This window comes from Dermacentor andersoni, chromosome 7 (assembly GCF_023375885.2).
Source record: "Dermacentor andersoni chromosome 7, qqDerAnde1_hic_scaffold, whole genome shotgun sequence".
In the NCBI taxonomy this organism is placed as follows: domain Eukaryota; kingdom Metazoa; phylum Arthropoda; class Arachnida; order Ixodida; family Ixodidae; genus Dermacentor; species Dermacentor andersoni.
Window position 1 is genome coordinate 36,571,146 of NC_092820.1, and position 144,179 is coordinate 36,715,324.

The 144,179-nt window shown below is 44.5% G+C and overlaps 2 long non-coding RNA genes across 5 annotated transcripts; one reads left to right on the plus strand and one right to left on the minus strand.

Annotated features, from left to right (window-relative positions):
- Positions 1-17,942: 17,942 nt before the first annotated feature.
- LOC126535322 (uncharacterized) lies at positions 17,943-84,811 on the minus strand. 4 transcript variants are annotated; one of them, XR_011895653.1, is made up of 6 exons: positions 84,797-84,811; positions 61,440-61,590; positions 27,985-28,076; positions 27,615-27,845; positions 26,263-26,358; positions 17,943-18,362 (listed from the first exon to the last, which is right to left on the minus strand). It is a non-coding gene; the product is annotated as an uncharacterized lncRNA (long non-coding RNA). The 4 variants fall into 4 exon arrangements; XR_011895654.1 differs by lacking the exons at positions 61,440-61,590; positions 84,797-84,811 and adding an exon at positions 61,222-61,242; XR_011895652.1 differs by lacking the exons at positions 61,440-61,590; positions 84,797-84,811 and having other exon boundaries at positions 27,985-28,093.
- LOC126535324 (uncharacterized) lies at positions 60,293-95,344 on the plus strand. The gene is made up of 4 exons (XR_011895656.1): positions 60,293-60,504; positions 74,308-74,560; positions 80,810-80,905; positions 95,052-95,344. It is a non-coding gene; the product is annotated as an uncharacterized lncRNA (long non-coding RNA).
- Positions 95,345-144,179: the final 48,835 nt, after the last annotated feature.

The following is a 144,179-nucleotide window of genomic DNA, read 5'->3' on the forward strand; positions in this document are numbered from 1 at the left end:
AAATTCTCGTGACACGCTTTACGAATATATATCGAAGTTGTCTTAGCATCAAGAATTTTCAAATAGACACGTATTGTTAAATAACTGCTAGCGTACTCGGATGAAAGGCCGTGTTTGCGGGGCATGCATCAGCAGTGTGTGCACTGCCGTTCTCGCATAGATTAAAAGTAGCAGTATTTTTAAGGTTCCTGGCAGCCAATCTAAATAATTTTGTGAAGTTACCGCAAGCAAAACACGAGACTTGAAGAAATACCTAGCAGGAATCTCTAGATTCACCCAATCTATTTATATGCAACCGCAAGCGCTTTTGGAGCATGAAACCTGCGATAAGCTCAGTCACTCGCAGCTTCGCAATTAAGCCGAAAATATTAGAAATTAGAATATTAGAAAATTAGTCACTCCGGGAAGCACCTTTACTCATTTCAAACTGAAGGCATTGCGTTTGACGGTAGTTGGCAGATTTGTTTTTTGTCTCTTTTTTAAACAGTTCAGCAGCAGAAGTTATCTTTCGACCTATGTGGAAAGCATTACCCGCCGTGGTTCCTCAGTGGCTATGGTGTTAGGCTGCTGAGCACGAGGTCGCGGGATCAAATCCCGGCCATGGCAGCCGCATTTCGATGGAGGCGAAATGCGAAACATCCGTGTACTTAGATTTAGGTGCACGTTAAAGATACCCAGGTGTTCGAAATTTCCGGAGTCCTCCACTACGGCGTGCCTCATAATCAGAAAGTGGTTTTGGCACGTAAAACGCCATTATTTAATTTTTTTTTTATGAAAAGCATTAAGCACCTTTCGATGCTTTGGCGTTATGGAGTTTATGTGCTGTTAATCAGTAGGCAGCTGCTGGCGCAGATTCGCATTGTGCCAGTCGTGCATGGTATGAAGCTGTTGTCGTGCCTAATAAGTGTTCCGGTTTTCAATACTGCTGCATGTAGTGCCGTCGTCTTGGACAGACTGCATACTATATATGCGCTGTACAAAAGAAAAAGAGCCAGATTATCAATTTGGTGGTATTTTCTTAGTAGATAACGCATAGATTATTCAAATAATTTAGTGGACATTGCATTTGTTCTAATTATAAACACACCTAAGAGATCGTAACATGTTTTAGTTGATAAGTAACCTTATCAGTACGCCCCCATTCATGTGCATTGCACTGAAAGTGTGGCAAACGTATTCATCTCGAAGTATGAGAAAAGAGATATTGTAGACTGTTCTAAGCGGAAATAAATTGCAATTATTAACGTGATTGTTCAAAACTGCAGTCACTATGCTGAGCATGTTCGTTCGGCACGGGCATATTGCATTAACACCTGAAAAATGTGCGCAGTCCAGCCGGGTATCTTTGTTTCAACAATTATTATTATAGAAATCGTTTGGGATTCTCGCATTTCTTTTATTTTTATAAGTACACTGTGTGTCACATGAACCTGTCTTGAAACGAAACATACCGTTGCTGGCACCGGCGACCATTACGGTTGTCTAACTGCTTATCATACTGTAATATAACGAAACATCATAATGGTACTGATTCATATTGCCATATAGTCTTTAGTCAGAGGTAAACAAAGTTAACTAGAGGCATAAGTGATGAGAGCAAATTATATAGAAAATTACTATTGAACCGCAAAAATAACTCATTGAATAGTTTTCCCTCACATTGTTGCATTTGCTTTACGTGTGTCTCTGTGTCTTCCGTGCTGTACTCGTGTGATCATCAATTACGAACTTGCCGAAGCCCTTGTCAGCTTTATTAAACAAGGGATTCAAGTCAGTTGAATCTAATACTGCATGTCAAGTGATTGACGTCTTATTCGTTTTATCTAAATATTATGGACTGGAAGTACATGGCAAGCATTAAACCACAATATTTTTTATTGCACGTAAGCTGTGGGCGTCATAGATTGCCAGAAAATTTTCATGAGAACAGCCAGGGAAGGCTTGCGAAAAGATCGGGAAATTTTAACATGGCCACATAGGTATGCGCTCTTGTTATATGTCATACAAAGCTTCCAGAGAATCCCTTTGTTAAATATATTTTTAAAACGTTTCATCTCATAAAAATTGTGGGAAATTGGTTCCATTTATTGAAAAAAAATCAAGTCAAGCATACTTACAAGGCATTTCTTACTCAATATGTTTTTTTTGCGTTAACTAAATGTCCTGAACCTCGATACCCAATAAAAAAATTTCATCTTTCATAGCACCTTAAATAATTTACAGTGATAGAATTCATTCGAGCTATAGTATCAGTTCTGGTTCCTAGGAGGTGCATATCTGTCGTGCCATGACACAAATTGCCCGTGTGGTATTTCGGGTGCTCATTTGGTATACCTAACTTGCAAACCTGTTAGTATGCCCAAGAGGCCTCATTACCTGTAAGAAATTAAGTGACCATATCAATACAGTCAATCCATCTGCCTTCTGTTGAAGTTATGGCCAATGACCCATTCATTTAAACGTATGTGAAATACATTTAAATGCGTATTAAGCAAAATAATTTACAATCTTAGGCATGATAGTGTGAATATTCCAGTTACGTCTTCTGAGCATATCCCTCTGCACAGGCAGGCACACTTAACTACCAGCCAAGAATGTACAGACAGTCCAACTGGGTAACGTTTCAACAATAAATATAGAGACCATTTGGGATAAGTACATTGATGCATCATAGATGAACTTGTTATAAAAGGAAACATACTGTTGCTGGCACGAGCAGCAGTTGTGACTATTTAATTGTTCACCATACCATCAAATAAAACATTGTATAAATGTACTGATTTGTATTGACAAGCAGCCATTAGTCATAGTTAAACCGCATTAACTATTGACTTAGATGGTCTGATCAAATATATTAAGCTGCGTAATGAACATACAAAGAATACACACTTGTTATTTTTGCCTCATATTGCTGCATCTACTTATTTGCAGCATACACCTGCAGCACCTTTGGGACTAATGACGCAAAGGTCAAGGCCAGCCTGGCGATCATGCTTGCCAAGGAGTAGTGTAAATATTTAGTCTGTTTCCATAATAGCATAAGACATGAATTTAAGGAATTTGTCTGTTATATCGAGCAATAAAAACGGTTAATGCATTGCCGGTGCAATTGTTTTATTTTTTGCACTGCATGGTTCAGCGCTATATAAATTCTTTCTGTTTATCCAACATATACGAAAGTACAGTTGGTTCAGGAGCATTATTAATCTACTAACGGTAATGCATAAGTGCAGATGAAAAGAAACAGGTGCACATGCATAAATACATTCAAAACATTTTGCAACCACATGTAAACAAAAATGTAAACTAACTTGTAGATAGCCGCTATGAAGTTATGGCCCTGTACACTCTTTGTAGACTTGTCTATAAAATGTCTGTGTCTATAGAGTCTCTATAGATTAATGAAAATTCATGTTTGTAGACAAATGTCTGCAGAATGTCATAGAAAAAAGTGTATCGGATTATAAAGTTCTGTTTTTGTAGACTGAAGTCTATACAATGTCTATAGACTCTCTATATACATTCGTCTATAGACATTCCATAGTCTTCAGTCTACAAAAGTAGAACTGTATATATGGTTCTAGTTTTGTAAACTGAAGTGCATAAAATGTCTATAGACAAATGTCATCTATAGACATTCTATAGACTTCAGTCTACAAAAGTAGAACTGTCAGCCTATTCACTTGTCCATAGACATTCTGCAGACAACAGTCTACAAACATGGATTTTAATTAATCAGTATACACTATACAGACAGTCTATAGACTCGGACTTTTTATAGACTAGTCTATAAAAAGTGTATGGCCATAAGTCGATAGACCGACTAAAGACCCAGGCTTTTTATAGACTAATCTATAAAAAGTATGGGCATAAGTCTATAAACTGTCTATAGACAGTGTATACACACTCTATAGACTCAGACTTTTTAGACTAGTCTATAAAATGTGTATGGCCATAAGTCTATAGACTGTCTATAGACTATTCTAAAAATATGTCTATAGACAGTCTATAGACTTCATAGACAAATGTCTATAGACTGTATATGAACTTTCTATAAAAATTTTGTAAGGAAAGAACAACAGTGCTGTGATCTAACCACTTCCGTGACGGCGATTACTATCAGAGTTGATCAATAATACCTGAATGAGTGAGAGTACGACTTACTGCAAGCAGGCTTTCTAAACGCAGCGCGAAAAGGTCGGGGCAACGAATACACAAAGACGGGACGGGTGCGGGAGGATGGATGGTAACTGGATTTGGAAGACCTTATGAATACACGAACTCGTCCAAACCTGGATTTTGATTTACTGCTAGCTTCTTCGTGTTAGCACGCTGAACAGAAGGTACATGTTTATCTCCCACCCTTGACGCAGGTTTCGTCTCAAACCGCCATTCATTTTCTATTCGCACGTGTGTTGTGACACAGCCTACATGCAGCTACCATAACGCAGTGCAAGTGTAAAGTTCGCATGCGTTTGAAAGCCGGCGGAGGCCAGGACGCTGCGCTCCCCCTTCTCTCGCGCACAGGGGAAACCGGCCGTCTCATGTAGCCGACGGAATTTGCCGCCTTTACGGCTCCGGTTACGAGCAGCGTGCGGATGTTGCCCTGATGGAGGTCACTAAACGTGCTACAAGAGCCGGAAAACTTTTCCCACATGTAAACCGTCTGTGTAGATTGCCAACAGCTTCGAGCAGCGCACAAATGCGGACGATCGCATCCCCGCTTACGTTTCACCAGGAGGCATGCAGGAACATAAGAGTGGAGTTGTTTGACCCGAAACGAACTCACTGGATCGCTCATAATCACCAAAGAACATTTCTAACACGAGCAGATGCTAACACTTCGCTTTCTTTCGCGTCGAAAGCGATGCTTGCTACCAGCATCTTTTGTTTCTTCGAGAGGCCGCATCCTCGCAATCAGCTCGTATATGTAGGGAGCAACGCCGAACTCCTCAGATAAACGCAAGCTCTCAAAATGTACCATTACCGTCTCACCAAAACAACAGCGCGAAACCACCTTGCACATGCTTCATGTGTAGCCGCAGCGGTCGGTCCGGGTGAACGCCATTGTTGACGTCACGAGACGCCGGACCAATCACAGGCAGAAACGAGGTGCGCGAGCTGCCCCGAGTCTACTGCTACATATCTCTTCGAAATAAAAGCTGTTTGCGCTTTCTTTCAGTCAATTTCGATGCGATATTCGAATTCGGAGGATTGAAAACTATTACGTACAGCTAGCTCTTCACTCATTTTTTGGGAGAAAACCTTTGAGCTTCCCTTTAATGCCCCCGTCGTCGTTGTCATCTGCATAGAATACACGCGTCAAAACGATTGAACATTGAAATGAAAACGACAAAAAAGACCTGATTTATTAGGCTGAAACTGGTGAATAAGTTCCTCAACAGAAATATCACCTAAGTGTATCGTGCACTGGACTGATGACTTCATCAAATGACATGCGGTACTTGCTCACTTAAGGCAGAAAACTCACTGTCGCTTCTAATAACGTGCACCTGTTTACTTCACTCTTTTCGGATCATCACTATCTCAAAGTTACGCAAACAAAACTGGTATTCAGACTTCTTTTGTTCAAAGTATAGCAGATCACAACAGTGTCCTTCAGTCTTAAGTGAGATTTTCACTAAGTACGGGCTCTCACCCTGCTGTCGCATAGCCTTCATTTTCTCATGTGAAGCGTTCATCGCATGCTGCCTCACAAACCGAACAACAATAACTGGCGCACGTTCTGGTCTAGTCGTCATTCTATGTAGTGATATGCTGTTGCCGCCAGAAAGTCCTGCAACCCCTAGTTTCCCTGCCATCTCCTTTGACTTACCCGAGAGTTCTCCATGTGAAGACCGGGAATTTCAATATTTATGCTCATTTTATTAATTAAGCCAGATCGACAAGATCTGACTTCAGGTTAAGGTCACCCATTCCCCACATCCCTGTCAATTCTTTCGACCGACGCTTTGATATTTTCAATATCTCTGCCGTGCCCCTTTGAGCGCTCTTGAGTTCTGTCAAAACGAAGCTACACCAGCTTAATATAGCGTTCTATTCCATCCACTTTCTCCTTAAGAGGAAGCGAACAAGTAAGCTTGTCATCCAACTCTGTTACCCATTGGCGCCTTTTTTGGTTTTGTTGTCTGAGCACTGTTCTCTGAACCGCCTGGTGGGCGCGCTACAGACATGCAATTTTTCTTGGTGTGTCCTCTCTTACCAGCACAAGCTTCCCGACTCCAGCCAGAGCATGCCATTCCACGAAAACTAAATTCGCATAAACGACACGTGATGACGCTGCCGTTTTCACAAATAGGACAACGGCAAATACATCAACGTGGCTTGTTTTTCACAAGCAGACAGGCAATATTTCAAAGAAATTAAGCTATGTAGACATTCGCCACCAGAAAAAAAAGAAACGCTTCAGAAAAGCGGTGACGTAGCAAAGGTCCTATTCGAGAAATTAAAAAGAACAGTAGCTAAATTAACCTCTAGAACACAGCAGAGTTAGCAGACGTGCTTCTTCTGCCATTGCCGCGGCCAAAGTGGGCTGCTACAAAGGAGCTCTGTGCCGAGCAACCGACTACTGTGGTGCCGCTACTTGTTTTTCTTATATTTGGCGCCGCAAAACGACCCAGTTTTTTTCAACTAGACAGCTAAAGCTGGCGAGGTAAATTCGAAGTTCAGCATAACGATCGTAGAAACTGTCATGAGTCGGAGCCCTACGAAAGTTTTCGATGTGAACGTCTTTAAGATACAGCAGAGTTACCGTACGTATTCTACTATCGCTGCTGAGCGAATTTAATGCAGTCCAGTCTCCTTCAGCCTGATGCAAGATTGGTTGACAACATCAGAACACTCCCGCTCCCTCAGGCGATGCTTGCTTGTCGGAAGTATTGAGACGTACGAATTGACGAACCTAATTATAATTATCGGTTACAAGCTGCTTTCGCGACTGCTTCATGGTTTTGTCGAGGTATAGTGCGCAAAAGAAAAAAAAATCACTAAGGAGCTCTGGGGCTATCGTATTGCTCAATAATAGCACATGGCGCTGTTAACAAACGAAAGTGCCTGTAAAGGCGCATAAACCAATGACATTAACGCATATAAAATGCGTAATAGATATACGATCATGCATGCAGCCAGGTGTGTCCTGTCAATCGAAGATAACTTGCAATAAATGCAGAAGAAATCCGAGAGCACCTAAGCACTTTTTACGAGTTGTGAACGCGAACGCACCAATGTCCGATTGAACGGCGCTGAGTGGTCTTCCGAGTTTAGCGCTGCGACTTGTATAACAGCGGTACGTGCTGCCCCAGCCAGCAAGCAGAAGCGCCCTCCGGTGCCAGCACCGCATACCACAACCACAGTGTTGCCGATCGGGCGACGAGACTAGCGGCGCCCTCTCCCCCCTCGCAACACCTGCTCGATATCGCTACAGCAGGTGTTCTCTTTCAGCCATTCTGCGAGGCGTAGGCTCTGCTGCGGAAGCGTTCGTGGCGCGAGCGAGAGTGAGGGAGACGTGGCGTAGCGGCGATGCAGAATCCCTTCAAGCAACATACAGCGCGCTAGTGCAGCAGGCGCTTCCTGTCGTCCACTGTGCTCCCTCGAAGCGCAGTTCTTGACGTGATGTCGCATCCAAGGGCAATGCGAGTTCGACTGCCGTTTCACTGTGTCCGACGACAGGCGCCGGCTTTTTCGTTCAATGATGCATTTCCTGCTTTCGAATAAAAATATTATGAAGAAACTCCACGGGAGTTGTCTACGTGCGCTTAAGTAATGCGCATATTCTCATATCCATGCATGCAGTGCAATGATGTATGTTGTTTAACGTGATTGACGAAGCAATGGACAGTTCATTAAATATATGCTTTTTGACTTTGCAGTCTGTTTTGGCTCTTAGTTCGGTACATAAACCCGTTCAAGCCCAAATAGGTTGTGATCAAAATGATCGCACTCGATCCAACCATTACCAACTTTTATCAGTCGTTATCAAACTTATTCCACTTATTCTACCCTTACAGCCCTTATATCATCATCATGATCAGCCTGGTTACGCCCACTTCAGGGCAAAGGCCTCCTCCATACTTCTCCAACTATCCCGGTCATGCACTAATTGTGGCCATGTCGTCCCTGCAAACCTCTTAATCTCATCCGCCCACCTAACTTTCTGCCGCCCCCTGCTACGCTTCCCTTCCCTTGAAATCCAGTCCGTAACCCTTAATAACCATCGGTTATTTTCCCTCCTCATTACATGTCCTGCCATGCCCATTTCTTTTTCCTGATTTCAACTAAGATGTCATTATCTGCCGTTTGTTCTCTTCTCTTTTCTTATCCCTTAACATTACACCCATCATTCTTCTTTACATAGCTCATTGTGTCGTCCTCAATTTAAGTAAAACCCTTTTCGTAAGCCTCCAGGTTTCTGCCCCGTACGTGAGTACTTGTAAGGCACAGGTATTATACACTTTTCTCTGGAGGGATAATGGCAGCCTGCTGTTCATGACCTGAGAATATCTGCCAAACGCACCCCAGCCCATTCTTTTTCTTCTGATTATTTCAGTCTCCAGATTCGGATCCGCAGTCACTACCTGTCTTAAGTAGATGTATTCCCTTACCCCTTCCAGTGCGTCGCTACCTATCGTAAACAGCTGTAATCTTCCTAGACTGTTACACATTACTTTAGTGTTCTGCAGAATAATTTTTAGACCCACCCTTCTGTTTGGCCTCTCCAGGTCTGTGAGCATGTATTGCAGTTGGTCCCCTCTGTTACTAAGCAAGACGATATCATCAGCGAAACGCAAGTTGCTAAGGTATTGTCCATTAATTCTTATCCTGAATATCCCCTTATATGTCTTTATCAAAATATTAGAAACGATTCGACCTTTATGGATCCTTATCAGCCGTTATCAATCTTACCTGATTCTATCCCACCCTTACCAGCCCTTCTTAACTGGTGTTAACTTTATCGGACTAGAGAGGACCCTCATTATTTCCTACAAGTCATTATCAACCTTATGATTTGAAGTATAGTCACCGGGCTCGACGTTCTGACGAATTTAGCGAAAAGCAGCTCGGCCGTGTGACGCTTTTAGTTTCGCGTGTACTGAATCTAGCTAGGACAAGTTCGTGACGATTGCTCTGACCCCGAATGTTATCGTAAATTATTTCGTTGCTTTTTGGAATAATTTTGAAGCACGCTCACTGCTCCTGGTGTTGTGACGCATTCACCAAAAAGATGGTCGGGCGGGGTGACAAAGTTTGCCGTGCACTTGTTCTTAGTGGAACAAGTTTGTGACGCGTTCTATAGCCCCGTAACATATAGCTTTTTAGCTAGTCATGCTTGCCGCACACGCGACGAGCGAGCACCAAGTGCGATAACACGGTAGTGTGTTGCTTGCGCTGAAACAACGAGCAGAAGATAACGCCGAGGAGCACAATAACTATGAACTCAAAAGTTTTGCCTACTGAATGACTGAAGAAAGGCTTTGCACCTTGAGTGCGAGTAGAAGGCATTCTACGAGCGTCTAGCATGGTCTCGCTGGAGCTTAAGTTGTGGTACGCTCTGCGCATACGTACCGTACCATTGTGTCAGCTGAGGACAATTTGTTTTGGAAACGCGCTCTCGGCCATGTATTTGTGCTCTTAAATTGCAGGAAATAATGAGCGCGAAAAGGGGAATGCTGGGAATTCATATGCTTTCTTCATATAATATGGTATTTTTCGGGATGGAGCCAGGCATTTTCTATGGCATGAATGTGAAAACGAATTGCTTTTGTTCTTCAATACCGCCCATTCACTACTCCAACACGTTTCGCTTCTACACGCAGTTTTCCTACGACTAAATACCAAACTGACACATGCTTGTATTTTGCTTTGTTCAGGCGATGTCGTCCTGTGTAGCTTCGTACCGGAACTGCTGCTGCTTACCTGGTACCACAACGTTGCATAAATGCACACAAATCCCGGAACGAACACTTATATACACAAAAATATACATTTTCTCACTTTCAAGTCGTTTTGCGTCTACTTTATGAAATTACGCATGGCAGATAATCGTGGGAGGCTTGTAAAGATCGTTCGCAATCATTTTTAGTAATTAATAAAGCGGTTCCGCACCAAGACGGCGTACGCTTGAGCAGTAGAAGTAAAGCAGCAAAAAAAAAAAAAAGCGCCGGTCAGTGTTGCCGGCGCAACGCGTGCCAGCTTGCCTTCAAAACGCGCGCGCCCAAAACCGAAACCGGAAGTGCGGCTCACGTGGTAATCACATCCGCTTGGCGCGCTACAGTAAATTTGGCCACTGGGCTCGAAGGGAGTGCGCGGTCTTGTTCAATGTCTTTCTCTGTGGTGCGTGAGCAAAGTACGACGCCCTGCTCTACCCCTTCACCCGGTGCCATGGTGCAATTCGCGCAACGGAACACGCGTGCTTCGCTCCTTTGCGCTCCCGAGGTTGAGCCGCCATCATCGGCTCACCATCGCACGCGTCGGCTCGCACACACAGCGTACGACGCGCGAGGAGGACGTTACCGCGAGACGGACCCACTGCGGTATTCATCGCAAAGAAAACCAGTAGTAACTGCCAGAGGAGGTCAATCGAGCGCGCATCCGCCTACCTTCCATCTCCACTTCGCTCAACGTTGCCTACACATTGCTCGCGCGTGGCGAAATACTAGGAAATGTGAAAGCATGCGGGTATCACGATAACCTAACAGCTCGAAAGCGCGTCTAAATGGCACGGCCATCTCATCTGTTGACATATATATTTATATATATATATATATATATATATATATATATATATATATATATATATATATATATATATATGCTGGCATCCACGTTTCTGTGGATTTCTCATAGAAAATGCACGTCTAAAGGGGGCTAGCAGAGCCAATCGCATCTTAGGATACTTGAATTGTAATTTTTTATCTTCGCCCATATCGCCAAAACTAACTTTATAAAACTCAGGTAAGACCCCAAAGAGAATATGGGACTCAAGACACTGTAATCTTAGTCTAACCATTAAAGCCATCCAGAATAGCTCCACTAGTTTTATTCTGTCCAACTACACCCGTCGCTTGTCAGTCATGGCTGTGAAGAGCACCTTTCATCTGCCACACTTCTCACTGCGCCGTTAATCCTCACGTTTATGCCTTTCCTGCAAGATATATTTTTATAGGCGGCTTTTAAGAGATTCTTCCCTCACTTCCCCTCCCTACGTTTCTTCTCGCATTAACCACATACACAAATGCAACGTTGCATCTTACCCTGCCAATGCACTTCCTAGAACTTGCATCGACTGGAATTACTTACTGAGCAGCGTTGCTGCCATTCAAGGCAGCAACAGTACCTTCAAAGTGAGTTCACTTCAACTTCAAATTCCAAATTCAAAGAGATCTTTAGAGATTGTTTTACAGCGAACATGTAGATTGCTAGCCGATTCCTCCATCCATCCGTCTGTCGGTCGCCTGTACGTTGAAAACCCCCTCGCTCAATCCCATGCACATGCGCGAAACGAAAAGAGAGAAAGATAGGCGCGCCACTAGCAAACGTCACCTAGATATCCCAAGTACTGTTTACTGCGATCCGTGACGTGTACGCTATCTAGCCCGAAATTTCATTTGACAAGGATAAGGTGATCAACGCGATGACGTCAGAAAAACTGTTGCCGACTTCGAAGCATCCACATAGACTCCATGGCAGTCTGGTGAGGTAACATCACGTCATGTGTCGGAGTGCAAAGGTCTTGTGCTCTCTAGGTGGTGTTAGATTAGCTGCGCCGTTAGTGACGTCTGTGTTCTTCGTCGCAGCCGAGCACGTGCGCAGAAGTTTCTGTCCGGCTCCGAAACAGACAGGCCACGCGTAATACGTACTCCTTAGGAGCAGGCAGCTTCCGATCAGCAACGCCGCGAGCAGATCCAGGAACGAGCTCTTCTACGCAGTGCCGATGCTGCAGCCCGGGCACAACAACCAGATCGCGCAGCTGAGAGCAAGCAGCAATTGTCCACCGTGGATCCAGCGGACTACCAAGCCGTGCTTAATGATCCGTAATCTACGACAGTTATGCCGAAGAATGTCGCCAGGTTGCTCGCTCACTCACGAAGCAAGACCAGGCGAGCCGCAAACATCGCCGTGACATATTCTTGACTTTGTCTTCATAATCACCTAGAACGCTGGTATGGCTTCAAGTTCCTTCCTCTACTACTGGCCTTTCGACAAAGTTCAGCTCAAAGTATGACGGCCCTTACCGGTTTCTACAACAGACGTCTCCGGTCAACTACGTCATTGAGCCTATTCAGCCAGCTACGGACCAACGGCGTCGCGGACGGGAAACCGTTCATGTCGACCGACTGAGGCCACACTACGACCCACCGGCGCTGCCGGTTCTATGGATCGCTAGGATGGCTACGTTTTCTCCGGAGACTGATTGTGGTGAGAAATATCGGCGCCAGCATAAGACGAAGAGAGGAAGAAAGGGTTCTGGTTGGCGCTTGCACTTGCCCCGCTAGGCCGTTGTCTCTTTCTGTGCATTCATATGAAACGCCGAGCGCATCGAACCTTAAACTCCTACTACATATATATATATATATATATATATATATATATATATATATATATATATATATATATATATATATTTCCTGCTTGGGGGACACGGGACGGTGCCGCATCGGAGAAATGGAGCGACGACAGGGAGACGGTGATCGGCGAGTAGAGGCGGTTGGGCGGTCAGGGGAAAACGAAGAGGTAGGAAGACTGGCAGGCGAAGAGGAAAAGGGAAAAAATTAAAATTAAATTATGGGGTTTTACGTGCCAAAACCACTTTCTGATTATGAGGCACGCCGTAGTGAAGGACTCCGGAAATTTCGACCACCTGGGGTTCATTAACGTGCACCTAAATCTAAGTACACGGGTGTTTTCGCATTTCGCCCCCATCGAAATGCGGCCGCCATGGCCGGGATTCGATCCCGCGACCTCGTGCTCAGCAGCCTAACACCAAAGAGGAAAACGGAGTTCGGAAAGGTGGCGCTCGCCGGATGTTCCAAAGACGAAGCATGGAACGACGGCAATGGCGCGCCACGTGACCAGTACCACCACAAGCAAAACATATTTGGCGGTCATCGAAGGTGCGCCACTGGTTCGGGTAAGGTCCGAGTCGTGGTTGAAGAGTCGGAAAATGCTGTCGGTCGGGTAGCGGCATAGGATGAAAATGCTGTCCGTCGGGAAGCGGCGTAGATGGCGGCAAAAATCTCGGCGGTCGAGGCATAGAGGGCAGCAAGAGCGTTTGTGGACGAGATCGGCAAACTGCTTCAGCGTAAGTGAGAGGTGCAGTGACTGGTGTCTCCTCAGCGGCTGGAGGAACGGCTTGAGATACTTGCTCTTGAATGAAGTCGCGGATCGTGTGAGGCAAAGCGGGTAGTGGTTCCGGGACAGAAGACATCAAAGATAGCTGGCGGGCGACCTCTGCGCGAACGAATTCCTGAATTTTTATGAACAGATCAGCATGGTTGTCGTCAACTTCAAGGCTTGACAGAGTCGGAGGGCGGAGTGGGACGTCGGGTGTGAAGCCGTTGCCTGCGCAACTCGTCGTAACTCTGGCACAATTCCATCACTTCAGTGAGGGTGTGAAGACTCTTCGATAATAACATTTGGAATGCGTCGTCCTGAATGCCCTTCATTATATGTTTGATCTTGTCCTCCTCTGACATCGACGCGTTCACCCATTTGCAAAGGTCAACAACGTCCTCAATGTAGCTTGTGAAGTTCTCTCCGGCCTCTTGGGATCGTGTGCGCAAACGTTGATCTGCACGAAGCGTTCCTACTGCTGGCCGACCGAAAACTTGGGTAAAGCTGATCTTGAAGACCAACCACGAAGTGAGGTCGGCTTCATGGTTTAGAAACCATAGTTTCGCAACGTCCGTAAGATAGAAGGCGACGTTTTTCAACTTGGTAACATCATCCCATTGGTTATGGGCACTTACTCGCTCATAAGAGGAAATCCGGTCTTCAACGTCTTTGTCATCTTTGCGCAGAAGATAGGGTGATCTCGCTGACGCAAGGCACCGTCACAAACCAAGGTGGCCGGCGCAGTTGGAGGAGTTGCAGGAGTGCATGGTTCGTCGGGCATGATGGGGGGTAGAGTGCGACTCCGAAGTTCCAGGGTGGTCGAAGCCCAGCAGCACGTCGTCCACTTGCTAAGAGATTTACTAGCAACGGCCGCTGGCATGCGAATGGGTAGCAGGCGCAACCGTTCGGCAAGGACAGCAACCACGAGCACATACCCGTAGCGATGGTGCTGTGGCGCAGGCAGGCTACTCTTATTCGTTACAATATATATATATATATATATATATATATATATATATATATATATATATATATATGTGTGTCAATGAAATGTTCTGTAGGTCCGGTGCATAGGTAGTTGAAGGAACGAAGGTGCACACTTACGCCATTTGCATCTTTGATATTTTTAACGTTTCGGCCGCGGCATGGCCGAAGCGTTAAAAATATCAAAGACGGCATTTTCGTAAGTGTGCATCTTCGTTCTTTAAACTATATATATATATATATATATATATATATATTATAGGAAGCCATTAAACAATGTGACCCAACGAAAGGACAAAATAAATCACTGGCATTTTACGTGAAGAACTACAAGTAATTTCCCCTATGCTGTCCTTTTGGTCAATGTTTACTGGCTGCTTAGAAAATCAATTATAGAACTTGGGCGCCTCGGTTTTCTTATCGCTCTTTTAAATATGTTGTAAAGGAGGGGAGTAGACCGCCATTCATCCGTCAGAACGCCTGGCTTACATCTCTCGTTGCGACCGCGGTCTCAGTGCTCAAGCCCAAGGGCGCATCTTTGTTTTCACACTCGGCCACGCAGCGGACCTGGAAAAATAGAATCCACAGTTCACTTTAAAACTCGCAGTTCACTTCAGTCGCCGGAACCTTTTGTTGAGGCGAAACACGTGCACGGAGAAGTTATTTCTTGTATTCCTGTTGAGGCTGGCACCTAGAATTAGGTGCTCACGTGCCAGTTGTTTTCTTTTATGCGCTCAGTAATTGTGAAGGACCCTTCAAACATCGGTAGGAACTTCTCGCCAAGTGATATCACTCGCCTTCGTACTCACACCTCGTCACCACCGTTATAGAGCGGAGCAGCTCTATATGTGCGGTCATAGTGGCTCATCTGCGCTTCTTGTGCTTGTGAAGCTGTTTTCATCGCTCCTGTTCCTGTCTTTTCAAAGATGGTGGGCGCTTGGTCGGTGGACCTGGAGATCGTAGCGGGAGTGTCTAGGCTGAAGACCGCTTTCAGCTGCGGCACCTTTCCAATGACGGTTTTATACGTTGTTGTCCCGGTAGACATCTCAAGCGCCGTGTTAACGGCGTACGCAGCTGACTGAAGGTGAATGTCCCAGACGCCTTCTCTTTCCCTATTCTCGTACACGAAGCGAATCAGGCCCGGATCCTTTGGTTAGCTCATTTCGTAAGGCAGTTTGTCTAGGGATGAAATGTGGACGTGTAATGGTGCTGCGCCCTTGCCGTACAAATATTAATTCCTTAGTTCGCGACTGCGGAATGTCGTAGCACGGTAGCACCATAACTTTTTTTGCAGGCCATGTCTTCATTGAAATCTTAGCTTCAGGAAATTGGCCAGGTGACCGTACACGAGAGGTGGCTCAACGGAAACATCGATGTACTTCAAGAAGGGTCAATGGCCGCAATGATGTAGCGGTTTCCTGCAGTAGTGATCGGTAGAGGCCCAGAGTAGTCGTTGCCGACAATATGAAAAATACCTTATGGTTGCGGAATACGTGTACTTCTTTATCTTTTTCTGGATACCATTTTTCACCTTCTAACAAAAATCAAATTTTATAGCTTAGCGCCAAATGCGCCGGCATGTATCGGAAGCTTCTCGAACGTTATCGATGATTCTATCCGCTGTCGCCAACACTGCGTAATCTGACTGTATGCGCGACGCAAATTGCACAGTACTTTCCAAAAAACACGAATGCACCAGCGTTTATTCTGGACCCTTCAATGACATGTATTCATCGTCTAGCAAAAGTTAAAAGTTATCGCTTAGCACAGGAGGCACGTGCATGTATCGGAAGTTTCTCGAATATTATCGATAGTTCTACCTATTCTCACTGAACCTTGTGTAGGCTGAATGCATGAGCGACGCGAATTATGCTGTAGATCCTGGAAGACATGCGGGTACCAGGGATTATAGAGGAACCTCCGATGACTCAAGCTTAAAAGCCGTCGCGGTTGCCCTGCAGATCAGATTTCAACTATCGCCGACTGTTTTCGCCGCTATTGTCGTGCTCTGAGTGTGACTTGCTTTTGTAGGCAGAAGTTCACCCAATCACTGGTTCGTTTCGTCATTAACTGTTTTGCAGTTGTGTTTTTCATCGTCACTACTGCATGGCGATATTGCTGACACACTTCGCAACTAGCGACGTCGGCGTGGACATTGCTTTCCATCTTCGGATACAAGAAGCGATTTGTGATTGTTAGATCTCACGCTAACACGTTGGCCAACCTGCCCATCTCAAAACACGTGCACCTCCCTAACCACTCATTTGATCAAATGAAAGTCAGGTTTCTTGAATCGCGATTTCATTCGAATAATGACAGGGAAGCTCGTGAATCCTTTTTTATTTGTAAGTTTGGTACCCTCACGTCTGGTTTTCATGAAAGTGTAGGTAAACTGAGTTGCCTGTCTTCGTAGCCCGTCACATATAAGTGGGAGAGGACGATACGAAGTCCGCTCCTAGAAGATCAGCAATGGGCCGTCCAGCAGGCTCGCGCAGCGGCCGCCAGGTACTCCCTGTCGGTCCCTGCGTGGGAGACGCCCACTGCGCGCTGACGTGCGTCCTGCAGGACTTCTATTAAAGTTTTTCCAATCCAACCCAATCCAATCCATCTTTTCCCTTCTTTTTTACTATTAGGGCACTATTTCTTTATTTTTATTTCTTCGTTTGCTGTTCCTTCTTTACATAGCACGTATTCGGTGACGTTTTCTACTATCACCTGACCATTTCCCTCCGAAATTCTTTCTTTTGCATAACTTCAAATGATGTGTTTCCAAACGCCATATGTTTAGACATGTATTAGCTGTTCTACAGAATGATTGAAACTGATTCCGTTCACTCATTTTCTTCGATTTTAAGGTAAACATTTCCTCATACGGTTGTATATAAAGTGCACGCAGTAATGCCATGCATCCTATTGTGATCAAAATTGGATCCCGGCCGAAACGTCAATAAATAGCTTCACCCGCGCGTCTACTTCACTGTATGCCCATTGTAGTCGTTGCATATGTATATATATATATATATATATATATATATATATATATATATATATATATATATATATATATATATATATATATATACTATATATACGCAACTATATATATGCAGCAACTTGTCTTTTCATCCCCTGTCATTGCTACTAATTTATCAGTTCTCTAATTGAATCAGTAAGTACAATTTCCCTAATTTGTCTTCGGTGTTTGTGTGTTAGCTTCTCATGATATGACTAGTAAAGAAATTGAGCTCGTCTGTTAATACCCTTTCTCTCGTTTAATATATATATATATATATATATATATATATATATATATATATATATATATATATATATATATATATATATATATATATATATATATAGAGTAGGCACGGTTACGAAACTGGCACATTTCCATGATCAAACGTTCTTCGCCAAAGGTTTGGCTTCAGTTGCTTGACACAATACAGGCTGTCTAACTGAACAGCCGAGATTAGCAGCATTTCTACAACATCCGTCTGAACATTTTATCAAGCTAGAACTTAGCTGCAGCAATTGCTTAAGCAAAACAGCAGATCGATCGTGTTATACCGAACAGTGCGTATTTATTTTCAGTCATAATTCAAACATCCATAATTCATGTGCGCTTTATTCTCGTTCCGACCTTCCGTCCATTGGTCTCTGATCGTCAAGCGCTAAATATTTTCTTTACTGCAATTAGGTGATTTAGTTGTGGTCCCCATTTGATGAGATTAAATATTTTTTTCGTTAGTCTTAGCCTAAAGGGCTCCATCTATAGGGAAAAAATTACGTCATGTTTGACACACTATCGAGACCTTCTTTGCCTCTCAAGGTACGAAGCAGTGGTTATGTGGGCTTTGCGCATAGCTGTTAAAATATGTTGCCTGGGACTGTTCAGTTTTCGCCTAATTTTCCGGATAGCGACGGCGCTTTGGAGCCATGAAATCATTGCAGTGCACCCAATCGAGCACAGCGCTTTCTTCTTTGTTTCCCTTCACTGTGAACATTGAAGTGCACTCGCCGGAAGCCTGGGAAAAGGAAATGGAAGGAACACATTACCATCCCGCATGACATTGACATGGCTTGTAGTTCTTGGGCAAGAGGGTAATATTAGCTCGTAGCGTTGCATATCTTTGTTTAGTACAAAAATTAGCTATATGGTCATGAGAAGGGCTTAACCGTGCATTAGTACACTTAGTTTATGAACGACATAATTAATTCATATGTGAGATGAATAATTTCCACTAACCGCTCGTTCCCAATACTTCCTAGCAATCTTAATAAAAGCTTGTCTTGTTCAATGCACTTTGTTGCTATATCTATACCATTTCCTCAAGCATCTGTAAGGCTTCTGAAGACATCATTCACTCTGCCGAGTCTTTTTTTCTAAATTGAAGAACTCAAAAAATGCCTGTTGAATGCCCTTGTGATAACCGTAACTAGGCTTTCTGGTTAGACGGACAATAGGACAACAAATTTAAAGTTATTCACCTAAAACATTATAGCTTTCATGATTGTATTACTAAGTATCTTCCAGCAAGACGTTTACATTTGCATTAAAAGCGAAGATCATGGAGGCCCAATTGTACATTAGATTTCTAGGTGTACTAACAAGGCACGCTGGTTCCAGTTCAAATTGTCCTGAACTGCTAGAATACCTTTCGAAAGCTGTTCACTCAAACTCCAGCGTAAATTTTAGACGATCACAAGCATGCTTCTTGAAAGCAGAGTTAGTTCTATGTAAATGACTAAGCAGACACAACTAAACACTTATCAGTTTAGATAATTTCCAGGGTTATCGCTTAAATAGACATGTTGCTAACGTCTGTTTAGCCATGTGGCGTAGTCGCAAATAGGGCTGAGGCCACCTTGCAACAGTACTTCGTATGATAATTGTTCCGCATTAGGAAAAGGCATCCAGTACATTAAACATCTAATTTGAGGATTATGATTCAATGAGACCAATTTGGTAGCCTCTAAAAACTAAGTAAAATTGGATCAGTAAAATAGGATCTGTTTCGCCCAGCTCTCAAGTTACTTTTGCGTTTGATCAACCAGGAAGAAAATTATTTGGGGATGGAGGCCAATCACTAGGCAACACTAAGCAATAAAACAAATATATTATTAAAATGTAATCGGAATAAATTGAAAAGGCGAACAAAGGTGAAATATCTGATGCCTAATAGGGCATGAGCTTTTGAAATAGTTTATTAGCTTGCAGCTTGCCGTGCTGTTAGATGTGGCCAAATATGACCACATCACTGCAATATTCACGCATACTAGTGAGAGCAAAAAGGAGCGTGCATAACTACAAAGGCAGCGGCAAGGAATGTGATTCGCCAACCACAAGCAATTTCTCTTCAACTAGAACATCTCCTTTTTGAGATCACCACATCTATACCGAGTCAGAGTTCTTGGCTATATTTGTTCCTTTCAGATAGCCTCCGCGTTGTGAGATTGCGCAAGTGGTGTCCAAATAACTAACCCATGCTTCTTCTCCTCAGTAAACATTTTACCTGCATCCACGTCTGCTTAGCTCTGTCTACAGGAATATCAGTGCCCGTTTGCTGGAAAATTTCGACAACTTTTGTGATGACGCAAACTAAACATCTAACTGTTAAGTCTGCCAGATCATTGTTGTGAAAAGGTGCCTTATATGCTCGCAAGGTACTTCGTAGATGGTCAGGTAGCTGGGCTCATCGTTGTTTTCTCTTCACACATTAGCTTTAAAAATGCGCACATGAGCTTTCTCGGAAAATACACTGTAAACTACACTCCTGGCAAACAAGTTCTGTACTTTCATTTATGAACATAAGAAATATATCAAGCACAATTGCATTAAAGCCTAAAATGTGATAAATAAAGTTGTAATAAACCTTTCTTGTCTCAAAGGCAAAATCTGTTATTTCTCTGCATAGTACGAGAACTTGATTCTATGAAAGAAGCCTAAGCAGTGTTATGTGAAACGACATTGTATACTTGTGTATGTTTTCAAGCACATTTTGGAGGCATTTTCTTCACTGCCCCATCATCATTATCTTGTGACGTTGAAAATAAATTTCAACGGAGTTCAAATCTATGTCATATTCCCTGATGATTCTACTCCTTCCTTCAAGTCCCCTAGGGGCACGCTTGCGCTGTTTAGCTTTCTTTTTTGTGAATATTTTTACCTGGTAACCAGGGTTCTAAAGTTACTAATTTGCAAAATACGCGTCCCTGTGTATTCTAAATTTACTGGATGTTGTTGCAAATTGCATAGCCGCACCGATTCGTTTTATCAGCTTGCATGCGCAATGCGAGAATTGCGTTCCTTTTAAAACGTAGGCTAGCACCAGTGATTGCGCTGGAATGTACGAGGATCACGAATAAATAGCTGAGAAATTTGACCTTGCGTGACTCGTTTAACCATAGATCATATCCCGATCAACGATGATAGCGCTCGCCGCTGCTGTTATCCATTCAGTGTTACTTGCCTTTCTGCACAATAAAACGTAGCGATTGTGACTAACAGTTTTTACACTGGTTGGTTTGCCAGCATCACTACCATGTGACGTGCAGTGCAGCTGCTTTCTTCCGTATCAGAGTACCCCTTAACAATTGGAGCAATGCTCAAGCCATCAAACAACGTCAACGTCACCGCAGACCAGCGAGTTTGCATTAGGCTACAAGGGCGGGTGCCGGAATAGAAACATCACCCAAGAAAAACAATAATACTATGACCAAGTCAAAAGCCATTATTGCAGCAGCCGTGTCACCTGAAGTCAGTGGCGTAGACACGAGGGCTTTGTTTCTATGCTGCTTCCGCTCGTCATATTCCTTCAGTGCGCCGGCAGATTCAAACTGGCAACTCCGTAGTGACCGATCTCCGTAACCAAATTACCCTCTCGTTGACCCATGGATGTCCTCCAACACATTTCGCTAGCAACTGTTTGTTTAATATTCTAGCTTTATGAGACACTTCTCAGATATCTAATTTAACGCAACACCTGGATCTGGGATCGTCGCTCTGCCTTGCTTACCTGCTACAGCGAAGTTATCATAAACCATGCCACTCGTTGAATAATTTCTTAACACTCGCGCACTGTAAGTTTATTTGCTTTGAAAATTTGCCTCAATCTGCTTGACCGGGAGTAATAATAAAATCAGTACTTGAATCCACAAAATATGCTACACCACTCAGTACCTACAGAATGCATTATTCTGTACTCATAATTACAATTGCGTACCCACTGACCACAACTCCAAAATGCACGACCTAAGTTCCCGTACAAATGCTAATGCTATTTGCTATTTGCCAAGGACAGGAACAACATGTAACAGCCACGTTAGTTCCAGAGCCAGCAAGGTGGTTCTATCATTGTTCATAGCCGCAATCACTACGTTTTGTATATAATCCTACTCTTTATCCTCTAGGTAACACGTCACGTGGTATTAGGGGAACTAATACCAGTGAATCAACAAAAAATGTACAGAAATAAAAAGGCATCTACGAAGAAGTGTGGCCGGGGGAGCCCCCCCCCCCTCTTCTATCGTCCACACTGCGATCACTCCGGAACGTTTCGAGAAATTGTGACGCAATCGATGACGCCCTTTGTGGCTTGAACATCCGACAATACGTGGACTGTTGCCCGTACCGACAACCTCAATGGCTTTGCTAAAATGAAAGCCCTAACGAGAGGCAGTGCAATCGAAATGGTGAAATTCATCGGCAATATCCTGTTGCAATATGGCCCCGCCGAAGGTCTCATTATAGTCAGAGGAACGATTTTCAGGGCGTAGCTTACTCAACGCATTCCCAAATAGAACCAAACAATCACTTCAGCGCAACCACCGACCACCCACCGGTTAATCTGCTTGAGAAGTTCATGAGTAACACCCTCAGTGAAAGGTTACAGTGTACCACGAAGCTAAACACAAGACGAGGACTCCCGCCCTACCGTACACAAACTTTGCTTACATCACGGCTGAGCAAGGACAATGCAGTCGATGTTGCTCAGGTTGCTTTGCGGAAAGAATGCAGCTGCAGCGCATGCTTCTGTGCTACGAAACACCAAACATGGAGTAAATATAGACGTGACCACGTGATCGCGTTTGGATTTTGACACCAGTATCCTGGAGGGACTCCGTTGGATGGACGGATGTTATGAGCGTCGCCTTTGGAAAGGGGCGGTATATTGCGCCACCAAGCTCTTGCCTAATGTCCTACCTATGCTAAAAAAAACCAGGATGGATTTCCATAAGCAAAGTTTCTGAGCCCCCTATTGTGAACTTTGTTTTTGCACTCTTCCGTTGTTTGTCATTTCCCGACGTTTCTTCCACCAACCTTCTACATTACCCTCTTTCGGGTCATGCGAAATTCTCCGACATCTTGGTGCAGAGGACCATGTAGCTAAGTCGGCAATTTTACGCGATCACAGCGATACCGTGCCATATCTGAAGCCGTCTTCTGTATGCCTCTAGTAGGGGTTTTCAAATATTGAAACGAACTCAATAAGGAATCAAATATTATCACATCCGTATCAGTCCTTGAGTAAAGTAGTCAAGATTCGGAAGTGCAGAATTTTTCTAATAGCGATCGAATTCCTAACACTGCTAGTAGCACAAAATGAAATTAAGCAAACATGACTTTTTTATAGTGCACATCATAATAACTTAAAGCACGGAGCACCGCTGAGGGAACGAGATTCATCCAGCACTGAATCACACTAAAATATGTTGAGGCCTTACATTAGTGAAACGGCATTGGGTTAAAAATGTGTTATCTTGCGAATAAGTGTGTAAAAGCTACATTCCAGCAATATATCGGTGGCATCTTTAGTTAGCTTTTTAAATTGAAAACAAAAGTGTTTTATTGTCAATGCTACTCTCTAGGTGCATACTCATTTTAGTCTCAAAGTGTACACAAAATGCTAACGAAATCATACACCTCCTTCGTCAAATTTCATTCTGATAACACACGATTAGGCATGCTCCGAAGAAACCTGCTTATTTGCTCATTATCATCAATTGAAGGTTTTTATTCAGCAGTATTGTAATGTGCTGCACATTGTTAATGCCACAAATACACAGATGCTAACTTCAGTGAAGCAAGTGCCGCGAAAGAAAACCAGGGGAAAGCAAAGTGACTCAAGCGATTATAGGGTGCCCTATGGCAAGGTTTATTTCTTGATCGCAACTTATAAATATTGCTTGGCTAGGATAAAATGCGGATAGACATCAACACAAGTGCAGAAACAGACACTGCGCGTACGTGCTACATCCCTGTAGGAAACAGACATATTTTGCTTGTACTATAACAGAAGGCATTCTCGCACAAGGGTCCCACCTCTTTTTTGTCACAAGAGCTTACATAATTTGCCTACTTAGACAATCATCTGCTTTGCATTGAACGCTAATATTCTTCAGCAATGCTGCGCAATGATACAATGCCGTGTGAAAACTCACGTATCAAGACTACATTTATTGTATTACGCTGAAGCTCTTTTAATGTGTCGTCCTGGCATCTGGCCAGTTAGCCTACATATGTCACGCCGCATTTGTTGCATCAAGAAAAAAATGTTGCGGAAATATTTTTTTGCCACGCTCTCTCTTATGCTATCAGTCATTAGATTATTATGCACGTGCCGCAGGCTTGCTTTCTTTCTGCCTGTCCTGATGTGTATATTCAGTTCATCTTTGTCAACCAGCATTGATGTTGTGGAATCAAGAAATAAACCATCACTTCTTAGTCCGCCTTCTGATCATCTCGCTGTCCTATTTTCCTGCCCGTATTATTTTAGCACGCTTTGCTGCTATAACGCACTAACTAGCTTAACTGTCACTTTTGTCTTATATTCAAGTGGGAAAAACCGGTTCTTTCTGCTGCAAATTATTACATATTGTATTTGATATCTGATTCAATTTGAGCAGCTTATGGCACTAATCGATTTCTATTCGATTCCCTCTGAATAATTTTTACTAGCGCACCATTGTTTTAAAGCACTTCGATGTGCACAATATGAACTGCTGAACGTGATTTTGAGTCGCTGTATTCCTTTTTTTTCTCTCAAACTGTTTTTCGCTGTTATACTTGTTTCCAGGAACGAGATGTTGCTTTTTGACAAACGGGCATTTAGGTTCGTGCATTGTTTGCCTATCTTTGTTACTATATTTTTCCGGCTAACCATTCTTTCGAGCTTATTGCTCTGTGAAATACTTGCGTGGATATATGCAAATTTTTAATTATCGCGACACCCGATTTTAAAGCAAAATACTTTTCTCTATTCAGATATCGGGAGCGACGCAAATAGCGGCATGCCTTCTATAACCACCGAAATCGCGATTAGTTACTCTGGAATGTAGAATTATTCATGTGTAAATTGCTGACACACTTCTTCCCTAGTACACATCTGGATGACAGACCATTGCGATTGCTAATACTGTTTTTTAATACTGCTTTCACTCATGGCGAAAGTTCGTCCAATGAACTGTTAACAACATGAGTCCACGTTTTGGCTCTGAGAGTTTCCATGAAATCCCTAGATTCTATTGAAATTGTCAGAATAAAGACACACAATGTTCTCTGCTTACATCCTAATATCGAACTTACTGTGCCCCTCAAGCAATGAAACACTTCTAGTATAATATTTCCAGGTTAAATGGAAAGTAGTTCCTCCAGCATGAAGGTTGTGATAACAAAAGACAGCTCTTTCGTCACTGCAGACTGTGCTCTTATAAAACAATCCCATATTGTTAAAGTGCCCACTTACTACCTAACGAGCAAATAATGTTTTCTCTAAGAGAACAAGAGAAAGGAACCCCCTTTTTTTCATCAATCTTCTTACCAGACTCCGTAAGCGAGTTCGAAGATTGACTGTTTCATTATTTTTATGGCAATACAAAAACACTAAAGCAAATAGTGTGGCTCTTATAGAAGTTTCTGCTTCTTTGGTGTTGCTGGTTTTTCTGCAGGCCATGATCTTCCGTGTAACATTTCAGTTACTGTTTTATAGCCGAATGTCTCGCATGCTAAGGTTGCTTTTTTTCCAATCTCCCGGCGTGTGCTCGCCCATTTGAACACGTTTATGCAGGACGTTTTTGTATACTCTGCCCTAAGAAATCTCTAAGACAATGTAAGCACTCCGCCCGTGCGCGGTCGCACCGGCTTTATCTTGGCAGCGATCTGCCTTGTGGGCGCAGTCTTGGCGGGCCACCGGTACATAGCTGTGATTGCGCTGAGTTTTCACCCCTAAGTTTGCGCCAAAACGTCACTTCGCTCACTGCTGCTGCCGCGATTGCTCAGCCAACGTTTTGACAGCGAGTTTCCGCGGTCATCCAGCGTGAAGTGTTCATGTTTGTCCGTGCGCGCTAACACCGCGCTACCTAATTCAGCTAGTAAGCGAATGTTTACAAGGGGGTGCTTCATTCCGGTGGCTGCTGCGTATGGCGCGGCCGCGAGAGCGCTGCCTTGAATATAATCTGTGATGCGGACTGTGTAGTCGTTTTGGCGCACCGAGGGCCGATAGCATCGTGTGCGCTATGGCACCCATACTCTGCTGGCGCGTCACCCGCGCTCACAAATTGGAACACCACTGTAACTTTTTGGTTGTGCTTGTCAGCTTGTGTGCGATTTGAATGTTTGTTTTTGCGAATATCGCATTAGCTGGAACCACCAAACGGTTTTACGCATTATCTCTTGGTATGCGCTCCCTTCTGGATGTTTTCATTTTTAGTGTACTTCAAATCGATAAGCAGGCAACTAACTAGCTAAAAACGTTTTTTTCTAATAACAGCACAAAGGCAAAAGAAAGGAAAATCTCTTCTTACAAGGCCTATCTGAGGATATATTGAAAAAGATTTCTTCTTTGCATACAACAATGCATGTACGCACAAGGCGCACGGCGTAATGCAGGGAACGAAGTTGTCACTGCTCTGCGAGAAGAAACTCACCTTGGGTGTGACTGCTTTGCATTTAGCGGAATCAAATGTTTCTTGAACGCTGCATGGTGTTGGCGAGTAAGTAAACTCAATTCTGTGCTTTTCACCCTGTAGGACGACATAATAAAATGCGAGATTAAATGTTTGTTATCGACAGAAAAAGTACTCTTTCTTACAAGGCCTCTCTTGAAACCTTCTATACTGAACATACACATCACTTGATAATCCAAAAATTAAATTCACAGAGCAACGTCAATTGACAGTAAAATAAAATGTTTACAATATGCCGAAAATTTGTGACCACTACTTCTGCGTTTTAAGTGTTCTTGTTTAGAAACTTCGTGAATCCAAAATTGTGCTTATCCATTACCTGCGCAAGTTTATTGTACGGCCTCTTTGGGCCATATGTCTAGTTTTCACTTATTCCGCTATACCATATCAGACATAACGCTTAGAAAGTTTTCATTCCTTATTCAACTGTTCAGACTAGGGCCAGAGAGACAAAGAAACGGGGGAACATGAGCAATGTTTGAGTTTCTGCGGCGCTATATTCACTTTTCCTATTTCTAGACAGGCTCTTTTATTTGTCGAATACATGTTTCATGCAACCAGACAGCTCGCGTCTTTAATTTATTAGAGATATGTTGTAAACATTTACACTACAGTGGACCACTGGCAAGTAAAATTATAACATTTTACCGACTGGGTATGTTGGCAAATGATGTCGCTATGTTATATGTTCTACTTGCACAATGCGTACAACATGTGTCTAAATAAACCCACATGACTACGTATATACGCCGTGTAGCGCTTCTTCTTCTTCAGAACAGCTTCTAATCGTACATAATAATATACAACTTTTGTACATGTTTACACCCCTCGCATCAGTTATACCTTATGTGCCTTGACGCAATTAGGCAAATTACAAAAACCTTGCCGAATAGTTTAGGTGTTTATTTCGAAATAAATCCTTCAAGTGTCCACGCGCCTCTAAAAAGATAGGGCAGGTATTTCAAAGTCATCGCCACTGAGGCATTTCTGGACTTAAGGGACCAATGGTGCATTCATGTGGAAATTCTTCACCAGCCGTTCCTATATTCTTTACATTGGGGCCCAATATATGTTTTTTCTGCTAAGGTGGAAAAGAATCGGATATATCAAAACCAGCAACTGTAAAACTGCATATTTTTTAAGAAATTATGCCAATCTAAGGCAATGAACCCAAATATTGGTTGTTTATATCCAAAGCGGGCGGTCATAGGGGTAAGGGAAAAAATGATTTCAGCTACCAACAATTTTTACGATTGTGCTTTCTCTCGTAGCAATAAATTTGTTTTCGAGAGCATAGTTTTCCTTAAGCCTACCTTTTTGTTCACTGATATCACCTCGTTCAACACCTGGTAGAAATCTATATGTTTGGTAAAGTTCGAAGCAGCCTTCGAAGCCAGTGTTTTATACAAAGGATTCCCTTGGGCATCCATTTCCTTCCAGCCATTCACTTCCAGCAGTTCCGCTTCTGACTTCATTGTGGCCGTCGTTCCGTGCACTAGTGTGAAGGCAAGCAGCGTGACGGACCAGAACATCATGCTAGCTTTCTGCAAATTAAAATCGACAAAGATGCTGCTATGAACTCCGTTTTCCGAGAACATCGACGCTGCAGAGGGAATGTTTTAAGGTCATGAGAAAAAATTACTGACGTGCAAGTCAAATTTTGAAGTATGGTAATCTACTCACATAATGAGAGGACAACTGGCGTGACACTGCTCCTCTCAAGTATACAGGACGTAATATTTGTTTGTACCGTTCTTCGCGTGCGGCAGAACCACCTGTTTGAAGAGCGCATATAGAATACATCTGCGTTTAGTTCGTTTCGCAAACACGAGCGCATATTCTACCCCTGTATCCAGACAAAGGCGCAACCAAAAAAGCTGTTACGAACTTCGTGGAAAAGTAAAATGATCGTGAGGTTTTAGCGAATAAAAAACAAGAGACTTTAGCACTTCCTGAAATGTTGTTGCTTGAAGAACAAAAAATGTTGGGCTTCGTTAATGACCACGCCATTTTACATACAGGGTGGTGCGGTTACTATTGAAGTTTCATGAACGCTTTTTCAGCATTTAACCAAATATCGGCAACTATAACGCCATTAAAGAATAAACTATATTTATTGGCATTCTTTTTAAAGCTGTATACCTCACTCAGCCGCTTTCTGAAGAATTGCTTCCACGTTTCCCTTGAAGGCCCTCGAATACCTAGATGATTTAGAAGATTAAATCAACATTTAGTATCATCACTAAGTCCGCTGTTAAGTGCTACCATACAAACAAATATGTGGTCTTTTTTTATTTCTCTATGCAAGTAGGTCGCAAGCTTACTTTTGTAAAGCTGGGCCACCTTCAACATTCTCTGGCACTCTCACAAAGACTGAATGCTTTCGGTATGTTAGGCCTTCTAAAGCCGCAATTGACTTTTTTGTGAAATAAAGATGTTTTCTATATCGGACAGAGTAGTGATACCCCATATCAGGAGACAATCACCAATGCCGCGTCGACCGCATTTCAGTGTGGTAGAGAGGCGAAAACACCCATCTTATTTACTTAGATTTAGGTGCACAGTGAAGAAAGCCCAGGAGGCCCAAATTTCCGTAGTCTCCTCTACGGCGTGCCTCACAACCATATAGTGTTTTTGTCACGCGAAGCCCCATAATTTAATTCAAGACAATTATAGACATGTGAATGAATCATTGAAAACTCTATATTTGCTCTAACTTAATTTCCTTGGAATTATACTTCTTATTTCACATAATGCTCCTAATACCCTGGATAGCTTCATTCGATGTAATTAATATGTGTATTCTACGACAGGTTCTCGCGAAAAAGGAAGCACCTAGACATTTATTAGAATTCACACGCTCTATCACGTCGTTACAAAAATATGATGGAGTATTGCTAGCTATAATATTTGGATCTGTAAAAAAGCCATACTTTGTTTTTTTTTTTTTTTTTTTCAACTCTAAGTGATTTGCATCTGGCCATTCAGTGAATTCGCACAGCCAGTTTTTCGCATATCTATCTAGTTTTGATAGATTAGTGCCACAAAAAGAAACATTGGTGTCGTCGGCGTGTAGAGATGTTTTTGTGTGTGGGATAAATCAAATACCATTTATGTACAGTGGAAAAAGCAGCGGCCTTAGATTTAATCCTGAGACACATCCGTTAAAATAGACCCTATGTTGATAGTGAAAGTCCTCATTTAGTTTTTCGGGAACCTGGCCTGTGCGAACGCCGACTAAAGCGTGGCGCTGTCCACATGCGTGCATGAATTTCTCATGCATTTCCTTTATCACTTGCTCTGATTCATCTGGCCACTTATTCCCTTTCGGCAGCATACGATGCTCCAAAAATGACTATGAGTTGGTTGGTACGTCATTCTTCAAAACGGAGTTGGTGCAGCACAAATAAAAAGCACACAGAAGAGACAAACAGGGTAGATTGATTTTCTCCAACTATTTCATATTTGAAATATCTAATCAACATCGATGCATGTATGCATCTTATTAATCAATACATTTATATTATTGCTGACCATTACCACACTATTCACGATATAATAAGCAGTCTCTGAATTGTCAACTTTGTTCTGTCTTGCTTCTATTACAGTAAACTCTCAGTTGAACGAACGTCGATTTATCGAATATTTCAGAATAACGAACTTTTTAAAAATCCCCGGCAGTTTTCTTATAGATTCTATGCAAAAATGTTTCACTTAAACAAATTTTGGAAGAGTGAATATTTCAGTTTAACAAACTCTCTCAGAGGACCAAGGCTTATTTTTACGATCAGTTCAACGAAGTTTTGCGCCCTGCACTGCAGGCGCGACCGATGCCCGCCCTCATCAAACCACCGCTCCAGCGGCAATGTAACATTGCTGGCGCTACAGCGCCCCTAGGGCAAAGCGGCGGCGCAGAGAACGAACGGCAACGAGGCATGGCCTACGAGATCGCCCGCACAAAATGAGCAAGCATGTAATCGCGGAGGCCATAAACAAAGTAACATCGCTGGCGCTTACAACGCCGCAAGAGCAAAGCGGCGATCTGTCACATCACAAACCACGTGGTGTGTTTTTTTTTTTTTTCTGACTGGCTAGTCTTGGCGTGGTCGTCCCGTATCTTTCTTTCCAGTCTCGTCGGTTCCGCGGGAGCACACAAACGACCGACGTGGTGTGTTTTTCATCGGCTCCGTTCAGCCTTCCAGTTTTAAGTAACAACGGCGATTGACTTTTTGGACAGTTTTGTTACTTCCTGTGCTTTAAAAGTACAAGTGCAGAAGAAGATTAGAGATTTTTTTTCTAAGTGACAAAGGCAGCATTATAACTGTTATGAACCTTGTACTTGTTGATATGTACAAATTCCATTTCACATATTTCTAACACTATGCATGCCATATCTTTTGCTCCATGAACTGCACTTCAAACTTTTGACTCTGTATGCCATGTCCTACGTTGGTCTAGTGAATATTCAGTTTAGTGAACCTTCAGTTTAGTGAACTTTCAGTTAAGTGAACTATTTCCTTCGGTCCCTTAAACTTCGCTAAAGTGAGAGTTCACTGTATAAGGTTTATGCACCTATCAAAGTTGCTTTCTTGATTGCATAATCAAATAGCAGCAAGTGAGCACACCTCTAAACTGTTTCCCTTATTTTATATACGATACATTTGCGCTACGCAAGTTCTGTCATGAGACCGTCAACTTCCTTCCCGATCTCTTCCTTCCCACAAATCCCTTCCTTGACGTAGAGCAGCATTCCAAAGGCATGTCACTGAAGCCGATCTCTCAGTCTGTTTCTCATTTAGGGTTTTCTCTCGATCTCTATTTCTCTTTCAAGAGAAATAGAAATTAGAATCAGAAGTGTTTCTTCTTTCAGTTTGCCTTATGTGCGACCGTTAGCTTTCTTTGTTTATTTATATCAATCAACAACATTGAGCATAAATATAGCTGGTTCAATATAACACGTGATAAGAAAGAAGCCCAGCAGCTTTTGAGCAGTGCGAACGTGATCAATACTTTACCAATATGCGACTAGGGATCTTCGTTACTGCCTTTCGTCCTGATTCCACTATTGAGATTGTTGAGACTCATGTCCTTAGTATTTGTGTCACACTCATTATATTGAATGCAGGTGTTTTTAAAACCGAATTTCTAGTATAAAGAAGACAAACTACTAAGGAATTCCAGTAACATAGTCTCATTTTTAGGGTTTACTTACTTCAGAATTGTGGTGCCTCCGTTAACTGCACCACATGCATAATTCATGCGCGCAACCTTTGCAGTCACGTGCTAAGATGAATAGGTAATTTTATGTGTTGAGCGGTTTCTCTCTACCATCACGATCACTTTCACGTGTGTCTGTTCTTGGTACTGGTGCCGACTTTTCATTGTCTGACGTGGCATTGCAATGATTTCCTGCTAATTTTGTAGGAAAAGCCACGCCTGTTCTGTGTTGTGTCGCAACTGCGAGCAATTGCGCGCCGTAATTCTGGGCACTTATTTCCTATTCCGTCACCGGTACTATAATACCAGGCAGCAAGCTCTGCATGTTGACAATATGGCACATGTATCACTTATGGATAGTATAGATTTTATGCATGATGTAACTGCTTCTGCATTCCTATACGCTTATCACCATATTATAAAAACGATGAGAAACTTAGCGCCCTCAGATGACCACCAGATTCCCTCAAAAGTTTACAAGCAGGCTTCATCTACACATTTACGTCCTCATCACATAATTAATACACCATATTCGTCGAACACTTGCGACATGTCATCGACAAAGATGATAGTTATCGTTAGGGCGACGAAAGGTATCCTTCTCAAAAGTGTTCTCCAACAGTCTACCAGCCTGGGGACAGCACAAGTTACCCACTTCAAGAACGATAGCTACTGCAGAAGGTTTGTCCAATATGGCAGACTAAACGTAGTTGCCAAAATGAATGCGAACTCTAATGCCACCATCCATGAACCCTCCACCTCTAATTCACAACATGTGCCTGCATTCCTCTGTCTATATTTCATGACTTTATTTGTCATAAGGCTGTTGACGGATACCTTTGCACCCAATCTACAAAAAGACATACACCTTTGTGACAGCAGGTAGTCTTCAGAGTGTTGTTTTTCAGTGACGTGGAAGAACGCCGTAGCTAGACTGTGAATGATAGAACTAAGTTGTTATTGGACAAATTTGTGTCCACAAACGGAAGTGACACTCGAAGCACAACGACAGTCGCGAGCACTACCGAAGATCTTCGAAACATGATCAGTAGCACCTCAGATTTTATACATGAGTCGTCGAAGGTTCCAGCGTAGTCACTGGTTACCGCGTGCCCTCTTGGAACGTGCTATACAATTTGCGTTACGCACACACTCGGGTTACACAAGGTTCAATCACAACAGACACCGCTTGTAGCCATCGATATCATTCGTGAACTTCTGATACATTTAATTAAAAAATTAAATTATGGGGATTTACGTGCCAAATAGTACATGACCGGGGTAGTTGGAGAAGTATCGGGAGGCCTTTGTCCTGCAATGGGCGTAACCAGGCTGATGATGATGATGATGACGGGCCAAAACCACTTTCTGATTATGAGGCACGCCGTAGTGGGAGACTCTGGAAAGTTCGACCACCTGGGTTTCTTTAACGCGCACCTAAATCTAAGTACACGGGTGTTTTCGCATTTTGACCCCATCCAAATGCGGCCGCCGTGGCCGGGATTCGATCCCGTGACCTCGTGCTCAGCAGCCCAACACCATAGCTAGTGAGCAACCACGGCGGGTTCTGATATATTTAGAATAGCTTCTTGCCGGGCGAGTCGGTGCATGCCTACGCTAGAGAGGGTTGCACGTATGAAAGGACTAACACAGGAAGAAAAAAAAAAAAGACGTGGTTAGAAGAAATTAGACCGAAATGGCGCTCTTTCCGTCTATTTCGTTTTTTTTTCTGCGTTCGTCCTTTAATACGCGCAACTCTTCCAAACATAGCTTTCGATACATGCAGGCGCGTCCTGTGCCGAGCGATGACGTCAATTCTCTGGTAAAAAGCAATCACCAGAGAATGATAAATAAGTACATGTGTGAATCCCCCGTCTTAGAAGTCAGTGTGCTGATGCTTCAAACAATTACAAAAGCAAGAAATCAAAGTACCCGTAATATACATAAAAACGACAAAGCAGACACATATAGAGCATCTTCAGCGGGCAGGCGTAGAAACGCCTAGAGGCCAGAATACATGGAGCAAATATGCGACGCATTGTCGGCGTTCGATGCCCGGCGGCGTACGCGCGACGCGCGGCGGCGGAGAAAACGTCGTTCGCCGCCGATCTAGCTGGCGCAGAAAAGTTCGTCGGGCGTCGACGATACCGGAAGCGGGAAACGAGCGGCGCCCCAAAGCGAGCCAGTCAGGTCTCACTATCCGCCCCGACTTCTGACTAGGCTTCCCCGCATGTCCGGGTATCCCGATCCCGCACTCTAAAAACTAGGAAGGGTATCGCAGGAGTGAAGCTGCTGATTTACTCTTCAAAGAGTTGTTTTACTCTCGCAAAATGTCGAGAGTGAAATGCATTGTTCACTCTGTCACCAAGGAGAGAGTGAAATGTGTTTTTCACTCTCCCCTTCAGAGAGAAAGTAGAATACCCGTTCAACCCTTGCGGCAACAGAGAACAAAACTTAGCGCAATCTTCTGCTTCAACTGTAGGTGGCTGGCCCCGAAGATGGCAATGTATCACTCATGCACGCTGAGCAAAGAACACATCGTTTTGCTTCTAAGAGAACAGCCGCCGCAGTTCAAAGGAACGCGTAGCGAGCGTTCTACTTTTTCACTCGGAGTTGCTCCACGGCGCGCGCGCACTCAAGATCGCGGAACAACACAGCACCGGAGAAAGGTTATCCGTCCAACGAGCAACAACAAAGGCCATCCAAGGGAGATCGTGTGTCAGCCATCTCGCGTCGCCGCGAAAACACGACAGTCGTTCGTCATGCCTTGGATATAACAAGAAATCCTCTACGGTAAGTGAAATCTAACTTAGGTGCACATTCTCCGTATATGACATGCTATCGCCAGGAAGTCGTCGCTGCGCTTAGCCGACGCGATTGACAACGGCCTAGTCATACGCGCTGTGTCTCTCGATGTCAGTCGAAAAAGCCAGTCGTCGCGATAACTGCATGCGATTTTATCACTTTGCCGTTATCCGTAAGAGCTTTGAAAATCGCAAACGCTGCCAGAACTATGGTATGTACAATACGACACCAGGCGAGAGGACGCTTAAAATGGTTTGTTCACCAGCCCGTGATTCCGAGCCTGTGCGGAGCGTGATTAGTGTGCGTTTTGCGTATTTGAATTTATTCAGTTTGGCAGTCTGCTGTGTACGGAGCGCTGTTGAAACAAGGAATCACATCACAGAAGGCGTCATTTTGCTGGCAGCATACTTTTATTATAAACAAGCCGCGCGCTCGACGGTGTCTCGCCCAGGGCAAATCTGCGACCACTGAAGTTACGTGCAGCATAAGTGCTAGTTAGAAACTTTGCCGCAGGCAGTGAGCTGCATGCTGCAAGAGGTCAATTGGGCGCGTTATGTTGAAGTTACTGAAAACGCATGAGGAATCCATGTTTTATACTGAAAAAAGTATAAACCCCATATAAGCGATCTTGCGCGCGGCAGCTACAAGCGACACGATGGAGATGGCTCTCGCGTTCGCTCGTCGCCTACGAGTCGTACTCCGTGCGAGCGACGATTTTGAGCGACGCCTCCCCGGTGTTGCCGGTATGAGGGCTGCAATCACGTGTGACGTGTGCTTTAGTAATTTACGTTGATGTATTTTACTATAAGAAGTAGCATAAAATATTTTCGGAGGTATTGGAGTAGGCTTTTATCCTTGCACGTATAAAAATTGAATCATTTGCTCGTTCCGCGCGACAATCGGTAGTACTTGAGCGATGTACATCGAGTTCTGGCTTCGCCCTATTGGCTAGTCGCTCATAGCACTTCTGGGCGACGAGCGACGATTTCTAGATTTCCAGAACCGAGCCATCTGTTCAAGCGACGGCCCGTTTTGTCGCTCGAAGCCGTCGCTCGTCGCCGTCGCGCTCTAAATCGCTCTCACAGTGTTTATCCCTAAGACTGAACTGTTTTTGCTCATGTATTGAAATGGTGTGATTATAGGTCTGGTTTTGTCTCCTGTTGCGGTTTTCGAGCACGGTGCGAAACTGAAAGGATGCTTATGTCTACGAACTGTCGAGCAGCTAGTTATGCATCGGCATCGAATATAACGGCTGCTTTGTGGAATTACAATTGCAGGGGCGCTTTGCATACGTTTATTCTTTTGGACATGCCTGTGCATTTGCTAATATGAGTTGGCGTGTCAGAGGTATGTCATATGAACAGCTAAATCAGCCTTCCTCTGGGGGTTGCAAGCGTCATGTGTGCATTTTGCTACTGCATGGCAGATCAAAATGTATTTATCGCTTGAATATTTTTAGTAGAGAAATAAAATATCAAAATAAAATGTTGCTTTAATTCCGTGTTACCAGTCGTCTGTCGTACAGAGAACAATAAGTTGTTCTAATAAACTAGTAACTACGGTGTAATTGCAACTTTTACATGCCTTCAAGAATCTAAAATGCTAGATTTCAAACTGCAGCAGTAGTAGAGTCTGTCAAAAATGAACTCCATTGCGCACCTCATAAATGAAAATAAGTTCATGCCTTTTAGTAAGCTTAGATGCAGGCTGCGGGGAACTTACTTGTTAGTATTGAAATTTGGATAAGCTTGCCATAACAAGCCTTGTTGCCCTTTTTTATAGGCACATCCATATATCCATTGAACTGAAGGACAACACTTTCATGCCTACTGAGCATCACGTTTGCAGCTATGATCCTCAAATATGGGTTCAGCAGTGGCACAACCAGGGATGGCGCAGGGGGCACACTGGGCACATGCTTAGGATGTGTCACAAGTGGTGTTTGCGATACACCAGACTTATGACAGACCTATGACGTCTGAAAGTGACCAATATTCTATTTATTAGCAGGAGTATTCTAACATTGGTGACAAACAAGGATGAACTGTTGGTTATTTGTTTTTTGCTTAAATCTAAAAATTGAAGTTAGTTTAGCAGTCTACTGTTAGTCATCTGGATGTTTTGCATGCACTTCACTAGTGAGACTAAGAGCTAAGACTTCCTTTTATTGCCATGGCCTTGACTGTCTTGATGTTGTTTTGCACCATGCCCTTGTGTTGACTTTTGCACACGATATTTTTCAGGCACCCGCTTTATATAACGCAAGAAGGCAGCTGCAAGGACACGAGGACGTGAAAGAGCCAGTGCAGCGCTACTTCACGTAGTGCAGAGGGGCGAATGCCAAGAAATCAAAATACATTGGCATGCAATTTGGACACAAAAACTAGTATGTGAGTATATTGGGTTTACCACTTGACCAAATGTCAACAAAATAAAGATACAGTATGTTACACCAAGATGAAAATTCTCACGTGCTATAGGCAGTCATCTTAACATGGTATATTTATGTAATGTCTCTGATTGGAAAGTCAAATCAAGTATGCTCTCTGGAGACAGACACATAGCAACAAGTGTCACTGAAAAGTTAGAAATGTGCTTAAAAAAAGCTGTATAGTTCTGAGAAGTGACTGCTTTTTGTCTTACCTCTCAACAGGTACATCCATGTGATAAAGAAATAGTGATACAATGAAATTGCATATTTGCTTAGTGACATGATACATACTTGCAATGAGCACGGTGCCTGTGTTTACCATAAAAAGCAACAGCCCATGCTTGGTTAGGTTAGGCCCACTACAACATGCAGGCATGGGTCATCGGCGCTTTTTTTTTTATTTCTGTGTCGTGAGGTTTACTGACGTGCGTATAGGTGCAGTGGCATGCAGTATGGCGAGTACAAAAAAAGAGGGGGGGGGGCGATATATGAAGCTCACTGTACACGACACAGGGCAAAGGAAGTCCGTGTTCAGCAACTATGTTAAATGCCATGTACGTAAACCTTACAATGTTACTCATTCGAATCACGCACAGGTGCATCTTGAAGAAAAGTTTTCCAGGGTACATAATTTAGTGTGTAATTTACACTAATTTCGCTCTAACCACGAGACATAATAATTTGAATATATTGCACGGAAAAACCTAGAGCGAATTGAATTGTGTGTCAGCTTCGTGTGTATACATATAGTCTTTCCTATGCGTTAAGTTTTTCGCATAATGCATTACCAGTTGACAGCCTATCTTATTATGTGTACTCTGTTTACATTACAGTTGTTTATTAGTTTACTCGTTTGTTTTGCGACTGATGAAATGCCGGCGTATGTATATTTTCAACATTTCACATAAACCTGTATGTTTTGTTGGGACAACCCAGGACGTGCATTTCTCAGCACCCAGTCAACTGCCGGAAGTTACTGAAAAACAGGCCACCAGTAAGTGGACATCAGTTGCAATTTCACATTATACAGTTGGCTGCTGCCTTGTACTGAGGCTTTCTTTTTTAATGAGATGGTGATGTCGTTCTAATGTACATTTTGACCACAAAGGTGCGATCATGTCTCACAGAGGCATATATGTTTGCTATTCTCTGCGAGGGATGGGTTCTCGTGTTCGTGAAGCATTTGTGTTTGGCAGTATCGTCGCCCAATGAGTCGGATATAAACACTAACTCACCACTGCCGGCAAGTAGTTGCGAGAAACGCAATATATTATGACGCTGTAAAGTTATTTCATTAATTCGAAGGAAAGTTTTGCAGCAGGAAAAAAGGTTGCTATTCCAGGTAAACATGTCCTTTTCTCACAAGTTATTGAGCCAAACTGTGGATGCGTGAAATTCGTGACTTATGAATAGATTTTAATTCATCCTTTAGGAATGCTTCTAAAAGAGACTAGAAATAGCATGTTACTACCTCTCAAATCAGCAGATCATACACTTACAGTCATAAGTGGTAGTTCCATGCAGTCTCGCACTCTATATGACCTTTCCTTTCAGCAACATTGGAGCTGGTGGCTGCGTTTTCAGAAGAAGTGCACTTGGCACTGTATATGTATGTGTGAATTCGGTTTTCTATGTATGTGTCGGCTCACTGACACACAGTGCAAAAATCAAGTTGTACCATGAGGCTGACGACGCCTTCTGCTGCTAGAAATGCAGCACTTGATATTTTATAGTACTGCATGACATTTAAATCAAAGCTACCACATAAAATGATCAAGAAAACTAACCGCTGTTTTAGCTGTTTTCCTCAAAGAAAGCTTGTCCTTTATGGGCTGTGTTAATCTGAGCTCTCCACCGATGTTTCAGTAGTATTATCCCTTAGTGAGTGAGAGATTGGGGGCAGTTAATCGTGTTAGTGTTTAAATGGTGTCCTAATTATGTGCATTTGTTCCAACAAAGTTATCTAGATTACTTTATTGTGTAGTGTAAAGCTTATGAAACCACCAGCAACTACTCAGTTTCTAACATGCATATGCATTTGTCACTATACAGGTGGAACTCGGCTGTACCACTGCAGTGCTGCGGAAATTGCCAGCACCAGCGGCTTTGCAACAGCTGTTTCGCAGCATGTCGGTATGTGCTAATTTATAGTTATGTTGGGAAGGGCTAGTATTATAGACCACTGCTACTCTGTATTGTGACAGATCCATATGATAAGGGATGTAATGGACACAGCGAAAACCTTCGAATGTTTTACTATGGTACATAAACAGGCTCTTTTTTTCGTCACTGGAGCAGGGGAGAAGAGCATGCAGGCTCTCCTGAATGTACATATATTGCAAAACATGATATATACATACATACATATATATATATATATATATATATATATATATATATATATATATATATATATATATATATATATATATATATATATATATATATATATATATAATTAAACTAAAGGCAGGGACGTTCGGTCTTTCATCTTGAATTGACTTGTACAGCGCAAAAATAAAACACAGACCACAGAGAAACACACGTGTTAACAGGTTTGATACTTCAGGTGTGCTATTTTACACAAGGGAGAAGGGAAAGGGGAGAAAACCAGAAAAAAGAGTGGAGTGCAAACGAAAGGAATCATGCCAAAAAGCATGAGAAGCATCGTGCAGCCAGGATCGCCAGCAGGACATCTAAAAAGCACTCTGATAGAATTACATACAAGACAACCTTGCGTATAGTTTGCTTCAACCAACTCAGATCACATGCAGCCATTACTGCAATCAAGTTGTTTCCTTATGTCATATGAGGGAATGATGTGGGCCCAAGAAACTGCTTAGAGCTGAAGGATTATGTTCCATGCTAGCCTCATTGCCTGCTTTTTTATCATATTGTTATCAGCTGCTTATGTTAGGGACAAAAAGTAAGAGTACGAGCTGTTTCCTTATTCGCCATTCCACACATGTCTTTGTGACTATATGTACATGCAGATGATCCATAGATGAAAAATATTCAGTACAGTAGAATCTCATTACAAGATAGACTTGGTTGTAAGAGACATCTGAAAATGGTTTGGTTGGTTTTCCGATGTTTGCCACGTTAACAACACTGTATACAAGAGACACCTTTGTTACTAAGGATGACTTTTTAAGTATTCACTACTTAGGAGGGACACAACCCAGACACATTCACTTCGTGCACCTTGTATGCTCCGAAGGGCGTAAAGATCATGCAATCCTCACAGAAGTCAATTGCGCATGTCTCTTTTAGCATGAACTAGAAAAGGAGGCTAACGAGGACAGTGCAGGGCAGAAAGTGTCGGCAGTTGAAGCTGACGAGCGTCTAAGAGCACCTCAAAGGTACTGCGAGCAACAAGGCTTTCTTTAGCAGCTAGCTTTCTTTAGTACTGCGAGCAACAAGGCTTGCAAAGTGAAGTGTTTAAATTCCAGATGTTGGGAAGGATGCTAACACAATTTACAGTCACTAAAAAGCTGTGAATGTTCTTTAAAGGGCCCCTAAACCACCGAGTTTGAAATTTAGTTGCGGTGTTGCAGTTGTACACGATAAGGCAACGAACAGGTAGCCACGAGAATTTTTCGAAACGGTGCAGTAATAGTGGAGCTACGTGTGTTTGATTATCGAAAAATAGTTCCCACTCATTTTACTGGTTCATCTGGTACACACCATCTGGACAGCATCGTCTTTTCGTCGCCTAGTACACCTCCAAATGTTACGGGACAGGCCATCACCAACGAGCTCTGTTGCTGCCCTGCTGGCCCGTCGTCCTGCGAGGGGTGGCGCTAATGACCTCACCAATACAATGGAACTGTATGATGACTCGTGTTGAAGAGCCTCATAGGGAGACCCTTCTGTTGGCGTTTCTGTTCTTTGCCCCCGTTGGCTGCCCACAATGGCATCACGAGCAACGCGACGAGGAAGAAGGAGTGTGTGTATTTGCTTGCAGGCCTTACCGGCAGTCGTACACTTTCGTTCGACCAATCGACAGCACCGGAAACTGGTGACATCATCAGAGACAGCCTGGTGACGTCAGGACAAACTGGGGGGTGCCGGATAGGTCCAGAGAGGCGCACTGGGTCGTTAGGCTTCGTTGATTGTGACGGCATTCTGATTTCGATACGCTTGTTTACTTGAAATGCTCAAAAAATGTCAAGAAGTGGTTTAGGGGCCCTTTAAGCCACCCTGAGCAATTATTCCTTCAGATATATCTAAACATACTTTAGTGATGATGCATAATAAAGTGATCTAGTCCGGCTCCTCAGTGTGTTAAAATTTTTGGTTTCGAGAGACATGTTTCCCGTGCCTCTTGAGTGTCTCTTCTAATGAGGCTTTACTGCAATATACACACACAATTGTGTAACTCCTCCTGAAGTATTATTCATTAAGCCCGGTCACTGATGTGCAAAGCTTGTGGCTAAGTTTTGATGTCCGTACTTTTTAGAGCTATGTTTATTAATTGAGGTATGTTTTTATTGGTTCTTCGGTGCAGGAGACAACGCCTACGAAATTATTGGCCCTGATGACTAGAGCACTCAAGGGGCAAGCGACATCTCTGTTGCAGAACTGAGCCCGATACCACTTGAAGTTACCATGACAGATGACACGGCAGCAATAGATACAGAGACTGCCTGTGTACTGCAGCTGCAATAGTGTACGAGGCAAGCAGCAGCGCATCAGCATCAGCAGCAGTGTCAGAAGGAACCACACCAGGCCTGGTAGAACAACATGTGTGCTATCACTGTGACTTTTCTTGTAGTGCATACAACTCATTTGCTCAACATACAAAAGCTTTAACCACGACTGTGAGCCAGTTTTCTTGTGTAACAAGTGCAAGACTTAGGTGTTATAGCACAGTACAAGCATCACTTTAAGATATGCAAATGCAAACATATTACAGTTGTCACCTCCCCAGCCAGCCCACATAGCGACAACCATGTGGAACACATGGTGGGACACACTTCCCCCGATTAGAACATAGTAGAGACTGTCAGTGTTGTTGCTAGGTTGACTGGTCTTTGTCGGCAACTAGAAGGATAACACAGGTGTCATAAGATTGTTGTTGATGTTGTTATTGAAGAGGTAAAAAAGAAGTTTGATGCAGCTGAAGTGCCAACTGATATTCAGCAAATCAAAAGCAACCACCTGAGAAAGCAACACTATCGAAATTTGGGTATCTATGTGCCGTCAACTCTGGTAAGGATGGCATAGGACAGAAGTGTGATGAAAATCACAAAGACACTGCTGTTACATCACTAGCCACAGTGAGCAGCGACTTGTACGGCAAGAGAGTCAACTGAAACGAACATTATGGCATAGTTTCATGCTCCCATGTGGCCACTTTCCAAGTTATTTTGCAAGATACAGCTCAACCTCCAGAAACGTGACCGCAACTTACCTGTAAAAAAGCTTTCACAAAAAAATTTTTCATAACACTATTAACATAGCAGTATCTTTTTTTTTTGTCGGTTCGAAGTTCCTGGGTGTCCATTAATGTAAAAATTGAGGAAAAAAATAACATGTGTCATACTTACACCTTTTTAACAAGTACGAGGGGGACAGAACTTTTCTAGACATGCATCTTCATCATACTATCAAGTTTTTAAATGCCTTTTATAATTATTATTACCAGTTATATCTGAGTGCATTGTATGCATGTAGCAGGTGTAAAATCAGGTCAGTTGGATCAGATGCCTTATCTGCAAGAGAGCCCTATATTCAAAAAATTTGAATTAAAATAGTTACGTTAGAGACGCAGTCTTTCATTGCCTGTGGTTTAAGCACTGCTCAATACTTTTGTGGATGGCAGTTTCAACCGGCACAGCACTGCACTTTGAGACAGTCACATGTGTCTTCAAAGTGGCGTTTACCATTTGTGTTGATCTGTTTGTGTATGCATAGAGCGAGTTTTTAATTTATATTTTTCCGCATTCTTGTGCTTGCACTAAGCTTGTATAAGGTAGTTACAAAATGTGCGTCACTATAACGAACGGTTTTGTTGAGCTTACACTTGCAAATAATCGTGTTCAGATGGCCGCACTTCTATGTAGGTGCACCGCTAGCTTTCTGTATGTTCTCATGTTTGTATAAAGCTTATATAAGCTAGTTAAAAAATGTATGTCACTAAGCATTGCAATATTCTTTAAAGAAATGCTTGGTTGGTTTTACACTTGTGAATTAGTATTGAGGCGGTGGTATTCCCATGTAGGCCCACTGCTAGCTTTCTGTGTCCTCACGTGTTTGTATTAAGTTTCTACAAGGGAGTTACAGCATGTACGTCACTAAGCGCTGCAATATTTTTAAAGAACTGCTTTGTTGGTTTTACACCTGTGAGTAATAGTACTCGAGTGGCACTAGTCATGCGTAGGTACGCAGGGACCATTTGTATACATTATGCTCATGTAAAGCAGTTACAAAGTGTATGTCACTAATCACTGTGATATTTGTTGAAGAATTGCTGTGATGGTTTTACACATGTGAATAATAGCGGTCAGGACACAGTACTTGCGATGTATAGTTGAATTTATACATTGCCAAGACATGGGCTGTATACGTACCAAAAGAAATGTATGTCGTTATATTGTTGTGATTATTACTGTTCGGATTTTATTACACTGTAATAAAATTGTTTCTTGTATCTATTGAGGTAAGGCAATTTGTCATACAACCAAACTGAGGACCTGAACTTGTGCACACAAATAAAGAGCTTATTTAAGAGTACACTGCTCATATTCTCCTAAACCAGTTTAACAAATCTTGTACTACAATGCTGGAAAAATGACAGCTGACTGGGATGTACAGAAAGAGTTCTGCACTTTCTGAAGGACTGCCCCACACTGGAGTTGGTAATGTTGCGTTTATTGGAGTAGAACAGAAAGTGCACTTCTATTAAAAATGCGACAGTCGGTGCAGAAACATAAGGCAGACAAGCAGATGTGGCACATTTTTTTCAGGGCCCTCCATGTCTACTACTACATATCTAGTCTTCCTGTGCTCTGCGTATAAGCCCCTGTTCAGCCAAGGTTTTTGCTCCATGACAGTTCTACAGGGATCGTAGCAATATTGAAGAAAGAAATTTACTGGTTTTCACGGACTTTCGAGGTCCCGACACAGTAACTTCAAGGACCTCGTGCGATGTGTGTAGTAGTTTGGAAAGGCAATAACTTGTTCAACAACATCGTTAACTTTAATGCAAACAAAAGAACACAAAACAAATCGCATTTCACTGATTTCAAACATATGAAAGGCTGTTAATTTGCCTTTCACCGCCTACCACTAAACGCACACAAGGAAGCATTTCAAGAAAGCGGTCAAAGTTTTTCTGCAATAGCACAATTGACTACTTGGACCTGCAACATTTGCAGTTTTTGAATACCGCTTGGTTTGACAGTGTATCTGATGTCATCTGTTGCCTCAGCTTTTCATCATCAAATAAGCAATAGTCATTTCTAATTTCTTTTTATTGTGTCTGTAGCTCTCGATTCACTCTTCACGGCTTCTCTTCAAATGCCTCAACTGTTGCGCTTCCTGCTTCTGCTCTTCCAAGTACATTTGTCGCCGGTTCCATGTGCATAAAACTGGTATCTGCAGCTCCTTTGTAATTTCAACTTTAAGGATGTCGCTTTTCTTCTATTACCTCCAGAGACAATTTTCTATGACATGCGAGAGAGTGTCACAGAAGGGAAAAAAGCGCTTGGCAATGTCTGCTAAGTCTAGCCAAGTGTACAAGTTTAAGGACTTTCCAGTACTTCTAAAAATTCAAGGGTTTTCAATGCCTTGAAAATGGAATTTTAGAAATAAAGGATTTTCAAGGATCGCTACAAACCCTGGATTCTAGCACGTAAATAATTTTACAAGCTTATTTTGGCATGGAGTTCGGAAATTCATGCTTTTTAGCTAACGCTGCACTATCTCTGTACATTGAAGCCACGAGAGCGCAACCATTTTGGAGTAAATAAATATACTGAAAGCTTTTAATACCGCACTTCTTTTTTTCTATGGAGCTTCGTATTGCCTAGTTAAGTTTACAAATGTGCCTGGTTTTGGTGGGCGTTTCTTCGACATGTTCTGTGAGAAGCAGATGACTAACCCCCGTATTCAGAAATGTATCTTAATACAAAGCTCATGCTTAACTTGATATAAACGACGCCTGGTGCGAACGTCCCCCAAGACGCTCCGCCTTTCTTTTGGTGCGTTCACGACTTGCGTCGTTTAGATCAAGTGAAGCATTTGAAGATCAAGTTATGATGCATTTCTGCATATGGGGGTAAGCGTGCACAATTCCGGGCAACGCACTGTGCCATTGAACACTGGGAGGAAACGGGGAAAACAGAGTTAACGACTTATGCTCCTAAACTTTCGCGTGCCTGTGGTGTGCATGTATCGTGGAACAAGAAACGGCGCAAACACAAGGACGAAAAAAAGCACCAACCACACCAGCGCTTCGTGGTGTGGTCCATGTTTTTGCGTCGTCCTTGTGTTGCGCTGTTTCTTTTTCTAAAATGCTCAGCCAACTAGCTGGCAAGTCCATCCTGTGCATACAAATATTGAACACACGCATGAGTGTAGATGGTCTTCGAAGCTTTTAAAACGAGCACTGCCACAGGATACGAGAAGTGCACGCGTAACAAGTGGACACATTAGTCATTTAAACATGCGTGCCAATGCATTTGACGCGGCTATCGGCATAAGCAGTCTCCAAATGCTGGAATGCATGCGCTTCAAAACGCTAACGATCGGCTGCTAATGCAGGACAACAGCTCACAGCGGACTGAACCAAACTCTAAACTAATGCACTTGAAAAGAACGCCTACACGGCAGCGTGAGGCACGTCGAAGTGCCTAGTACTGGCGTCGCAGTTGACCATATACGAATGGAATTGGCAAAAAAAAAAAACAGAAATGCTTACTACTATACGCGCGGATTAAATTCACACACGTGGATGGTTGGCGCAATACTTTGTGTCCGCGTATTTTCGGATAACATGGACTGGAGAAGCACTCGATCGTGAGCTGAACGGCACATTTGTTATTTTCCTGCGGTGACGACAAGCCGTGAATAGTTCTCACGTTGTCGTTTACGTTGTCTTCCTTCGTTAGTCGTAGCAAGGAATGAAAATGATGCAAACGCAAGCGTATTCCAGTACACAACAGCACACCGCACTGCAGAGAAACCCCACCCACCGCAGCCGCAGATTCCTCAAATACATTTGGTATATATATAACCTATAAAATAACACGACTAGGCGTGGCGGCCATGTGCTGTAATGGTTAGAATGTGTGTTTTGAATTGTATAAATGCGAGTGTACGCGGGTTCGAATCCACATGATGTATAGAGCGTTGCGATTCTTCATAAGTATGTGATTCCCTTGACAATTGTATTCTAATTAGAATATGTGATTCCTGATTGTGAAATTTGCGAAGATAATTGCGGATTAAGTGTTAATTCGCTTTTTTTTTCTCTGCAGTGGCATTCGGGACGCATACGCATAGGCCGCTTCAGAGCAGTCACGCCTCATGGTAGGCAGCAAATAGCCAGTAAAAAATGACTTTAAAATCCTGCATAACTTTACTCACGCCTATTCTGAAGGCCGCTTCGAATTGGGCCAGTGTCTGTGAGGAGCCGCCTAGGGAACAGTATATCAGCGGTCCTAATTTGATCTGATTTCCTGCCTGCATGAGTGGCCAGGACTTGGCTAAGAGGTATTGGGAAGAGTACTAGGACTCTTTTCTTAAGGAGCACAAGCGCTCTGTTTGGGGGAGTAGAAGTACTCGGTCTGGCGGAGTGCTATTACCCCTGCGGGGAGAGGATTAGCACTCTGCGGAAGAGTACTAGCAATCCCTTGCGGTGGAGTAACAAAACTCTGTCAGGAGGAGTTGACCTACTCTCTCTCAAAGAGAGTCGATCTACTCTCGAAAAGAGAGTGAAATATGGGACAAGCAGCTACTCCCTCAAAGAGAGTGCCCGGAACTCTCTTTGTTTTTAGAGTGCGCTCTATCGTTCACGCCGGTCTCCCGTTTTTGTATTCGTGGCATCCGAAGCGGCGCGGCTGGAATTCAAGGACAAGTTAATTTCGGCTGTTCAGATTCGTGCCGCGCGCGCGTTGAGCCACAGAACAGAGCCGCGGAGTTGGAGGAGCCGAAAGTTGTTAACCCGCCCAGGGTTGCCACAACGCATAGCATCGCCGCTTTCTTTAAACTACGTCGGCACATGAATGTCTCAAACACATAAAAAACACTGGAAATCATTTCTAAATGCTATTTTACGCGTTTCAGATTGTTGCGCAATTCAAAAGCGATAATAGTTGTCGTTAAAGCTTTTTTTGTCTTATGTGTTTCACTACAGCGCATTTGCCTCGTCTATAGCCATACTGATAACGCAACGACTCGCCAGCGGCGGCCGCCATGTCTTCGCTCCATGTAGCGCAGCGCGATGAAAATACGACGTCGCGCCGCGGCACATTTTCTGCCGCCCGAACTTCGTCGGGAAAGTTCGCTCCATGTATTCTGGCCTTAAGACGGTCGCACCAAGTGGACGACTTCAGGAGATGAGCGGCACCGCTGGGATAGCGAAATGCCATCTGGCATGACCTCATAGCCCAATATGCCAATACGACCGGTTATCTTGTAGGGTTCGCATTACTGCCGCAAAAGATTCTAAATAAGTGCTCGTCGGCTGTTAGATTCCAAACCCCAACATGGGCTCCAAGCTGCTATTCCACGCAGCTACTCTGAAGACTGTAGTGACGGCTGTCCGTCTTTTGCTGGCTCTTCTTGCGCACGCAGGCAACATTTCATGCATCCTTCAAATCACTACACTTATGCGAAGACATCTAGATTTTCCTCAATGGTGACTTATCGCAGCAGGGCGTCAAGGGTCGCCTTCGAACTCCTTCCGTTAACGCGCCTTAAGAGGAAGCTTTAGCTCGGGCCCAACTCCGACGCGGCCTATTCAAATACATGTAAAAACGCAAAAACGTTTTTCTGAGATAACCCCCGGAGCGATTATAATGAAATTTGTTGCATTTGAGAGAGAAAGTTAAATTCTAGTGACTGTTGGAAGCGGAATTTTGATTTAGGGCTTGAATTTTGTTAAAAAGATTTTCAAAAATTCATAAGTTTGAAAAAAATAGAAGCACGAGGTTTACAAACTAATAGCTCTGTATCAAAAACAGGTATCGCGATTCTGTAGACGGCATCTATTAGACCATTCAAAGCGGACAAATTTCATGCGTCAGTTTACATCTTACGTGAATTTATTACGTTGTTTACTAAGGTTCTGCAAAAGTTGTAATTACACTTTACTCCATTTTTTGAGGTTCATGTGTAACATATCAATTTTGTCCACTTTAGATGTGCTATCAGGTACAATTCACAGAATTGCGATATCATTTTTTCTTGCTGAGTTACGGAGTTGTAAACTTGATAGTTTCGTTTTCTGAAAATTTGCGATTTTTGCCAAATTTTTATAAATATTTGACGGCCTAAATCGACAATTCGAAACCAGCAGTCACTAGATTTTAAGCTTTTCTTTTAAATGCAGCAAACGCCGTCAAATTTGGTGCAGTGGTTGCCGAGAAAAACGAATTCTCCTTTTACATGTATTTAGATAGGAGCACCCGAGCTAAAGCTTCCTCTTAACAGCGCGATCTTCGTTGTTTCTTGCCCTTCCGTGTTGTATGCGATGGTTACGTACGGAAGGACGGCATCCTACGTCTTGTGCTCGACGTCTACGTACAAGGCTAACATGTCGGTGAAAGTCTTCTTGAAGCCTACCTTTACACCTTCGCGTGGTAGGCGGTTGGCCTCCGGTGGCTTGTCTGGCTGTATTGCAGGATCGATAGGGTAAAGTTAGCTGTAAAGGCCGTTCCTCCATCGTTAATGGGGACTGCTGGCGCATAATATTACAGCAGGATGTCTTCGTCACGATTTTATCAGCTTCCGCCACCCTAACTTTGTGCAGGCTTTCGTGTCCGCGTAGCGGGTAAAGATGACGGTCATCACGACGATCTACTTTTTCCCGAATATTGACGTCGGAAAGGGCCCCATCAAGTTTATCCCAATCTACTGAAACGCTCGGCAACTATGCTCGATTTTCTGTAGCTATGCCGCAGGCGAAGTTGTGTCTTGCATGGCTGGCAGTCTCTGCCCATCTCGCCGTTATGGGTGAGGTTAGCGTTCAAGCGCGACCAGTAATACTGCTCCTGAATCTTCATGAGCGTAGGGGAGATGTGTCTGCAATTGATCGGTATCCCGTGATACCGAGCAATTGGATCATTATGAAAGACGTGGACAGCTTGTGCAGCATTGCTGAAGGCGCAACCATAGGTAGTTGGCACGGACTAGCGAAACGTTTTCTTTACGATGGCGTCGTTTTGCAAGGTAAACGAAGACAATGTATGCCTGAATAACCTTGGGAGAAAGTCAATCTTCAAAAAAATATACATGGGTCTGGGTCTTCTCGCTGCTGTCCGGCGCTAGACAAAGGCATATTGGTTTTTCATTGTTGAATACCTCAATTTCGCTTTCGTAAGCGACCAAATAGTGCATTGATATCACCCGTTGAATTGCCTCTTTACTCTGGACTAGGACAGCGCCGATGCCTTTGCTGCTTGCGTAAGTGTGGTTTTCAGTAAAGGTGCCCTTGTGGAAGTAGGCGAGTACTTGTGATGACTCCAGGCGCCGTTTTAATTCCTCAATTACCTGAAGTTGCGGTGTCCTCAATTACCTGAAGGTGCCTTCTTGTCGACGGTCTGCGGAAAGTTTGCAATGGCAGCTGTTTTTTGCAGATCAGGAAGGATGCTTTATTTGCTGTTGACGTGGCCCAGGAACAGAAGTTCCTGGTAAGCGGATCGTCATTTATACGGTTTCGGGTGGAACCTATAAGATTTCATGGCCTGTAGTATTATCGCAAGGCTCTTAATGTGATCGTCTAAGTGTGACACACCGACGGCAACATCAGGGTAGACTAAAAAGGTGTGCCGTACAAACCGAGTTACTGCCGGGTCCATTACACGCTGCAAAGTTGTGCGCGCCGAGTAAAGACCAAATGGAATGATATTAATTTCATAAATGCCACTTGGCGTGATATAGATCGTCTTCTCTCTGTCCCTCACGTCAACTTCGATTTGCCAGTAGGCCGTCTTGAGAATCATCGAGAAAAATTACATTGTAATGGAGCGAAGGAAAAATGTGTCGTGTGGCCGTGAGAGGGAATATACGGCTGTGATATGATGCATGCGACGTCGGACTTGTGTTAAGACGTTGTGCCGACGATTGCTACATTATCCCTGTCAGAAACAAGCAACAGTACGGAAATTGTCTCGGGAAAGTCTTGGCTTCGCTTTCCTCAAGAGATTTTATGCGACCAGGCATCTTGTTTTACGTCGAACTTGATGGGGGAATGGAATGAATTGCTGGTAATGAAGCACTTGATTTCTACGCCGTACCATCGCATGTGCAACAGAATTGTAGAACGCTATAACTGTACCCTGAAGCAGGTGCTGCGCCAGTTATGCCAGGAACAGCTGAAGTCCTGGGATCGTTTCCTGGGATCATTTCCTGGCACCCCTTCTCTCTGCATACAAAGAAGCACCTCAAACAAGCCTGGGCGTTTCACCGTTCGAATTGGCATTTGGAAGGCACGTGAGGGGACCACTGGCTCTTCTAAAAGAGCTTTGGACTAAATAACACCAAAGTGACGAGATCAAGACAACATACTCTTATGTTTTTTATCTTAGGCAGCATCTCGAACCAACCGTGGAACTAAAAGATCAAAACTTGCGGCGAGCTTAAAAGACTCAAAGAAATATTTTGACAGGGGTTCGAAGTGCCGGCAACTGAAGTTCGGAGACCGAGCGTTGATCCTGCTGCTCCGAACAGATAACAACACATTGCTTATGCAATGCAAGGGACGATTCCCGGTGATTGGAAAGAAGATTGATTATGGTTACTCGGTGGACCTAGGTCATTGTAAGAAGGTCTTCCACATAAATATGCTAAAACGCTACGAGGAACGCTTTATCTGACCTTGTCAAGCTTCAGCGTTTGTCATCGTCGAAGAGGCAGAGAGCAAAACACCGCTTCTGAGTTTTGAAATTGAAAAGATCAAGTGAATTGAAGCGAATAATATCTCTGGTGAACTACACAAGAGTTACCGTGCCACGTTGCATGCACTTTTAGAGGCCTTCAAGGAAATTTTTATGAGATTTCTGGGAAAAGAAACCTACTGGAATGTCGCTTCTAACTGACTACCACCGAGCCCATCAATACCGCTGAACACCCGCTGCGGTTTGCCTTGAGAGAAGTAGTGGAGAAGGAAGTCGATTACATGTCGAAGCGCTCTCAGTCCCCTTACAACTCGTCTTTGGTCCTTGTACGAAAGCTTGACAGAAGTTACCGCGCATCCATTGACTTTCGCCGTATGAACAATGTGCTCACCATCAATCCAGTGTTCATACCGAGAACTGATGTAATTTTTGCGGAAGTTGGTAACAAGATATATTTTTCAAAGTTTGACCTAACGAAAGGCTATTGGCAGCCGCACTAGCGGAGTCGTCAAGGGCTGAAAAGCTTTCTTCACTCAGTGCGGTCCCAATCATTTTCTTTTCTTGCCATTTGGGATCAAAACAGCATCCGCAATTTTCACTTGCTTGATGACGACCTGACTTCAGGGCATGTAAAACGTCGTGCATTCTGTTGACGATGTACTGGTGGGAACCTCGACCTTACCAGAACACCTTGAAACTGTACAGTAGCTCTTTTATCGAATACAAATGGCAGGTCTTACGATAGAAGCGCACAAGTGTGAGATCGGAGCGTCATCGATCACATGTTTAGGCCATCCCTTAAGTCGCGTACAAGTCCAACCTATAGAGATTACAATCACTTAGATTCTCAATGCACCGAAGCCGCAGACAAAGAAGCATGTACGGTCGTTTCTAGGCTTGGCGGGATACTATCGTGACCTCATTGGGCGGCCCGCCGAGACAGCACAGCCTCTGGGGGGAATGACGAGGAAAGCGGAGGCAAACAAAGTGGTTTGAGTTTGGACACCTGCACGGGAAGCCGCATTCTCCAGACTTAAAGTCGCTCTTTCGTCAGGACCCATGATAAGGGCACCAGATCACGACAAAGAATTTGTACTCCGCACAGACGCATTTAACACAAATTTGGTCGCACTTTTCCTGCAAAAATGCGCTGGAATGCTTCACCCTGTCTCATATGGTAGCCGGCAACTTCTCCCACGCGAGACACGGTACTGGGCCATTGGACGTGGTTGCTTGGCACTCATATGAGCGCTAAAATAATTCCACATATTTTTGTATGGAACATTTTTCGTTGTGCAGATGAACCATCAGCCGTTGAAATATATTTCCCAGTCTAAACATTTATACAGTATGGTGCTGCATTGCAGTTTGGTCTTGAAGGAATACTCCTTGCACGTGGAACACATCAAAAGGATCGGCAAATGTTGGTGCCGACTACATGAACCTGTGTGACAGTGCAGGGATTTCATTATAAATGCATGTACTCTGATCAAAGCAATTATCCTCTGTGGATAATGGGGATCTGCTTGAACTCTGAACACACATGAGCCTGTGTGACAGTGCAAGGACTTCATTATAAATACATGTACTATGATCAAAGCAATTATCCTCTGTAGACATTGGGGATCTACTTGAACTCTGAAAACACATGAGCCTGTGCGACAGTGCAAAGACTTCATTATAAATACATGTACTATGATCAAAGCAATTATGCTCTGTGGACATTGGGACCTGCTTGAACTCTGAACACTGTTGTATTTTTTGTCCTCTCGCGCATGTGTGTGCCAGCATTTTTTGAATAAAAAAACTTCGTTCAAAGGGGGGGGGGTGCTTTTGTGATATGATTCGTGCGACGTTGGACTTGTGTTCAGACGTTGTGTCGACGACTGCAACGCAGTTCTTGGGAGAAATAAGCAACAGCCCGGAAAAAGGGAATAGCAGACAGGGGGCTGAAAGCTGAAGACGGAGAAGGAAGAGAAAGAAGCGCCAGGCATGAGGCGGGAGAGCGTGCGCTGCGCGGCGGGAAGATTGGCGAGAAGGAGGCTATGCCGATTCATGGAGCGGAAGAAAGAAAAGCCTGCCTAGGCAGAGCCAGGAGGCCGCCCTGCCATTCCAGGGGACCGGACTGCTCCAGGTACGTCCACGAATGATGATCAACGGTCGAGCTGAGCCTGCTGGATGGAGCTGCTGGCCGGTCAGGCGAGAGGACCCATGCCTGCCGTACAACCTGGGGCCCGATGACCGTTGTTCAACGCTGCTGCAGAGGCCCGGCCAGACGACGCTTCCCGGAGAGCGCGGCTACGACCCGTGCGTAAGCCGTCCTTAAGTACCAATCTAACAACCAGCCCTACTGACGTCTCCCGGAGAACGCATCTGGGACCTGTTCATCGACCGTGCTGGTGGCGACTACCAAGCGTCGCATTGGGGCCAGCGTCGACAACAAACCCTGCCGTTTATCCACGGCTGCATCCTCGGGAACGACCCCGACATATGGCCGCCGCAATTTTTCTCGGTGAACCCGCGTCTATACTATCATTGTGATTCTGACTTATCGCCTCATTAATGGGCGTAGTATTGAAACCTACAGAGCAACTCTATAGCTGGCATCACGCCCCACCTGTTGTTTCTTGCCAGCTATAACGACGTTTTATTCTGAATGCTCCTGCATATGTGCTGTTAATATAACTTGTTCAATATTATGAGACTACAGTGAGAAAAGAGCGCATTTCGCCTGCAAACGGCTCTGTCTAGTATTCGCATCGAGGTTGCCCTTGCGTGCAAGAAATCATTCCAAGAACCTGACATAACAACGGTATTTCTCGTGATTTCTTCAGACAACGGTAATCGACGCAAAAACGCAAATATCTTTCACTTTTTTCCACCCAAACTACATGAGACGCACACGCGCTTTTTAAAGGTTGGATCATGTAGTCGCACAGCATTTCGTTGACTTGTTCCCTCAAAGATTAACGTTCTCGCGTGCAAATTCGGTAAGGGCTCTGGCTAAGTGGCTGAGTGCGTTCATCGGTTACGATTTAATACTTCACAACTGGTGTTTCTCAAATGTATCATGAGGATGAGAAACAGTTCTCGTATTGATTGAGGAACCTTATCAGCGCTGCTTGCTTATGAGGGAAAAACACGGATTATTATCGAAGGCGGGTTTACTAACACGAACCGTCTTTGTAGGTTTCATTGAATCCAAGAGGTCGAATTTATCACTGACTGCTATCACTTCTTCAATGCTGGCAATATTGGTGCCCGGGTACATGTGTTTCAATTGTTGACTCTAGCTTGTCAGCATTATTTTCACTTTTCCTCCATGCAGTCGAGTGGTTCCTCTTGCGACGAAAATTTCGCGGTGGAGCAGTAGATGTAGGTCGCCCTCGACGACCCCATCTACGTCTGCGCATGTTTTGGTGCTAATGGAAACAGTAATACTTTAGCGAGGAAGGACTATGACTTGACCTTCTAGCAGACTCAAGACACCCTCACTCAGAGAAATATCTGATGGAATTCCTTTGTCTTCGGATAGCGTTATCGACATTGACCTCACGTTGATGATGGCGCCGTACTGGTTGATACAGCGAGCCGCAGAATTTTGGTGGCTCCCTAGGCTGCTGCAACACCATTGTTGTAGGTGGCACTGGGCTTGTCATCGTAGCTGCTATTGTAGCCGCGCACTTCTCGGTCTTTTCGGGAAGAAGTATTTACTCCGTCAGCAGGATTTGCAGCTGGCAGCTAGCTCGTCGGCACGGGTCGTCGCTGGTGTTTCCTTCGCGGCTGCCACTTGGTTCACAGCTCAATAGGGGCGTCCGCTACATGAATGCAAAAGCGCCTCCACCAGATGTCCCATTGTAGTGACAGCGAAGGATACGGTAGCAAAACTGTGAATCGTGGAACTAACTTTTTCTTGGGCGAAATTGTAACCTCAATAGCAAGTGCCAAACGAAACACATCGATAGCAGGGAGCGCTGTCGGCAAACGTCAAAATCTTATCAGCGGGTCAAGAGCGTCGGCTTTTAAACATAAGACGGGGAAGGTTTGACAGTAGTCGCTAGTGCTCTCGTGCCATCCAGGAAACCCTTAACCATTCGCGTCGCTCATACAATGAGGTTACGCAAGGTTAGGTGAAAACAGACAATGGAACGAACTTTTGATGACCCACGACAAGCTTACCACACATGCTTGCGCAACCTGCGCCGTACGATGCTATCAGTTAGCTGGTCAAAAGGGATCGCCAGAAAATGATAAATAAATATACTTGTAATCATATCCCGTTCGGCTTTTGCGAAGTGCCAGCCACTTTTTAAGGAATTATGGATGCCATTTCACATGGCCGTCCAGGGGAAATTTTGTTATGATGTAGATAATGCCAGTACTTTCGTATCCCGCTTTCTGTGACTCTAGCATAATTTTTACTATTATGTTTGAATGTTTTGAGACTACATTCCACAAATTCCATTTTATGCCATTACAGCGAAAGCGACGCATAGGTTCTTCGCCAACTGGTATACAGGGGCATCATGTAGAAGATCAAGACAGTCAGCTCCATCTTACCACCGACATCTGGACGCGAGCGTAAAGGTTTCCTAGGCCTCTCCTCCAATTTGTACTTCTTTTTGCCAAGATTTCTCGACGTAGTCTACTCAGTGACATCATCATCATGCTCAGCCAATTTCTGTGTCCACAGCAGGACGAAGGCCTCTCCCTGCGATCTCCACTTACCGCTGTCCTGCGGCAAGTGAATACAACTTGTGCTCGCAAATTTCCTAATTTCTTCATCCCACCTTTTTTTCTGCGATTCTAAACTTCGCATCCCTTCTCTTAGCACCTATTTTGTAACTCTAATGCTCCGCTGGTTGTCCATCCTACACGTTACGTGGCCTGCCTAGCTCCGTTTTTTTTTTAATGTGAATTAGCATATCGGCTATCCACGTTTCCTCTCTAATCCACACCGCTTTCTTCTTCTCTCTTAACGTTAAGCCTAACATGCTTACTTTAATCGCTCATTGCGTCGTCCATAACTTGTTTCCAGGCTTCTTTGTCATCCTCTAAGTTTCTGTCCCATATGGTACCACTGGTAGATTGCAGTGATGGTACTTCTTTCTTTTCAATCACAGTTGTAAGCTCCCAATCAGGATCTGGCAGTGCCTGGCGTACACACTTCAGACAATTTTCATTCTTCTGTTATTTTTCATTTCATGATCATAACTCCTTGTGAGTAATTGGCTTAGATAAACGTACTTCTTCACATAGCCTGCAAGCTGAGTTGTGATCCTGAATTCCTGTTTCTACCCCAGGTTATTGAAAATTATTGTTGTGTTCTTCATGATAATCTTCAATTCCCCACTCCTACACCTTTTTTGTTCAGGTCCTCCATCATTTGTTTTCGATAGTCCCATTGTTGTTGAACAGGAAAATGTCACCTGCAAACCGAAATTTGATGAGATATTCACGGTTGAACCTCACTCTTTAGCCTTCCCCTTTTAATAGCTTGAACACTTCTTCCAAGGATACAGGGATTAGCATTGGAGATGTTGTCTCTCCTTGCCGGACACCATTATTTATAGGCATCGTTCTATTTGTCTTGTGGAGAAGCAAGGCTGTTCTGTAATCTTTCGATATTTCCGAAGATATTCACCTGTGCCTTCTGTACCACTTGAATACGTAATGCCTCTATGAGTGCTACTATCTCTATTGAATCAAATGCCTTTTCGTATTGTGATAGCCGTATAGATAGCTTGTGTGTACGCTGCACCTTTCTCGATTAACTGAGTCAGTGACACACGTTTTCTATAAAGGCGTCCCTTCCAAAAGGGCATTGCCTTGCGACGACTCGTCCTGAGAGCTCAATTTTCTAGGAATATAGGAGAACACGTTGCGTTCTTTTTTGTCGATGTAATATTGCGGTACACAGTAATGCTAGCGGCAGCAACACCGGTGCCGTGCTAGTGCCATGACATTACATTTGTGAGCACATAAGCGAGTCGCTTTTTGAATAAGTTCGAACGAAATACAACGTCAGTGAACAAGGCATGTGAGTTGTTTCTACGCTGGTTTGCTATGCTTACTGAACACAATATTTTACTCTGGCTGATAAATATCCGCAATCTTTGCGGAAGCATGGTACGTTAGCCTATACGCAATTAAGTGTACGATATTCGTCATTTCTTTCAAGTTTTGTCGTCACCATGAAAACGTCCACTGTCATTTCCGTCTTACCCTTATAACGGCGGAAGATGAAAGAGAAAATTTCATGCTTGTTGTGCTTTTATTATTTTCTCATTTTGAGAAGCTGCGCACGAACGATGAGCAAAGGACATTGCACCCACTAGAAACCACTTGCAGCTTTATTTCGTCCTGAAGTGACCGGTCAATTTCGGGCTCCAGACAGCAGGATTTGCAAAAGCAAATAATCGGTAATTGTTGCTCACGTTTTTAAAGGGTGCCGATAAATCTATTGGATGCCGCATACACTACGATCTAAGTACCAATTTCCGATATCCTGCAATCACGGTTCCATCGGAAACTTTGCCCGGACGCAACTATTGTCACCGTCTAGTTTGTCTTTTCAACAAGTGAGTAAAGGTGTCTTGGAGCCGTTCTGAAAATCGTCCGGCAAATTGCTACTGGTAATAATACGCGCTTATCGCTTCACCCGCTATGAAGAATATTTAGCCTTGCCATGTTATACAGCTGCCCTTTTTTACATGTTCTCGTTGTACTTTTTTATCCTTCATGCTAACCCTCCATGTGTCATCAATAGTTATCGTTGTTGTCTGTTGTGGAGGTGGTGCTAGAATTGCTTCGTCTCTGCGGCTCGTAACTAAATTATTCGACATTCAGCCATACCTAGACCAAAGGTCCTGTAGATCATAAGAATAGACATTTAACTAACACGCTGGTGATGTGTGCGGTTCCTCTCATCACAAGGGCTGAAATTCGTGCTTCCAGTCGCCACATATTGTCGTCGTTGTATTCCAGTCATGTGTATGGACACAATAGTATCCTTTAACTTTGACGGTGAGTACTCGATTCCCAAAATGGTGTGAATTGCCGAAAAAGCAAACCTTATCGTTCGCATATCCTTCGTATTTGTAGTGGGGTGTCCCAACGTCAATTGAAGGAGAGCTATCATAGCCGAAAGCACTCTGTCGGAAGCTGATTCTGTCTGGCTCTATAGCGCTTAACGCAAACGTATCTAATGCCAAAGGTGCTGCCCCGATATACTGGTCCACTTGTCGCCGTCGTAGCTGACTTCGGTGATTTGACCTACTTGGCGCCTGACGTGGGCTGGCCGCCGGCCTAACCACTTGACTCCTCGCATGCAGCTCTTTTACCCAGCCATTCTCCAGCAATTGGATTCATCCAGCGGGTTTCCCCTGCGAATCGGGGATTGCTATTAGATGCTATGAAACTACATAACAAATAAATGAACACAAAATACAGCTACACACTCTCTACAAATTCATCACCTAGACTGCAAGTAAGTGGTATCCACACGTAACAATATGTGTTGCACGTGCACGTGCAGGCAAATAATTTTCGGGCGTATCAAAAAACAAATGCTTTTATGAAATGTTCTTCGGTTCTTTGGAATTATTGAATTATGAAAACGTCCAGAAATGAGCAGTGAGAAATTCCGAATCGTGTAGGGAAAACGTAGGATGCGGAGTCATTCGAATTCCTAACTTGCACTGGTAAAAACCGCAAGAGTACACTTGTCCACTTTTATTCCAAAATTATTGCGCTTACATTATTTGACTAAAATAAAGATTTACCTCCGAAACTCGCAAAAGATGTATATATGGGCTCAAAATGCAGAATATTTGTCAAGTTCGGTACTAGCGGCATCTGTGTTAAAATATGTTGAAGCAGGGACCAGTTAAACATTCAGCAACATTTAAAAAGAACACAATTTCGTGAGTGCAGTAAAGCCATGCCCTACTTGTTTGTGTTGTGTTAAAACTACACCAGGTACATTTATTAAGCGCTTGCTCACACATAAAGACAGCCTGAGTGAGTTCTTGGAAAGCGTAAAGTATCTGTAAAGTCGATAGCCCTAGGCCTTCGCACCCCTCGTCTTTCCCCTTCCTAAGTACAATTCTTGCGTCAGTTTAGATTTATTTATTTATTTCCTCAACGGTCTCTTGTTGAAAACTTACATGAGGGAGTGGGTGGTTAATGGCAAACAAAGATACTACAAGTTACGACTGGATATTTTCGATCAGCCGCTTGAATGCAAGTTAGTCGATGATAGTGGCAAGTTTGGTTTGCAGGCCATTCCAGTCTCATATTATGCGGAGAAAAAATTATTCCTGAAAGGTCACAGTATCGGCTTGTGGGGGATATATTTTGTTAGAGTGACTGTTTGGGGCAATGTGACGAGGGTTCTCAAAAGACAAAGGATGGAAAACCTTATGAAAAAGGTTAAGACGTGACGCTAGAGAGGGTGACCTTATTTTGGCTTTTAGGGCTGAGTTGTTTGAATTTTACGAATGATTAGACAGGATAAATCATGTCGCGCAGTTCTGAGGAAACTTGAGGGTGGTAATAAGGTTATTGTAGTGGGGGTCAAAATTAGCATGGGCACATCCAGCTTTGGCAGCATAAAAGCTTGAAAAACAAGTTCTTTAATAAAGGGTCGTGGGAAGAAAAGGTTACGGGGTTCATAACCTAGACTAAGATTAACAGAATTTATTATGGGATTAACATGACAGGTCCAAGTTAAGCCGCGTGAGATATACACACCAAGATATTTGAATTAATCAGTTGTGGCAATCTCCATATTATTGATGCTATAATTAGGCATAGCGTAATTACGACGACGATGAATAGACATCAACCTGTTTTTAGATACAATTATTGATATGAACCAAGTAATATAGCAGTTTTTTATGAGCGATAGGTCATTTTCTAACGCAAAATGGTCGGTGCGGTTTGTAATTGCTCGATGGGCTTTCTAAGCTTTCACTAGCGTTCTAAGGGGCACGCTGCTATATTTTTTCCCGTCACTTTCAAGATCTGATCCAAAAAGGTTTCACGGAATGCGTAAAAGTACAATATAGCGAATACGCTCACTTTACATGCTGGTCAAGAATCAGCGTGTTCAGTTGTGTAGATACAACGTATGCGTAGTAGCTTCCGACACTGAAGGCTATATATTTGCGCTCATTCAACACCACGTGGCTTCCACGAAGACACGGGCGCGTTCGGTGAATTCCTCTGATCAATATGTGGAGCGGGTCACGACGCAGAATAAGGCTTTTGCGAATACTGAATATTCCGAAGTAGAATACTTCCTATTCCTTTTTTATTCGTGTCCGGCTCTCTCTGGTAGGGACGGCTTCGCTTCTGGGTATGCCGGTGCCCCCACCTAACCGATTTTTTGGATCTGTGAGAGCTTCTACATGCTCGTATTTTTGTCCCTGAATCTCCATACTCGGAGCGGGCTTCGGATTATTCACATGCAACTTTTAAGACCGCTCGCTGGTGAGGGTAAATCAGTAGCGACGTGTTAAAAGGCCCGAGCACCGGCACTTGAAAGAACTGCCAGCATTTGCCGCGGAAAGTTTTCGTCCTTCCCCAGGCAGCATTTCCCTCGACTACGGCACGAAGCATATTTTGTACCCCTACCGAACATCTGACTGTTTAATACATCAGCAGCAAGGTTCACTGCAGGTAAGGCTACTTCATAACCGTGTCCGTCAGCCTAACTTATGCCAACGTTGTGCGTTCCTAATTCTTGCTTGATATTCGCCATTAAATAAATGTGGCCACTATTAGTGGTGCATATTATAAAACATACTCCAGACAGTCGCTACCCACTGTAACATTATTACGACCAAATAGATCACTAGCAATTAACTGATGAATTTGCGATGAATATGTGGTAGGCCGCCATTCGAATCTGAACCTGGCAAAACGGGTGGCACTAATTTGTTGCAACCTGGTAACACATCAGTTAATAAATTTGTTCTCCTGTTATCAATGTGTGGCTTTTCAAACAACATTGCTCTGCCTACTCGCGTCTCTAAATCCAGTGAATCCTTGATTGATTTGTGTCTGACTAATTATGATGAAAGTGACGTGAAAGCGGGAATGCTTGTAAGTGCAATCAGTGATCATTTACCTTTGTTCTGCTTCATTCCTAAGCGCACCTTTCCACAGGTTACCACAGAACACTCGACAAAAACTGCGCACGTGATAACTAAGCGCGCAATAAATAATTTCCGTCAAAAATATCGCATCTGTGAACTGAATTGAAATTTTAGATAAAAATAAATCTGATTCAAACCTTTTATACATTTTTCTCTAGAAAATTATTAAAATTTACGAAATTTTTTTTCGTTTGGTTACTGTTAGAAAGTTTAAGAAAGCGAGAAAACCCTGGACTACCTACGACTTAGTCAATAGAATAGAAATATAAGGACATAGAAATTTTTAAGCAATATAAAAAAGTCAGGAAGAGGTTAAATGGCGACATAAAAAAGTCACGAGTTAATTACTACGCTAACAAATTCACGGACATTCTTTATGACCCTAAATAAACTTGGCAAACTCTAAAGGACCTATTGCGGTACACAAAAAACAGCGTTCCCCAGGAACTTACGTACAGCGATAAAGTGCTAAGCAGTAAATCCCTCGCTGAAGTATTCAATCAGCAGTTCTTGTGTTCTGGCTCCTTTGACTCGGAAGTTAGCCACAATTTTAAGGACTATATTAACACCAGTTTGCAGAATACTATGTATCTTCATCATGTTACACCTACAGAAATAGCAAACATTATTAGCAAATTAAAGAACAGCTCTTCTTGTGGTAATGACGGTATTAAAGTAGCACCAATTGAAGCAGTCGCGGATTTATTATGCAATGTTCTTTGTGACATAACAAACATTGTGTTTTCTACAGGCACATTTCCGGATAACATGAAAATTGCTAGGATCGTCATCTTGCATAAAGCTGGCGCAACTGTTTGCATCACTAATTACGGACCGATATCCATACTTCCATTTTTTTCTAAAATTATTGAAAAAGCCTTAAATTCTAGAATAACTGGACACATGCAAAAGTATAACCTTAAGTCCCCGTATCTGTATGGGTTTCAGAGGGGTAAATCCACTGAATCTGCGTTACTTGAAATACGTGATAAAATTGTTGCCAATATAGAAAACCAACAATACACAATAGGCTTATTTTCAGACTTTAATAAAGCATTTGATTCAATTAAACATGACATACTTTTTTCTAAATTACCCTTTTATGGAATTAGAGGCATTGCTTTAGACTTACTGCGTAGCTATCTATCACACCGCTCCCAATTTGTGGAAATCAACAGCACAAAATCAGATTTAGCAAACCGCAGGGTTCTATTTTAGGTCCTACGATTTTCCTGCTTTATAATAATGCTATCGTGTCAATGCCAGAAACACCCGATACTGTATTATATGGCGACGATAAAAACGTTTTTTTCTCCTCTGATAACATCTCTACTGTAATTCCTCTTATTAACAACTGGTTAAATTACCTTTCAGTGTGGTTATCGGTTAATGAGTTGAGCCTAAATGTTAAAAAGGACAAAGTATATTGTTTTTACTCCTATTAACAATCCAGTTAAGTTCGCATCTTCTTTAGTATTTCAATCGCAACCACTTGAAAGGGTTACCCAGTACAAGTACTTGGGTGTACTCTTCCATGAAAATCTACGGTGGACGCATCACGTAACTTATATTAAAGAAAGCATAACACAATTAATCGGCATGCTGAATAAGCATAGCACGCTGTTACCTTTAAAACTTAAACGCCAGTTATACTTCTCTACTATTAATTCTAGATTCTACTACTGTCTACTTATCTGGGGCGCCACTTCTAAGGCTAACTTGGAAACTCTATTCCGAATGCAGAAAAAGTGTGTTCGTGTTATTCATAACCTATCGATGTACGAACATACCTCTGAGTACTTTCACCAGGACAGTATTTTGAGTGGCGCTAATCTATATAAACAAAAGTTATCCAAAAAGGCATATTTAGAATTCATAAGTAATCGTGAGAACTTTTTTCTATATATACTAATACCTGAACTAAATACACCTTAAGAGCTAGGAACATTATTAAGGTAAAAACCAGAACAAACCATGGCGATCAGCTTTTACAGTCGCAGATTTCTAATTCACTTAATGATGAGCGTGCCTTATTTGATATCATGCAAGATTGCTCAACGATTTCAATATTCAGAAAGAAATCGGAACTGTATTTTTCTGACAATCGACGCCTGTTTTTTCTAATTGATTTTCTTATTTTCGACTAATATGCAATTTCATGCGTTGCAACACTTTTTGTCCCAATTTCGTTTTTGGCCATTAGGTATCTTTCTGTACCTACTTTATTTCTTCATTTGCATCATTTATACCTATTGAGCTGCATTGATTTATTGTATGTATAATTGTGCCATTCGTATATATACATGTATATATAAGTATGCACATATGTGGGTATTATGTGTATATATGTATACATATTTTTTGCACTGTTGTCTGTTGTGCTCGTAGCGCCAGGGGCTTACACAGGCATGTATAGTCTCGCCTTTTGCTCCGGCGCCATGACAATCTTGTATTGTCAAAATCGTAATAAACTTCAAACTTCAAATGTTTAACGCTAGAACGTTATCTAGTGAGGCGAGACTAGCAGTGCTATTGGAGGAATTAGAGGCCAGTAAATGGGATATAATAGGGCTCAGTGAAGTTAGGAGGACGAAAGAAGCGTATACAGTACTGAAAACCGGGCACGTCCTGTGCTGCCAGGCCTTAGCGGAGAGATGAGAACTAGGAGTCGGCTTCCTGATTAATAAGGATATAGCTGGTAACATGCAGGAATTCTATAGCATTAACGAGAGTGTGGCAGGTCTTGTGAGACATAATAACAGGTACAAACTGAAGGTCGTACAGGTCTACGCCCCTACATCCTGTTATGATGACCAGGAAGTCGAAAGCTTCTATGAAGACGTGGAGTCGGTGATGGGTAAAGTCAAAACAAAATTCACTATACGGACGGGCGACTTCAATGCGAAGGTAGGCAAGAAGCAGGCTGGAGACAAGGCAGTGGAGGAATATGGCATAGGCTCTAGGAATAGCAGGGGAGAGATATTAGTAGAGTTTGCAGAACAGAATCATATGCGCATAATGAATACCTTCTTCCGCAAACGGGATAGCCGAAAGTGGACGTGGAGGAGCCCGAATGGCGAAACTAGAAATGAAATAGACTTTATATTCTGCGCTGACCCTGGCACCATGCAAGATGTGGACGTGCTCGGCAAGGTGCGCTGCAGTGACCATAGGATGGTAAGAACTCCTATTAGCTGAGACTTCAGGAGCGAACAGAAGAAACTGGTACATAAGAAGCCGATCAATGAGTTAGCCGTAAGAGAAAAAATAGAGGAATTGCGGATTAAGCTACAGAACAGGTATTGGGCCTTAACTCAGGAAGAGGACCTTAGTGTTGAAGATATGAACGACAATCTTATGGGCATCATTAAGGAGCGTGCAATAGAAGTCGGTGGTAACTCCGTTAGACAGGAGGCCAGTAAGCTAGCGCAGGAGACGAAAGATCTCATCAAGAAACGCCAATGTATGAAAGCCTCTAACCCTACAGCTAGAATAGAACTGGCTGAAATTTCTAAGTTTATCAAAAAGCGTAAGACAGCTGACACAAGGAAGTATATTGTGGGTAGAATTGAACATGCTCTCAGGAACGGAGGAAGCCTGAAAGCAGTGAAAGAAGAAACTAGGAATAGGCAAGAATTGGATGTATGCGTTAAGAGACAAAGCCGCCAATATCATTACTAATATGGATGCGATAATTCAAGTGGCAGAGGAGTTCTATAGAGATGTATACAGTATCAGTGGCCGGCACGACGATAATCGAAGAGAAAATAATCTAGAGGAATTTGAAATCTCACAAGTAATGGCGTAACAGGTAAAGAAAGCCTTCGGAGCTACACAAAGGGAGAAGGCAGCTGCGGAAGATCAGATAACAGCAGATTTGTTGAAGGGCGGTGCAGAACGTTCTAGAAAAACTGGCCACCCTGTATACGCAATGACTCACGACGTCCAGCGTACCGGAATCTTGGAAGAACGCTAACATAATCCTAATCCATAAGAAAGGGGGCGCCAAAGACTTGAAAAATGATAGACCGATCAGTTTACTGTCCGTTACCTACAAAGTATTCACTAAGGTTCTCGAAAATAGAATCGGGAACACCTTAGACTTCTGTCACCGAAAGGGCCAGGCAAGATTCCGTAAAGGCTACTCAACAATAGACTATATTCATACTATCAATTAGGTGATAGAGAAATGTGCGGGATATAACCAACCCTTATATATAGCTGTCATAGCTTACGAGAAAGTGTTTGATTCAGTCGAAACCTCAGCAGTCATGGAGGCATTACAGAATCAGGGTGTTGACGAGCCATATCTAAATATACTGAAAGATGTCTATAGCGGCTCCACAGCCACCCTAGTCCTCCATAAAGAGAGGAACAAAATCCCAATACAGAAAGGCGTCAGGCAGGGAGATACGATCTGTCCAATGCTATTCGCAGCATGTTTACAGGAGGTATTCAGAGACCTGGATTGGGAAAAATTGGGGATAAGAGGTAATGGAGAATACCTTAGTAACTTGCGATTCGCTGATGATATTGCCTTGCTTAATAACTCAGGGGACCTACTGCAATACATGCTCACTGACCTGGAGAGGCAAATCAGAAGGGTGGGTCTCAAAATTAACATGCAGTAAACTAAGGTAATGTTTACCAGTCTCGGAAGAGAACAGCAGTTTACGATAGGTAGCGAGGCACTGGAATTGGTAAGGGAATACATCTACTTTGGACAGGTAGTGACCGCGGATCCGGATCATGAGAATGTAGTAATCAGAAGAATAAGAATGGTCTGGGGTGCGTTTGGCAGGTATTCTCAGAACATGAACAGCAGGTTGCCATTATCCCTCAAGAGAAAAGTGTATAACAGCTGTTGCTTACCAGTACTCACGTACGGGGCAGAAACCTGGAGGCTTACGAAAAGGGTTCTACTTAAATTGAGGACAACGCAACGAGCTATGGAAAGAAGATTGATAGGTGTAACGTTAAGGGATAAGAAAAGAGTAGATTGGGTGAGGGAGCAAACGCGAGTTAATGACATCTTAGTTGAGATCATGAAAAAGAAATGGGCATGAGCAGGACATGTAATGAGGAGGGAAGATAACCGATGGTCATTAAGAGTTACACCCTGGATTCCAAGGGAATGGAAGCGTAGCAGGGGGCGGCAGAAAGTTAGGTGGGCGGATGAGATTAAGAAGTTTGCAGGGGCAACACGGCCACAATTAGTACATTACTGGGTAGTTGAAGAAGTATGGTAGAGGCCTTTGCCCTGCAGTGGGCGTAACCAGGCTGATGATGATGCGGTAAAAGAGACCATTCTGAAAAAAATATATAGGGTCGTTTAAAAAGAAGAGTAAATGAATGATTGCAGCGGTTTCCTAGTAGAAATTAAATTTTCGGTGTAGTCTCACTTGCGATCACTTCTCTCTCCCACATTTGCAAGAAGACGCTCTAATAGGCATATAGACAGACCAAACTGAAATTGCACGCTTCGTCATTAAATACAAAAGCTGATTACATAATGGTGAAAAATTACAGGCATATTTTCGTGCGTCCCCTTTTGTAAAAAATAGCTGAGCGTATACCATGCAGTAGAATCACCATTTCGCTTACAACTCATAAACCTTTAGCATTCGCGCTGTTCGGTTTTGAACGACGTTCGAAGAATCTGTTCCTAATACCAACAGAAGAGTAGACCTTTCAGAAAACAGAGAAGAAATGTTCACACTAGGAGCGCGAGCGTATAATAAATGTTGGAGTGTCTCACTAGCAACAATTAAGTGTGTACGTAGCTGTATATTGCGAGAAGAACGCAATATAAAGTTAAACAATAATATGGAGTGCCCCAATAATTTATTTTTCGACGAATGTTATTTTTACTCCATTTTATTGACATTGCGAATATGGACTGCTCCAATACTATATTTTACATGGGCGACACAAGTGTATTCTTTGCAAACCCTGATATATGCATAGATGTGAACATTTAAAAGAAGGTAACAAGTGGATGCAAGATTAACCTTCGAGTTATAATCAAATAATTTTTTTTCATAATAAGCAAGCGATGTACTTGTATTTAAAGGCTCAACTCTTACACTGAGCGGAGATTCCCTATGAAATTGGAAGAGTTTCTTTCCAACGCTCAATAAATATTGGCTTTTTTGGTGCCCTATTTCAAGAAAATTGCATGTCATCTACTCATATTCTGTCATTCAGTTGCCATTTAGGAGAATCGATTGGAGGAATAAATTATTTATTTGCCGATACGTAATTCGAAAAGAACACAATTCTGTAATGCACTCACGTTTCATCTGATTCTGTGTCCTATGTTGTTCAACAACACAGACTAACCTGAACTGCTGTTATTCTTTGCTAAAACGAGCAATTAGAGCCATAAGAAATTTTTCCCTCACGGAAGGCACTAAGCCCTACTCTGGAGTACATAAAATACTGGAGCTCGACACCTCAGATACAAACTAAGTCGACAATTCTCATGAATATAAAAAAGGTATTGTTTGACAGTAAGTATCCTATTGAGACATGAGCCTGGACGCGTATAAAACAATCACTCTATAACGTTGTTCAGACATTAACTATGTTGATGAAGAATTGATTAGTGTATGTAATGTCACAAACATAACATCAACGCTATATAAGGCGATCTGACTTACAAGACCCTATATATTCCGCAGAACTCCTCTTAAGATAATGTGCATGACAATGGAACAGTGCATTGACATTTGATATTGCTGAAACGCCATATATTTAACACCTGTAGTGGTTATTTTGATAGTTGTTGATTCGCCTGTATGTGCTAGATACAACAATATCGTCCCACTTTGGAATGAAACTCTCTTGCCGAGGTCGCTTATTACCGTTCAGGCATGACAACGTCTGTATGACGCTGACGCTGGGACGGTAGAAAGATGAAGAAGGAATAACATCGATGGAACAACAAGACTGCGTAGTGACGACTGCTTTATCGCAATGACACGAAGATTAATAAATAATGATGATGGAATAGTGACGACAAGGCGACGACGACGGCATGGCGACAAGGAGATGATGATGCTGTGAGTACAACGGTATGATGAAGACCGGGTGAAAAAGCGAGAATGGCCACGACAGCATGACCAGGATGGCATTACGACGACGGTATGATAACGGATGCATGGCGACTGTGAGACGGCGATGGCCTGACGACGACGGCATCGGCGACGGCATGATCCCGACGGCATCGCATCCACGACGACCTCCCCCACCCCATACCTATTAAACTTTGCTATTACATAACTTGGGCATCTCGGCCGTGGTAGATGGCGTGACAATGAAAGTATGCCGAGAATAAAATCATGAGGTTGGAATGACAAAAATGCATGACCATGACGGTATCTCGACCAGGAGCACATACCTCTACAGCAGCCCAGATGGTAGACAACTTAAGGCATTGGGTTGGCGTAAGAGGGTATAGAGATAGACAGACAGACAGACAGACAGACAGACAGACAGACAGACAGACAGACAGACAGACAGACAGACAGATAGATAGATAGATAGATAGATAGATAGATAGATAGATAGATAGATAGATAGATAGATAGATAGATAGATAGATAGATAGATAGATAGATAGATAGATAGATAGATAGATAGATAGATAGATAGATAGATAGATACAGATATATAGATAGACACAGACAGACAGACAGACAGACAGACAGACAGGCAGACAGACAGACAGACAGACAGACAGACAGACAGACAGACAGACAGACAGACAGACGATAGACAGACAGACAGACGGACAGACGGTAGACAGACAGACAGACGATAGACAGACAGACAGACAGACGACAGACAGACGACAGACAGACAGACGACAGACAGACGACAGACAGACAGACGACAGACAGACGACAGACAGACGACAGACAGACAGACGACAGACAGACAGACGACAGACAGACGACAGACAGACAGACGACAGACAGACGACAGACAGATGATAGATAGATAGATAGATAGATAGATAGATAGATAGATAGATAGATAGATAGATAGATAGATAGATAGATAGATAGATAGATAGATAGATAGATAGATAGATAGATAGATAGATAGATAGATAGATAGATAGATAGATAGATAGATAGATAGATAGGCGGGCAGGCAGGCAGGCAGCAACGCCATTGAAAAGCTTAAGCAGGCTACGAAAGAAGCAAACGACCACCATTTTATTGCAACATTCCCAAGCTTCTTGAAAAGTAATTCAAAAAGATTTTGGAATCACTTTCGTAACCATAAAACGGCTCCGTCTGGAATGTCCCTAGAATATGAGATTAATACTGGTGATACACATAACAATTTCTTTCTTTTGAATTTTTAATAAAGGCAAGGGCATCTGCCCTGACTCGTGCGTGTCGTCCCATGTAAATATTGAACCGCTCAGAATGACTGATGGTGTGATTCTTAATGTTCTCCTGGTCCTAGATCCTAGAATGTCGTGTGGACCAGACAATATTCCGAACGAGTTCTCAAAAAGATATGCTGAATAGTGTATCAAATACCTTGGAGTCACTTTTCGCAAATCTATTTCCTCGTCAAAATTAACCAATGACTGGGAACTGGCAAAAGTTATAGGCATTCATAAATCAGGCGGCATTGCTTCAGCCTCCAACTGTAGACCGATTTCTCTCACAAGCACATCATGCAAAATTGCCGAACATATGATTTCGAAGCACATAACCACTTTCATCGAGCACGACGGTATGCTATCACCTAATCAGCATGGATTTCGACGTGGACTCGCAACAGTTACTCAACTAACTGAGGTTGTACACGATATACCACTTAGTATTAGCAACTGTAGCCAGACAGATACCGTAATGCTAGATTTCGCAAAGTCATTCAACTGTGTATCACTCAATAAGTTACTAGCTAAACTAAAAACTGTTATCGTGGACAGGGAATTACTCTCTTGGTTTACATATTTCTTGTCAGATCATTCGCAGTTTGCAGTTTTCGACCAGGTGCCATGTAAACAGTTCGCGTTACGTCACATGTTCCTGAGGTATCCGTCCTAGGTCGGCTGTTATTTCTACTATTCATCAATGAGATAAAAAATGGCAATAATTGTTGCATTAAACTGTTGGCAGACCACTGCATTCATTACAAAAGAATTAACAGCACCGAAGATCATTTTCGTTAAGTTGCTCACTCAAACAAATAACCGAATTTTGCAACAGCTGGCAAATGACAATAAACACGTAAAAATTCGTTTGTGTGAGCGTAACAAGAAAAAAACAGCCATCATGCTTTTCCCATTCTGTAAACGGCATACCGTTAACGATAGTGAGACAACATATCCAGGTATCACCCTGTCTTCTGACCTGAGGTGGAACTATCATATTGATGATATCAGATCTTCTGCTTTGCGAAAACTGTGCTTCATCAGGAGACGCTTACGACCCACACCAGTATCTACTAAACTCCTCGTCTACAAAACATTCGCAAGGCCAATCTTAGAATACGCCAACGCAGTTTGGTTCCCCAATCAGTCGCTGAAATCACAAAACTTGAGGCTATTCAACGGAAAGCGCTACAGATTAGTCACAATAAATATAAGCGCACCGATTCCTCAACATTGCTTGCAGCTTCATCTGGCCTTACGAGACTATCATTAAGAGCAAAACAAGCACACCTAAATTTTTTTGTTTCAATTATGACACAATCACTACATAATTGGTCTGCAAAAATACGTGGCCTACCCGCAATCACGACCATCGCGGCACAAACACCCATGCGCACTAACCGAGTATGCATGCCATTTGACGCGTTCAAGAATCCTTTTTTTCCTCCCAATATTTGCGAATGGAATCACCTGGGTCATGATCTTACTAGCACTAATTCATTATCTTCATTTTCGTCACAGATAGAGCATTTGGTGAATCCACAGTAGCGATACATTGGTTGTGTCTGCCAACCTTCGATTAACCTTTGATTATTTTATGTCAGCCAAACTTTAAATATTTTTGATCTATATCAATGACCTACCGCATAACCCATCATCATGCATGCGTTTATTTGCGGATGATTGTATCATATATCGTACAATTACGGATGTCGAAGACCACGTCGCTTTACAAAATGACCTTAACATTATTTACCATTGGTGCAAAATATGGCTTATGTCCCTTAACCTATCCAAATGAAGGCTCATAACCTTCAGTTGCAAACGCAATAGTTCTAACTTTACATATGTCTTGGATACTATACCTGTATACCAAGTTCCATCATATAAGTACATAGGCGTGCATCTAACACATGATCTTTCCTGGGCCCTGCACATCACCACCATTTGCGCCAAGGCTTCCAGAGCTTTGGGTTACTTACATCGTAATTTACCAAACTACCCAACCAATGTCCGTAAACTTGCCTACCTAACATACGTCCATCCTCAGCTTAGATTCGTATCATCAATCTTGTCTCCTCTTCAAAAATATCTAATTTCCATGATAGAAGCGATACAAAACCGTGCTGTTCGTTTCATCTCTCAAAAATACAGCCGTTGTCTCAGCATAACTCAAATAAAAACTGATAATACTCTCGAATCCTTAGACACACGTCGTTCGGTCGCTATCGTTTGTTTGCTACACAAGTATATAAAGTGCGCTTATCTTATGTCCAATCGATTAAACAACCATCCCTCTTTCAAACGCATCTACGGCCACACGCAAGCATTCAAGTCATCGACACTGCCAAGAGCAATAACATCATGGAATGATCTTCCCAACGAAATCGTTTCAGTAACCGATCACGCATCGTTCCGCAACCAAGTGTATCAACTTTATACATCTTAAATACTGTAATTATGTTTCTTTGTGATTACGTGGGGTTGCATTGTCACCATTTTTATTTTCTTTAGCGTACCAGTTGTTGCCGTGCGCTTATTACCTGCCCATTGAACAGGCTGGCTCCCCCTTGTGTATCTTACATTCTTGCGTTATCGTGCCTTTGCAAACAATAGCCTTTTTGTAACTCTAGTGTACAAGTGTCATGTTCACCTGTCTTTTATTTATTTAAGCCCATTGTATTGTTTGATCTGCGTTGCTTCTGTTAAACCTGTATTTGATTCAATCGTCCCCCTTACTCACTGTTCCTGACGGAACCTGTAAGGAAACCTAAATAAATAAATAAATAAAATCCTTTTTACAACTTGCCATGCATGCGGAGTTGACTGCTTGCAAAGTTGGGCCTGCTATTGTCAACGATGTATTCTTATATATCTTCCCGGCGGCCAATTTCTCTTATGCCTACCTGTATTTGATGCTGCGGTATTATTGTGGTATCCTTCTATGGTATTGCAATAAGATCGGCAGTATTGTAAATAATGTGAACCAAAAGAAATAAATAAAAAAGAATCGCGGAATATGAGATGTTCTTTCTAGGCCCAATATCCCACCGGCGAAAAGTCGAAAATTGAGCGTAATCATCAATTCTCTATATTCCAAATTTCACTTCTAAAAGTTGGATATTTAGTAGGCAGCAGAATTTTGCAATTCATGCGAATAATAGACAGGGTACATCTGTTATATAGAAACAGTCAGAATACCTTTATTTTCAAACAGACTTAGCACATTACGAGGAAATGAATTGCCGTCGGTTTAGTGATTTTATTATGTGTTCGTTATGCGATACTGGAGCTTATTGAGTGGTGCAGAATGTTAATATCTTTGTAGACACATCTCAGGCACCAAACTTCAAAATAGGTCTCAGCCTTTCTTTTAAAGCTTCATAGCCTGCTCTGTAGTATTTTTTAGTTTACAACACGATTTAAGAAATATCAAGCTGATACAGTTGCTGAACAATTCCTGTTATTTCTATTAAGGAGTAATGTGCCATAATATGACCTCTTTCTCTCGAATACGTTGTTTAGATACTAAATAATTGTAACTAATAATGTTTTAAATGCGCATTTAAAACACTTGAACTCTTGTGGATTTCTAGTATTCACATACAGGTACGTACCTTTATAGACATCCTTCTTGCAATGGACATATTATTAGATGCTATGGCTACAGCTCACTAAGAGCCATCATATTCGCACAGAAAGTAGAAAATCTACTCAGAGAAACAATATATTCTCAATAATGATATGCATCCTTGGCATCTTCGCAGAGCAGTGGCTGGAAAAAAAAATTAGAAGTGAGTAAAACAAATACTAGCCTGTTTTGTCTGCATGTGCACTTAAGATGTCCTACTAATAGTGCGGTATTGGATAGTTCCTGTTTTGTATTCACTACCTTTTCGCACGTTATAAAACAAAGACATGAGCTTTCATGCTATACTTTTCATCCTGCATAGTACAAGGTCATGTTCAATGTGGCGCGTACGCTATGATTTTGTTCTTCTCGTTGTAATTAGCACATAGCAAAAGGCTAGTGAACTCCATTTAAACTCCATCAAAGCAACTGTTTGTGAAAGAACGCATGTGGTCAGCGCTTAAAAACTGTCGTTCTTTAGCATATTAGTCAACTGCCAGTTATTTGAAAGCAGCAAAGGAGCACGTGAGAGGCATTCGATTCATGACTGTTTTGAATGCTGAAATGAAAGAGTGTTCAGTTAGAGTGATGTGAATTTGGTATCCAACTCGAACTTGGATAAGGTAACCATAATATTGCGATAGCTGTAGGAGGAAGCTGCAAGCAACGGAGACGCAGTAATAAGATTTTCTTTCCAATACTATACAAGCAATATATAACACAAGCCATATAATGGAATACACATGTTGAATTATCGTAAATAAAAACATAAGTAGGGGTAAAGTAATCGGTAAAGCACCGCAAGTGTAATGCACAAATTCGAGTCCCTTCCTCTGCACCAGGTTCTTTGTTAGCCTACGTTCTGTTTTTTTTGCTCATTAATTTAACACTTCAACTCTCCGCAACAATTATTCTCGACTGTGACCTCTCGGGCTTCATTCGAGTTTTTTTTTTATGTGGATGAATCTAATACCACATCAAGAACCATGGAAGAAACTATTCTTCGCGCACAAGGCCACTTGCTAGAAATTCTATAGAACAGTTGAAACAGTGGAACTGTATATAGACTGCAAAATACTATGTGGTGCCCCTGAACGTGCCAGTAAAACCTCCTTTTTTTAGGCATTGAAACAAACGCCGGAGTGCAGGAGACTATAGGTGAGAAATGTTTTGGCAGCATAATGCATAACGAGCTGATTTTACATATCAAACGGAAGGGCTTCGCAGCATGGCATACTAGGTAATTTACATTAAATGGCCGGATTTTGTCTGTTTCTGTTTTTTCTGTGTAGGTTATTTTTACGGGTCAGCATGTTTATACCCATTGGAAGCATATGTGGTCTTCTGTTGCTCATTCTGGCCCTGACTCCGGCGTCGTTGCAAAGCAGCGAGCATGAAAACGATGAAACAAACAGCTGGAAAGAAGTCAAGGGTGGTGTAGGCAAGCCCAATTATGCCAAGATGGCAGATTTCGCAGTTCGACATTATACAACTGCCGTGGAATACTACCTTGCCGTCAACAAGCTGCAGAAGGTGCAACAAAAGGTGGGGGCACAACCTTCGTCACAATTTTGCATAGTACTTTACAGCGAGTTGCATACTCCATCAGCGCGAAGTGCAGTACAAATACTGGATGCTCTTAATCGAGTGCTTGCAACTCTCGAGTAAGCACCATAGCTCACCCGCCGCCTCCTATTCGCGCAACGACCGCTGGCCCTTTGGTCGTCCCAGATGTGATCAACGCAGATCATGAGCTATGCAACTCCACTTTGGTGTCACGGTGCTTCACTGCGCACATAGTCATCACTTCCTTCCTCTTTTCTTCTTTCTATTCCGCCTTTTCCTCACGCCTAGTTAGGTAGGGTAGCAAACCAGACGCTAGCCTGGTTGACCTCCCGGCCTTTCCTCTCTTTGCTATTTCTCTCTCTCCCTCATCAATCAAAATTATTTTAGTGCTCGCTACTCAGCGTACACTTTTTTATTATATTTTTGTCGCGTAGCTTTACATCAAAGAAACATAGCTGCTTTACATAACCTCAAAGCGAAAACTTGGGCGCCATAACGTAAAGCAAGTAAAACTGATGCTATTTCATTTCTGCAATGAATCTTCCGTGTGACTGGTCATATATTTTTCGGGCTACCCCCCTTTGTCCTTTGTCATGAAACGTTTCGGAAACCGTGAGAACTCCTCATGAGATAAGATGTAGGCACAGTTATTATGAAAGATTAGAGCAAAGAAATGAAAACTATTATAATTTCTGAATAGACGTCTTTTCATCCTTTCCTTTCCGCTAATAGCCTAAAGCTGTCACAATGCACCGACTTCACCTTTCGGCCACGTGACGTCATAAAACCGCTATGTCACCACGGCAAAATGACGTTTTTGATGATTTTGTTCGGAATAGCCGCATCCAGGTCCCTCTCTGAAATGAATAGATGTCTGCTCATTTATCGCTCTGACATTACTGCAAACTCGGAGCTGCCGAAAAGAACGAATTTGTTTGCTGTAAATTTTTGTTACGTGGCCGTATGAGGTTGTTCTGTTAGGGAGATAACAATATAGCCTGATGATGTGGATGATGATAACATCATCGAGCCCTTTCGGCACGTATACGACATACCTCTGTAAATTCTTCCTTGAGGGACCAATTTTGCGGCGTTTTGCAGGTGTACTGTCAGCCGCTCAGTGGTCGGCATCTTTCGTGCCCGTCCATGAAAACAAAATTATCACGATCAGCGATAGCTCATACCCCTAAGCAAGCAAAAATACCTCATTCTCCTCGTAGTGCTGAGGGTACAAGCATTCAGGAAAATGAAGAGAACAGTGCATACATTCTTTGAAATTACGCACACAATGTAGCGAACAGCATAGGCTTCAATAAAAAAAAAGTTCAAACCAAGCATCTGTCATCAACAGTGGCTCATACCCCTGTAAGGAAGCAAAACTGCAATGGCTCGTGCACCCGTAAGCATTAGCTCATAACCCAGAAGCATACAAAAAATGCAAAGGCTCATACCCCCTTAAGGCAGAGGCTACAAGCACTCAGCAAAGTGAAGTGAACAGTGCATACATTCACTGGAATTACCCATACAGCACACAGAACAGCATACTTTTCAATAAAGAACAAGTTCTAAACAAGCATCCAGGCCATCAACAAAGCACTGAATTCCCCCTTCAGCAGTTGTACTGATGTATTTGCAATAGTTTCGATAGACATCTACTTTCCAGGGGCGTTATGGCGAGTTGCTTTTTTAAATGCGTAAGCATTTCTATACCTACCTAACGAGAGAGAGAGAGAAAACATTTATTTGAACCATCGAGGTCGTTGTTCAAGAGGTTGAATGGGAGGCGTCCTCGTCCCTGGACTCCACTTGCCCTGGTTGCTCAAGGAACTTGCTGGACGAGCGCTTCTTGGCCCACCAAGGTATCGCCGGTCAGCTGTACTTCTCACCGCTCAACTGACGTAATATGTGTCTTTGAGTGTTGGGGTTTGCCCCCGCACCTTCAGGAGATCTTGAAGAGTGTAGGACATATGTCGCCCAACGCAACGAGAAATTTGTCAGTCAATAATGTAAGACTAATGCAGGGGCTAATAAGCCCGTAAACAAGCAAGAAATACAATGGCTCAAATCCACGTAAAGAAGATACAAGCGCTCAGCAAAGTGAAGCAAAGCATGCGTACATTAATTGAAATCACCCATACAACAGACAGAACAGCATGCGTTTCAATAAAAAAACAAGCTACCGACAAGAATACGGGCAATCAAAAACAGGCATTACATGTCCCCTTCACCAATTGTAGTGGTGGTTTTGCAACAGTTTCTCAGGACATTCGGGTTGATAAAGGCCGATAAGAGCCGATAAGGGTCGATTCATGCTCCATAAGACTGATAACCACCGATGAGAGTTGATAAGGGTTTATGGTGGTCGAATCAAATTTCAAGACATTGATAATGTCACGGCGCTGCGTGGATATGAAGAAGAGGCACAATGCTTACGCAGACATACAACTACAAGGGCAGTTTCTGTATGAATTCGTTCAGCCTTCCGTTACACGCCACCGTTATTTTTGATCAGTCACCGCAAGCTGTCCCAAAGGAAGTGAGCCACTTCTTATCCAGCCATACCCGCATCATCTGGGTATTTGCTTTCACTATGTGAGCCGACCCTTTTCATATCTTCGTGCTCCTCGCCGCTTGCGAGTCACCTAGATAGGAAAAGTTTGACAAAGTAGGAAATGACATTCATTTTGAAACAAAAGAAATGTGCCCTCCTATAAATGAAAATAGCGTGGACTAGGCAGTTTAAACAACGCCGTGTGGCACCAACCCATGCTTAAGCCGGCGATTACGTAAATTTCACGTTAGGAAGTTTCAATCAAGACAGCTTGGCATAGTTAGCATTTTAGAACCACGCACCTTTGAATCCTGAAACTTTCTATGCCGGGTGTTAAAAATTAGCTGTATGGTTTCCTTAAAATTAGACACATGCAGGCACGCGAAGACCGCCTGTGCTATGTGTGCCCAGGGGGACACAAAGTGAGTTAATTCCCGCTGTCAGCAGCCCAATTAAATAAAATTGAATAGTTCGTTGATTTCAGTAAGTGGGTATGCTTGTACGGAAATGTTAGAGGCAGTCGTGTTTTCGCACAGTATCAGTCGGAAGAATTTTTCTTGCGTGCCTGTGCTCCGAGATATCCTACTCCAAATTTTAATTGTCGTTAAATGATTGCGCATGCAATAGTTCTAGGATCAGCGTAAAACTCTTCCCTGTGACACGGTGGTTGCGTGCGGCGTTGTCTTACAACGTGGCGGAGGCATTCGCAAATATTAAAACGGTCCTCCTTCCCCTCGCGGTGAGCGAATGCAAAAATCGAAGAACCCGAAACAGCTGTCGTAACACGCCACCGCGCCGCCTGTAACGAAGGCGGCAGCTGCCCTTCCGAAATAACGGCGCTAGGGGAGAAACCGGAGGAGAGTGCACGTGCTTAATGGTAGCTAGACGAGTGGGCATGGTCATTGCCTGTTCTGCGCAAATAAAGTGACTGCTGATTTCCAAGTACTGTTTTATTGAGATCAAGAGCAAGAACTGCACGGCACACCACTCTGTCATATCTTGATTTAGCAGGCCGAGAGGGGAAGGGGAACAGTTATTATCTTTGCCTATGCCTCCGCCCTCTAGACAGAATAAACGCCGCACGCGAAAGCCGCGCCACATCAGGGAGGAGCTGTGCGCCGATCCTCTCTCTCTTGCACGCCTAATCATGTGAACGACTACAAAAATATGGAGTCGGATGCCTAGGAGCACAGACATGCACGAATAATTCTTTCATGTGAAACTGTGTCGTTAATTTTTCAATTTTAGTTATTTGGGCTGCTGAGAGCGATAAATATTTCACTTTGTGCCTCCTGGCCACATAACTTATTTCCACAGGTGATCTTCGCGTGCCTCCCATTGCTTCATTTTAAGAAAACCATAAAGCTTAATTCTTAACACCCGGTATAAGCGCACAAGGTGAAAAAATCACTTCTGCCGAATCCCGCAAGGTGCAGGAAGTGTCATGAAAGCCATTTTCTGTGTCCCTGTGGTTCGAATTGTTACTCCGCCCTCACGCTGCGATCTGCTAGCCTCATGCTAGAGCAGCCGCCTTGGAATGGTGTTGGTCCCGTGTTCGAATGCTGGACCAGGGCGAACTTTTCCTCAACTGCGAAGCGTTCTTTGTAAGGAATCGGTTTGGGTATCCTTTGAAGCTTCGGGCTGCATTCGGGTGGATGACATTGTTTCTTTTTTTTCTTCTTTCAGTCATATAATGAACTATATTCGCCAACTTCTGCGACTTTAGGAAGTGGTGGTGTAAATGAACGTGGTTCTTGCGAAGGCCGTGATGTTGCCTAAGATATAAGCTTTGCTTCAAGCTGGTAGCAAAAAGTCGCGGGCAATGCCACTACTTGTAGATTTCCTGGCGCTGCTGCGAAAGCAGGTCAGCAATTGAGTATTCTAAGCCAAGGCATTGCGTAACACTGACTGGAACGAGTGCTAAGGTTCGCTATCGTCATGGACCGATATTTCCAAGAAATAACCTCCATGTTTCTCTTACGGAAAACATTTTATTATCGACCGCACTGGTCGGTAGGATATACCCTGTAAAAGGTAAGACATAATTAAACGATATAGACAGCGGTTGACTAGACCGTTTGTAATGTACCTCCCGTAGGCTCTGTCTTGCAGCCTTTATTTCCATTAAAAGTGCTGTGCGTTTGGTTTGATTTAGAAAACTCGCATAAATTGCCGATTAGGCTTTCTATCTTTGAGCTTCATAATGAAAGTTCTCATATAGTAGCCAAAAACCAAAACAAAATTTCCTTAAGAAGTACTAGCGTAGTTGACATTTAAAGCAATGTCTTTCTACGGTGAGTTGGGTTGACCTCTGTTTGGCATGAACAGTGTAACTAATTTTTCAAGTGTTTCTTATTTAATGAACCGCGAAAATTAGATTCGTGTGGCAGTGACAGCTTCATGGGCGGGAACGAGCTCATGGCAGAATCGGCCTTGCAATGTGCGATTTTAATTACTCACGTGTAATGTGATAAACGGAACCTACACTCCTCCCAGTGCTGAACGATTCTCTTAGGATTTAATTTGTTATGTCCATTGTTATCTAATCACTCGAAGTCGCGTGCTTGCTGCCGCCAACTGCGAACTATAGTCTGGCTAATTATATGAATGGCTTATAACTGCAGCAAAATGTTTCGCTTAAACTCCCGGCCCCGCTAAAATATTGTAGAGAAGCTGCACAACGTTGGAGGGGCTACGACTTTGATTTTGTGCTCTTAACAGACGTTTTCATATCTTTATTGCCTAAAAGATATATCTGACCAATTTTTCAAATTTGCTGCGAAAGTGTGCACTTTCTGCGTGCGCTTCCGAAACGTCACGGCCGTGTAACGAGAAACGTCTTGTATTTGTGTCATGTACACGTGGTAATAGTGACTTTCTTTATGAAAAAAAAAAACCTCGCGGTCATTGTAAAAATGGTAAATAATGTTCTTTGGTGCCAAGTAAGACCAAAATGATGTAGCGCAAGAAACACTTTGTGAGCATCGACGCTATTTCTCAACGACGAACTTCAACACAGTTTCTGAAAAGGTTACAATCTCTGATTAGAATCGTGTAAATAATAAGCAGCCACCTCACCATACTTGTGCTTTCGAACGGATGCCAGTACGTCACAAAATAGATGGCTAAAATATGTTTTAAGAACAACGCTGGAAAAGGAGGCGCCATTATCGCCCTTCACAAATTATGCACGGCCCAAGAGGTTGCGAAGCAAGCGGTGCTTTCCAGACAAGGCGGCGTCCCGCTATGCACTGATAACCTTGGCGGCTAGGTGCAAAAATTTGCGGCGTAACATTTAATCACCAGCTGTACGCGTCGTTTGCAAAGGCGCTAGCGAAAGGCGGGTAATCGGAAAAGCAGACAATTACCAGTCTTACAACCTGCTAAAATTGCGTTAAAATAGTGCACTGCTCCTTTTGAACCGATTTAATCAAGTTAAAGCTATCTAGCCATCGGCCCTTTATGGCTTGGGTTACGTAGCACGGGACAAACCCCCTCAAATCAAACAAATGGCTGCACACTTTGCACTTCCTTTCCGTCTCCCCAGGTTGTCTTCCTCTTTTCGTGCACTACCTATGCCCAATAATGCACTACGAAATCAATTAGGATGCTACACTTGTGACCTAATTATTAGCAGGCGTTATATATAAACATATCTATTTTCTCCTTCAACCCAGGGCCATCACTACAAGCTCACATTTTTGTACACCCCGACGCGCTGCCCAGTGACGAAAGTTTTCGAACCTGAACTTTGTGTGGCAACAAGCGAAAAGGTAAGAAACGAAGAGTGGCCTTACTTTTGAAGTTATGACTTAGCACTCATTTATGTTCTCTACTAGCCAACGATAATGGGAGAAAACAATCCACGGAAATACAGTTTATGCGCACTCTCAATGAATATGTTTCTGTCAAAAGTGAATATTATCAACACATATATGGAAAATTGCGACAAGGACATATTATCTATATATTAAAAATATGTGTGATCTCTTACATAATATTGTATGTGACCTGCACTTATCAAGTAACGTGCATAAATAGGTGAAAACAGATCCTGGAATTCCGGAAGGGTTCGATTTGGAACGAGTTCCCATTAACGAACGCCATCAGCCGCCGCCTGGCTGCGATCATTCTTTGTGGGCGTGTCCACAAGTTTTGTTGCCATCGCAGAGGTCTTCAATCATTTTCACAGCGAACCAGCCGGCTGCAACTAGAGGAACCATGGAGAATTGGTTCGCTCAAGGGTCACGTTTGCACAAATAAACATTTTCACCAACCGTGCAGGGACTCTAGATTGAAATAACAATATTTTCGAGATGATTGGGGAAATAATTCTTGCTACCATATTATCTCTGTGTGTCTTATTGTTCTGCAGTTAGTGCGGCACAGTGGCAGTGTGTTTGTAAATACATGCTCCTCGTTCTGTTGTAGAGTCAACCTCCTTAGTTCTCACACCGGACATCCCTCCTGGCTTGCAGAACGTGACTAATTACCACTAATGATGTGTAATGGCTACTTCCCTTGCTTGTTTCCAAACCTTTCACCACCTATAATATTATCTGATTGACAAATTAGGGCACGGTGGACAACTTGTAGCATTTTGTGTGGGAATGAGTGGCAGTATGAACCATAGTCTTAATGAGACCAATACCGAGACCTTATTTGCTGCACAGAAGCAATATACAGACAATTTAACGAATGACGGACCCAAACTAGCCTACAACACCTTTTACAACATATGCATTTGTCTAAAATTTCTATGTATAGCTACACAAGCATTCATGCTGCTGTCTACTCTCTGATCGTAGCTTGAAGGTACGTTTGCGAAATATGATGTCATTGTTTGGTTCCACGGATGTCTTTCCGAAACTATGTCTAACAGGCGATCCCAAACCCGCTTACGTTGGCCCCCCAGAACTGTACTGCACCCCTGTTACATTTGTTAAACTTAGCCTTTCAGCACCAGAGTACAGCTGCGCATTTTTTTGCAATTTAGGCTGTAGTTGACAAATTCCTATTTTAGTTTAAAAATAGACCCTTACGAACGTTATACAAACGTGGACTTCTGAGTAAATGCTGTATCTGAGCTGGCGCCTCGCCGAAAAAATTCACATTACCATAATTGTTCTCCAACATCAATGCTAAGTCCCACGTGCTTTTCTAAACCACATGGGCATCTAAGCTGCATAGCGTGCTGGACTATCTAATGAGACACACGACACCTTTTCTTTGTCTCACTTACACCTTTCAGTATGACACGCCAAACAAATACCACGTAACATGTTTTTTAATGTTGTTTACGGTCGTCTGGGTGGCGTAAAAAAGCCAGATCAGTTTCAGATTTACCATCCAGGCAAGCCATTTAATCGAGTTCAATAGGCCCTTGTATCCTATTGCGCTGGAATTTTCTCAGAGTAGCGTAGTTCTCGTAAATACGAAGTAGAAATATGTGTTTTATAACGCCTATCCTAATTTGCTGTAATATATTTGCCCTTCTGAATGCATACTTCATCTTTCAAATACAAAGTGATTGTACTCGGTAAGGAGAACAGTAGTTCATTAAAGCGTATTTAACAAGGCGAATCCTTATAGCATTGCCATCAGATATGGAACTATGCATAGTTTAGGCGCCGTTCAAGGTTAGTGATTACCGAAAAAAAAAACGCTCATCAAAATTATAATGGTATTTATTTTTTCTAGATGATTTTAATTTCTGATCAACAATTCCCAATGTGCTTTACTTTCCTCACGGTGCAATAAGTCAGTACTGATCCTACAAGCAAAAGGTGGGTCAGTGTCATCTATTCCCCGAGCGACGAGCAGCTGCACGCTTCTTTGTTGATCCTACTATTGGTGTTCTATTCCCGACGTCCTTGCACATGCTTAATACTCAGCTGCCATAAAGAAAACAAATCGCTCAAGCTCCTTTCTAATCCAGGAGTACGTAACCTAAAATTGGACGCAGCCATCACAACTCTGCTAATCATTCGTAATATGTGTGACAAATTTCAATTCATCGGTCCGTACAAACTTCAGCAGAATACTTCCCCAACAATTATCGCGTTACTCAAGTTGTTTCCCCAACTGACCGCCGTTGTGGCGGTACCGAAACTGCCCACAATCTTAGTGCTGTTTAAGCACAGAATTTACAAAACTACCAAGGGACACAAATGGGACAGGCGCTATTTAGCGCCTGTCCCATTCGTGTCTTTTTGCGTTTTTTTGTAAACTCTCCACTTCAACGGTATTATGTATGGCTTAACAACTAGCCTGAACCAACGCTTTGCTTTACCGACATTCCTCGAAAAAGACCTTTTAGCGCATGTGAAGCAGAAGTTAGGCCAGCATCTTTCTTTTTTTGTCTCCAGTGGCCCCCATGAAGGCTCCAGGCACAACCCGCGGTTATGATGCGGGCACGTAGGCGAAAAAGAAGAAATGCACACGTGCAGCACTCAGAATCTGCAGATAAGGACGAAATAAAAATAAATGTCCATACCTACAAGAACAATAGCACTATCGATATTTGCCACACCTATGTCAGGTGCCCTGCCATACGGGTCGTCCCCCTGCATATGGACGCTTGTAGGCATAGGGAAGATGAAGCATTTATATCCTAGCAGCAGTGTGACTGAACTTACGACGTCTTGTTAGGACTCAAAGCTTCATCATGTGGCGATCCGTTAGGCATGAGAAAAGGTACGATTAATATTTATATTAAGTCCGTCGTTTTTCGGTGTACTGCGTGATGGCCGATTTTTCTACTTGTGCAAAGTAGTGCTTGCCTGTTTAGTCACAAGCCACGCGTTATCCCCACCTGTGCTTATATCGGCGCAACCTCATTACGCAACCTCCATCTGCAAACGGCGCTTCTTCAAATCCATTGTATGGTTTCATTGTTTAGGTAGGCTCGTTTCTATCGTCCGCTATGCACCGCAGATGAGTCAATCATTGAAGCCCGGAAGGCTGCTCTTCATCGAGCATGAGTACTCTTAAAAACAAAGCTCTCACAAAGGCATCGTTCAATGTACGAAGCATTCATTACATGGGCTTAATAAGCAGAAACTAATTCACTTAGACGTGCCTCATAGTCACTTGCGCTAACCTATCGAAGGGCCGAGGCGAGAGCAGTGTTAGGCAGTCGAGTCATCCGTATTTCTTTTTAAAGGGAAGGTTTCTTGGCCTACTTTTTGCTGGATAGCTGCCTCGTCGTCCTCGTGGTTGTGGTTGTCGTCTGTCTTGCTGACTAGAAGCTGTCGCTCTGTAGCCACAATGCAATCTCTGTCGGAGATACAATTCATTTCGCGAAATGTCGCGTTACTCATGAAAACGTGCAAGATGGTCTGTGCATATGGCTTGCCGCCTGCCTGGGAGTGAGTTAAGCTGGCTTTGTTCGCCCACTGCTAAGACTGCGTTCCGTCGTCTATATCAAAGCGCCTGGTGCCGAGCCAGGCGAAGGTCGCAGATGTGACATCATCACCAAGTGCATCGCTGTACAATATCATCCCTGGTTAACGGTTACCTCTAGTCTGCTCCGTCGCCATCATCTCACCGCATCTGATGATCCTTACGGCAGATTACGTAACGTTCTGTGTCACTTCCTCACGAGAGCTCAGCGACACACTGCATTGCATCTCCACCAACTGTTCTTTAGCGGAATGGCTCACCTTCAGAGACGTGACAAGGTCCTTAGTACGAAGGCTAGCACTGCATTTCCGCCGCGCACCTTAAAGGTTATATAACCACACGTAATGGGTTATTACATCTATTTATTGCCAGCAAAAATGGTACGACTAAAGGGCTACGCCATGTTTTCCTATTTGAATCAGCTTTTCAAACTCGCCAAATGCCATGTTTGTTTGCAAGATGGCAAACCATATTCTCAAAGGCAGCACTTTTGGCGTACAAGGATTTAGTTGATCATAATAGAAGCAGAACGTGCAGCGCACAAGCTTTGGTGCGCAAGAAAAAATATCACTTTGTTCTACTTCTGTGAACGCATATCGTCAAAAGTGTTATTAACTCAGAGTAAACTTCAAAACGCCCTATTGTATCAACGCACCAGGGCTTTGATACAAGGCAAACGACGAAAAAAATTCATATGTCTTTTTAAACAAACTTTTGAGCCCATATTTCTTGCGGTTCTGTGAATATGAACTTAGTTCCTGTATGTTTCCGTCAGTAATAGTGCACTTTAGGTGAGCCGCTTTCATTTGGCGAGGAAGGCCATATTTCAAATGTTACGATAATACGCACCAACTAAAGCCAGATGACTAGCGCCTCACATACCCCTACATTTCTGTCTATTCACTGGTGCTCACTTTTCAGCTCTCTTTCTTTCGTGAATTTGAAATAATACATTTTTTCTTAACGAATCTACGAGCACCATTGATCCGAGGTAGTTTTTACCGTAGGATAAATTACAAGAGCTCCCCCAAAGCGCCTAGGATGACTCAAAGTGGAACAGGATGCACTTTGGGCAAGGCGTAGCAGCGTCGTTAGTATTTAGAATCACAATTGCACACACCAACAAATCTCCCTTGCTTCTACATGTGTGTGGTTAACAGTGTGAATGAAAAAAAAATGGTGCGCATTTTTCACGCAACAATAGCGCAGCTTTCACACGGCCCCGAAAGTATGCGTCATACCCGGGCAAAGGTAAACGGGGTATACCTATGTAGCCAGCAAATTCGCCCAATGTGCTTGCCACCCATGTTCTGCTCCGAGAGACCGTTTTGCAGAAATTGTAATTTTCTTTGGATTTCATTTTGTCGGTCTCATCGAGTGCGGACGCTTTTTGCCACCGAGGCCAGCTGTGCGCGTGAGCTTTTTACGGAGCAATAACTCTTGTAGGAGCATCTCACTGGCCGCGGAGGAAAAATGCATATTCTCGTGGGAGAAGTGAAGCTCACGCCAGCTGTTCTCTGTGCAGAGCAAATGCGCTTTTGTGCGTGTGTAGAATAATTGGAACCAACTAGCTGGGGTCTATAGGGAGCTTTGCGCAAGCCCGTCAAATTTAAGACGAGTAATCACAGGGGGACCTGCGTGTTACCTGCTCACCTAACTCAATATTGGCAAATTTTTTTTTAAAATCAAGAAGGCCTGCGTGAGGCATAGGACACTGCAAAAATAAATGACAAGTCGCTGTGTTACAAATAAAATTTGCTCAGAATTTTAGGCGAATATGTCTTGGTATACTCTCCTTGGTTTCGCATGCCTACTACAGCTGCTTCTAGTGGGTCCGTCGATATTGCGGCATATATATTTTTCTATATGAACGAGAAGAAAGGAGGTTAGCCGAGGGGCTCGATTTTTCTTAATCATACCGTAAGAAGCCTACAAAGACACCAACAACAACACAAGGAACTTACTCGTACCTAATAATTGAATGAAATAAATGATAAAGTAACGCCTTCTTCTCGTTCATTAGATAACAAAAGTCTCAAATCCGGCAACATTGATGCCTTCAGGTAGCATGTGTAGGTTTATTGACCAGTTGCCTTCACCAAAAAAAATCACCTAGTCGAGAAGCCTGCGATAAGAAGGATGTTCCACATCCGCCGCCAAGATTTGTGAGTGGTGGCGCTGGCTAACACTCCCGGGGTTAGTTCTAGTAGTAACAAATAAGTAACCCAGAAAGTGTATGGGAAGACGGCACCGTGATAGCTCAATTGGTAGAGCATGGCACGCGTGATGCGAAGACGTGGCATCGTTCCCCATCTGCGGCAAGTTCTTTTTTTTCATCCACTTTCACTGGAAGAAGAAGAAGGCGGCAAGTCAAGACGAGTTCTTCGGTTCCCGCATTTCCCCAGCTTTTCTTGTAGTTAATCGTCGCGAGCCAATGTTTATTTGTGCACATCTTTTCCGTGAAGTTGTAAGGACCACGTGGATACCCTTTTTGCCACAGTGAGTGACTTTTCACCATTTTACGGACATTCCTGTGCATCCGTTGGCGGCGTCAAACGAGCACTTCGGAGACCACGCTTTGGCCTCCGGGGCGGCTCAGTGCCACTCGTCCGCTACCATCATGGAATATCAAGTAGAGGGAGAAAATATTCTCCCGGAGGAAGTCACTCAAGAGCAGGGATAGCAAACCGCAGGTGCTAGAAGAGCTGGCGCCAAATCGCGGGAAGCTAACCCGAACGCCATGGCGACGCCTTTGGCTCCCCACAGCTACAAGTCTAGCGGCGCAGCGCTGAAGACCAAGATTATTAGGGCAAGCCGAATGCCTGTTCTTCCCAAAGAAGACACGAAGATCGATATTAGACCAAGAGGTGGGCTGAATATTTCCAAAATTGGAGCGGCCACGGTGGCTGATGCAATACTTGCAGCCTCCGGCATCAGCCAGCACGAGCTCACACAAGACAATCTGTGCCCGAACTTACAGCAAAACATCATGGTGGCCAGCACTCCCAGACGAGAGAATTCCGATCGATATGCCCGCATCAAGCAAATGCGAATCACAGGCAAGATCCACGAACTCTGCGCGTACGAGACAGCCCCGCACTCCACGTGCAAGGGGGTCATTCGTGGCATACCGTTACAAGACGACCCAGCGACGGTGGATGGCAAGATTGTTAACCAGAACAATCCTCTTGCACTAGCAGCCAAGAGAATCGCTCAGTCTGGGACCATCATCATCGCCTTTGACTGGCAGCTGGTACCGAATTTTGTCACGTACGGAACGCTCCTGATGAAATGTTCCGTATATCGAAAGCAAGTGGACGTATGCCACGCCTGCGGAAGACTCGGGCATCGCGCCGATGTATGTCCAACACCGAGCGACGTCATCTGTCGGGGATGCAGCCTGCCAAATCCTGATGAGCAGCATCAATGCACACCAAAATGCAAGATCTGCGGCGGTCCGCACCTTACAGCCGGCAAAGAGTGTGCGCATAGATTCAAGACGCCATATATTGTTCACCGACGACGCTTCGAGCGTGCCAGGCAGCAAGAGCAGCTCCCCACGCCGTCGATCGTTCGATCCTCCGATCCGCAAGCCTCATCCAGCACCAACCTTAAGGGCAGAAGACGCTTGCGCTCGAGAAGCCGCTCTACAAACCGACGGGGCTCCAGAAGTCGCTCTACCTCGAGATCGCCACTCACATCGCCTTCTCCAGCGCGCTCCAGCTCCAGAAGCTGCTCCAAGTCCCGTACTGGGAGCGACTCATCCAACAGTTCACGTTCGAAGACCCCCAACGGCGGTAAAGGCAAGTCCTGTCTAACGTGGGCCGATGGGGCCCGTGGCAACCAAACGCAGGAGTCCAACTCTCAAGACTCGCACGACCTGCGTCTCACGAATGAGCTCGAAGAACTTAGGCGTGCCAATGATAGTCTTAGGAAGGAAAACGCTCTGTTCAAGCAGGAAATCAGTCGGCTAACCGCCGAGATGGCGGAAATACGACGATTGGCGCTCACACAGCCAGCTTCTCAGCCTACCGCATGCTCTTCGGCCATGGACACAGTGGAGGCCCCTCCCAAGACGGTTGCAGTGAAGTGGCGTGCCCTGGATGACTCAAGGGGAGACGAGATGGTAGAACTCCTGTCTGATCTCAAGAACGCCATCTCCAACATACAGACAGGTCTCTCTCACGTACAAGAAATGATCGCGCACCCTCAGCTGGGCCTGGTCGCCCTCAGCGCTAGAATACTTAGGCTGGAGGGGACCAGCCACGGATCTTTGCCAAGCACATCTACAACACACTTCCCAAAGTTACACAGCGTCATTGCCTCAGCGACGGAGGGTGCCATTATGAATGCGGCACTTTCGCAATTCATTCCCAAGCCCAAACATGGATAACGGAACTAACGTCATAACAATGTGGCAGTTGAATTGCGCAGGGTTCGTCAGCAAACGGGCAACCCTGCGACAATAACTAAAAAGTGTAAAGGAGAAACCCCAAGTAATCGCCTTGCGAGAAACGATCACATCATCACCTATCAAGCTCCCCGGTTTCCTTACGGTGGCTTCCACTGAACGAGCAAGGGGGGTCGCTATCCTGGTCAGTAAAAACCTCACGTGCCTTCAGCGCCTTCACGTGCCTTCACCTGGGATCGAGTACGTCATGGCCGAACTCCTTGTCGACCCCCCTACGCAGCGCTTAAGAAGAAACAGTATCTTCATACTCAATGTTTACTGCAGACCCAGCGTTCACAGAGCCAGGCCTGGTGGTATTCTCAAGAAGGCCGTGCATTTGGCCGGCTGTCAGCCTCTAGTGGTCATGGGGGATTTTAATGCCCAGCATCAGGCGTGGGGCTATCGTACCAATACCAAGAAGGATAGAGACATATGGGACGCGGCAACGGAGGAAGATCTTACGCTGATAACCGATAAAGACTTTCCAACTAGGAGAGGGAACTCGGTGTGCCGAGATCCGACTCCGGATCTTACCTTTGTCAAGAACCTGGAAAACGTCAAGTGGACCAACACAGCCATGGACCTCGGTAGCGATCACTGCATCACCGTAGCGGTGATCAAGGCTGCCCGTAACAAAACGAGGACCTTTAGGTTCACTGACTGGGACTTGTTCCGAGCCAACCGCTCCGAGCGCGTCCTTAACGATGATATGGACCTAGACTCTTTTTGCGACGAGATAAAGAAGGATGCGGCTAGAGCCACCAAGGAGGTGACAACCGATCTGGAGGTGGACAGGATTGACAGTAGGCTGGCGCATCTATTGGAAGCCAAGCAGGCACTGCTCGCGAGATGGAAGACTCAGCGCCATAACAGAAGACTACGCAAGAAAATTTCCGATATAAACAAGATGATAGAGGCTCATTGCAAGGTGCTATGCAAGCAGCAATGGGACAAGCTGCGCGACTCGGTGGAGGGCCAGCTCAAGAACGGTAAAAGCTGGGGTCTCCTTAGGCACCTACTGCACGATGGCAACACCAAGTCCAACCAGAAGAGAGCTTTGGCGAAACCTGTCCATTTGGCGACCGACTCGACTCCAGATGAGGCAGTCACGGAGCACCTCATAGACAAGTACCTGGAGGCCACGGACGATCCGGTGCCCCCCCCCCCCCCTTTTCCCGAGTACGAAGGGCGTGACGTACCATCTATGGACGAGGATTTTACCGTGGCTGAGGTCAAGCGAGTTCTCGCATCCCTCAACGGCAGATCTGCCCCTGGGCCCGACGGGATCACCAACAAAACGCTCAAGCATCTCGACGACGCCTCAATCGAATTTCTTACGCACAAGATGAATTATATCTGGTGCAGCGGCCTCATTCCCAAGAGCTGGAAAGCAGCCTACACAGTACTCATACCGAAGCCAGGTAAGGCGCCGAGCATCGACAATCTAAGGCCCATCTCCCTGACGTCGTGTGTTGGAAAGATGGCCGAGCACGCAATGCTTAACCGCCTCACTGACCATCTCGAGTCTAACGAATGCTATACACACAACATGATTGGCTTTCGGTCGGGGCTTTCGACTCAGCACGCCATGAGACTGATCAAGCACCAGATCATTGACTCTACCTCCGCCGACACTAAGGCAATTCTCGGCTTGGATCTGGAAAAGGCTTTTGACAACATATCGCACGCCTTTATTCTCAAGAGCCTGACAGAGTGTAACGTTGGCAAACGTGCGTACAATTTCGTGCGCTCCTTCCTTTCCTCAAGGTCTACTAGACTCAAGATTGTCGAGTTTTTGACCCACGAAATCCAGCTTGGGCCAAAGGGAACACCTCAGGGGGCGGTGATCTCCCCGACGCTGTTCAACATCTCCCTGATCACCCTGTCGAGGGCCTTGAACAAAATCCCGAACATTAACCACACGATCTACGCGGATGACATCACCATCTGGTGCTCCAGTGGATGTGAAGGGCAGGTCGAGGGTGCTTTGCAAGAGGCCATCGATGTGACGGAGCGGTATCTTATCCCCACCGGGCTAAGGTGCTCGCCCGCTAAATCCGAGCTCTTGCTCTACAAGAAGAGGCCCAGAGGCGGTTCACACCGGTCCTGGAAGCCAGCAACAGAGAGCCACATTACGTTACTCACCGGTAAGGGCTCCCCAGTACCGCGGGTAGACACTATCAGGGTCCTAGGAATGTTTATCGAGTCGAACGGGGCCAATGGAGCCGCCCTCAAACGCATTTGTTCCAAGACCGAAAGCGCCCTCGGCCTCATCCGAAGAATCGCCAACAGGTACCGCGGAATCAAGGAAGACAATCTGATCCCGATTATCCACGCCTTTCACTTCCAACAATTTATCGTGTCTTTATTTCAATTGGTAAGTACAAGTAATTGGCCCCGTGTTGTGCTTGGTGTCCTTGTTGGCTTCTCGTGATATGTATATATATATATATTAGAGGGAACAAGGGAGACGACACGAGAGCAGCAGGCAACGTTGGTAGTGTTTTTCAAGGAAAGCAACCCAAGCAATCGCGAGCTCGCGCCTCCCCGGGGGCTGGCGATTTGGCTGAAGCACCGAGGATTCCTCTTCTCTACTATCATCCTCCACCGGAAAAAGGAGCCAACCTGGCGTTTCAGGTTGAACATAGTATCAGAAAGCCGTAACGTGGCTCCAGCTGTTATACGTGGACGGTTTCACGGCCACGACAGCACTGGTGTGCAGCTGGCGTGACAGGCTCGGCAATATGTTCACAGAAGATGTCTGCGCTACAACATGTTCTAGTCCGTGATATTTGGAGACAAGCTTGGATGAGAGGCCGACAGGAAGTGCTGACACCCCAAGTCGCACAAAGGATTCTGCAAGAAAGTGACATTGCGGGTGGCGCTCACCGTTGCGTCGAGATGTTTGTTGGCGTTGGTCGATGGCTGTAAAGGAGGCCAGCTGCCGGCATTCCTCGGCGCGGAGGGCGGCTTCCGAGAGCGGCCTACAGTCGGATGAGTAGGGTCTGTACGGAAGAATTGTGGTGGTGGGAACGGTCCGTACGGTGTGTCGAGTGTTGTTGAAGGTAAGCGGCCATATAGGAGGAAAACTGGCGAAACGTTCGTGGTCGCCTTTGGGGCAGTGGTCTAGGCGTACGGGAAAAATGATAGAATAAGTTCCCAATCAGTGTGATCAAAGGCTACGTATTCGGAGAGAAAGTCGCCAAGCAAGTGGTCAATTTGGCCATCAAACAATTAGTGTGAGATTGGTAGGCGGTGTTGGTGCGATAAAAGAAGCGACATTCAGCAAGAAGAGCGCTTGTGACTTCAGAAAAGAACACACGTCCTCTATCACACAAAAGTTGGCGAGGTGTGCCGTGACGGAGAATAAACTTTTTCATGAGGAAGAATGCTGTATCACAGGCTATGGCAATAGGCAGAACGGCTGTTTTAGCGTATAGCGTCAAGTGATCGATGGCGACGACTGTCGAGTGGTTATTAAAAGCCATGCTCCGTATGGGGGGAGGGGGTAATTATAGGTCAATGCCAATGTAATCGAAGGGCCTGACAGGGCACGGCATTGGCTGGCCGAGCAGGAACCTTGCAGCCTTGGCAGTGAGGCCACGATTGAATGTACTTGCACACAAAGGTGTATATGCCACGCCAATAAAACATGAAGCGAAGCCATCTTCAAGACACTCGCATGTGCACGCGGTGAATTATTGTATAATGCAGAACATATTTCACCATGAAGTTGTCGAGGTATCACCAGCAGCCGCTTTTGAACGTCAGAGACGTATTTCCGGCTATAGAGAAGGATATCCTGAATTTTGAAGTAAGAAGCTTGACGGTGCAAAGTTCGAGAAGGCGGAAGAAGCCTCGACGGGTTTGAAATGAAGCAGCTAAAAGAGTAATTCTAAAGGGGTAAGGGGAAAAAACGAACCGGCACTGGGGAGGCGGGATACGTGAAGGGAGCACCGACTGGAACTGGTGTTTTAGCCTAGATTTCTTTTCAATCAAAGTAGGTCTTTGTAGAGATTTGCTACCACCGAGGCATTTCTACGTACTTCTGTGGTTTCCGTACCTGTTTATCCATTCTCTGCATCTACTGAACTGCAGCTATCATGTGACTCCGCACGAGGTGCATTTCATTGTTCTCGGCTCCAGAACAACTGCACGCTCAATGATACCCGGTTGGAACTGACTCCAGCGCCATCTTTTGCTGCAGTTGCCCCAGAGCGTACCGGTTTATACGGCATTCAGGGCCTTTGTCCTGAATCCGTCATTTAAGGGCTGCCGCTTGCTGTTCTCAATGAGTTGGATGCCTGCAGTTGTCTCAATCGCTTAGCAAAATTTAGAGGCAAGCCAGTACGTAGTGCGATAGAGCAGAATAAGGGCGCGAGGAAACGATGTGAACATGGCAGATGCTGTCGCGATGTGGACAGTAAAGCGCGTCAGCCCTGCCCGCATAGTGACTGTGTCTGTCCTGTCCACGTTGTTTTTGCCGCCCTTATTCCGGTCAACGACAATACATGATGCACCAATTCGCCCTACAGACAGCGCTTCCAAACGAGCCACTGATCCTACTTTTGAACGTCGGATGAAAAGCAAATCGGGCGGGTAGACTGGCCGCGATTACATTGGCAGACTTCTCTACACACGTTGCTATGTAAATAGAAGGCAACTGGATGTGTTTCTCACTGCATGCTGCTAGCGCTGGAGTCACGTTGTTGTACTTTTCTTGTCCGCCAATCCAGCCCCTTCGACTTCTTTTTCACGTAGGGGTGCACGTTGTCTTTTTCAGTGGAAATTATGAAAATGATAACAATTTTACTTTTTTTGTTCGTGGCTGACTCGACCGTGCGTTGTAATGAGGCATAGATGAAATTGTCAACATATTCTACCATACAGATTTGAATTAGAAGAGTAAGGCATAACGTTTTTTATACAGTTTTCTACAGAGGTTGTTTAACGAGTAAACCATACATGCAGAAAACATGTCAAATTGGCTCCTCACCCCACGATTGGCCGCGAAACGTATATCTATAAGCCGCTGCGCATGTTTAGCACCTAGCCGGCTGCAAGGACCACGTCATTCCCTCAATCAGGACGGGAGTTCACTGACTGCTATCATAAACAAGTACTAATAAAGAGCAGCCTGCTCTTGTTTCGTTATCAGGGCTGCCGTCACAGTAATAATAGGCGCCAAAGAATGTGTAATATATCAATTGCGAGATTGTCATCCAAGCTTACGAACTCCGTTCTCAGGCGCGCGTCAAAGATGTCGCTAATTGCTTCAAAGATGTAACAGATTGCTCCCATGATTGCTGTAACCAATCTCTCAGTGTTGGGTCCTTCGAAAGCGTAGTATGCGTGAAACCACCAGAGTCTACATTTATTTCGATGCATTAAAGTAAGATTTCATAAAATTTGATTCGCTTCGAGTGACAGAAAAGAAAAACAGCCAATTTTTGTAGAATTATTTAAACTCTTGCCAGTCATATATGGGGAACAGCTTTATATGAGTGGAAAACTGTTCCTACGGAAAGACGTTTCCCCACTACATCGTCGGGCAATGCGGCAGTCTTGAATAGATAACACAAACCTACAGACGTTCCCGCGAGAAATTTATAAGGCTCTACATGACTCTAGTACCTCGGATGATTCGTTGGTGAAATAGTATTTACCTACACTTTTGTTTTTTTTACCATACAAAAATAAAGTTCTAATACAGGTAACACTTCTTCGTTCGGGTGAAGCCTCACTAGAGTGCAGTAAGAGCACTTCAAATGACTTCACGTCTCCCTGAGGTTACCGATTGGAAATCACCCGGAAGCGCCTTTTCCATAGCTGGGCATAACCCTTCAGCAGGCAACGCTGCCACATACACATGTGCCACAAATAAAACCATTTTACGTCTATACACACAGAAATGATCCATTTGAAAAAACGGGAAGAAGCATTTCGGTGGCAGGCCGCTTAAGTTTCTGTTGCAGTTATTTCTTAGGTTATTAACGTCTTCTTTGTTCTTGTTTATTAGTTCTTGTTTAATGAGGATGAATATCTGCTTGCTTTTTATTGTGCAGCCATCGGGAAAATGTCAAGCATTTGTCACCGAGAGGAAGAAGGGCCCCTTCGTAGACTGGATTGACTGTGAAGATTTTAACAAGAAAGAATCTCGACGAGCTGGCGTGCAACTTCCGAAAAAGCATAGGCGGTAAATTGTCCCAGCGAGGAGCTCTTCGAATCAGTGTCGCGACCTCCAAGGCCCACCTTCAGCAACGTGCGCACTGCCACAATAGTGCTTGAAGGAGCAATATCTTAGGATGTTATGCCTGCCGATACGCATAAAGCATGATTACAGTTTATTTACCGTTAACAGACTTCAAGCATATGATTTTTGTCTACATTACTTATCATGAACCACACTGCGGTCAGGAAAAAGCACAATGAAAGGTTTTAAAATGCGCGATCTCAGACTACACATAAAGAAGTTTGATTGTAGTGACAACATTCATGGTTCTTATCAAACTTATCAGCGTACCTAAGCGCTGATATTTGTTCTATAGACACGCAATCCCACGGCGAATTTCGGGTACTCTTACTTCAATCGCCTCCTCAACGCTGAATCGGCCAACCTTTTTATGTATGCGTTCCGAGGCGGGACGAAGCATCGCTGCTCAAAATATTCTTAGCGCATGAGAACATTGCCTTAAGAGGAGGCTTTAGCTCGGGCCCAACTCCGACGCGGCCTATTCAAATACATGTAAAACGCAAAAACATTTTTATGAGATAACACTTGGACCGATTTTAATGAAACTTGTTGCATTTGAAAGAGAAAGTTAAATTCTAGTGACTGTTGGAAGCGGAATTTCTATTTAGGGCTTGAATTTTCTTAAAACGATTTTCAAATATTTGACCGTTTGAAAAAAATAGAAGCACGAAGTTTACAAATTCATAGCTCTGCATAAAGAACTGATATCACGGTTCTGTAAACGGCATCCATTAGATCATTCAAAGCGGACAAATTCGATATGTCATTTTACATCTTACGTGAATTTGTTACGTTGGTTACAAGGGTTCTGCAAAAGTTGTATTTCGCTATTACGAAATTTTTTTTATATTCCTGTGTAACGTATCAATTTTGTGCGCTTTAGATGTACTATTAGATGCAATCCACAGAATTGTATTATCATTTTTCGTTGTTGAGTTACAGCGTTGTAAACTTGATAGTTTCGTTTTTGCAAAATTTTCGATTTTTGCCAATTTTTAAAAAAAAATTGACCTCTTAACTCAAAAATTCGAAACCAACAGTCACTAGATTTTAAGTTTTTCTTTTAAATGCAACAAACCTCGTCAAATTTGGTGCAGTGGTTGCCGAGAAAAACGAATTCTCCTTTTACATGTATTTGGATAGGAGCACCCGAGCTAAAGCTTCCTCTTAACGAGGAAACGTGTGAAGCTGCTGCTGTGCTCGACCACAAGCTTCTCATAAACACTCACGCAACTATAACCACCCTTTAAGCTCCCGTAGATTTATGCTAACTACATTGGGTAACACCGGAATACATTTTTTTTAAATATTGATACTTTGAGGGTTTGTATGCATGTAGGTATGTAATTATGTGTACATGTACCTGTCAGTACGTACATAAGTAAGTTTGTAGACTTCGTCGGACTCCGTAAACAGTGATGGTGTCGTTGTGGTGCTAAATTAGCTGTTTTTATGTGCTTCGGCAGATGGGCAGACAGTTCGCGCTAGCTACGATGTAAAAGATACGTCGCAAAAAAGTCATTCACTTAAAAAAAATACAGTGTGAATTTACCGGTAAAATCTTCAAAGATGGGAGGGTAGTGCAAGGGGGATGTCATCTTAAGACTCGAGGCCAGCCAACTAGATGACAAATCCAAGTACACACAGCAAGTCACTAAGGGTCAGACCCTCCAGTAAACCTTAAGTATGCGTGTAACTAGTCTCCGTAGCTTCTAGAGGACGTAGTGCGAGCCTCAGAGAACAAGGCAGTGTGTGAGTTAAACAGAAGTGCCCTTTTCAGTTAAACAAATCGATTGCACAGGCATCTCAGCTTGAGAATATGGCAAAGTGAGTCCGTGTGCTTGAATAAATATATTGAGTGTGATGATTAAAGTGGGTGTGTTCGAGTGTTTACCTTTCGGACTTTTGCTTTGTTGACACACGAGTGAGGGTAAGTTAAAGGAAGGTCTAGTCACCGGTCATCCAGAGCCTCCATGACAAAGATATTAATCTAAAAGCACACTAAACTACAATAATTGGCAAACAGATGCGATTTATAGCTGTTTTTTAAGACAACCGTGCGAAATCTCTTCTATGATTCATTGAACGAAGTGCTGATATAAATTTTTTGCAAATGTTTGCTCGCACGAGGCATGTATGTTGAAAAATTAAGTTTGCGAGTAGTCAGAAGCACTGCATAAATTTAATGTTATACTGAAAATGCGGCTAGGTGATGAAACGGGTGTCCAGCATAGCACTTCTTTAGAAGTGGTGCACCAGTTGATTGAAACATGTTATAAAAGTGTTCTTTTCAATACTTGCCCTAGAGCTGAAAGTTTTGTTATTTGATGAGTACTAGACACATCACAGTGAAATGCTGCCAGCACTAGAAGCACCATAACCTAAAGTTAGGCTAAGGTGCTTCTGTTCCATTTCTACAAAAAGCCCTCGCTATTGGTGCAGCATTTTCTGGGCCACCTCCACTTTGGCAGTCTGTCACGCGACGTCACGAAAACCGCCCAAGCTACCTATATACCCACATACTAGAAAAAAAATTGCCTTTTGAACACATATTTTGCGGTAAGCCTCCGCTATTAGAATTAAACGATTTAGCCCATTTCATATGTCTGTCCCGCGACGTAACAAAACCGCAGAAACTATAGGTACGTCAATGTGATGTGTACGCATTATAGGTGCCGTATTAAAGCTAACAAAACTGAATTTCGCCCTCAACACTAGGATACTGTCCCTTACTGAAAAGAATACAGGATGTCTGCCCGCCGATCACTCATGCGCTGTCTACTCGGAGCTCCCCCGGGGGGACAGAATAAACTTTTATTGTAGAATAAGCACTGTATGATGGGCGTGCCTAAGCCTCCCATGAGGGGACGTCGAGGGCTTGCCTCGCCGCCGCCTCACGGGCGTGCTGGGTCGCCCAGGTTTGGTCGGGGAGAGTGGAGCTCCGCAGAGCCTCATGCAACATTGACGAGAGGGTCGTGGTGTTAACGTGTGTGTACTGTGCTGGGCACTTCCACAGCATATCCGGAAGCGTAGCCGGATGAACTGTGGGTAGCGTAAACGTCTGGGAATATAAAGTGGAGGCGGGCGGGTGAAGGGTACGTGTTTGTTTGTAGCAGACGCATTGTGGTAGCCTGCGCCCGGCTGAACTTCGGATGAGGTGGGGCGAAGGTTCGGCGACTGAGCTCCCCGAGACAATGGACTTATTTGCGTATGAGCGTATAGTAAAAATATTTTATTTTGCAGTTTATCGGGATCGAGCCCTTTCGACATATTTACACCACCCTACCAGCTCTCTTTCACTGAAGATCTAGTTTAGCAGCGTATCTACACGTCACCGTGAGTTTCAACCAGCGGCTGCAAGCTAAGCAAGGGCAAAGGGAGCAATAGCAGACGCCACCCCCCACCCCTTATCCAGTTATCTGCTTTCACTGCGCTAGCTCGGTCTCAATAAAACTCGGTCCACTTCTGCGCGCTCCTCGTCTGTTGTCAGGCAATTGGATAAGAAAAACCGACCAGATTGGGCGAGGCTATTCACTTTGAAAGCAAACAAAAGTGACCTCCTATACGCGAGTATAGTGTTTGGTTTGGTGGTTCTAATAACACTGCGGGACGCCACCCGATGCTTACGTCAGCTCTTACGTAAGGGTGACGTCAGAAGATTGCAATAAATGGAGAGAGAGAGAGAAATAAACGTTTATTGTACGAAACAGTGTCCCGAGCGAGGACGGGTATCACCCTAAGGTGGGAAGGCTCCTTAGTCCAGGAACCCTCTGGCTTCGACTGCCCTCTTGGCCCTGGCGACGAGTTGTCGTTGGTCTTCCAGGTCCCCGAGGGTTAGCTTGGCCTCCCACGTTTCGAATAGGTCGTTTGCTTCTATTGCTCGTTTTGCGTGCGTCTCTGGTTGCATTTCGCTGCCTTCGTGCCACGGGCATTCCAGGAGCAAGTGTGCCAGAGTGTCGGGTACGTTGCAGAGCGGGCAGAGGTATCCGTAGAGCGTCGGGTAGAGGCGATGCATTATCATTCCGTGCGTGTACGTATTACTTTGAAGGCGTCTGAGGATCAGGCTTTCTTCTCTGTCGAGTTTAGGGTGCGGTGGAGGGTACACTCGACGCTCGAGCCTGTAATGTTGCAATATGGCCGAATAGTTGGTGGGTACGGCCTCCGTCTCTTCTGTCGCGGGTCCGAAAGCAATAAATGGAAATTTGAATAATTTACGTTATATGACTCTGCATCTGTTTCGAAAGGAACGTGCTTGAGAGCCCTACTAGAAAATCATATTTGTTTTCACACGGGTTTCATCAGATGGGTCATGGAACAGGAGCCCGTTTGACCCTGTTTAGCCCAGACCCGTCTAAATACTGTTTAGGTCTGTTTAATCCTATCCCATTGAATGCTGTCTAATACTGACGCGTTTAATCATGTTTAATCCTGACCAGTTTAATCCTGCCCCGTTTAACCCACTCCTGTTTGCTCCCCCATTGAGAACCTGTTCATTTATATTGTCAGATTTCAATCACTTTAATTTCCCGTGAAACCTATTTGGTAAACTTCTGGATTTGCAATCAGCCTTGCAAACGAGCAAATCTGCATTATGTTTGCTCCAAGAATGACATTGTTATTTATAGTTTTGCCCACCATGTTGCTTGATTCGAAAATGAACACTTTCTTAGCATTATTTCATAACTAATTCATAAGGAACTACTGTACTCATTATTTTATGTAGTACATAAACAAAAAAACAGAATGAATGCCAGAATCAACACTGTGTGACAAAATTAAACGGAGTTTGCAAAGACACACTTGTAACTACTAGGAAAGAAACGTAACGAATATTAAGAGATATACAAAATGTATTCCTGTCGTATAAGCACTATATCCAAAAAAATCTAATGTCACTGAATGGGTCTTCCACTAAAACAATTTCACTGCAAGCACTACAGTTAGGCCTACCATCTGGCTAAGGAGTTTCTCCATGTAAAACATAGCAGAACGTTGCATATATTCACCAAACTCTTATATTCTTATCGGTTTTCTTGTCGTCGCACCATTTCTTGTAGTTTCAATTAGGCTTCATCTTGGCAGGCTCTCAAACACTTCAAACAACCACAGATGGGCGGAAGCAAAACACAAACGCAAAGCTAACTGGGCTCCGGCTGCCAATGTTCGGGGACTATTTGCGTCGTCGTTGCTCTCGGAGTCAAAGGGCAACGAATAGGCATCATCCTCAGCCTCGCTTCTACTCAGTCTATCCATAAAATCGGCTGCAACCACAGCGGGCCTGCGAGATCTACTATATTTCGAAGCGTGCGCACGCCACTTCCTAAGGTGGCCATTTTTGCTTTCTACTCTAATGTTCGCAAAAATTCAGAGCGCGTTCAAAAATCACCGCCAAGCTGGAAAATCCTGAACTGCTTAGGAAATAAAAATATATTTCTTTTTCTTCACGGCCGATGGCACAGTGTGTCCGTGAGCGATGCGGAAGTTCCCAAAGCGGCGTTTCAAACCATCAATGTGGGTTAACAATGCCTAATGGCGCGGTAGGGAAAGGTCTAACAGTGCTTGCCAGTAATATACGAACCAGTTGAGGGCATTGTTCAGGCGGCTGGTGGTGTTCCTCGTCTAACAGCAGTATGTACATGACCGGAATCACACATCACACGTATACTGCCAAGAGAGCACCATTGGGTGTCGAGCTCTGGCAGACCAACAACAGTGTCAGCTTGTGCTCACACAGTTGACAGGAACAGCGTTGGATTGCAGTGGCGCATCTGTGTCCAGCACTGCATGTGTTCACACGTACAGAGCTTACAGACAAATTGGGCTTAGAATTGACGCTTCCACCATATATTGCTTGTCACACGAGACCCAACTACCCCGCAACCCCACGTCCAAGTTTTCGCTCCTTGATGACTACCCATATACTTCCACGCCATGCCCACACTTTGCTACGCCCAACGCACGCAACACTGAAATTCACATGGGAAGTCACACTACCGCACAAGCTGCCATGACACGCACACAATATGCACTTCACACACACACACACGCACACACACACACACACACACGCACACGCACGCACACACACACACACACACACACAAACACGCACGCACGCCAACACACACACGCACACACACTCACAAAAAAGACGCTACTCGGTGTCTGTTGAGCTCCACCAGATCAACCATGCAACACAGCAACTTTTGCTCATGCCTGGAACAGGAACAGCTTTGGCCAATGGTGGCATCCACGGCTGGTGTCACAAGCTCAGAAGTGTACAAAGCTTCCAGGTGGTTCGACCAATGATCGTGGCAGGAGCGCTGGCTCGCCAAGCCTGCCTCTGAAAAAATATGTCTTAAATTAAGCCACAAATATACTAACTGTATTTTTTAATATACTTTACAGAAACAGAGACCATATTTATTCAAATAAAAGGTATTTCTTAATATAATTAGCTGAGAAGTAATATTCCACCTTATTGTGGGTCTGATGGCTTCAGTTACTGTCAATATGGTAACAGCAGTGCGATGTTTTAAGTAATCTAGTTATATACAAAGTGAATTCCTTTGATCATATGATTGAGAGAACAATTTGACTGCCACCTCGAGAAATGGTGGAGAAACTGCAAAATATGCCCGAAATTAAGGCGATGGCAGCGGTGATGTTGAGGAGCTTCCACAACTAGAAGGCCTGGCAGGTGTACGGTGGGCACCAAAGTCCTGAAAATGCAAGCAATAATGCACCCTAATTGCATATAAATAATGCAACCACAAATATAACGCAATGGTGGACTTTGTCTCAGAAATAGAGACAACATTATGGTTAAAGCGTAAGACGATGATGCAACAAAATGGGAAACGACACATAAAACCGGATTGCCGCAGGGCTTCATTCATCGTTATTGCCAACTGCAGTCTCAAAAACAAGTGAAAAGATGAGTGTTGTCTGCCTGTCTCTGTCAGCAAGAACAGGTCATCTTCCGTGAAATCCACCAAGGTTATTGGACAGGCAGCACTTCAGAAACGCCCATAATCCTATCGAGCACGGCTAAGCCTTTCATCGATTACACAGTGAGCCGCCACGCAACTTCGAACTTTGTTTCTATGACATACCTGTATAAGTGCCAACTGCGCTAGGTCACGTTTAAGAAATCTTTAAATGCGTATCAGGGGCCCGAATATATGGCCCACTCAGAACTGGAAATTTTGCAATAGAAGAGTAAAGGTTGCATTATATTCATTCGAATAGAATACGTCAAGAAGTGTTTGTAAGAAAAGGCATAGCATATCTTGCGGAGCATGCCCATGTGCCTTGTTTTCTTTCTTTTTAGAGACAGCCAGAAAACATTGTACGCAAGCAATTGCCAAGCGTTTGCCTGGTTTGTTTTTAATTATGCGAACTAAATAATGCCTGCCAACATGTATTTGTAAACAAATGTTTGTCAGATGAATTGTGAGCAGTTCTTTAAGTCATTGTAAAGGTCGTGGGAGTTATTTTGTTGATTTAAATTTTTTGTGTCCGAAAGGAAGTGCTCGGGTGGAAGTCGAACCCTCGACCTTTGGAATTAAGAGGGATGACTAAGGAAAATACACTAAGCAAATTAAGGGGGATGCGTAAGTGAATTAAGGAGAGTAAGAGAATCAAGAGGGATAGCTAATCAAATTAGGGGGACGTGTACATCATGTCTCCGTCTTTAATGCATCAGCACTTGGGTTTTCACCTATAAGTCCTAGAGATAACATAAGAGACCATGTGAATTTTCTATGGGCGATTCTTATTCGCTAAACAGCGAAAGTAAACGCGTACCAAGCAAACAGACAATGCACGGTGCTGCGTTTCCTTACGCTCTTTAGCCACAACGAATACATACCAACCAGGTCATTTTAATGCCTCTAAGACGGTATATTAGGTTGCATATGCTTGTTCCCTCTCCGAACTGAGCAGTCGCCTTCCTCATGTCCTGGAGCAACTCTCCAATGAAGCAGTTCAGCTTTCTTTTTCTTTCGCCTTGGTTCTTGTTGTTTGAGTGCTTATCCACGAAGTGGGACAATGCGTATGTCACAGAAAATAAAACATATTCTGCGTGAGTGTCAGCTTTGATAATATAGTTCGATATCTTAGAACAACTCGCAAGCGGTACTTACTCTATAAGGCCAGTACTCATTGCGGCGTCATTGGCTTCTTAGGTTTGCAGTCCGAGTTCTTGGCGAATCTTCGGCATACTTTCCCCTTTACACTGCGATCCTTTAATCCGGCCGGCGTCACAGGCATCGGGCTTCCTCTTTGCAAAAGAGGGAGTCCCGTGGGACACACATCAATGCCACCCATGTGTCCGAAGGGACTAAAATTACACGTCCAATGTGGATGTGCACCGAAATTACATTGAGAATAAAACTAAATACCCTAGGCATACTATCGCAAAATAGCTAAAACAGTAGTGTCTATGAATTATCTGGACATCTTCCACCTTAAAGAGGGGTGGAAGGTGCCATGGGACATCCCCCACTTTTTGCTGGACATTCAAAACAAATGAAATTAGAAGTGTGGTATCCACATAATTACTTATAATTGTATATCCAAGGCAGAAGCAAGCAACACTGCACAAGAGGCAACTAGCCAAATTAAGACACAGGTGCAAAATTCAGCAATAAGCAAGAAGTCTAAAATATTAGAACTTCCTTCTTTTGGCATTTTGGTGTGATTACCTAAACATATATTTTGAGCATCCAATCTAAGCCAAAAAAGACATATTTATATTAGATCAAAATCTAGAGGTGTGCAAGTAGCTGTTTGGGATAGGGATGTGCGAGTAGTACATATTCCTGTGTCACATATTTAATAGTGCCAAAAATGAGTCGCACTGAATATTGGATGTTTCTAATAATTTTGTTTTACTTCTTCGATTCCATCCCAGAGTGCCAACAGGCATTATCTTGGGGCACATAAGACAGTGTGCAACAAATGAGTAGTTTCATCTCACAATTCCTAATAGTAACAAATTCCATTCTATTCTACATAAATCATAACGTAAGCAAAGATGTAACCACCAATCCAATTGGAGAAATTAAAAATAGTCACTTTTTTGAAAGTCCTTGGCATTTCATTGTCAAAGGAATGCACAGAAAGTTTATAAAAAGTATTCTAGCCCTGCGAACTAACTATATTTTTAGCATTCCTGTAACATTTGATCCTAAAAGTAAGGAAATGCAGAACACTGCTGGCGAATCAGCTGGTGCTGCAGACACAACATTCTGAAACATGCAAGGACAGACATCAGCAGCATGTTAGAGTGGCACGTCAGCATTAATTCACCGTCCACTCAAACAGGGGACAAGGAAATTTTCTGTCAGTGCAGACGTGCACAGTGCACCATAACATTCAACTGCACGACCTCATGCAAATTACCTCAGCCAAGGACCTGCTGGCTACAGCTGGGGCTGCAGGCTTCACATCTTAAAACGTGCAAGGAGACAGGTCAGAAGGATAACCACAGCGTGTCAGAGTGGCACATCACCATTAACTCACAGTCTACTCAAACAGGGGACAAAGAAAGTGTCTATGAATGCAGAAGTGCACAGTGCACCACACCATTCTAGTGCACTACACAAGAAAATTACCTCTGCCAAGGCCCTGCTGCCTACAGCAGGTGCTGCAGGCCTCACATCTTAAAACGTGCAAGGGGAGACGTAAACAGGATAGTAACAGCATGTCAGAGTGGCACATGATGATTAACTCACAATCCATTGAAACAGAGGGCAAGGAAAGTTTCTATTATTTCACACGTCCACAGTGGAACGTTACATTCTACTGCACGACTACGTGCAAATTACGCCTGCCAAGGCCCTGCTGGCTACAGCTGGAGCTGCAGTCCTCACATCCTAAAACGTGCAAGCAGAGACATCAGCAGGATAGCCACTGCAGGTCAGAGTGGCACATCAAAATTAACTCACAGTGCACTCAAACACGGGACAAGAAAAGCACACATGCACTGTGCACGATGCCATTCCACTGCATGGCCATATGCAAATTATCTGTGCCAAGGACCTACCGGCTACAGCTGGTGCTGCAGGCCTCATATCCTAAAACGTGCAAGGACAGACGTCAGCAAGATAGCCGCAGGATGTCTGAGTGGCACATCGGCATCAATTCACAGTCCACTCAAACAGGGGACAAGGAAAGTTTCTATTAATGCACAGGTTCACAAAGTACCGTAACATTCTGCAGCACGACCACACACAAATTATCTCTGAATGGCTACAGAATTATCCCTGCTGGCTACAGCTGATGCTGCAGGTACAACATCCTGAAATGTGCTAGGACAGACGTCAGCAAAATAGCCACAGCGCGAGATGAGTGTTTGGGGCAACTGAAGCTCACAACCCATTACTGTAGACGCAGAATCTGGCACCCTTAACACGTCAACTGCTTCCTGGCTGTGTACAACACAGAATCTGGCCCCAACTGCGCTAAAGTATCGTTTATTATGGCCTATATTAGGAATACCAGCTACCAAAAATGGCAAAGAAAAAATTTGCCACAGTTGACAATTACCAGCGGGCATACTAACCTTAGCCCCTTCTACAACATAGTCACTGCACAAGAAACATACAATGTGTCTCAGTGTGCAGCGACAGTTAAAAACGGAATGGACACTCTCAGTGCTGGTGAAGCTAATTGTATGTTAGCAGTGACCTTAAGAAGCGTCCTAGAAGGTTCTTGTGTACTTTTCAATTAATTACTTTGAGATGATTACCAATCTTCTTAATTATGCTTACAGCAGATATGTCAATACTAGGTATACGGCACCTTCTAAAACATCAAATTACTCGCAGTATGCTGTTTGGCGTAGCTGTTTTTTACACATCAGAAATAAAGCCTGGTGATTTCAAAAATGTACTAGGAAAAAACACAACCATGTACACAAACAACAGCACTCTCAAACGAGCTCAGTGGGGTGGAAAGGCAATCGCCTTCCACGCCATCCTGCACAGCACAAGTGCGTTTGCACTGGTTCAGAAGAAATTTGGCAGCATTATTCCAGCCCTCTCCCTTAACACAATGTGACTATACAAAAAGCTACGAAATGATTTAGCTGCCAAAAACCTACTCAATTATTCTACGCACGTTAGCGCCTTGCCATAGTCACGCGTAACTTTTTTCCACCATTAGTCATTGGTATACAATCGATTTTTCAGAACCAGCGTACATGTGACGCGCTGCGCATTGTAGTGCGATAGAGGCAAGACAGTTATCTTCAGAGTGAACATATTTTAGCGCTATCGTTATTGCAGATAGGCATATGGTCATGTGGTATTTTTAAATGCTTTCCTCGCTTTCTTTTAAACATAAAATAAACAGCCACGCATGAGAGAGTGCTGCAAATAAATAGTATTTATAGCGAAACCTTCACGTCTGCTTGCAAATATACTAATTAATATTATTATAAGTACCCTAAAACAATGCTACACTAAAGACCCGAGCTGTTAACTGTATTTAACACATATTAACAGTTAAATGGCGCTAGGAACACCTACTAGAAACTCTATACATATAAAAGTGCAGTATAAACAACAATGAATCTGCAACAATGCTTCAGATTTCTTCTTACCATTCCACTGGCAACAGAAGCCAATCTGGTATTGGCATCCAGGTGTGTCAATAGCATATCTAAATAGGTATAAAAATCACACTCACATTCACATGTAGCAGCTGGAACAGGACCAAAAACTTGAGACACTCTTTCACAAGGAAGATGAGTGGCAGTGACTACTCCCAATAAAATGCAACAGTTAGAACAAGCCTGCTTATTACAATCAAAGGATAACCAAGCAATCAAAATACGCATATGACCAATACACTCAATTCATCAGCAACAAACTTCGTAAGTGCCTCCATGACAAAACCAAGACAAAGGAAACATTTCTTTCATTTCTTTGCTGTCTTCGTTTTGCCATGCACTGCTATCATGATCCTATTCCAACTCGGCCGATTCGACATCCTTGTGCCATTCATTAAAATGCCTCCTGCTATTTAGTAGTCATTTTATACAATGCGAACATATCTGGAAATTACCTACGTGTAATGAAGCGGTCACTGCTGCCCAAGATGCGAGAGCTAGTGAACACTCGTTCACTAGGTTTCGTACTTAATGTCATGGCCTGCAAAGAGCAAGTAGTCAGAAAAAATTTCAATTCAATTGCATAGGTTAAAAGAGAATGTCATTGTTTTAATAAGTTATCAAAAAAACTGCACAACTATAACATCATTAACTGACACAAAGAATAAACTTCATAAAACAAAGTACCTCCAACTTCTGTTTATGTGCCTCAATTACGCCTGCAGTACTTTGTATTGATAAAGGGAAAATCAGACATCCACCCGTTCGTAGCAATTGCTACAAAGTAAACCCATGCGGGTTCCTCGAAAGGAAAGCCTCAGAGTTGAAGAAAAATTTGTTCTGGTCCGGGACTCGAACCCGGGACCACCGGCTTTCCGGGGGCAGCCGCTCTACCATCTGAGCTAACCAGGCGGCTAGGAGATGGTAGGGCGAAGACGAATTTGTCGACAACACACGAAGCAAAGGTAAGTGTTTGACGTAGGAGTTTGACTTCCTGTTTGACGTTGGATTTTAACTTCCCGGGTTCGAGTCGCGGACCAGGACGAATTTTTCTTCAACTCTGAGGCTTTCCTTTCTAGGAACCCGTATGGGTTTCCTTTGTAGCAATTGCTACGAACGGGTGGATGTCAGATTTTCCCTTTATTAATTACTTCTCTCCACCTTGCGGGTTTCCGCAGAACTCCTATGTCAGTACTTTGGATTGCTTTAACACACTTCCCAGCTTTAACAGAGCCGATATTTAAAATTCACGACTTCTGTTGAAGTGCAGCTGTCAAGACACATCATTTGCTTTTGTTTCCTTGAGTGTTTAGTCTTTCAGCCACTATAATTACTACTCATGAATGTTTTGGCGCTGGCCGTGCGTAATCGTGAACGCTAGAGGTATCCAAATAATTCATTCATTGCTGTGTGCTCCCTTGGTGTCATAGGCTAAATATTGCATTGACATATCAAGATCGATTCCCAGTGTAAATCCTCGGGTTACCTCTCGTATGTATGTTACCAATATTTTATCAGCGAAAACACGGGGAAGGCGGGAGATGGAAATTCAACACGTTGAGCAAAACAAGAACAAAGTGAAAGCAAGAGCCAACGCTTCGACAAGTGGACTTGTCATCTTCAAGGTGTATATGCTTTCCTTGCTATTGTATGTATAGGTAGGGTTTTTCTAAAGGTGAGAGGACGTAAGGAGGGAGGGTGAGGCACGGAGCGAAGGTGTGTTAGTGGCGAGGGTGTCGAATTGCGAATAAAGGAGTGCTGTGCGCAAGGCCAGGGACACGGCCGTCTGTCATTCAAGCATCGACGGCCGCGTGTCAGCCGGTGTGTCAACGGCATGCACAGGAGTCATTTATTCACTGTTTCGCTGGTGGCCGTGGGCTATCGTGTCTCTGACAGAGATAATAGAAGGAGCGGCAGAAACAGCTGCCTGTCAAAAAAAGAAAGAAATGGAATAAATAACCGAATAAAAGGGAGAAAAAACAATCAGCAACCAAACTAAGTGTTGTTGCCTGCAGGTGGGAATTTAGCATAACGAATTAATTCTAAAGCTCCCTTTAAAACGTTCATGTCTCTAAACGTTGCAAAGGGAGCTTTAGAATCTATTCGCTGTGCTAAACTTCAAGCTATAGGCTATTCTCTATGCTAAACTTCAAAGCAACAGCTCTTACTTTAGTTGCTGAGTGTTTTTTTTTTCATTTATTTATTTATTAACTCCGTTTCAATATTTCCTTTATTCTTGTTTTCTTTATTTTCTGTTTTCACTTGCACCGCTTTCTGTCGCTCCTTCTATTATCTCTTTTAGAGACACGGTTGCCCACGACCACCAGCGAAACAGGTTATAGGGGCTGCTGTGCATGCCGTTGACACGCCGGCTGACACGCGGCCGTCGACGCGTGATTGACAGACGGCCGTGTGAATGGCCTTGTGCACAGAACCCCTTTATTCTCAATTGGACGCCCTCACCGCTAACACCCTTCACTTCTTTCCGCACCCATCCGTCTTACACCCTCTCTCCTTTAGACGAACTCCACCTATATATACTGTGGCGACGAAAGTCACCTGTGCCAGCAGCGGGCAACCGGCGGAAGCCCTCCCTGAAACGCTGCTTTCTGTAGATGACGGCAGGCGGCGGCACAAGTTTATGATCGCGCCGTCCCGGCAGCAGCTCGCATCCCCTTCGGCACAGGCAAATTTACAATTTTTCTTAAAGATCCGGCAGTTAACTGTGACATGTGTCATACTAAACTAAGTCGACGACGAAATGCGATCGTTCTGCAAAATCTGACCAAGAACTGCGCAGCGGTGAGCGCAAAATCTTTTTTCGAACACGCGCAGAGAAACGTTCAGGACCACGCATATAATAGCGATATAATAATACTACGGCCCGACATTAATTGGAATCCGTTACGCAAAGCACCCTCCTTTTCCGCAGGTTCGCTAGTTATTTCTCTGGCACACTGGAAACTTTTTTTTGTCATATGCTCCTTCTGCAGTTTGCGTGATGTACGTATAGTATACCTCCTTTTTCGTAGAATTTTAATCTTGTGATAAAACAGCGTGAAAACGCTTCTCCCCCTTCATTGCGTCCGCCATTCCACATTCATTGTTTCTCAACAAGAACTATGAGGAACGATTCAATTAAATGTGATGCCTAATAAGCGCATAGAAAATCAAGCTGCATCCTCGGTCTTCCTTCGAATTCGGTAGGATTCAATAACGCTATGCAATGTTGCACTACTTCGTTCGCCATGTGGACACAAAAGGACATAAATATAGGAATAGGGTATTGTAGTTGAGTTTACAGTTCATAAAATTGTTATCCAGGACACTCACTTAACCTCACGCATGGCCCCCGTCGTTGTTTAAACGGATTGAAACAAATCAAAACCAATCGAGTCATTCACCTGCGTTCGTAGCAGCTGCTTCAGCGAGCAAAACGTACATTTCGGACTGCTCCATGCTCAAAAACCCACCACAGTGCAATTACACATTGAGGTTCCATGTAATTGGGCAGAATAACTTATAATAGGTCATTTTCTGTTCGTGCCTCCGAGATTGCACATTCGTGCGAAATCTCAAAGGCCACGTGTTTTTCAGATATTTAGAAACTCGGCAGTCGTGTTTCATGACGGCGCTTGCAATAACTGCGAATCAAGAAAAGTAGCGCTATCATCGTCAATAAGCATGTATACTTATCCTCTATTGTTCAAATCCACTTTGTGGTGCGTGTGGTGTGTGTGTATTCGTCGTGCTAGGTCATTCCGTTTCGTTTTTTTATTTGAGAGTAGGTAAACTTATTTGTCTCATTTCCAAAGTGCATCGTGAGCTCCGCGTCCTCAGAAAAATGCCGGAAAGTTTATTTGGAGAGGGACCAACACTTCTGCCAACCCCACGTTCGACGGCATCGTCGGCGAGTAGCATGGTTGCCCCACGGTCAGGCGTCAGACAGCGCTGCGTCTACGTTCATGGACGATGCATTCGCCCCATCAACCAGCTACGATGTCAATGCACAGAGAAATGACCAACCGTCTATAACCCAGAGCACAGTTCCAGCGGGACCGTCAACGGAGCTCTCAAATTCGCGAGACTTAGGGTGGGAGGACACGCGGACGCAACAGAGCTGTCATCGGTGTTAAGTGCTCATGACATAGAATGGGAAGACGATGGCGTGGGATCTTCGACTCCACCGATAGATGAAAACAATGTCTTTGCATCATGCCTTAAATAGTACGGCAAAGTAACTCTGCTGAACTCTACTACGACGAAGGGTGCGGCAACGTTGTTCATAATGGCCCTTGGCGTCGCGCACGGCCTGCCCTGGAGGGCTCGTTGTGGCTCATTAACGCCCTGTTTCACCAGAGCCATGGAGTGCTGCCTACAAGCGCGTACCTGTTTCGGAAACTGTGGGCCTAACAGAAAGAAAACATACCTGAACGTCATTATTACTGCGATGTCTGCAGCAGCCGTTTAACTGGTAGTGGAACAATCAGCTCAACTACCACATATTCAAGAAGACATCAAATTCAAGAGAAGCGAGAAAAAAATAAAATATTTTTTAACATATTTGATGTCAAGGAAATTAGGCATATCGTGTACAAAACAGAGACCCTGCTGGCGGATGGCCTTTCAGACATTAGAAATAGAGCAACGGGAGAACCCACCGGCATCGCTCACATCACTGATGTCAGACTGTGCCTTAAGCTACGGATGAATCGTGCGTCCAACTGGGCAGGCCTCACCGTTGTCATCCATAACGACGGAAGTACCCTCTACAAATCTTCAAATGCATCTATCTGGCCCAACCAGTTCATTCTGAATGAACTCGTCCAAGAGAGTGCATACAACATGTGGAGCTTGGAGCGCTATGATATTGTCACGTGGACAAGTCAGTAAGACAGGCATGTAAGACAGGCATTTACAGCTTATATTTACAACAGCGGTTGCAACGCTGATCGGTTAGATTCACCGCGCCGAGCACAGTTCGTTCTTCCTCCTCTTTTCTCGAGTGATATCTCCCACGCGCCTCGTTCAAACAATCAAATACCACACGCGTGTAGCATAATCCCCCGGCGGCAGAAGCGACGTCCCGGAGCGTCTAAATATGATCACTGGGAGGGTGATACTACTTCAGTCATGTAACGTGCACGATATCGCTGGACTGGGAAGCAGATGGGGCGTCAGGGGCAATATCGTTGGTGACGGGAGTCACGGCCCGAAGCAATCGGTATGGGCCTGTGTAACGAGACAGCAGTTTCTCTGACAGGCCGACCTGACGCGACGGACACCATGGACGCGCCAAAGAACCAGGCGGGAAGTGCACGGCTCGGTGTCGCGGGTCATACAAACGCCTTTGACTCTCTTGGGATTTCAGAAGGCGGTCACGGGCAATTTCCCTTGCGTGGACACAGCGGGCGATGGCGTCCAGTGCTGCACATTCACTGGTCGGTGCCGCGTGAACAAGGGAGTGCTGGCTCTGGGCCGAATAGAAGAAAAAATGGGGAATAACGGGCTATGTCGTGGCGCGTTATAAGCAAATGTGTATATTGTATATATATATATATATATATATATATATATATATATATAATGTGTATAAGAAAATGCGTGCAGGTTAAGACACAATGAAGAAGTGGATATTTATTGTCATCATTGAACCATGAATTTGATACGCGGGCTTTCACTTAAACCTGATATGCTGATTCGAATGATGTTCGCTTTCCTGGTTATAGGTGTGAATCGCTGTTTAAGAAAACCAATAAAGGGGGTGTTGTAACCTTGTACATGAACAACAGTTTGTCTTATAAAATACTTTCACAGTCCACAGTTTCGAGCCCTTCCTATTATAGCGCTCTCCAATGAAGCACACTAAACAAACTGGTTTATTGTGGGCGAACTTGTGCCCGGAAACTCAATACTAAGCAGTCACGCAATTTGCAAGCAGAGTTACCAGCAGCCTATCAACAGTGAACCGTGCCTCCACACCGAACACACTTTCACGCGCCCCAAAGACCAGGAGCCACGCCGTGGCTTCTCATTGTATGGGAGACTCGGGCGCTGCCATGTGCGCGGGCACGGGAGCGATGCACTGTATCGCCATGGGCGAGGCGTTGCTGGCGCTCTTCTAATGGCCATGCCATGTGTAATGCCTAGGGGCTTTAGACATGATGAGACGATTGGAAGGGTACCCCAAGAGAATGCGCGTAACTGGCATGTGGAGAGCTCTCTGCGGCACTATGAATAACGTTTTATTCAGACAAATGCATTCATCTTTGGCGTAAATTATCAGCCACGTTCTGCGTACCTTCAAAAGGTCAACTTTTTAGATATGGTATTCGGCGGCCTCTCCGATTAGAAAGGAGACCTGTAGTAATATTGGGTCATTTTGTGATGAAATGCAACCACCATATATATATATATATACATAAACTACGTTACAGGCGGCTTTATGGGGCCATTCTGTAAGGGGGGTTCAAAATCAAGGCACAAAAAGAGTAAGCAGCCTTCTGAAGTCTAGTACAAAAGCTACGCCTCAGTGCAGGGTTTATCAACATTACTGCAATGATCAAAACATGAAAAAGGAAAAACTGAAGAAATGAAATGTCACAAAGGTACACTTCAAGGAAAGAACACGAGTAAAATTTAACGTAAGGCACTAATACTAGAAAAGAAAATACAGTAAAAATGAAGAGATGAGGGAGTAGAATGCTTCAAGGGATATATCGTGAGAAAGACGCAAACAACAATAATAGATACAGGGCGTACAAGTGAACACGTGACGCAGCATAATATAGCAATTCATAAAAGCATGATAGCAATGCATAAATAAAAATAAGAACATCACAAGAACTTAGAAGCACATTACCAAGTGCAAGAAACAAGATAAAGTGATTTGTAAGTGCTATTATGATAAATGCTCCAGTAGGAGATGACGAAATTTTTCTTGATCTGACTCGGAAGCAATGTGATCAGGCAGATTGTTTCACAAGCGAATGGCCGTAGGGAGTGCGGAAAAGGTAAAAGCATGTGTCGTACCTTACATGCTCGCAAAACTTAAGTGGTTATTTAATCAGCAGGAGGTGTTTGAGGCGATCTGGATATGCAGTGTGGGTTGTGCGGCATTATAAAGATATTCGAACAGTTGCAATAAAGGTTACAGTTTCTTGGATCGATGTCACGTACTTTAAAAAAGTTGGCCGTATATACATAACTCTTCCGTTTGATATCTTCCGCGGATGTAATACTTTGGAGCACTTCTTGTTGGGATATATTAAAAATACAGTATTCATAAACGCAATATTGTGTCGTCATAACATTACCACGGTGTTCTCCATCCCTTCCTACCCCATCAACTCAATTTTCGTTAGATTTGAAATTTGTTGAACTTACAGTTCTCACAGGGCAACAGAATAAATTTGTTCGCAAAACACATTCATAAAGCTCGGGATCGCCTGTATGTGTAAGTTATGGCAAGTGCCATAATTCGTCGCCTGTTTTTGGAGTTTACCTACATATTGTCCATTACACGGCCTTTATTTTTGCCAATTCTAAACGAAATGTGTCGTTTAGTTCACCAAGAGCATCGCTGAAACCCTGTCGGAACGTGTTATGTAGCTTGAAAATATATAGTAAAGAAAAACGACGGCTCAGTAATTATTTCCAACGCTTCGAACTGGACAAGGAACGTAAACGTTTTGTCGCTGATTGCAGCCACCATGTCTCCTGTCCGCTTTGCCCAAAATATAAACCTCTTGTAACCTACAACTATGTCGGGACAAGGGAAAATGTAGCTGACAGCGGCCATATCACACGCTCTAAGATTTCGGTTCGAATTTGTTAGAAAGGCTGTGTTTCATCCAACCATTCTTCGTACAGAGAGTTTCCATAGTGTACCAACAAATTTCAGTAAATATGGTCTTGGTGGTTTTTATTGTTCTGCCAAAGCAGCGGGCTCAATTCGCCACCGTCCGTTAGACAATGACAAACACGTTGGAAAGCCATCAGGCCGAAGCTCCGCGAACTTGCCTCTGCCTCCTACGGTGTACACCGACTACCGGCACCATGGAGGAGTCAAGTACCTATCCAATTGAACTTTAGATGTCTTGCGAACCCCTTCAAATTCACCTCCGACTGCTCTAGTAACACAAACACCATCCCTTGCCTTCAAATCAACGAAAAGAGCCCCAGCTGTACCTGGTCCAGATGTCTCACTACTCACAGGCATATCGTGCCCTCAGGCTTCCAACCTACCGTTATCTCTGAAGTGCCACCATGAACACTGCATAGACCACTGGTGCATCTTCAAATACACCGGATTTCAAAGTCGCGTATCCCTTTCAGTGGCCTAAAATAACTCACTTTGGCTCATTGGCTTTACTATATGATGGCTCTCTGCGCTTATACACAGACGGATTCGTTACTTCAAGCGCCTCGACCGCGGCCTTTGTGACTCCTCAGCTGGGCGCATGCCGCCAATAGAAATTGGACCAGAAATTGTCTTGAACTGCTGCATAACTTGCTGCAATACGGGAAGCTGTCCGTCTTTTCTCCTACTAGACACCAAGTACATGCACTGTACTTTCTGATGCAAAATCAGCGCTGCAAGCCATCGATTCTCTTTTGAGGAGAGACCAGTTTTACTTGCTACCATTACACGTCCTAGAGATATTTCATCTTACTCACGGGAGCGGACACTCAATTACCTTCCGATGGGGACCTAGTGACTGGGACTTGGCCGGTAACGTGTCAGCTGATGCCGAAGCAAGAAGCGCTAGCTCTAAAGTCGTCGATTTAAAGATCCCATACTCACGAAGGGATGTAAGCTTTTTCTGGACTGCGCTAATGCTTGATTGCAGAACACATTATTGGGCTCAACCAGACCAACGGTACAGGCGCCTGCGGAATATAGACTCTGACAGGACTTTTCTCCAACCGTGAAGTCTGCTGGCCTCCTTCAGCCTTTGGACCTGCCTCCGGTACCGTTCCAGTAAGTGGGAATGGACATTCTTGGTCCGTTCCCCACGTCATCCTTGCAAAACAAGTGGATGATCGTGACAACTGACTATTTAACTCGTTGTGCGGAGACGAAAGCTGTACCGCGGGGAACAGCTGCTGAAGTCGCCAGCTTCTTCGTCCACAACATCGTGCTTCGTCCCGGTGCACCCGCTGCATTCATTACTTACAGCGGTGCAGCATTTACAGCAGAACTATTCGAACAAGTCGTCACGCTGACGCACACCGACCACCGAAAGACCACAGCCTATCATCCCCAAACTAACGGCTTAACGGGGCGCCTAAGCAGAACATTGGCCGACATGCTCTCTATGTACATTGATGTGGAACACAAAACATGGCATAAGATTTTGCCATACGTGACGTTTGCTTACAATACCGCTCTGCAGGAGACCGCCGAGTTTACACCATTCGAGCTAGTTTACGGACGTCGCGTTAAAACCCTTTTAGACAGCTAGCATGCTCCCGGTAGATCAAGGAGCCACAAGGATTGACACCACTGAAGATGTCATTGAGAAAACTGAGGAAGCTCGCCAGCTTGCTCAGAATCGCATCCGCACCCAGCAGAGTACCGACGCCTGCCGTTACAATCACACCCCACGGAACGTCTAGTGCTCACCAGGCGGCCGCATCTGGGTCTGAACACCTATCCGACACCATGGGCCCTCGGAGAAAATGTTGCGCCGTTATTTCGGCCCCTATGAAGCTGTACGGCGCCTCAGTGATGTGAACTACGAGGTCATGACATATAGCTATGATATTGGTCCTAACCGACGCTGCCCCCATACTGAAGTCGTCCCCGTAGTACTGATAAAGCCGTACTACGCACGCGAGGGTTAATCAAACCTCACAAACCACTTCAGCATTGTGTACATTCCTTTAAGTTTCCTTTGTTTTTTGAGGGACCATATCTGAAACGCAGAGTTTTCTTCAGATATCGGGAAAGTTAGCTAGACGAAGCAGCGTGACACTTTCAAAGATTTGCTAACAATTTTTAGCGGTGTATTTGGTCAACACGTGTTTAACATCGCACAAAAACTTGGCGTATGTTACCTTATGTTCGCAAAATCTCACCTCAGTTGTACTTGTGACTATACCAGCGAAGCAAGCTAAGTTTTACAGGGTTCATAAAGCAGACTAATAACGCTATGGATAACTTCCATATCTATTCTACTGGAAAACGCGTATTTAACCCATTCATTTGCAACATTGCCTACACGTTGGCCATACCGTGCCCCTTGTTTTGCTTAGATATAAACAAGATGGCTTGTTCAGCTCAACGATGACACCCCTGAAACTAACTACGAATTTCGTATGGTGCAGGAAAACGCATGGAAAAACGGGGGTTTAGTAATTAACTACAACACTTGCATTTAAAGCAGGAAAGTGAAACTTTCGGAACGCATTTCGTTATAAATTATCTATTTTCGCGCAATATCAACCATGTCTTGTGCTTTTGTTTTAGCAGTCCGTTAAACATTTACATTAGCGGCAGCATGACACTCTGGTACGCTTCAGTGAGTAACTTTTTACAAGGGCTGTAATGAGCCTACACAGAATAAACATATATCGATCGTCACTCATAACATTGTTTCGAAGTTCGAATAAATATAAACTCGGTGCTCCGCATATCTTACGGGAGATACCGAGCGAAAACAACTAAATACCTCGTATGCCGCATAATATTTTGGAGAAAGCGACTATCCAGTAACTGTTGTCAGAGCTCATATGCAACCTACACAGTGCGAATTTTCGGCACACGTTAGCAAAAGTGGCCTTTTTTTTTTTAAACACGAAATATCTGCTGTTTCTTCTCCGGCCGAGAAACATGTAGTAAAGCAGCTCTTATTTAAAAACAGTCTGAAAATAAAATTGTCAAAGGCAGAAGTGATGCATGCCTTTAGAAAAAAATAAAGTCAGTGTTGTATTGGTATTTAATTGGCTCTAAGATTTGACCGCGATCATTTTCACTAACGTATCACCTATAAGTCGTGATTACATGGTGAAGTTCGACAGCTATACTTCTAAGAGGTTTGATAAGATTGTTAATGGCTTTAACATACTGAGACTGCAACTCTACGTAGCGTATCTCTAGAAAGACAAGAAATAGTTGCAGCATTTGAGCATCTATTTCCTGCCGTAAGGCACACCGGGTTCGTTTCGCGCGGCTGATTATAATAGTTTATACGGACATGTGCCAAGCTGATTGTGTTTTAGAATACGGAAATAGTTGTACCAAAAAATAGGGCATGATGCAATTTGCGCAACTAACATTTGCTGGGGCGACAACGGGCCAGGGTCAGGCGTTCTCCGCAATGCGAGTGTGCATGGCCGTTCTCGCGCGTCGCCCGCTAGGCGGCGTGCAGAGAAGGCACAAATGCAATCCTCACTGTCCAAGCAGGATACTCTGCTAAGCATTTGGTAAAGATTTGGATTAGCGGATGCGTACTAAATAAGGGCCTTACTTATGTGGCCACTGTTCTAAGAAAGAAAATTTAGCTTCAGCTGTAGTTTTGATGGGCTTTCCAGCGTGCAGCCGAAATTGCCGGCTTTCAAAATTGGGGCTGGGGTAAATGTCACAATTTGCCTCCCACTTTTGCAAATCGAGTGGCAGATGCCCCCCTTGGCCCCCTTGGCTCGATACGCCTATGGCCCGAATTCACAAGTACAAGTGTCACTGCAAGATGTATAATAACCTTTGACCAGATTGTCCGACGCCAGAAATCGTCTCGTCAAGTCGTTCAAAGCACCATTAGGTAAGCAAAATGAAGCTTGCTGGAGGATGTTCTTGTGCAAAGCCAAAGCTTACATATTGGCTGTGAATGACCCGAAAGGGCAACCCATCTTAGAAAGTGCAAAGAAAACTGCATTTGCTGGCTTTCTCCTGAACATGGAAAGCACTGAAACAAAAAATATTTGACAAGCTGGCCGGACAGCGCGATTTCAAGTACATCCTCACTCACACAATGAGCAAAGTTCACGAGGAAAAGCTCCATGTATGTATTACAGTATGAGGTGGGTGCACTAATAGCCCGACAGCATGGTCTCGTACAAGCGAGTTCTGGTCCAAACTGAAGTAAAATCTTCAAGCAGTGTAAACTGCGCACAATACATCGTTTCCATTCAGAGTAGCTTAGCAGCTCTTCAAGAAAGTGTAGGCACAGCTGTGACTGCAGCAAAGTTGTAAACAGTTTTAATGCAACAGAACCGTGACTACAAACACCGTGTAGACTACCCTGACAGCTTGTTATCGTTTGTTGAATCTGTTCTGCCTTATATCGCCGGCTTTATCGCCAGAAAGGTGGCCGTGACAAACAGCTGTGAGGAACACGTGATGACCAGGCAAGCGGATAAGCAACCACCCCTATTCAGGCAAAAAAGCCGAGGTAGGCTTGTCTCTGCTTCGCAGGACGTGATCTCAATTTGCATTGCTGCTGGGAAGAGGTCATCACAACTGCAAGCTGCATGGCCAAATTTTTAGTACGTTCATGTAAAATCAAAACATCTGGTTTTGGATTTTGTGAGCTTGCCTTCAGTAAAGAAATGGTTTTCAAATCTCGATGAGCCTATCCTTCACTGTGAGGCTTCGTACTATATTTATATTCTGTTCAAGAAAGTAGCTGAACTTTACATAAGCATCAAACTCCATCACATGATGAAAGAAAGAAACCGGGAAATGAGTGCCGTGAAAGTGAGGTCTGCTTTTAGGAGGCTGATTATTCCGATTTACGAGGCTGATCATAGTAAAAACCACCGATACAGACCCTTCACCGATGTTCATCCTTGCAAGGAGAACGCCAAAAGGAAATAAATAAAGGTGATTGCATCGTTATTTTCCATTTGACTTGTTATTTTTGACTACTTCCCCTTAGTGCTCGCCATAACCTTTAAAAAAATGGCGAGGTGACGCAGTCAACGCGGCGGGCGCGCGGCGGCTGCCTGTTTCTTGCCCATGGTAAGATGGCCGCACGCATGCGCGGCGCGGTTTCAACCAACGTTACTAGACTAGCTTCAGTTATCAAGCTCGGCGCCGTAGCGCGGGACCGCCACCCGCCCGCGCCTTCGTGGCGCTGCAGTCGCGCCCGGCTTCACTTACTCAATAGCCGGCTACGCGGGCGGGCCGGACTAAGCATGCGATGCAGCGTTGGTGTATTCTGTGGTTTGTTGTTGACAGCGAATTTCAGCAAGCATCTCATCCGCGAAACTAATCTTCGCCGAGTTTGTTAAGAATATCAGCAGACGATGCCGACGAGCTGCGTACCTGGCTGCATAGGCGGCTATAGCAACGATGTCGACAGTTCGGCGCGCCACATTTTCTGTGCTCCCAGCAATGCGACGCTTCGCTCGGCGTGTAACAGAGCGATTCCTCTTGCCGACCGGGAACTCTCTGCGAAATCCACGGCACGCGCTCGTGCCACTGCTCCCGATGACTGCGCTGCCGTTCATCATTCCAGCGTAGAATTTTAATTCTGTCGTCGTAATAGGGAGGCCGCGTTTACGGGGTTATGAGCCATTGCTTAAAGGGACACTAAAGGTTGCTATTAAGTCAACGTGGACTGTTGAAATACCACCCCAGAAACCTCGAAACGCTTGTTTCGTGCCAAGGAGAGACTTATTTTAAGAGAAAATGCGTTCTGAAGCGTCCGCGTATCTCTAGCGCAGTTTAAATCACCCGCCCTCCGATCGAGGAGTACTGACATCATGGTTTCATAGTGACGTTGCGCCGTCGGTGAGTAGAACGGCGTCCGCAGACGGCGCTACGGCTTTTCTGCGCAAAACGCAAACGCGCGGCCAGAAACAGAGCCAAGACAGAGCCGACAGCAGAGCGAAAGCGGAAGTATGATGGCTAGCGGAACGAGAAACGCGCGACCATAAGCTGGCACTTCATTCTATGACGCAAGCTTCGATACTCGTCGCGATGGACCCTTACAACGACACATTGGTTCGCGATGCTGGGCTCCACTTCAGCGATTTGAGCACTGACGAGCGCGACCTGCTGCTTAGGGCTCGCGCTGCCGGCGTCGTTACGTACTACGACGGCGCCCTCGACACCGGCTCTCCGGAGCGGGAAAGCATCGAGGGGAGCAGCGATGCGACCTCGGGCGATGAAGACAGTCTGGACATGCCGTCGCAATTCTCAAGCACGGACTGGTACGTACAGATGCTTGTTATTACGTGCTGCATCGGTCGCTTAGAAACTTTACCTGGAATTCGCAATGCGCAGTTAAATCTAATCGAAACCTGCTCGTTTTCTCCTTCGCGGCCAGCTATGACGCGGCTTGTCATTTTCGTGTTTTAACAATTGAAAGCATTTCAGGGCCAAGCCCTAAACAAGCATGGTGCCTGTAGCTTCGTGTTGGATGGACCTATGAGTCGAGCTGCCAAAAGTGCCGGACGCAACATTGCGAATTGCGTGTGTAATCTGTACCGGCTTCTGGTTCGTGCATTACTGTTACTTTGACATTACACATTACAGGTGCGAATGTGGACACTGCCAGGTGCTCGCGAACTTCCTTGAGTACGAGTGTCTGTGCTGTCGCGAGATGGGTGCATGCGTAAGTCTCGCCCAACCGCAGGGTTGCATCACGGAACATCCAGACTTCAATGTTCTGTGTCTGAACGTTGCCGTGCTCCGTGTGGCGTACCTGGAACTTCGTTCATGGGGGCACACCATGGACGATGAAATGCACAAGTAAGTTCTTGTTCTTGCACAGCAGCTTTCTTTGGACCAATGAAATAAACGTGCATCGCTAAAACACATAGCTTATTAAACAAGCAAACACGTCAATTTTTAAATGCTGTTCGCCTACTCGGGTTGTTTGGAAGGGACAAACAGAGAACATGAAGAAATATTTCTTTCAGTATGTTAACAGAATTAGTTTGCAAACACAGCAAGGTCAAGACTTCCAGTCGACAATTGTTTGCATCAGAAATGAAAATTTTGTGCACATCAAATCTCTAGGTGTGTGTAGGGCAGGAGAGCATACCCAGGGAGGGGCCCAAGGGGGGGGGGGGGTACCCCCCTTTCTCCTCCCGGCCACGCCTAAAGCACCGCCAAATCAATCTTGAGACTTGACAGCTATTCCGTGGTCAACACTGGGCTGCTGTTACCATATTGTTATGGCCAAGGCATAGAAGCGATCCCTGATCGGGTCAAGGGAAAGGTAAAAGTCACTGAACTGAGAGCGTGAAATAGACTGATATTCTCCCACCTAAAGAATGGCGGGATGTTTTCGCCTTTCTCATTATTTCGATGTTTGTTTCGAAATCTGAAGGTGCTGCCATTAGAAAGGCCCCATTGATATATTTTCAATGATCTACATTTCCTAGTCATCCCCAAAAATTTCAAAATTTGAATCAAACCTTGCAATAACTCTTGAATTCATAAGCAATATGAATGTCACCCGTTACCTCGTCGGGGTTTTCCCTAAATGTATAGTATTTTTTGTGGAAAAGTGGCAACGGGAAACAAGAGTTGCAAAAATGGAAAAATTAAGCCGTTGTTTATGAAAATACTTATGGATGAAAATCTTTTTATTTAAAAGGGAAGTAGAGAAAACGCCGCCGGAAGTGGAGAATGATTCCGTGTGTTTTGAATCGAGCTTCTACAGTTATCAGTCAAGCCGCCCGACGTAGGCACTTATTTGCTGTGGCTATGTGGGCGCTTTTCTAACCTTCCACGGTACCCGCCGTGGTTGCTCAGTGGCTATGGTGTTAGGCTGCTGAGCACGAGGTCGCGGGATCGAATCCCGGCCACGGCGACGGCATTTCGATGGAGGCGAAATGCGAAAACACCCGTGTACTTAGATTTAGGTGCACATTAAAAGAACCCCAGGTGGTCGAAATTTCCGATGTCCCCCACTACGGCGTGTCTCATAATCAGAAAGTGGATTTGGCACGTAAAAACCCCATAATAATAACCTTCCGCGGTGGGCGCAGTATGTCTAGAACCATAGCGTCCTGTGCTCCACACGGTTGTATGGGATTAGCGGCCACGCATCATTACACAACTTCCCAAATAACACTACGAGTCAGTTTTGACATAGAGTTTCGAACAATAAGTAACTCTGGTGCTTCAATTGTTGAGCCACCATGGGAATGATGGGAAGTACATGTATTTGTCGGATCTTCGTGCTTGTGGATTTGTTTATCACGCCTTATATGCATTCATTGTCTTAAATTTCAAAGCAATGTATACTTTTCCAAGTGCAGAAGACGCTACAAACACAAACAATCGCTGCTAATTGCAACGGTTCAGCTTGTCGAGGTAGCCAAATGGAAACGCGCCTAGCATCTCAAAGTACTGGCGTGCCCGCAATAAATTCATAAGGGCGTTGTCACGTGTCGATGCTGGCGACCGCAGCGTAATGATTTCAATATCGGACGTCTATGCCTAGCAGTCCTGTGTTTGAATCCTGCGGTCGGACAATTTTAATAACGTTTGTTTATTTAATTATTTACTGTGCGGTACATTGTTGAAACTGACGAGTTTGCAAAGCCGTATGAAGCCGAAAGAATGAAGTTTTGGCAAATCCGTGTACTTCCCATAGTTGCCATGCTGGCTCAACCGCTCCCATTGCAGCTCCCTTAGACACTACCGCAAGAGTTCCATCTAGTAATTATTGTATGAAACTCTAGGCGCCTTAGTAATTCACTTGGAAGAGCAGGAAACGAGGGACCTAAAAGAACTGTGATTGTTCTGCAAACACATCTTTCACTATAATTCGTCCAGAGCTACTTAGAAAAACACTACTAGGAATCTTCGTTTTACTTGTTCTTGGCAGTGTCCTTTCTGTGCCTATTTCCTGCGTGAGTCAATGTGATGTGGTTTCTTGTTTGCCAATTAAAGCAGAGGTGTATACCACAGGTGTACTTGTCAGATACACTTTGCTTCTTTTCCATTTTGTGGGTTTGCGAGGCGCCTTTATAGTGAGCGATGGAAAATTTTAAAGTTTGTACTAGTAAAAGTAGACCCGCCCCCGATTTTGCATAGAAACCTTGATGGTTGCCCCCCCCCCCCCTGCCTAAAAAAAAATTCCGGGTACGTGCCTGGCACACATATAGTTTGATCAACTGATGCTCATCCAGGAGGCCGCAGGTACCATCGGGGAGACAAGTTTATCGTTTTTTGTTGTAAAGTTGATCTTACAAATAAATCGAGATATGTTTATGATGCTTTTAGTGCAATTCATATTGCATACAGTTGTTACTCCTCTGGTGCACCTAATTTCAGCATTGGTTAAGAAACACCTGCACATCAAAGCATTGTCTCATTTATAATGGTCATGCACAGTCATGCACTGCAGGGAAAAGGCCTCTCCCATACTTCAACTACCCCGGTCATGTACTAATTGTGGCCATGTTGTCCCTGCAAACTTCTTAATCCCATCCGCCCACCTAACTTTCTGCTGCCCCCTGCTTTGGAGTCTTTGGAGTCCCCTTTCTTATGGATTAAGATTATGTTGGCGTCCTTCCAAAATCCTGGTACACTTGAGGTCATGAGGCATTGCGTGTACAGGGTGGCCAGTTTTTCTAGAACAATCTGCCCACCAACCTTCAACAAATCTGCTGTTACCTGATCCTCCCCAGCTACATTCCCCCTTTGCATAGCTCCCAAGGCTTTCTTTACTTTTTCCGGCGTTACTTGTGGGATGTCAAATTCTTCTAGAGTATTCTCTATTCCATTATCATCGTTGGTTCCACTGGTACTGTATAAATCTCTATAGAACTCCTCAGCCACTTGAACTATCTTATCCCTATTAATAATGGTACTGCCTGCTTTTTCTCTTAACGCATACATCTGATTCTTGCCTATTCTTAGTTTCTTCACTGCTTTTAGGCTTCCTCCGTTCCTGACAGCATGCTCAATTCTATCCATACTATATAATACTTTATGTCAGCTATCTCACGCTTGTTGATTAACTTGAAAAGTTCTGCTAGTTCTGTTCTAGCTGTAGGGTTAGAGGCTTTCATACATTGGCGTTTCTTAATAAGACCTTGGTATTTCAGGTATTATTATACAGCCTGAAAAATATAATCGTAGCAATACCCAGTTTAGAAATCTCGAAAGAAGGACCACCTCTTTACTGCGATGAGTCACTGAACGGCTCGGATTGCATGTCAACGTTGCATGCCATGTTTTAGTTGGCTGGGGTAAATATTGCTTGCATAATAAGACCTATCATGAAAGCATCTGAACTGCTTCTTGCTTGACTTACCTCCTTCACTTGAACTTGCTCTGTGTGTATGATTTTTCTCTTTTCAGGGCACAGGAAGGAGTACGAGAGGAACTTGGCGCTGTGGCCAGGGGAATCACATCGCCCATCCCCGCAAAGCTGCAGGCTGGTATCGCTGAGCTCTGTCAGCAAAGTTTTCTGATGCTCATCCCAGACCTGTAAGGAATTCACCACTAGAGTTAAAGCACAAAAGTGGCACAGGTGACAGAGAGATTTGCTAAAAGAATTCACGCTGTTAATGAGCGTTGGAAGGTTAAAACTGCGAAAAAAAAACAAATACAAGTAGAAGGAGCACACAATAGACCACGAGTGCAGACTTGTGTATTCCTTTGCTTCCCTTGGTTTTTTCATGCAGTTTTAACCTTCCTTCAAGTGTGAACCAACTAGTTAGCAAGAATGTCCTAATGAGTGTGCTTCACAGTGATTCAAAATGTGACTGGGGACGAGGACATAAATAGATGCTTGAAAGAACGGAACATTGGGCAAGTTGGTTGCATTCATGGTAACGGGCAGTTCGAACGATGAGGACAAAGAACCCCACAGGATGAGCGCTGAACTTCAACTGCATTTTATTCACAGAAATTGCTTGTTTTAATAGAAAAGAAGATACATGAACCCAGCTATGACACGACGATAATGACAGTAGAAAGAGATACAAACCTTGAGGATAACACAGACTTATAAATGCAACAAAACTTAGCAGGTACATTAAAAAGTGACACACTAGTTCAAAATCATTGCTTGTCAAACACTATGCAAGGTTACTTGCTTTCTAAATGTGATACCGATGTCTGGCTGATGCACGCAATCCCTCTTTTATGTATGTGCTATGCCTCGAGCAGTTCACATGGCAATTTTTAGTGGTGCTGATGTGATTTTGCAGCACGAAAATCAGAGGACCCACAAGCTGGCAGAGGCATGCAACATAAAGAAAAGAGGAATCATGTGTGTCAGCCACACATCAATATCAGTTTTACAATCCAAAGTAACCTTGTCGCACAAGGACTGGTCAGGTGTATAGTTTTTGAGAATGTGATTTTCAACTAGTCTCTCACATTTTCATGCACCTGGTGTCCACACATAAGGTATTTTTATCTTTAAATCTGTGTTGTCCGTGCGGTTTGTTTCCATCTTTCTTTTTGTTCATCTTGTGTAATAGCTGGATTTATTTCTTGTGTAATAGCTGGGCTTACTAAATTTTTGTTTGCATTCCAACAGGCGTTTTCTGGGAATTAAATGTAGTTAGTTCAGGGATCGTTCCGCACAGTTTGTTGTCCTCATCGTTTGTGCTGCACATTACCATAAGTCGACAAACAGAAAAGGCCAGCCTGTGACATTACATTGAGACGGTTTATTACAAACGAGAGTGTAAATGCATTGTACACTGGAAACAAAGGAATAATGAAGTGCAGCACAGATTAATTAAGCACCAGTGAAAACATGACTTGCTATTGCCTGCACAGCATGTCCATGATCGTCACAGACAGCGTTTATTTCTACAGTAATGAGATAGGTGGATTGCTCATTCACAGTGTGCCTTCCCACACTATCTGGGCTTCTTCGAACAAGGATTGCACCCCACATGCATGACAACGATTCACTAAAAAGCCTAGTTCATCATTGTGCACATCGTTATTGTGCTCATGCAGAGAGTCATTTAAACATAATGCATCTGCTGCCCGGCAACACATTTGCATTTTCTTTTATGTTGTATTGGAAATATAGTCTTTATGCGGGATGGAAGGTAACTATTTGCACTCCTACATGCTGTTCGATATTTTTTTAAGGCAGGAAACAAGATGCATGTAGGGTGTTAGTAATACCTTGTCATACTTGCAAGTTACCCTTTCCGCCTAAATGCCAGAAACATAAGCTTGTCGTGTTTTCATTGGTGTTCTATCTATGCTGCACTTCTTCAATTCTTAGTTTCTAGCATACGGCATGTACACGTGTAGTACATGTATAATACAGAGACCCATCAGAAAGGCAGTGCCTGTCCTCGCCTACTCATTGATTTCTGTTCTGGTCCCAAGTACTGCAGTTACATTTTCAATTATGCAGGACAAACTTGCTGAATTTCTGACGTTACGAAGTTACATTCTTCAGCCATACTCATCTGAGCCACCAATGCATTACATTAGCTTACACAGTACTACCAGGACCAGTTTTCACCGAATAGCTTTATGAAAAAAATATATCCTTTGGCTGAAGGAAATACTTTCCTGCAACAACCAACACTTACAATTTTTTTTTCAGTTACATTCCTGGCAGCAATAAAAGAAAGGAAAAGATTGATGTTGGTTCCCTTGGCATGGAATGCCAAAGTCTGTAAAAGCTGTAATGTCACCGATATAGTGGTTCTCAATAAAATGAAAATGGCAATCCAATTTACTGTTCTTTCATTACTGATGCAATGAACTGCACAACATCATAATGTATGTTCACATTGGTGAAAGTAATACGCAACCGTACGTTGGAACACTGGACTCAACCAGATCGACGACACACGCGATTACACAAATGGGACCAAGAAATGAAATTTCGTATGGCTTACGAGTTCAAAAGAAGCCACATGAGCATGGTGCACCGGATTCGCCTTGGTGTCGCATTCACCAACTGTTATAGACATACGATAGGTGCCAGTGATACTAGCCCAAACTGAATACTGCGCGGTGCCAGAAACACTTGAACATATATTTTGCGTGTGTCCCGCGTACACGCAAGAACGACAGCAACTTGTCTCTTCCATTGCAGCGATCCATAAGAGACCGCTATCAGACGAGTTTCTTTTAGGTCCTTGGCCTAATGCAAACAGCGCAGCCCTGGTAACAAGTGCCGCTATAGCTTTTCTCCAAGCCACTGATCTGGACGCACGGCTTTAGAGATGCCACAACTCTGTGAATTTGTATATACACATCTCTTCCTTATACCATCATCACTCATCAGCCCTTTCCCTCCCCGTCCCTTCTCCCCAGTGTAGAGTAGCAGGCCAGAGTAAGTTATAGCTCAGGCCGACCTCTCTGACTTTTTGTAAATAAATTTCTCTCTCTCTCTTTTGGTGAAAGTAAGCACAGAACTAATACTCAGGTTCGAAATAAAGTGCCTTTTGAGCATATTTGAATGGTGCCAGAGGTACTGCAGGTTGGCATTATGAAAAGTGGAAGCTGTGCATTTACCGTGGTGACTGAAGGAAGAAGGTATGCCTTCTGGTAATTGAAGAAAGCCTGGTCGCTCAAGACTTGCACACCCATCAGCCGCATCATCCTGAGAGCACTAGTAGGACTTGAGCCGGAAAAAAACAGAGCCGTTGCCAGGTCGATGTTGTCCGTCGGCTTGGTTCCAACAAGTGGCTGGCTGGACCACGTTTGCACATGTGCGTGTGGACATTCAATTTCTGCTGTAATGCGTGTGCCAGTTTAAAACAGCTTCACTGTGCATGAAGCTGACAAACAAATGCGGCACTGACTCAGAAGGGTGACCAGGCAGGTGCTGTGGACAAGGAAGTAGTCCTTCCGGTTTGCATGCGCATCTTCGTCGCTTCTGGAAAAGGAAGCGCTCACTGTCAGGTGTCACAAATATATGCATTTGAGAATACACACTGTTTACACCATGATTAATAAATTGCCTCACTATATCTGGGAGGTACTGTTCCATAAATTATGCTGCACCAATTACCCCAGGGAGCACTTCTTGTGATGACAGTCATAATAGAAAGCGCTAGAAATAATTTTGTGAAAGTTCCATTCTGATTGTGAGGGTCTTTTTCCTTATAAATTCTAACGGTAATCTTGAACCTTGCTCTCTAATTTGTGTTGATTAAAGTTGCAAAAAACACTGTCCAAAGTCAAGCTCCTAGACTTATGGCATTTGAGCTCTTTTTTGCAAAGGGGAATGGTTCTAAGAAACGGAATTAATGTCGGGAGTTGCTGCTCCATCTCTTTATCATTGCATGTCACTATATTTGAGCATGGGTCCGTATGTAGTAAAATACGAGTCCTGCTCACTCATCAGCTAATGTTGCATCCAAGGTAGAAGTCGAGTTGTCTGGCTCATATGTCGTGTCATGCCTGTCAGCTTTACAAGCTACCGGTGATGCATCAGGTGAGGCGAGAAAGCTGGCCTCCTGTCTAGATGTTTGTCGCCGTCGTTTGGCTCCATCAGCTCTTCGAGCACTATAACGCCTCTTCACAGGTGTTGACGTGACGGGCTTCCTTCTCCTGCAAACCTGCGTTCCCTTTTCCTTTGTTTGCTTCATTGTTGTGTTAACTTGAATTCCTGCAATAAAAGTCACGTTGGAAAAAAGCTACTGAACTGACCATTGTAGGTGAGAATTGCTTTAAATATTACTGTAAAATGAGACTACCTGTGATCTAAATGAACATTCCTTGAATGTAGGTGCTGATGCCAATAAATACCAGTTATCAATTAGTAACACAACAGCTATGAAATACACCTAATTAACCTGAGCAATCACAATGAAAATACGGTTTTACTACCTCTGCGATACACCCCTCGTCATCCAAAAAGAAAAAGAATGCATTTCGTGAATTCAGTGTGGCTGTGTACATAAATTAAGAACAAGGAGGAATGGAAGTAAAGGTATCCTCTGTCGTAGCCGGATAAGCCCAGTTCAGAAAGCGCGATTATTATCAGAAGCGAACTCACCAATGCTCGTGCCGGGCAGACGAACTTGTACAGATTTAGTATTTCCAACACTACTGCAACTTTTTTCGGCAGTGCTCGACGAGAGGCTTGCATCTGTTCCCGCGTCACGAGTCGCCTAGAAAATAACGAACACGTCAGGTGCACCAAGTTTGTGCAGTGACTTCTGTCAGTGCAGTCATCGAGCGAGAGCGCCAGTAATAGCCAGTTTTCGCGCATTTTGCGTACCTGCACGTCGCTTTTGTAGGAGGTGTCGACTGTCGAAGCGCTGGCTTGCGATTCGCTACGTTCAGCCTGAAAATACAAGCAATTTTATGTAATGGCTGTACATATTCGGAGACTTGTAGCTTTTCCTTCGAGGAAACAAAATGCCTTACTCACCGCCCCGTCTTCGTCCTGCAGTTCTTGCGCTTCGGAGAATGCAGGCAGGACCGACGGAACAGCGCCACGGGAAAGCATTGCTTTGATAGGCACTCCACACGACTTCAGTAAGTCGGCGCTCAACTCGTAATCCTCTGGACGAAAGTGCAGCGAGCACACTACGCGATTTTTCGACTCTTTGCCAATGAGTTGTAGCAGAGGTACGGCACTTAACCACTTCGAACGGAGAGGTTCACTCGTTGGTACACAGTGATAAGTAACGTTGGATTCGCCGCTGCAACTGCCCTTGGCCAAGTTCCGCGGACCGTTCGGGCATCCCACGACATCACATGCACGTGGCATTCTCGCTGCTTGTTCCAAATGAAAGTTTCACGAGCCAGCAGAACCCGCACAGCACAGCACGGCGCGATAACGAAACTACTGAAACTCCAAAGCGTGCGCGGCGCAGAGTTCGTGCGCGCAGAGTCGAGCGAAAACGAAACCTTTCGACCACCCATACTACTCAAGGGTAACGTCAAAATGTTATTTTTTCTTAGAATCGAATAGACGTAGACAAGTAGCATTTTCTTCGGTCTTATAATCGAATGAAATTATATTTTAATACGAGTAGGTGAGTATTAGTAACATAAATTATGGGGAGTGCTTTCGTCATCGGGTTAGTACCAGAATGTCGCTGGGGGGTCTCAAATCGTGTCATGCATTTACCTCAATTTCTCGGTTACAAAGCTCTGTTCGCGATTATATTGACGCCTTAGACGTTCTAGAACATTGCTCCACCACTTTAACTTGACTTTCTGGTAACCTTTAGTGTCCCTTTAAGGGAGTATGAAGGAAGGAAATCAACTTTATTCAAGGGCCTGCAGGCCACAACAGCTTTGGGCTCTCATGGAGTGGGCGTCTCCCACGACGGAACCGGGAGGTTGTTTCCTGGCGTCGTCGTGGACCTGCTCGACGGCCCAGAGTTGGGGAGTGAGTTCTTCGATCGCTCCGCATTGCTTCTTCAAACTTGCGCTTGTCCGGTTCGCAGTTTATGTGAGCTTGCGATCACGGCCAGAGTAACTGGTAGACGCTAAGGGATGTTTTGCAATTGCTGCAATAAGACTTGTCGTAAAGCTCAGGCATGTAGTGGTGTAGTGTGTTTTGCGTGGGGTATGTGACTGTCTGTAGCATTCCGGTGTAACCGCTTGAGCTCGAGTGAGCGTGCGGTGTGGCGTGCTATACTCTCTACGTTGTAGGTATTAGCGTTTAGTTATTTCATTGTGTGTAGTGGGGGCGTCCTTGTCCTCCGAATGGTCGGGCGAAACCGCGCGGTCTCTAAGCGCGCACGCAGCCTCGTCTGCCGCCTCGTTAAGGTTGGGGACGTCGCCAATCTTTGGTCCTAAGTGTGCCTGGAACCAATATATGACGTGGTTATTAATCTCTTCCTTTGCGACAATTCTGAGAGCCTTTGCGCAGACCGTGCCCTTTTGGAAAGCTCTGATAGCGGCTATGGAGTCGCTGTAGATGTGAGAAAGATTGTCGTCGGTGAGCGCAACAGCGATCGTAACCTGTTCGGCTGTTCAGGTTTCCTTGCAATTACCGTGGCTGCGTGTCTTGTGGATCCGCAGCAGTCCACAACCGCCACGGCGAAAGCTTTGTTTCCCGCGTATGCCGCGGGTGCACAAAAGCTGAGCGTTCGCGGTTCGCCAAGGCTTGGTTAAGGATCAATTGTCCTCTCGCTTGTCGTCTGCCCCTGTTGTTTTCGGGGTGTAAGTTTCTGGGTATAGGTCGGACCGTGATCGTGGCGCGGATGTCCCGTGGGAGGACCATGAGCCACTCATTGTCTCACGTAACGGACAGATTTAATTTTGAAGAAATTTAATTTCGAAGAATCACTAGCGGCAAATGGCGGGCGAAGGCTGCTAACCACGCCACCGAGCAAAATTGAGACATCAAACGCAAGCGACAGCGGTGGACTGTGGTCATACCGTCAGTGACGTCGTTCTCTCCGTAGCAGTCGAATAAGTGTGTAACCTCACAATTGAGATATACTTTAAAGGGACACTAAAGCGCAAGAATAAATCAATTTAGACTAATGAAGCATTGTTTGAGAACCCTGCAGGCAGTCATTTCAAAAAGATAGTTTGATTATTAGATGAGATAATGAAGCTCCAAGTATCAGTATTCGAATTTCGCGATGAAACCCCAGCGCTGGTACGTCAGCGTGACGTCAGGGATTCCAAAGTATGCTTTCGCATTTGGGCCGCGTTGGCTGAATAAAGGTTCCCGAAACTTGCCATGTTTAATACTTCGGTATTTAGAACACAATGTAGTCAATCGGTAGCGCTATATATAACTAGTAGGCCCTAGAAGATGCCATCAAAATCCAAGACGTCACAGCCCCAGGTGCGGGAACTTAAGTAGGCGTCACCACCCGTATGTCGTTCTTGCGCTTTTTCTGGCTTACCAAACGTCTTATCGTTGCAAGAGATCTTTTCGGTGTTGTAGAACGGTAGTTTTGCTGATGCAGAAGAAATCATTTTTCACTTTAGTGTCCCTTTAATGAAACCTCGGGATTAACCCAGTGATAAACACAGGGCCACACGTTTCAGCTTCTCTGGTTAACCATATTGACGGAGTGAAACAGCCGACCATTTTTTTTTCTTTCTTGTGGCTTGTCAGTTTGAAGACTGACCTCATCTTTCTTTTTGTAGCACTTCTCTGGCGTGGTGAGAAGCTTCGGTGGGGATGAAAATCATCCTCAATCACGCACTTTGGCCGGGCCTTGAGGCTCCTGAGCTAAACTGCGCGAAACGTTAAGGCGACAGGAAGAAACACACGACATTTAGAAACGCAGCTTCTGCGCTTCGCTGTATGAGTTTCTTTCGTGCAGTTTACCCTTCTTTCAGTATGAACCAACTGGCCCGATAAATATTATTGCTGTAGGTGGATACCGCTTTCTCACGGTATCACCAATTCGGAAAGGGGAGAAGGCCAGCGAGCGTGAAACACGCGCAAACTGCCCGTCCGCACGAGCTCAAGGCTGCGGCGAGGCGTCTGCAGTGGAGCTCGATGGAACGGCGCTGCCATCTGGTGGCTGTCACAGAAGTGGCGACAGCGGCTGTAAGCGCGCGGGCGGAGAGTTTTACCACTGAAGCTAGTCTAGTAACGTTGGTTTCACCGTTGTACTCGGTAGCCAAATGCAACCTCCACTCCAGCAGTTGTACGTAGACCTGCTTGATTGTAACATCACCTCTGATTACGGGTGCCCTGGTCCGCGCCTCGCGTTCTAATTTCGGATGGAGTAATGGAATTTTCATGGTTTGATGGGAATGGATCAAAGGGCGCCACACGGTCGGATAAACCCCGCAAGGAATAAAATAGCGCCATTCTTTGAAACCGCCGTCACCGTGCCCTATTTCCCCCTTCTCTTTACAGTGTTTTCTCTCTATTACGAGCACCTAGTGGACACAACACCTCAAGTGACAAAGCGGGCTCTACATTTCGTCAATTTTAGCTTAGCAATCACTGTGCGCGCATACTTAATATGGTCGTTATGGCCCGCCACCCCAATGTATCATCTATGTGCCCGAATATGCACCAGCATACGTTTGCTTGTGTAGTACATCTGTCGCTGGCACGTTGTAAGAGCTGCTACCATGCTATATGATCCCAACATATCGCGTGTGCGGTTGCCGCTAATGCTTAAGCAAACCAGGCAAGTCGTTAACTTGCTTTCGTGCAAAGTTAACGTGGAGTGAGAATCCAGTCGATCTGCGTCAGCTTTGCCGCGGTTCCATCTGCTGACTTCACTAATACGTTGCACATATCCAACTTTTCTGAACACGTACCAAATAGCGCCTCAAGCGGCCCCGGCACAAAGCTAGCAAGTTTTAAATGGAAGGAGCGTGTTTTTCGCGAATAACAAAAGCTGCGTCGATTATTGAAACACGAAAATGACCGACCTATTCTGGAAGACAATCGACACGAGCCAAATACAGTGATCACGCGTGGCAAGGAAGGAATTTCGTTCTCGGAGCGGTTAAATATTCAGCAATGGAAGCCTATGGAAATGACGAAAACTTGTACTTCATTTGCGAGAGAAGAACGGTCCCTGTGATAAAACTAAGATGTCTATCATAATAGCTGCTGCAGCGTATCTAGTCCGGAGACTCAACTATAGATCGATACCTATCTCGACTCTCTACACATGGCGTAACACCGCTCCCAAAATGAATTATTGAAACACAGTCGCGCAAGTTCACGTGGTATCATAGAAAACGTGAGCGTATCACTTGCGCAAAAGTTGGAAGCCGTGGCAGAGTCGTTTCATCGCTTGCACGTATCGTTCCGCATCATGCTGGAAGCGGTTCTGTGCCGTGCTTGGTGATACCATAGAGAAAGGTGATACCACCATTTCTTAACGCCATGAAGGACTCAGTTCCACCGTCTCCCAGCAGATGGCCGACGCACGGAACTCAAGCTTTGGTTTAATTTCTTTTTTTTTTCAGGAGGAGCTCTTTAAACATTATATTTTCTATTTTTACTTCCTAATACGTAGCAATTGGATGTTTATAAGGTAAATCATCGCTTTTATTATCAGATTTTATTCCTTGGACAACATAACAACAAGCATGCACACGTCCTTGCGTTACGCTGAACAAAAAAAAAACTATGGGGCCTTGTAGCATGGACATACTGAGAAATTCTGGACATCGTACCTTCACCATCCTGTGGAAATTCACGGCAATGCACATGCGTAACTGATTGGGTAAAGTTTTAAACAGTTTTATTTCTATATAATAGCCGAGTATCAACAAGTTTCAAATGTACGTGCCAGGACGTCAGTCCCCTGTAACAACATATGCATTTATGGCACTTGGTCAGAACACTTGCGGTGCCTTAAAGAAGTGGTTTGGTCCGGGGTGGGCGGGTATGTCACACAACAGGAACAAAGGTTTTGCAATGTCTCCGCGGAGGGCGCATTGACTTAAAGAAGTGGGAAATTTAAACTGTAAAGCGATTCATTGCAGCTGGAGTTTTGAAGGTAATTGAAGAGCGAGTGCCGTTCAGCCTGTTTGCACGAGCATGTTCTTGTGAGGCAACAGGGAAGGAGAGGGAGTGTATATGGGTGTGGACATATTGAGCGTGCGTAGGTGCCTGCTTGTATTTGCGTGTGCGCACGCGTGTTTCTGTCTCAGTATTTGAATATGTGTGCGCACGAGTGCGTGTATGCGTGTGCGTGCATACGCGTGTTTGTGTATGCGTGCAGTTCCGTGTGCTTGCTTGGGTACATTTGTGTGTGTGTACATCCGTGGGTGAGCGCGTTTCAATGTGAATGCGGGCGAGCATGTGTGAGTGTGTGCGAATGTGCGCGCGTGCATGTGTGCGTGCCTGCGTGCGCGGGTGGGTGTGTGTGGGTGTGTGCTAGTGAGCATTTCGCCGCTTAGACCAACTCTTGGCGATGAATGGAATATAGAGTTTATTTAAACCCATATGTAAATCTACGAGACAAGAACGAATAGCATTGCATTGATAGCATTAACACTTTCTAAAAGCGAAATCAATATAAAAAAGAAAAGCTGTGTATGTGGCCCTCTGAATGGCGAACTGTACGTTGGCCGTGGGTCGGCCCGGCATTTCATTATCGTCGGGAGCGGCTCAAGTATGGAGAGTTCTTAACGCCTGCGTCACCTCCGCCACGGGTAGGTCTGGCATTGCACTATCTTCCGGATTTTGTTCTACTCGCGGACACGATAGTGGGGAAAGTAGCACTTAGCAGCTTTGCTGTAAAAAAAAACAAGAAAAAAGAACGCCTCAGCCGTCAGTATCGCCGCCCCAAATTTTGCCGCAATAGCACCATCACCATCGCCACGAATCCTTGAGCAGCTACCAACTTGTTCTCTTTCGTTATCTTCCTTCCCTCGGCGCCAGCGCATTGTCTTGATGCCAGTCACGCGCTAAATCTGCACCATCATTGCGTCATGCATCGCGCTTGCGACCAAGAAAGCATTCCGCGGCACGCGTTCACTGTTATATCGACACTAAAACTTTAAGCCGGCTTGCCTTCGAAAAAACCGGGTGAACAAAAATCGGAATCGGACAGGCCGCAAGGAACATGCACACGGGGTCATAACTATTGATGACATCACAAAAGGCTAGGTGCGGTCAGGTTGACTTTGCACGTTTGCAAGCATTAACTGACGGGTTAGTTTGTTCATTATCACAGAAAAAAACCGGCGTTTCAAGTTTTTAGCGCAGTGTGTGTTTGTGGTACCTCCTTTGTATCCCGTCTTGAAGCGCTGTTCTTTCTGTGACTTTACAGCCGTTCTACTTCAGCGTCAGTTGCGCTTTCCAAGAGAACTTAATTGGTAAGGTTTTGTTCGCATAGCTCTTACAGAAGCATGTTAAATCAATTTTTTTTTCGCTCGGGTAGGTGATCTCGAAGACGCGCTCCAAGCTTCTCATGTTCTGTAGCCAACCTAAGAACAATTACTGAAAATTTAATTCACGTAGCTTCGTTAATTACGCACACAACCTCTCAACTTACTGCGCATCCAGAGGTTACCAATATGAACACTAGAATGATAAAACTATGTCACTAATATTTCTATTGATATTGTCACGTGGTGGTGACGTTAAGAACACAGTAGCGATACTGTGAAAGGCAAAAACTAACTTTTATTGGGCGAACCTGTGCCCACAAGAACAGGCTACACTTATAGCACAACGATAGCGGCGAACAAGGTCGGCGATCGTCGGGAATCTGATCAGCGGGTCAAGCGCGTCGGCTTTTATACAGCAGTCATCGAATGTTCCAGACTAATCCTTCGGACCCGCGTGCCTTCCATAAAGTTCTACACCATTCGCGTCACGCGATGTAATCAGATAACTCAAGGTTCTGCGACAACAGACAGCCGGATGGAAGCATCGATAACTTTCCAGAAAATTCGGATACATGCAGGCGCATCCAGCGCTGTGCGATTACATTTGTTAGGCGGCGAAACGTGGTCGCCCGATAAAGATAAGTACACGCGTCAATACCCCCCTCTTAAAAAGCATCGTCCCGATGCTGCAAATATAAGAGAGCAAAACACAAAAGGACACTTATTAAACATAAGTAACAAAACAACGAAAAGAAAGTAAGTCCAAAGGTCAGTTACGCGAAGTCCCAAAGTTCATTATCGCTGGTAGTACGGCTTGAGTCGCACAACGTGGACTATTTCGGGTCGGGAGCGGCGCCGCTGTGATAGCGAAATGCCGTCTGGCACGACCTCATAGTCCAGTGCCCCAACACGTCGGATGATCTTGTACGGTCCGAAATAGCGACGCAAGAGCTTCTCGCTCAGTCCTCGTCGGCGTATAGGGGTCCAAACCCAAACACGGTCACCGGGCTGGTACTCGACGAAGCGTCGTCGGAGGTTGTAATGTCGGCTGTCGGTACGCTGCTGGTTCTTGATCCGTAGGCGGGCGAGTTGTCGAGCTTCTTCAGCGCGCTGGAGAAAGGTCGCGACGTCAAGATTCTCTTCGTCCGTGACGTGCGGCAGCATGGCGTCGAGCGTCGTCGTCGGGTTCCTGCCGTAAACCAGCTTAAACGGCGTGATCTGTGTTGTTTCTTGCACCGCCGTGTTGTAAGCGAAGGTTACATACGGCAGGACCGCGTCCCACGTCTTGTGCTCGACGTCGACGTACATTGCTAGCATGTCGGCGAGGGTCTTGTTCAGGCGCTCCGTGAGACCATTCGTCTGCGGATGGTAGGCAGTTGTCCTCCTGTGGCTTGTTTGGCTGTACTGCAGAATGGCTTGGGTGAGCTCTGCTGTAAAAGCCGTTCCTCTGTCGGTGATGAGGACATCTGGGGCACCATGTCGCAGCAGGATGTTTTAGACGAAAAATTCCGCCACTTCGGCTGCGCTGCCTTTTGGTAGAGCTTTAGTTTCAGCAAAGCGGGTGAGATAGTCCGTCGCCACGACGATCCACTTATTCCCGGATGTTGACATCGGAAACGGCCCCAACAAATCCATCCCAATCTGCTGGAATGGTCGACGAGGAGGTTCGATCGGCTGTAGTAATCCAGCTGGCCTTGTCGGTGGTGTCTTGCGTCGTTGACAGTCTCGGCATGTCTTGACGTAACGGGCGACGTCGGCGGTCAGACGCGGCCAGTAATATCTTTCCTGTATTCTTGATAGCGTCCGGGAGAATCCGAGGTGCCCAGCGGTTGGATCGTCGTGTAGGGCGTGCAGTATCTCTGGACGCAGCGCTGATGGCACAACAAGAAGGTACCTGGCGCGGACTGGTGAGAAGTTCTTCTTCACGAGCAGGTTCTTTTGTAGTGTGAACGAAGACAACCCGCGCTTAAATGCCCTAGGGACAACGTCGGTGTTCCCTTGCAAATATTCGACGAGGCCTTTTAGCTCCGGGTCTGCTCGTTGCTGTTTAGTGAAGTCTTCCGCGCTTATTATCCCAAGGAAGGCGTCGTTGTCCTCGTCTTGCGGCGGGGGATCGATTGGGGCGCGTGATAAGCAGTCGGCGTCGGAGTGTTTTCTTCCGGACTTGTATACTACCGTGACGTCATATTCTTGTAGTCTGAGGCTCCACCGTGCCAGCCGTCCGGAAGGGTCCTTTAAGTTAGCTAGCCAACACAGCGCGTGGTGGTCGCTGACGACTTTGAATGGCCTGCCATAGAGGTAAGGGCGGAATTTAGCTGTAGCCCAAATGATGGCGAGGCATTCCTTTTCAGTCGTAGAATAATTGCTTTCCGTTTTTGACAGCGACCGGCTAGCATAAGCTATCACCTGTTCGACTCCGTTTTTCCTCTGGACTAGGACGGCACCGAGGCCTAGGCTACTGGCGTCAGTGTGGATCTCGGTATCGGCGTCCTCGTCGAAGTGTGCAAGTACCGGCGGCGACTGCATGCGTCGTTTGAGTTCTTGAAATGCCTTGGCCTGCGGCGTTTCCCACTTGAACGCGACATCAGATTTGGTTAGATGTGTTAGCGGCTCCGCGATGCGTGAAAAGTCCTTGACAAAGCGCCTATAGTAGGCACACATGCCAAGGAATCTGCGCACTGCCTTCTTGTCGGTTGGCTGCGGGAACTTTGCGATGGCAGCTGTCTTCTGTGGGTCGGGGCGTACTCCTGATTTGCTGATGACGTGGCCTAGGAACAAAAGCTCATCGTAGGCGAAGCGGCACTTTTCCGGCTTCAGAGTGAGCCCTGATGAATTGATGGCTTCTAATACTGTCGCAAGCCGCCTAAGGTGATCGTCGAAATTTGCGGCGAAGACAACGACGTCATCCAAGTAAACAAGACACGTCTGCCACTTCAATCCTGCTAAAACCGTGTCCATCACTCGCTGGAACGTTGCAGGCGCCGAGCACAGTCCAAATGGCATAACCTTGAACTCATAGAGGCCGTCTGGCGTGATGAAGGCGGTCTTTTCGCGATCCCTTTCGTCGACTTCTATTTGCCAGTAGCCAGACTTGAGGTCCATCGATGAGAAGTATTTAGCATTGCAGAGCCGATCCAATGCGTCGTCTATCCGTGGGAGGGGGTATACGTCTTTCTTCGTGATTTTGTTCAGTCGACGATAATCGACGCAGAAACGTAGGGTTCCGTCCTTTTTCTTCACTAAAACAACTGGAGACGCCCACGGGCTTTTCGATGGCTGGATGATGTCGTCGCGCAGCATTTCCTCGACTTGTTGGCTTATAGCTTCGCGTTCTCGCGTCGAAATTCGGTAAGGGCTCTGGCGGAGTGGTCGAGCGCACTCTTCGGTTATTATGCGATGCTTTGCGACTGGTGTTTGTCGAATCCTCGATGACGTCGAAAAGCAGTCTTTGTATCGTCGAAGCAGACTTCTGAGCTGTTGCTGCTTAATCACGGGGAGACTTGGATTTATGTCGAAGTCTGGCTCGGGAACTACGGTCGTCGGGGTAGATACGACAGAATCCGAGAGGACAAACGCATCGCTGGTTTCCTGTATTTCCTCGATGAATGCGATCGTCGTGCCCTTGTTGATGTGCTTGAACTCCTGGCTGAAGTTTGTCAGCAGCACTTTCGTGTTTCCTCCGTGCAGTCGAGCGATCCCTCTTGCGACGCAAATTTCACGGTCGAGTAGTAGACGTTGGTCGCCTTCGATGACGCCTTCTACGTCAGCGGGTGTTTCGGTGCCGACCGAAATAACGATGCTGCAGCGAGGTGGGATGCTCACTTGATCTTCGAGCACACTCAAGGCGTGGTGACTTTGAGGGCTCTCCGACGGTATCGCTTGATCATCCGACAGCGTTACTGACTGCGACTTCAGGTCGATGATTGCGCCGTGTTGGTTCAGGAAGTCCATGCCGAGAATGACGTCTCGTGAACACTGTTGCAGGATAACGAAGGTGGCAGGGTAAGTCCGGTCATGAATGGTAATTCTTGCCGTGCAGATTCCAGTCGGCGTAATGAGGTGTCCTCCAGCGGTCCGAATTTGGGGGCCCACCCATGCAGTCTTAACCTTCCTCAACTGGGCGGCGATGTGTCCACTCATTACGGAGTAATCGGCCCCTGTGTCGACTAAGGCAGTGACTGCGTGGCCGTCGAGAAGTACGTCGAGGTCGGTGGTTCTTCGTCTGGCGTTGCAGTTGGGTCTTGGCGTCGGATCACGGCTGCGTCGTGTTGAACTGAAGCTGGAACGTCGCGTCGTCAAGCCATCTTTCGTCGGTGTAGTCTTGGCTTCCTGACTTCGTCGGGACGGCGGCGTGTCGTCATTAGGTCGTCGAGATGGTTTCTTTGTCGTCTTCGTCGGCGGCGGAGGATCTTCGTCAGTTCGACGAACAGCAACCGCACCTCCATCGGTTGCTGCTTTTAGTTTTCCGGATATGGGCTCGCAGAGCGGCCCCGGGCTGGGCCGGTGTTTGGTCGGCGCTGCGGCGACAGGTAGCGGCCTGGTGACGGCGAACGGGACGGTCGTCGAGGGCTCCACTGAGTAGCGGCGAGGTAGTCGGCGATGTCACGAGGGCGTTCACCTTCCCTCGGGCGCTGCGCGTTCACGGCGAAGCCTCGCAATCCCAGGTCGCGGTATGGGCATCGGCGGTACACATGGCCGGCTTCGCCGCAGTGGTAGCAGAGCGGGCGGTGGTCAGGAGCGCGCCAAATGTCCGTCTTCCTCGCGTAGGTGCGCTGGGCGACGGGTGGTCGTGCTGGCGCGGGCGGCGGCGGACGACGGAATCGCGGCGTGACAGGGCCCTGGCGCGGTCGCGGAGGGGGACCTTGACGGCGTGCGACGGCGGCGTAGGTCATCGCTTGCGGCTCAGGCTGCGGCGATTCAGGGGCTACTCCAAGTTGTTGTTGGAGTTCCTCACGCACGGCGTGAGGAACTCCAACATTTCCGGGTCGGCGTGGCGGAATAGGCGGCTCATTTCTTCTGTAAAAATCGCGGTGGTCTCATTTGGTAGTTGCACCCGGGTTTCTAATAGCGCTTGGGCTCGTTCTCGGCGTACAACGCTTGCGAATGTCTGCAAGAAGCCGCTTTGGAATAGCTCCCAGGTCGTCAAGGTGGCTTCTCGGTTCTCGAACCACGTCCTGGCAGCGTCTTCCAATGCGAAGAAGACATGTCGCAGTTTGTCGTCGCTGTTCCACTTGTTAAAAGCAGCGACCCTCTCGTATGTCTCAAGCCAGCTTTCCGGGTCCTCGAACGTTGAACCGCGGAACGTCGGAGGCTCCCTGGGCTGCTGCAGCACGATGGGAGATGCTGGGGCTGCCATTGGGGTGGACTTGGTGGTGATCTTCCTGGTTTCAGGCAAAAGTCCGTGCTCCGGGGGCAGTTGTTGAAGACGGCGGCTTGCTCGATGGTCCGGGACTACGTTGGTGCTGTCTTTGTGGTCCGGGCTTGGATCACGGTTTGTCGGGGGCGTCCGGTACATGAAAGAAAAGCACCTCCACCAGATGTCACGTGGTGGTGACGTTAAGAACACAGTAGCGATACTGTGAAAGGCAAAAACTAACTTTTATTGGGCGAACCTGCGCCCACAAGAACAGGCTACACTTATAGCACAACGATAGCGGCGAACAAGGTCGGCGATCGTCGGGAATCTGATCAGCGGGTCAAGCGCGTCGGCTTTTATACAGCAGTCATCGAATGTTCCAGACTAATCCTTCGGACCCGCCTGCCTTCCATAAAGTTCTACACCATTCGCGTCACGCGATGTAATCAGATAACTCAAGGTTCTGCGACAACAGACAGCCGGATGGAAGCATCGATAACTTTCCAGAAAATTCGGATACATGCAGGCGCATCCAGCGCTGTGCGATTACATTTGTTAGGCGGCGAAACGTGGTCGCCCGATAAAGATAAGTACACGCGTCAATATAATAGTTTTTTTGGGCCGTTAAAACTTGCCGGCATATTGATGGTGCTGTAGGCTTCTTACAAAGCAAGTGTGAAAGCTTGGACAAGTCTTCTTGGCGCTAATCAACTTCGTGAGCTTAAGCACATGTGCCCAACCGTGAACTTCTGCCTTTATAATCGATTCTCCTACATTATACAAGAAGTACCACAGCGCTACGGTAAATCACACAAGGTGTGCAAGAACATTGTGCGCGCTCCCTATTAGAATTCTGAGCGTTGGTGGCATCAGGCTCGGTTTCCAGACATCATCACTAATAAAAACAACTTCATGTGGGAAAGCATTGGATACATTTTGAGTACTTTGTAACGTATGTATCAGTGCGGAGATGTACGTTATAACGAGAAATACTGAAATATTAAGTTGAGGGTTTTGCTGCATATATCCTTTGGCTACCTAATGTTAAGATCTAAAGAAGAAAATAATATGAATTTGCAACTGTTCATGCTGACATAAGTTCAGTCACGTGATATATGATCTCCGACACAGTACCCGTGTTGGAACTGGCCCCTGCACTACAGTGTTACATAGAACCACGAAGTGCTAGTTTGATAAATACTAGTAATTGGAAAGTGTTTAGCTCTTCAATTTTTGGTATGTCGGCGCCGCTGTGCAGTCTTGGGAGCCTGTTTTACTAGGAGCCCTCTGTTTCTGCTAATGTTCAAAGGAACTCGACACTATTTTTGTTTGAGGAGGGGTTAGTTTTCTTTAGCGTCTAACCACTGTTCCAAATTTATCGGTTAGCTCAAGACGCACCCGCACGTGTTTCTGATATCCAGTATGTTGTCACAGATTCAATAGCGAGAGAGCGTTATCTTATCAGATTGCGCGCATGAAGCGAATACTGGCGTTCATTCTCCATCACATTTGCGGACCCGACATTGCGCTGCAATGTACGAGCATACCAAACTGATGAACAGATGCTTTGATGCGTAGATCAGATTCAGAGGAACCACTATTTTGCGCGAAGCCATCGTTGTACTTTGCTTTGAGTGTTACTTCCTTTTCTAGCGCAAGCTCGCCTTTATAATGAAACATATTCGCGACTCACTCTTGTGTAACTGTTTTGTTCTTGCCATCCGTACAACGTGACTTTATAGACGTGCTACACTTCACTGAGTGAATACTGGGAAATGAACTAGGACTTTGGTTGTATGTGCATTTACACACTTAACGTAGCAATTTGTTTTTCATAACACTTTTTAATATAGGAGCCTGTCAGAGACAGCAACCTTACATTAACAGGAGGTCTTAACAATACAGAAAATTTTAATGATTATTAGTAGGCTTTCAGCTCATGGTGAGCAATTTTAATAAAGGTATCCATATGATAATTAAAAGCCTATCGGCTTGACGAGGTTTCATCTGAGTTCCCCCTTTGCAAGCTGATGCCGACTTGTAGGTGGTTGGTATCGTGGGCCCTTGACATATGTCTAACTGTCAACCAAAGGTTATTCAAAATGTTTCATTTCAAAAGGCGGATTACCCTCCTGCCCTTCACTCTGGTTCGCAAGCAGGCACAAGACGAAAGTGATGCATAAAGAGCGTCGTTTGTCCAAACGCACGAGCTACCGTAACTCATCTCGCTTATATCGCTTATATCGCTGTCATTCAGGCTTAGGTAAGATATGCATATGTTAAATCGACCCATCACGAATACAAATAGAGC